The sequence below is a fragment of the Ascidia mentula genome, chromosome 6 (genome assembly GCF_947561715.1).
Source record: "Ascidia mentula chromosome 6, kaAscMent1.1, whole genome shotgun sequence".
Lineage (NCBI taxonomy): Eukaryota > Metazoa > Chordata > Ascidiacea > Phlebobranchia > Ascidiidae > Ascidia > Ascidia mentula.
In genome coordinates this window covers 3,442,035-3,549,136 of record NC_138571.1, presented here as the reverse complement: position 1 = coordinate 3,549,136, position 107,102 = coordinate 3,442,035, and the positions used below count along the sequence as shown (strand labels likewise).

Below are 107,102 nucleotides of genomic sequence, written 5' to 3'. Positions count from 1 at the left end.
CAGTTTTTCTGTGCCATATGATTTCCACTTCGATTCTACAGCGTCGTGCACTTGCCAGTTTTCTCTGCAACATGCGGTATTGTGTGGTTTTTAATCTCTCAACGGTCTTATAGCAATTTTTGCATATGTTACATTTGTAAGGTGTTTCTCCTGTGTGAATTCTGACATGGTAGGTTAGATGCATTTATATGGCTTCTCTCCAGTATGACTTCGTCTGTGCATCCGGACATCTTTTGTTCTTTTGAAGCATTTTTCGCAAAATTCACATCTGTACGGCTTTTCCCCTGTGTGGATTCTGACATGGTCGGTTAGACGTGTTTTTTGGAGAAATGTTTTTGAGCAAAATGAACACTTGTGGGGTTTCTCTCCTGTGTGAACTCGAATGTGATTGGTTAGATTGCAACTAAAGCTGAACCCTTTGGAACAATCTGTGCATTTGTATGGTTTCTCTCCGGTATGAGTTCGTCTGTGCTTTTTGAAAAGTTTTTCGCATATGTCATACTTATAGGGCTTTTTTCCTGTGTGTATTTGAACGTGCGTACTGAGACTGGCTTTACTTGTGAATGATTTAAAACAAAATTTGCACTCGAAAGGCTTCTCTCCAGTGTGTATTCGAACGTGTCTTCTTAGATCGCTTGAGATGCTAAAAACTTTTGAACAAAACGTGCACTTGAAAGGTTTCTCTCCGGTATGAATTCGGACGTGTTGGTTTAGATGGCCACTAAATCTGAAGCTTTTTGAACAAATTGTGCACTTGTATGGTTTCTCTCCAGTATGAATTCGTCTGTGCGTCTTGACTTCACCTGCGCTTTTGAAGCATTTTTCGCAAATTTCACATCTGAAAGGCTTTTCTTCAGTATGTGTTCGAACGTGTTTGACTAAATTGCCTTTTAAGGTAAACAATTTTGAACAAAATGAAAATTTGAAAGATTTCTTTTTTTTCTGTTTCCGTACCAGTGTGTCTTGATTCTTTCCCATGTCGATAACTTTGTTTCAATAACCTAATATCAAAGTTGCAAGCGTGTCTAAAAAAACGACGTATAGCATTGTGTAAAAAAAACTCACACCACTACAATATTTCAGACCACCACGTAAAATCATTTTGAAAAAGAGTGTTGTTATAGTTGAAATACACTTAATAAGTGTTGATTAAAACCCTGCTATGTTTCTACACACAAGAATTTGTTGCAGCAATACAACAGACAGACCAAAAAATTTCTCACAACCAATTAATGCAAGAAGTTTGCCTTATAATCTGGCCATGCTAGAAGCCTTTACTAATGCATGCAGTACACTACTTCATATGATTGATATTTCTAAAAAAAAATAAAACAAAACAACCAACATCTCTTTAAATAAATATGATATCCTAAAGAGGAAAATCCTCAACATATTGTGGTACTGTGGGCATATATATTAAAAGACTTGCTTAGTAGCTTACCATAACTGGCAAGGTGTACAAACTGACACAACACCTAATTTGCTTCAATTTTGGTATTTACACTTCAACGTGCCGCACATGCAAAGAACAATATGTCGGCCAGACCAAAAACAAATTCCGTTGGACGCAACACCGGTTCGACTAGAACAGGGCAACCAGCGATATTGGTAAAAACGACAAACGGCCCTTCTTCACCATCACACTTCCAAACACGGTAAACCAGCTCGGCGCCCACCCATCGAAACCTGTTTATCGGTGGCATTCGTTCAACAACCGGCGGCAAAGTCTTTAGATATTGTAACGAATTTTATTTATTCCACGTCACCGCACACTTTTGTTAGTTATTGTTATTGTTTGTATTCCATTGTTTTCACTTTTCTTCCTGGCACCTTGTAATTTCACTGTTTTCTTTCGTTGGTACCACTTCATTTATTATATTGTTTTTCCCATGTACATTGCTTTTAAGTCTCGCACTTCACTTACTTTCACCACACCATTTTATTACCTTCGTTTCTCCTCTTTTTCCTATTATTTAACGCTCCACTTATTTTTGTATGCCCCGTATGTGCCGCGTGTCGGGAAGGCGCATCCTGATTGGTTGGTGCTTTTTGAGGACGAAACGATTTTCTCTGAAACCAAGAGTCTTCTTCTGGGCGTCGCGTTGATAGCACCTATTTTACAGTGTTGTGTATGAGCGGTCGAGATCTTGGCCGGTGGCGTGTTGTATTGTTTTTATTCGTTTTATAGTTGAACACGACGTCCAATAAGTTAAATCAGCATGGGTTACTTTGGCTTTGTGGTGAGCCGTTATTGCAGGGTTCTGGACAGTATCAGAATTAGGGAGGCAGTTTTGTGCAAAGTACCGAATTAGGTAGAAGGGTTAATTGGGGGATAACATCGCCACCCAAAAAATCTAACCGCTTAATTGCAAAGCTGCCGAAATAATTCCGTAACAACTTGGCGAGCACGCCAGAATCCTGTCACAACACCCGGCTGGTTTTTCTGGGGAGACTCCCTACGTGTATTTTGGTTTTATGATATTTTGAAGGTTGGTTTTTCTTAACAATGGCTTTTAATGTTTTAATGCAACCTCCGCCTTTACGGCCGGGAGCTGACCTAGGACAGTATTTTAATGTATTTGAGTCCTATTGTACGAGCGTCGAGGCCTCAGAAGAAATGAAACGACACCTGTTCCTGGCAAGCATTGACAACGCCTTGAAATGGACAATACAAGAAAAAGAGGCAAACTTGTTCGAGGTTTCCTACAAGGACCTCAAAGAACGCGCATTACGCCAAAGGGCTACTATGGTCAACACGCAGAGCGCCAACGCGCAGAGCTGATAAGGCGCGTGCAATTACCTGGCGAATCCGCACGCGAATTCGTTTACGCCCTACAGGCACTGGGCGATGGTGCCTACAGCAACTCCACCGAAGCTATCCTTAAAAATGAGGTTCTGTACATTACCTTATTGCAAGGCTTGCAAGACCGGCGCCTCGCGGACACTATCCCGATTACCATCAAGTATGAGCGATCATTCAGAGCCGCAGCTCAAGTATTTGTCAATACGCAAACACCGAGCTTTGTCCAAGTCGCTACAGTAAACACAAAAGCATCAGAGATGGAATTAGTGCTAAAAAAGTTAGAAGATATGGAGAAACGTTCCAAGGAAAAGAACGCACAACTCGAGGACACCTTAGCGGCGTTACAAGCTCAAGTGGATCCCATAAAGCGCGAACGACCACAATACAACAACGTGCGAGCACGGACTTGCTATGGTTGCGGTGGACTGGGCCATATGCGGCGCGACTGCCCGCATACGGGTATGCGCGCAAAGGACGTCGACACGAGACGTCAAAACATACCATGTGCACCTGCGTTTTCCCGATCGATTCGTCAGGCATCGGAGATAAAATGTCACTTCGACCAAAAACGTAACGTCGTCGACGATGTCACCATCCCCGCGTTTACCGAGGTATGTGTAACAGCAAACTTTTGCCAAAAGCCGCACACCAAGGAAACCCCTTTTCTAACTGAGAAGATTGACGGGTTTGTGGAAAAATATGTGTTGTTGACGGCTACGAGTATAACGATGACGCAGAGTAACACTGTTGGGGTCTATGTCGCGAATTTGGGGGACGAAGCGGTAGAAATACCAAGCGGGTCAAGGATCGCCCAGGCATCGCCTGTTTATGCCTTTGGCAATGTCGAATGTCCAATGTCTGGCGCATGTGTGGTAGTCGATGGATCGTCGGCGAAATGTAAACACCCGGATTGTTTTGGCGGTTGCGCAGAAATTTGTTCGGTGTCACCACACGAAACAGCGGATAACCGTGACCCGTTTAAGTGCATTATAGAGCAAGCTCAGATCGGAAACCACCTAACTGAAGAACAAAGAGGAGAGCTGTTTGCCCTTCTTCGGCGCCAACCAGGACGCCTCTCAACATCTGGCGTTGACCTTGAACGCACGGACGTGGTGCGTCACGCGATCGACACAGGAAATAACGCTCCAGTGCGACAGCCGCCCCGCCGCATGCCCCACCACAACAAGGCGAAAGTGGAAGAGATTTTGGCAGAAATGGACAAACTGATTCGGCCGTCTAAATCGCCGTGAAGCAGTCCGATCGTGTTGGTTCGGAAGAAATCCGGCGAGACTCGTTTTTGTGTCGATTACCGCAAGCTAAACGAGCTAACTAAAAAGAACAGTTACCCGATCCCCCGGATAGACGACAGCCTTGACCAAATGTCGAACGCGGCGTATTTTTCTACGCTAGACCTGAAATCTGGCTATTGGCAGGTCGCTATGGATGCCTCTTCGAAAGAAAAAACTGCGTTTACCAGTCACGTCGGCCTGTTTGAATTTAACGCGACCTTTCAACGCTTAATGCGCATGGTATTAAGCGGAATCGAGTGGCGGGATGACATTATTGTTTACTCCAATACTTTCGAGCAACACTTAAATCGACTAGCTGACGTCCTAGAGAGAATTCAAACTGCGGGGCTGACGTTAAAGCCGTCTAAGTGTTCGCTTTTCAAAGAGGATGTGGCTTTTTTAGGTCACGTATTGTCGAAGGACGGAATACGATGCGACCCCAACAAAGTACAGTCGGTTTCCGAATGGCCCACACCGCGTAATGTGAAGGAGATCCGGCAGTTTTTAGGCCTAACATCTTACTATCGCAAATTTATTCGTGACTATGCGAAGATCGCAGGTCCCCTCCACAGGCAGACAGAAAAAGGAAAGCGGTTCCAGTGGGACGACCGATGCCAGGAGGCCTTCGCTCAGTTGAAACGGTACCTTACGACTGCTCCGATCCTTTGCTACCCTAACTTCAATAAGTCATTCATACTTGACACGGACGCATCCGATACGGCCGTGGGATGCGTCCTATCCCAGGAAGTTGACGGTAAGGAGTGTGTTGTGGCTTATGGCAGCCGTACCCTAAATAGGTCAGAGCGCAACTACTCGACCATGCGAAAAGAGCTGCTTGCCGTAATATTTGCGACCAAGCTTTACCGTTGCTATCTCCTTGGTCAAAAATTTATGTTACGGACTGACCATTCCTCGTTGAGGTGGCTGTGGAAGTCAAAAGAATTATACGGGCATTGCGCGCGCTGGGTCGAACATCTCTCCGCTTATGATTTTGACATACATCACAGGGAGGGAAGCAAACACCGCAACGCGGACGCACTTTCCCGTCTAGACTCCCTGGAAGATGATCCAGAATGTCCATACAAGATAGCGGATGAAGGCCGAGGGATTAAACAGGTTAACGCCGCGGACTTGACTTGATAATTTAAAAATCAAGCCTTGTCGGGGAAGCGACGTCCAGCTTACATGATGATGTACATGGAGGGGACATTTGGGCATTGCCAAAACGTTAGCAAAAGTTTCCGAGCGGTTTTATTGGCATAAATGGCGCGAATCCGTCGAGATGTTTTGTCGCAACTGTATAACGTGCCAATACAACAAAAAGCCAACGCAACATTTTCAAGCGCCGCTTATACCTTCGCATGAGGATAAACCCATGCAAAGGATTGAAGTAGATGTTATTGGGCCACTACCACTTACCACTCGGGTTACCAATTTATACTGGTAGCGTGCGACCTTTTCACGAAATACGTTAGAGCGTGGCCGATGCGACACCAAACCGCAAATGAGACCGCTAGCTTGCTTTGCCGCAATTGGTTTACGGTGCACGGCGTCCCGGAAACGTTCCATTCCGATAGAGGGACAAATTTTGAAAGTCACCTGTTTTCCGAGCTGTTGCGCCTGATGGACTGTAAGAAAAGCCGAACTACGTCATATCACGCGCCCGGGAATGGCGGTGTCGAACGCAACAATAAGACCATAATAACAATGATAAGAAACTACATACAGAAAGACGAACGACGATGGGACGAGGCGTTGCCGGGAGTAGTCGCGGCTTACAACGCAAGCGCCCGAGAAGCAACGGGAGAAGCTCCGCACACCCTTTTGACCGGCCGACCGTTGCGCCTTCCGGCAGATTTAATGGGATCCCTCCGAGAAGATTCAAGACGATCTTACGGAGTGGAGATCGACCAGTTACGCGACGGCCTAGAGCTGGCCGAAGAAATTGTCAGGGAAAGTCTTACGACACAGCGCAAGCGTATGGAAGACCGCTACAACTTGCGACAACGGGGACAGCCATACTCGATTGGAGACTATGTGCTGTTAACGAACGTCGTTCCTGTAGGTCGGTGCAAGAAATTGCAGTATCCCCACAAAGGTCCGTACCGAGTGGTCGAAGTACGCGGGCCTGTGAACTATGTCATTGAAGATGGGACTGGTAAACAACAGACTGTCCATTTCAATCGGCTGAAACCGACCACAGATACATTCCCAATGCCCGCTGAGGAAACGGCGGAACCTCCGCAGGCTGAAGATCAACAACCTACGTTGGTGTATGTATTTAGGCCAAATACAACCCGAGTGGACAATGGAGAGGTATCGAATACACCGGATAATTCGGGCGGATGCAGAAGGTCTACACGGACCCGACGCCGGCCAGTTCGATTCTCGTCGGAGACACACGTGTAGACCAATGTCCAACAGGAGTAGGACAATTCTTGGGTTGGGGGGAGTGTAACGAATTTTATTTACTCCACATCACCGTACACTTTTGTTAGTTATTGTTATTGTTTGTATTTCATTGTTTTCACCTTTCTTCCTGGCACCTTGTAATTTCACTGTTTTCTTTCGTTGGTACCACTTCATTTATTATATTGTTTTTCCCATGTACATTGCTTTTACGTCTCGCACTTCACTTACTTTCACCACACTATTTTATTACCTTCGTTTCTCCTCTTTTTCCTATTATTTAAGGCTCCACTTATTTTTGTATGCCCCGGATGTGCCGCGTGTCGGAAAGGCGCATCCTGATTGGTTGGTGCTTTTTGAGGACGAAACGATTTTCTCTGAAACCAAGAGTCTTCTTCTGGGCGTCGCGTTGATAGCACCTATTTTACAGTGTTGTGTATGAGCGGTCGAGATCTTGGCCGGTGGCGTGTTGTATTGTTTTTATTCGTTTTATAGTTGAACACGACGTCCAATAAGTTAAATCAGCATGGGTTACTTTGGCTTTGTGGTGAGCCGTTATTGCAGGGTTCTGGGCAGTATCAGAATTAGGGAGGCAGTTTTGTGCAAAGTACCGAATTAGGTAGAAGGGTTAATTGGGGGATAACATCGCCACCCAAAAACATCTAACCGTTTAATTGCAAAGCTGCCGAAATAATTCCGTAACAATATTGTGAAGCCAAATGGACGCAAGCATCTATAAACATCCAGAAAATGATTTTACGGAGAATTAGATAATTTTTATTGCATTTCGATTTTACCTTTTACTAATTATATCCCATTTTCAGTCGCATTCATTGCTTCTGGCACACTCCTTTGTGTTTCAGGTTTTTCCGGTCACGTGTGAGAATGTTGTTTCCGTATCTCCGCTATCACCTACTGTAGGTTCGTTACCACACTGTAGTTCACGGTGAGCTTGAGGTGATAGCGTAAAGAAAAGACTCTCAGTTGCAAGGGTGATTTTTGTGTGCATTTTGTTGCTTTTATTATTACTACTACGTAATTTTTGCAGAAACTGACGTACTTACATAAGCGAAATCGATTTTTTACAAATTAATCTGCTGACTTCAATCTGAGCCCTGTTGCTTCATCATATATATTAAAAGACTATTGGCTTATGGTAAAAATGACAGGTATAAAATTGATATATATATATAGTCAAATGGGGTAATTAACGGACGTTTTTCCAAAACGTTGCAAATTTTCACATTAAATCTAAAGTTATTTCGTTTTGCTTTGTGTTGGGTAAAACCTTACAAATCACTGCTATGATTTAAAATGAAAGCATCAGTCACTTGCAACTGTGTTGGCAGATAATTAAAGTTTTTATTCTCCAACTATTACCCCATCAATCAGGGTAATTATTGGACACATGTGGGGTAATTGCTGGACAGTGTACTAAACTTGTCAAATCTATGCTGTTTCAGGTGAATTTAAAACAGGTTTACAACCTTTTGTTCAATGGCATGTCGAAATAAAGTGTAGACACTGACATATCACATATTGTGTCGGTTTACTTGCTAATTTGCTAATTTTCTTAAAGTCTGGTAATTTTTCGACACTGCTGATTTGTTAATGTCTATGCACATCATAAATTCCTGCTACTCCATAGTTTTGTTGGTTTTTGTATCTATTTTCTGGGCATTCTTATTGAGGTTATTGAATTTACGCACAGGAAGGAGCTATATAGAATAACACACTATTCTAGAATAGTTAAGGACCTATATGGGTATTAGATTGGAGAAATCCTGTGTTCAAGACCCTCGGCTGTAATGCATCCGCTTGTTACCCAATGACCGTTGATGGGTCTTGTGACTTACATAGGGACCGAAAATTCTACAAAGTTGAAAAAATTTTTTTTTTTGGAGACTAATTTTGATCAAAATTTGTAGATATGAAATGGATCTTTTATAAAATCACAAATGATTGGACATTAAACGATTCATTTTGCCGCAAACACAGCCTGATTTTTTGCTCCATTTTCAACATAAATTTCAGCAGCACCCACCAGCAAGTTACTACCTAATTGGAATAGCTCAAAACCCCACTAAGACTGCCCCAAACACCCTAAAATTCGCCATGACAACAGCACGCACATGTGCGCTCATTCAACCGCAAATTTAACTTAATTGCGTCACTGCTTTGCTTGGTGATGCATGACTTTGCATTGTGACACAGGTCTACACGTTGGGCATTTCCCAGCACCAAAACTAATTTTCACAGAAATACCAATATGCGTCCTTCAATCTAATCCAAAATACTGCATCATATTCTGTTTTAGCTGGTTGCATAATAATGTAATTGACTGTTTTCAAAGGTCTGCTTTAGTGAAATAATCTCATAATTGTTACATGCTATTGAAGCCATGTTTATAAAAAGAAAATAGGTGAACAATTAATGTGATAAAATTTAAGAAAAAGTTATAGAACTAAATCATATTTCGTGTACACACACTGTCTGCAGCTTTGTAATATTATGGCTTTTTTTGCACATAAATCCTATTATTCGACCAAAATTAGAATTTGGATTCGAATAGCTTAGAATTCGAATAATCGAAAGTTGTATTCTGAATTGCCCACATCCCTATATTACGTATAATCCCGGTTATAACCACTCAAAACAGATGGTACAATGATATTAATACACAGTGCCAGTATCCAATAATTACCCCTGAATGCAAAAATGTGCATGGGGTAATTATTGGACGCATTTGTTCTATCTAAATAGAGGTTTGAGTTAATCTTCATTGAAACTTCAGGGCTTGACCTGCCAGTGTTTCCAAAATAAAATTTCAAATCATTAAAACACTGTCAAATCTCAACAAATTACTATATCCACTTACTTTGAAAAAGTTTGTGAACTAAACACCTCCTACAATTTTTTTTATCAGTGTTTCACGGAAGAAACAACACATGGTATTTTTAACTATGGGAGGCTTCTAGTTTACCACAGATTTTGAATTGAAGTTGACTTGAAACAAAAAAACAGAAAACAATGGTATTTGGAATAATCTACCGCCACCTGGATTACCACATAACACTTTTCACTTCTAATTTAGAACATACTATTACTCTAAACAACAACAACATAACATTTATATTCTTACAGACTTTACCATAGACATTTAAGAAAACACCACACATACAGGAATACAAACTAATGATAGGGCCTGAACACCAAAATTGTAATAGACAAAGCATCCCACAAAAACTATTACAGAGACAATTCATTATAGATCATATTTTCACAACAATTTTTCTAATGCAATTCCATGTGGTTCCATTAAATTCAATATATCAGGTTATTTGCCATTGCTCACAAGCTCAAACTCATAGAATAAACCATACTAATTAAAAATACTTTCAAATTTGACACAAAATGATTTTCGTTGCAAACAGAACAGCTTTGGATCGACAATTTAAAAATAATAAAACACAAAAACAAACACAGAAAACTTATTCAATAAGAAAATCTCATGATCAACTTACACCATAATCAAATAAACAAAATTAGTTATGAGAGCAGCTGCAGCAACATATTGTTATTTTTATTATATTGTGTGTCAAATAATTACGCGTACATGCACAAATGGTATTTTAGGTTAATCATTTCACTTCTCTCAGACCTATGGGAAAATCTCTGACATATGGAAACTCGGCTTTGGGTTTAATAATCACATCGGCGTTTTAATAATCTTGTTCATGTCAGTATTTTTTGTAATCCTAATAACCATATATATATCGGTTGCCATAAGCCACGGTACACAGACCGAGAGGACTAAGAAAAAAGACCGAAGCAATAGAATAGCTCACATCGCTGCATTTTAATGTTATATGTTGTGAACCAAGGTATGTTTCGTCATCGTATCATTTTTTATTGAAAGGTCACAAAGGTAGTCGTTGGCAGAGGTTTTCAAAATAGGAGTCAGATGTACGGTGTGTTTTCTTTCAGTAAAAGTGAGTCCCTGCAGATCCAAGCAAAATCATTACAAAAATTTACTTAATGTTAACAAGGCAAATCCAAAGCAAACATGGAAACTTATCAATAAAATAACCACAAGTAACACCACAAAGAAAACACCCATATCACAAGTTAACACACCAAACAGCACAGTTAAAGATCAAACACAGATTGCAAGCAAAATTATATCTTTTTCACCAACATAGGAAAAAATATGGCACTACTTGTTCTACCATCTGCCACACAACCAATAGACTACCTCACAAACACTCCATCAGCACCTTTTTTTTCTGCACCATGGAAATAAAATTTTTAATACAATCCATTAAACTAGTCAAATTAGCAACACCAGTTGTCACACTAATCATTTGCCTATTGGCAAAGGCTGTATTTAAGACCAATATCATCAATACCAATATTTTTTGAAATATTTATATATACATAAAACTGGTGGAGTTATATATACATAAAAGGATGATGGACTACAAAAATTTGACATTGTCACCAATTTTCAAAATGGATTCAGGCCAGGACATTCTACTGACATTTGTTAGACCACCAACAGAAAACATGTGCAATATTTCTTGACCTTCACAAAACCAGAGGGATGTTAGTTGACAAAAAAAAAATCGCCAGTTAACAAAAGTTTGAACGCGCGTAACTCGGCCACCTTACGAGGTAGCGACATATATATGAACACGATATAGTTCATAGGCTGAAGTTTGTAACGATACCAAAAATATTTAAAAAAAACATATTCATATTCGGTAATGAATATGATTTGCGTATTATGACATAAGTTGCGAAAACAAGATTCGCTGGCAAAAGTTTTGAAGCAGAGCATTCTACGCGCTTAAAACGATATAAAAATATTTGAAAAATTCGATAGGGGGAGTGAAGAAATATGAATTCATATTTTACAAACATGAAAAAACGGTGGTACGATGTACACTTTCGTCGACTAAACCTTGCACAAACCTTGGCCCAAGCTGTTCTTTTGCAAAAACAATCTTATACCCCCCTGCTATCGAATGAAATCAAAATTTAACATATTAAGCCAGTGTGGCTATGCGAAATTCAACGATAACTTACTCCAACCGACCGTCGCCCGCCGCTCGTTCAAGCCATATGCATACGCGCCATACACTTTCGTCGATAAAACCTTGCACAAACCTTGGTCCAAGCTGTTCTTTTGCAAAAACAATCTTATACCCTCCTGCTATCGAATGAAATCAAAATATTAGGCCAGGGTGGCTATGCGAAATTCAACGATAACTACAAAAACTAACCTTACTAAATAACCTTACTACATGTTCAAATTACAAAATTATTATTGCAATATTTGATTTTATAGTTGTTTACCATAAAGGAATGTTGCTTATCAATTGTTTTCGCAACATTGTTTTTACGCTGAACCCTATTAGGCGGGGGGTTTCTGATAAGTCGGCGAGCCGAGTGATCGGAATCAGCGAGGCTCAAGGCCGCGCGGCGGGCAGAGAGATCGGGGGCTACGAAGCTCAAGATCGGGCGGCGTGTTTTCTGATCGGCACAAATTGGGTAATTATGGATTCTTCAATATAAGCAAACACAAATCATTCTCATTGAGAAACCAATTGCAAACAGCGAAGCTACGACATACATTGTTACGAAATAAGCTATGGAGAAGTCGACTATTCGAAACTGGTTGAATGTTTGCACCCAGCCAAAGGTAAGAACGCCTTTTCAAGCATTTTGTATTGTTAATATATATAAATTTAATTTCGTTTCCTTTACTGCAGCCTACAAGAGTGGAGAAGTATGGCCTTGGGATATCTGGGAAGCAAACGATGTGGTGGGTTCCCGTCAAAAGCAGCCGGAAGCGGTTGCTGTATATTTCCGACAGCAATGCTCGGAAATACGTTTCACCTTATGAGGTAAAACCATCTAATTCTTTTTCTTTTGATTTTGCAGCTTTAAGCATGCCTGGTGGTACCATCTGGCATGCAATACAGGAACTATCTTCATCTCCAATCGTGGAAGACGTCGAAGTTGTTGTCATTGGGTTTGGCACCAATGATGTTCTCGCAATGAAAGGTGACAACCCTATGAATGGTGGCATTGGTGGAATTGTTGGCCGTATGAAAGCTCTTGTCCGATTGGTAAGGACACTATACCCATTCGCCAAGGTATGTAAAAATACTATGCATTCTTTAAATAATATACGTTCTAAGTATTGATACCCTATTTCGTGTTGCAGATTTTTCACACTGGAATATTGCCTTCGACGAAGAAGCCACGTTTGGTTACATCCCTAAACAAAGAGATGAGGAAGTCAGCAGAAGAAGTGGAACTTCAGTTTTTTGAGGGTGGCATCCCATCGCAGTTACTTAGTGACGATGGGATCCATCTCTTAGATGAAGGGCTACGACTTCTGCTGACACACGTGGAAAGGACTGTCCAATTACAGGAGGTGGAGGTCAAGGCTATCCAGGATTTTCCCGAATTAAATGCGGAAACAAAGATATTTTTGGTATCGTTACAAACTTCAGCTTATGAACTATATCGTGTACAAATATCATGTCGCTACCTCGTAAGGTGGCCGAGTAACGCGCGTTCAAACTTTTGTTAACTGGCGATTTTTTTTTGTCAACTAACATCCCTCAGGTTTCACAAAGATCAGTCAACCATGACATCATGCTATTAAAACTAAAAATTCATAGTCAACGGGGTAACACAAAAACCTTCCTTAAGAGCTACCTAACAGGCAGAGAGCAATTCACAAAAATTGCCAATTTTCACTCAAATATTTCCCATGTGGTTTGTGGCGTACCTTAGGGATAACCTTTAGGGGACCTTTTCTTCCCTTTATATAATTATAATTGGTCTTTTAGGATATATATGGACTTCTAGCATGGGGTTTAGCTAGACATCAATGCTACATCCTGTAGGAGTTTTGTAGATTTGTGCACTGCGCTTAATAACCAATAGCAATTTTAGCACCCACACTTGGCAAATACGGTAGATGCTAAAAAAACACCCCACAGTTAGGTCGGCAATTGTGATCATAGATATCGTGCAAATATGTGGCTTCGGTAAAGAGTAAACAAACACCTGTCAAATTAATTTGGTAGCATTATTTAAATCTCAATTAATTTTACCGAACCAGCATTTAATGCCGAAATAACACTAGTAACCTGCAGGCCTCATGTGTGGATATCGTAGAATGAACGGCGGGTAAGTTATCACGGTTTTTTGTAGCGTGCGATTGCGTTTGTGTGATTTTAACGATTTGCATTAGCTTATAATAAAAATTATTTGTATAACTGTAGGTTGTGAGTATTCTTTATTTAATAATGCTTTTGTTAATTTAGAAAAGGTAAGATAAATACTCTTTTTACACTATAAGTTTGGTCATCTAATACTGTGATTCTAACACATGGTGTTAGTGTCCGATAATACCCCTGAATGTAAAAGGTGTCTTTCCTACTAATATAGCGTAGTAAGCTATTGGTTTATAAATACTAATCAGTTTTGTTTCTGTATTAGAGTCAGATAGAAATAGAACAAAATATGAGTGTATATTCTTTCCTACTAATATAGTGTAGTTATCAATTTCCTTTTGTTTCTAGAAAGATACAAAATGACTTGTAAGTGTAGAATGTGTATTTTTAGAAAATATGCCGAAGTATGTGAAATAATTTCACAGACTAATATTTTCTGTATTTTCTAGGAGAATGATCAGACCCTTGTAAGTGCAACAAACATTCTGTGAAGTTTTGGTTTTTTATAGGAAAAGTTCTCAAATTTTTTTATTGTTGTACAGAAAAAATCATCAAAAAATAAGTTATGATTTACCTTTGGGTTGTGATTTGCAACTACTAAACAAGATGTTAGTATTAATCAGTCTATGTTTGCACAGGATTTTCCACCACGGCTTAGGGAGCCATCCTGCATGTGGTCGTTGGGCATTTTTAGTAACCCAGAATCCTTGCCATGGCCATATCAAACTGGGTATTTCATAAACTGTTTGTTCATATAATTGCATTTAAAAGCGAACAGGCTTATTGGCAACCACACAAAGTGTTCAGGTACATCACAATGTAATGACCTAACGGTCAACCACATTCATACATAAGGGAATTTTAATTTTGTCATGAACCTCATCCTTGTGCAGAACATTGAGCCTTTTCAGACTTATTTGGTTGTTTGACCACAATTGTGTTCAATAGGCCATTGCCCTTACACAATAATTGATGTATTTATAAAAAAAATGTGTATTTACACTGGACAAACAAAGTATTTATCGTCCTTCTGATATTCCGGTGAATAATCAACACACTTTATGTGAAACCATTGTTTGCATCGAGTGCATTCAATCCAAACAACTTCTGAAGAGTCCACACCTTCATCTTTGCATGATTTACAAATGTCTTTGTTGCATTATCAAGACAATTGCATTATCAAGACAGCAATAAAATTTAGGATTTGCAATCTGTACCTTTAAACAAAACCATTTTATGGTGAGATCAATAGGTTGTAGAAATCCCGCAGCCTTAACATTAAAATGATTGAACAAATTATCCCATTATTATTTAGTATTCCAAACCTATACACACTTCCCCAATGACATGACCTGAATCATCGCCATCCCTAGGAAAGCGTATGCTGCAACCCAGTTCTTTCACCAACCATACATCATTGATCATTAATAGATCTGATGCTTATCTTGCTCTTGACAATTTCATCTCTGATGGATGACTATAAAGAAGGAATATGGATTAGTGCATATAAGTTTTATTGTTTAAACACATTTGATTGTTTCACAATGCAACATTGTTACAAAACCTTTTTGGGCATATGACTACAGTTTCTGAAATAGCTTCGTTCCCTGGAGTCGAAGCAATCAAACTCATTGAAAAAAAAAACATGATTCTTACAAATTGCGATTGAAATGTAAACTACACAAACGCAATCGCACGCTATAAAAAAGACCTTGTATACGTGATTACTTACCCGCCGTTCATTCTGTGATATCCCCACATGAGGTCTGCAAGATACAAGTGTTATTTCGGCATTAGATGCTGAATCAGTAAATGTTTTTGAATTAATTGAGATTTAAATAGCGCTACCAAATTAATTTGGCAGGTGTTTCTTTTCTCTTTACCGAAACCGACGTGCCACATATTTGCACGATTTCTATGATCACAATTGCCGACCTAGCTGTGGGGTGGTTACCGAAACCGATGTGCCACACATTTGTACGATATCTATGATCATAATTGCCGACCTAGCTGTGGGGTGGTTCTTTAGCATCTACCGGCAAATACATGTAAAACTCAAAATTTATAACTATTTAATGCATAAACTACAGCTTGGAATGGTCGCATCAGAGACTACTAAGTAGAGACTGAACACTGCGCACGTACCAACGACACAAATAATCCTATTGCTCTGGCAGCACACAACGTATGACGTTATAACTTGCAAAAATGTTAAACATAATAAACTTGATTTTTTAAAATTAAAAAAAAAATTAATTAAAAAGTGTTTTAAGGAAATATTAAGTTTGGTTCCGCTTGAATGCACCTGGTAACTTCGCAACAGTTTCAATGAAAATGCATGGGAAAAAGTTGTGTACCAGAATGTTTTTTCGTATTTGCGTGATTTGCAGCCTTTCTAATTTAGTTTTGGGCTTTGGAAAAACTACTAGAATAGCTCCGCTAACATATTATGACAAAATATCTGTCGTCGTGCAGATATGCAGAGCAGAAGTAGCGATTGCACGTAAATCGTTCGATTACTTGCCTTAATATTATTAATGCGCTATCTGACTAAAAAGAATTCCAATGCTAGTAAAGCGACTAATAAACGAACCTACATATACTAACAGTCCGACTCCAAATAAGGCGCAACAAAATACGAATATATTCTCTATTATATTTCTTTCCAGTTTAAATATGTGTAGATCTTTTGACGATGTATTTACCGTCTAACCTTTCTATCAGCATGCAATGCGTCTCATCGATTAACGTAACAATCCGTGATGTTTTATTCGTACAGTAGCCTACAGGCTACGGAATATTTTTTGATATATTTATTTCAACGTATATATCTCAAAATATATCAAGATTGGGAATGTGACGGCTTTTAATGGACTAAAGTGTAAAAGAAGAGAGAAAGAATGATTAGAGGTTCCAAGCAATGGTTGTTATCGGCGGTGCAGTTACGAGATCGGTGATTGCAAAACAAAAGGGAAGTGAAAATACGAGAAAACGATACTAATTACATGCAACGGGGTTTGGCGACAGTGTGGCGACAGTCTGACGGTTTGAATACATTGGCGGTGACTTTAAACAAAATGCGGTTACTACAAGGAATTTTAACGACCAACATGAGACGCTACACAATCACTCCGAATTGGTTCCAGTTGAATTACACCACCAAGCCATGGATTTTCAATCCTGCATGGACGAGTTTCCAAAATTAAACAATGGATTTGAAGATTTGAACAGCATGTTGATGACGTTGACGGCAGTCAAACTAACACAGGATCGAAACTCGTAAATGGACCGTCTTAATGCATAATTTTTCTGATTCAGATTTCGGTGCATTGTTGTTGCGACCTATTATGCCAAATATGAGTCTCAATCCGGGTCTTAACAATATTATTTATGATTGATGGGAAATTCTATTTGATTAGCGCATTTGACATAAGATCGCACGCGAGTTCTAATTGTTGTGTTTTCCTGACCTGACTTTACTTGAAACTTGATGCAAACATTCCAACAATATTTATTTCAAATGAACAATTTTGGATACGAAATTAACATGCGCAATTATACCAACGCCAAACTGAGTGAATTTACGTCCAAACGCACAGAAAAAATTGAACAGAACCAAATCACAAAACCGATGAACTGAGATGAGCACAGTACAGCTGCGCTGCCCTGCCTCGGCCCTCAGCTGAACGAACACGGAAAGTTTCATTCTTTAAACCGGAGGGAAACAAAGCGAAAAAAAGTGTCGTGAAATGAAGGGCGATCCAAGGACTAACGGTCAGCAAACAGTCAACAAAAGACGCACTCTCACACAAAACAATGAAGCGACACATCTCTAAGGCGACACATTTGAGCTGGACAATAAAATCACATAAAAACACAGTTGTTACGTAGAAACTAGTAACGAGATCAAATCACGTGAGAAAGCAACCGTTGCTATACATTTTGAAATGAGATGCTGGACAAGACGCTACCTAAAATGCCTTAAAGTGCATATGACACGGCCATGACAACTTTGCGTAAAACTAAAGGTACATCTACAACAAACATATATCCAAAGTTTTACGGCTCTACGTCAACTAAAAAATGTAGAAAACTGCACGAAAAGTAACGGCGACCAAAAATCGTAAACCTTTTGCGCTGAGGAGAAAAGGACATCACATAAGGCGCTTGCGTCGAAAAAATGCATTGTTTAGATATAGGGTATAGCAGCAACGACATAACTGTGAGTGGACAAAACGACAATGCTAAACTAATGGTTTGTCTCTGTCGTGTTTTCAAAAGTTCATGTATCACGTTAGCGATCATAAATGCTGTAACAACAAGAACACCCTGTCCCAGTAACTGTTTTATTATTACAAAACTAAATTAGACATAATAGGTCGAACAGCGGCCATCTGACTTCAGCTTAAATTAAAATCAAAATCCGTTTATTGCACTTGTTCACTTTTTGTCCCCTGTTTAATGCAATATTATGCTTAAATCAGTTTTACAATGTTTTCCATTCCTACGCATAAGGCTTGCTGCCAGCACTCGCGCACGACCGAAGTACCTTCTATGACGTCACGCAACAATATCTCGCTTTCGCACGATTTCGTTCGCAGCGGCAAAAGTGCGACTTTGATCAGCTGTATCTCGGAAACCAGTCATCGTATCAAGCTACTTTTTTCGCCAGAAATGTTCTAAAGTTATCCACATTTCTTAGTTTGATTATTAACATGTTTGATTTTTACGTGTCATATGCACTTTAACACAAAAAAAAAACATGGTAAGAGATTCCGGACGTTGATGACGAAACTGGCTGTTATGTGACCATAGTTCATATTTCCATGAATGCAATCGTTGCTATGTAACGTAAAAATACGTAACAATTGTCTTAAACGACCATCGTTCCCTAAAAGATTTGCATTTCATTGTGTCGTTGTATTTTAGAAATTCACCTTAACTCCAAGATGACAACGAGACGCCACATTCAAACATATTCACCAGACGATAACAACACACTACATTATCACCCGTTTTGTTCAGACATCTGCGTCGATTAAATCCTTTTTAACCATTCTAAGTGTTCGACACGCAACACTACCGTTCGACTCGGGCGGCGCGAATAAATGTTAAGTTACCGGTATACAGTACCACGATCAGACCAACGCCATTGTTATCAACCAACGTCCATAAATTAAAATACTACAAGCCGGAGATATCGGTCACGAAAATCCTGCACCATTAACACGAAAATCCTGCACCATGAAGTAGGAAGGTGAGAGCGGTGAAATAAAGAGGACTCTTTTCCTGGAGGAACTGCAGGATGTCAAATCCAACGTCCTGGATAGATGGAGGAGATTGAGAGGAATGCCGCAAGAAGACGCCGTGGTCAGTATCACAATAATCTCACTAAACAATAAGACTGGAGTTTTGTGTTATTGGATGTCGGTGCATCTCTGCCCGTGGTTGATATTTATTGGCATTGTATTTGGTTGCTTGGTGTTTAAATATTATTCGCATAATTTTATGTTCAGCATATTTCGCGCTCTCTTCATTCCGTCTAATTCATTTTTTCTCAACAATTTGTTTCAGGCTGAATATGTTAACCTTGCACGTCGGTGGCCCGGATACGGATCCTACTTGTTTGAAGTTAAAAATCACGACGCGCAGGTTAAACCCTTCTCACTCTGGCGATATCGGCGCAGGGAGCAACTGTGTTTAAACGAGGTCACTCACAGTCCCTAGATCATTTCTCATATGAAAAGTAAGTTTGATCGAACACAATGGTTCGTTTTCAACGCGGGAATACACGAAACTTGTTGCAGTTATTGGCTCTCAACGTTTCTGCTTGTAGGTCTTATAAATAAAATGCAGTTTATTTTACAAAATATAAACATTCAGCCTCAACGCATCCATGTCCAGGAACCGTTGGACTTAAATAAGCACTTGGATCAGCAAATTGTGAAATGACTACCCTTCTTGCGGCGCTTACCATAGTAGTGAGGTAACGTGGAGTCCATATTTCCCTGTACTTTATTTGGCGTCAGAAAACAAAATTGTTGGTAAACTACGGCCGAAATGTTTGATTCGGTCAAATGCCCACTTACAAAAAACTTGAATTTTGAAAATGGCATATACGCTTACGCCCACTCTCAATACTCCGCTCCAGTGATTAAACCTTGCAGTGAGGATTTTTGTTTGTTTTGCCACTTTGACATGTTTTTTTCGCTAGTCAATTTCTTTCTTGCACTTGGTGATCTTTTCTGTCTATTTTGTTTTCGGGAAACCAAATTTTATAACCATAGAAATTACAACCAGCCATAAAGTTGTCAGTCCCACTCATGGCTGTTCAACTTGTGATTAGTAAATTAAATCTTATTTCACAATTTTTTCGCCCCAATCATGACCCACATCCAAAACATGGGTTTCTGTTTAATTTTAACATCTAAATAGCGTCACCAACACGACGACGTCACCAACGCAACTACGATTCCAACCGCTTTTGTACCTATTGTTGTCAAACCTTTTATCCTTAGACTGCCGTTATTTTAGCATTATTATCTGTCTAATATTATTTATTGCACATTTGCTTCAATTTATGGCTTCTTCGATTTGGTGAACACAGTTCCTTGTATGTCTGCGGCAAGCCAGTTGAGGCCTGTGATGTCACAATTGCTTATTGTTACGTTCCAATTATTGCTATTGTTTCACTGTCGCTCGGTTTTACAAAAGAAACAAACCCTGAATTGGGATCGAAAAGAAATTCGTATTTTGAGATCTTGTCGGAAAATTCTGGTTTTTAACATGGCCTGAAACTGACGTTATGACCCCTGGTTTTTGGTGGCTGGAAATTCTATTTATCGAGTAGTTTATTTCGGGTTGAGGAAGCAATTCCACAAAACTTCACTCTCTCCATGCCATCTACATTCTGCCATGGAATGCAACCGGCAGACGCATCAGACCCGTCTGTGTCCACCACAAACTGCCGTGTTAAGTTTGGTTATTAAACACAAGAATGCAAAGCTTTAACCTTGGGAGGTGACAAGATGATTTGCAAAGGAAAGCCAAAGCTAGTATGCTACTCATGTCGAAGCAAACGTTTCAAACACCACTGTGTTCATCATCAGTGCCAAATAAGAATGAGTTGCAGCAAGGTGTGCGCAGAGGTAGGCAGGTAAATGAACAGACAAAAACAACAACACAAATGAAACACGTGACAGACGCCACTCGAATGCCCACGGCCGTGACGTCATCATTTGGGCTGCAATGAGGACCTGGGTGTTGACAACAAACCTTGATACACAATTTACCTTTACATAAAAGCTTTTCCATAAGTCGGTGAAATGGCGCCGCGATATCCGCGCATTTCTGTAAATATTTGCGGTGAATTGTCGTGAATGCATTTTTGGTTTATCAGAGAAAGCCAAACTGAACTGAATCAAATTTACTGACATCCTCGAATCAGAATTCAAATGTCAGACCTGATAGATCAATGTTTATATTTACATGGATTATCAACATAAAGCATGGAAACAGTAGCATGCGATATTACAACAACGACATGATATACAAGGAATGATAAAACGGAATATGTTGTCAATATCTAATTGACACGTTGACATAATTGTATGGAAGAAGTGGCATCTGAAACGCACAAAATGTAATGATAGGTAGTGTCGATGTCATTTGCAATTATTAAATTGTGTTTTTCAGGCATCAACCGTTTTTTTGCTAACGTCGGCTAATAATCATGCTGTAAACCGAGTTCAACTCATTTACGGAGAACGTGCTATTCGTTCGTTGACACGTTGACACTTGGTATGCATTTTCTATATAGGCCACATGTGTTTTGCGGAAAAAAGATACGAAGGGACAGAGGACAAAGGACATATAGGACAGATACTTTTTGTACGCGTGGTTTGTAACGTGTTATTGTTAATCCTCGTGCGCTTGTTTATTATGTATTAAACTGATCGATTGACTTTGGGTTTGATAGCAGCCTTTTTGTCAGGAGTCAGATATACGGCAGTGTTATTATTTGTATAGACGTTTTAAGTAACGCCCTACAAATACCATGATAATAACAAACATACAAGATGAATTTCGTTATTGACACAACATTGTAAGGATTTGTGGAATAAATTCGGTTCGGTATAATTGCTTTCCTGTTATTTACGATTTAAAGACTGTATCAAAACTGGTGAAAGTATTTACAATGTCTGTCAATAATTGTCAATTAACACAACGTTGCCACGGTAACTAACAACGACGCAATGTTAATTTTTGTCACTTTTAACCTCCCCAACATTTATTCGCATTTCACTTTCATCTTGGAGCTCATTATTCCGCCCCATGAATTCTTCCACACGTACCAACTCATAGTGTTGTAAGCAGAAGTTCTCGACCACGGACCATTGAGGAGGGCAAGTGAACAACTACGATACCACCAAGCTCCACCATGAGTCACAGCACAATTACCTACTGCCCTGCAAGTATAATTAAGTCGGTTGTCAGCAACTCTGTGTTACAACTTATTTAAACTCAGTTAAAACTTGCGTTTAACTAAACCTTTAACGCAACCCCTGTTTCAGAGCAATTGATTTTTACAATTGTTGATTTAGGGTAGGCGGTTAACTTTGACAACCAAAATCAACTATTTGAGGAAATGCATTTCATCTTTTTTAAAACAACACCCTTTAATTCGTTAGTGAAACAGAAATATAATCAGACACGTTGTATCATTATTACTCACGTATCATGGTCTCTGCTGCGGGTTGAAAATCTCGCCCCGTTTAGATTTTGCGACCAATCAGACATGGAATCTGTTATATTCCCCGAATATCCGGATATAGTAATTGTGTAAGAACTTCCTTCATCGCCAATGCTGAAAGTACTGAAAACAACAATGTCATAATGTTTAATTTAATGCAAAGTAATTTAAATAACAATTGATAATTTTGCAAAGCTGCAGACAGGGTGTGTACACGCACTGTTTCGACCTGTAAGGTCTCATCAGTGCAGCTGTTGAGTGGCACTGTGCTAGCTTTCACACTAGCAGGCACACTAGTCTCCACTTTGTGGTACCTTTCGGTCAACGTCGATCTGCAGGGTACCCTATACTAGGTACCGAACAACAGAGACGACGAACCACTGTGGAGCGCACTATGGCCAAACGGAACTGCTTGTTCGTCGTCTCTGTTGTTCGGTACCTAGTATAGGGTACCCTGCAGATCGACGTTGACCGAAAGGTACCACAAAGTGGAGACTAGTGTGCCTGCTAGTGTGAAAGCTAGCACAGTGCCACTCAACAGCTGCACTGATGAGACCTTACAGGTCGAAACAGTGCGTGTACACACCCTGTCTGCAGCTTTGCAATATTATGGCTTTTTTTGCACATATATTACATTGGTGTTTTTTGCCTTTTGCACTATCGGTTGCCAAGCAGTTCCGTTTGGCCATAGTGCGCTCCACAGTGGTTCGTCGTCTCTGTTGTTCGGTACCTAGTATAGGGTACCCTGCAGATCGACGTTGACCGAAAGGTACCACAAAGTGGAGACTAGTGTGCCTGCTAGTGTGAAAGCTAGCACAGCGCCACTCAACAGCTGCACTGATGAGACCTTACAGGTCGAAACAGTGCGTGTACACACCCTGTCTGCAGCTTTGCAATATTATGGCTTTTTTTGCACATATATTAAATTGATAATTTGTTGTTTTAAATCAATTCGCTTACATTGGTTTGTTGCTCGTGGAAATAATTGTTAAACATAAACTCTTTATGACGTAATAAACGACATGTGTCATACATTGTGTTGTGTTATGTGGGATAATTATTTTTCAACTAAGCAATAAACACTGAGTGGGATTGGAAGTTTTGAGAAGGAAACCCAGGTATTTTTCAACTTTAAGTTTACAAACGACTTGACGTCAATTTTTAAGCAACCTGAAACCTGTTCCATTTAAATAAGATATCAATCAAGCATACGATGCTGACATTACAAGATATTTGGAATATCTTACAGGAAAAGCAAAAGTTAGATGAGTTTTTGACGAGACTATTCTGTAACCCGCATTTAGCTATGTTGTTTGTGACATAATTTCTTAATATTTCTCATCCTACGTCACTGGCAGGGTACGGTCAGTACTTTCAGTACAAAGGTCAGTACTTGGCACTCAATATTTTACCAGGTATTTACATTTTTAACGAATAATTTAATTATTGTATTTTCACTATATCTGTTATACTCTTTTAACTTTTTCCACCGCATGGCATTACCAATAAGTGTTCAAAACACAGCAAATACAGATCATTTTATTTATTTTCCGACTACTTTCGTGTATTTCGTTACCGACTAATTATCGAGCTAAAACCCTAACATTTCCCACCGGATAAGAACCACTTGCCTAAGGAATTAACTCTGCAGGCCAATGCACCCACTTTCTTGAATATAGACCCAACAATATCCAATCAACCACGCAACGACCAGCAGCTAACCCAGGGGTGGGCAAAGAGAAAACAGAGAGTTTACACTACATAACTTATACACTGAAAATCAAGTTGTGTCATCATCTTATTAATCGCGATTACAAGATTTTTGTTGCCTCATTCAAAACATTGGGAGCCGAGAATGTTGGACAGCAAATCGAAATTTTAAACAATATAATAATCTATTTATCCGATATATCGATGCGGGACACAGCACTAATATTCAATGGATTGCTGCCATCAATTGTCAAACGGTTTGGCCGTGGTTAATTTCGCTTGAACTGTCTTCCAGATACCTACGCTTCAGAAGATTTGGAATCAAGGGAAAGACAATTTTTTGCAGCCACATTCTCTAAGCGCAAAAAGGTGGCGTTCGACCGAATCCGAGCCCCACTGAGCTCGGTCCCGGCAAACCACTCTGAACCAAGAGAATGCATTGAAACACAGCAAGAATATTCTGTGTTGCTTCAACTTTTTTGGGGATCTGATGTAATAAGGCGGGTATTCCCCTAATGTCTTTTAAGATTTTGTTATGACGACCTGGCAGCATCGGGTAAATTATCGTTCGAACAAAGGCATTAAATGGAAAACGTTAAATACGTCATAGTCTTACCTATACTCGGCAAATCCTTGTCCTCCGGAAAAATCGCGAAGGTCAACACGAAGGCGACATCTAGCGGACGCACTAGTGATTTGATGCAGTTTCTCCAAGCCTGATAAAATTTGTTGGTTGCAATAATATTGCTAAAAACACTGGAATTCAATTTGGATTAAATAATACTGTATGACATGTTTGTTTGGTAGGCCTGTGTATTTAACTGGGTGTGCAATATCTAGTAAATGCATTAAATTTAAAACCAACTATTCTTTAAAATTTAACAGCAGTTGTATTTAGTTTTTATTTAAACATGCAAGACGTTTAGTTAAGGATTGTTTTATGGGAATACAAACCCATCCAAAATTCTGTTGATAGATTCCCAAACCCGTTCTTGTAATCCACCCAATATCTATCGAAACTCACAGATCCATCATAACGACGCTGGAACACCTGGTATTTATCATAACAAAGGCAAGGCGTTCAGACAATAACTTTACATGCAAACAACCACCGAACGCTTCCAAAACCAATAAACTTAGGATACAGTTCTAGCCTCGAGAAGCAAACTCACTAGCCAAGCTCCTCCACCAGCCATGTCGCAATATCCCTGGAAAGTCAGAGGAGAAGTTAAATTGTAGACTCCGCTTACGTTAAGGCCGTTTTGTAACGCGTCGTTGCAAGTTGGAAACGAGCCTAGGTTTCGAACAACATGAACATTGTTAATAAATTGCATTCCTTCCATCCAGAAAGATCCAAACACAAAACTACAAAATCTTACCTTTTTCACAATGTGATCCGCTGTACCCGTGGGTACATGAACAATTGTAGGAGGTTTTTGTGTCAATGCAAGTTCCATTGTTCTGGCAAATACCAGGATTTTGTGCACAGAAATCTGGATCTACAAAGGAATCAAATATCATGATCTGAAGTTGCATTCTCATTTCTAGGGAAGAGTTTATCGTCATACAGCATGTGGCATCCTCGAATGAAGGCCATCATTTTTCTCTTTTCTACTGGCCGGTAACAAATGCATCACGGACTCAAACCGGTTCGCGGACCGAATGTTGGAATGCTTGTATTTGTATATTGTAAAAACGACGTCAAACTTACAACAATCAATGCCATCTCCGGTGTAGTTTGCGTTGCACGAACATTGGAAACTGCCGACGGTGTTGATGCAAGTTGCATGTTGATGACAGTTGTGCATTACATTCGCGCATTCGTTTATGTCTGAATATGATAATTACGATCAATTTTAGTGGATGGTTACATGCTGAGTGGCTTTTAGCTCCGTAGAAAGCGCGGGACATGAAGTTCATTAAAGAACAGCACCTCCAACACGGCTATAGGGAAAAGTTCGTAAGGACGAAAACTCAGAACTATCAAATATTCTGCTGCTTAAACATGAAAAACTTTAGAACATGAAATAATTAACATTTTCTTCCTTTTGGTTGACGTCAGCTAATAATTTTAGCGCCAGAATTCAAGTGAGTTGTAGCGTATTATTTTAGAGCATTTTTTTTCATTTTGAAATCTTTTGTGATTTATCTGGCACATTTCTATCAGTACCAAATATTCCAGCTTTTATGGCAATTTCTTACCTATTTCACAGTCTGACACGATCGACCCGGGGTTGCAAGAACAATGTTGGTCGTTGACTCCAGACAAACATTCACCGTTGCTAGAACAAGTTCTCGAACAATCTTCATCTGAAATATTGGAAAACAAGCGTTATTTCCATGATAATTTATTTTCACTTTCAATCCCTGTTTATCTGTTAGAAGGCTTTTTGTTAACTTACGAGTGAACGAAAAGTATTGACTTGATGAACCGCACGATTTGCTGGTTACACCACCCTTCGTCGAACTAATAAATGAGCGTCTTCCGTTTCTAGAATAAAACGTCACGTATCCTCCACTTCCTGAAAATGTTCATGGTTGATTCAAACAAACGACAAAGTGTTAATTACACCAACTTACGCGACAAGATACCAGCGTGAATGGCAGAGGCACAAACCGAGGAATTACTGTGGTACGAATTTGTTCCACAGACGTAGTTTGACGAACAACCAGGTGGACAAAATACATCAGTTACAGAAAACTCACTGTTTCCGGTCGTGCTGCATTTCACTATATTTCCATACATAGTAATTATTTATTCCAACTACAACGCTACCCGGAGCACAACTTACTTTCAAATGTGTACGACCATCTTGCAAACGAACAAGATTTGCTTCTCACTCCGTTCCTGTCCAATCCTTTATATTCATGTATTGGGTCACTTTTGTATACTTCAAAGTAGCCTCCATCATCTTTACAAAAATATTTGCCTTGAGTTCATATCAAAGAAAATGCGATAAACACGCCAGGGTACTGTCACTGTAACTTACTATCCATCATTCCTGCATGCATTGCAGCCAGACAAAGGGGACCAGAGGCGTAATCATCACTTCCACACAAATCCGAATATTGTCTCCAGCAGTTGTGTGGGCAGATTACTTTTGAAATTGAGTGATTTAAATCTGATAATTTTGTGTCGCACGTTGCTGTGGAAACGAAATACTTAGTAGACTTATAAGCAGTACAAATTTTATGAGTAAATTTGAAACGCAGCTTACCTGTCAACGAATTGCATTGATTCTTGTATTGCAGGTAACAAAGAAGGAAAGCTTGCAAATAATACTTTAACATTATTGCTACATAAAATGAAAGTAAATGTGCTACAAATAAACAAGAAATTTAAAGGTGTGAAGCAAATTAAAAATCGCAATATTAATAGTTTATCTCGTATCTATTTCCGAAAACGGATTTGCGATGTTTTTTTCTCTCAAAAATATTTCTCTGTGTATAAAAAGCTCTGTACATTGAATTCGAAGCTTCGTATCTACTTGCAAAACCACAACCTACTGATATCTGTTCATTTGTTTCAATAAGCTTTAACCGTTAATTACAATTGTTTATAAAAATGACGAAACGACCAAACCATTTTCAGATGTCATAATGATTTTTGGTTTAATCCACTCCAACTGAAATTGTTAATGATCATCACCAATTTGGGACAGGCGCTGTTGGTATAACCATAACAGCTGGTCACTGGAACTGGAGAGGTTTCTAATTAAACCAGAGTCACAAAATACGAAACACCACCTTCATGCTGAAAAAAAGACACACTCTTCAAACTGGTTTTGCGAAGTGATCTGATGTAAAAGAAAGTTCCAGCTACATGTACAATAGCTTGCTTAAGTTACAGCATCCTTGTTTTCAAGCTTCCGCAACATAGAAGGAAGTTCTGAGAGTAGAAACCCCCTGTCTGTGAACCGAAACAGGAACATTGACTGAGTAATCCATCCATCCGTGCGCTTATGCTGAACCGTGGAGTGATCCAAAACGTGACCAAACCAAACAAACTGTTTACAACGAGTTATGCGGCAATTGATTACAAGCTGAGGGACTTAGCCGAGAAATTGTCCTTTTTGATTCACCCGTGATTTTGTTCAATGATTTATTTGTGTCTCGCGGTTTTGCACGATTCAAATACATAATGTTTTTTGAAAACTGAAAAAATGTGCGAAAATGGTGCAAATACTTGTTGCTTAGTCCAAACAAGTCAAGTAGCCACACTAACGGGTTTGTCAAAAAACAAAGCATCCCCTTTTACTCTATGTGTGTTGTTTTGCGTAATGAAAGGGAAATCGTAACTGTACATTTACCAACGGTAGATACAGGTCTAGTTGTCTGCACCGATACTCATCCATCTTGCACACCGTGACATTTGCAGCTGCCAGACACCTTTCCCGTCTAGGGAAGCTCGACTGGAAGGGAAGTTATTACACAACATGGCAATATAACCGATCTCAATTACAGTAAGGAAAATTTGGCGCAAACATATATTCTAAGCAAGTACGGGAAACAAACAACAATTCCAACCACGTGTTATTTGATCGGATATAACGTAAGCTCGTTTCAACCTTCATTTAACATGCGAATATTCACATGCAAATAATCAATTCATGCAAACTAACGTATTTAGTATTTTGATCTAACGATCTACAGTTAAAAGCACAAGGAAACTGGTTTTACAAGAGATAAAAATTCTGTCTTTCACAGCTGCAGCTAAGGCTTGCTTTTCGTGGAACGACCAATCATTTTCAGATGTCATAATGATTTTTGGTTTAATTAACTCTAATTGAAATTGTTAATGATCATCACCAATTTGGGACAGGCGCTGTGTGCATAGCCACAACAGCAAGACATCTGAACTAGAAAGGTTTCTAATTAAACCAGAATCACAATGTACGGGGCACCATTTTTATGCTAAACAAAAAAGACACACTCTTCAAACTGGTTTTGCGAAGTGATCTGATGTAAAAGAAAGTTCCTGATACTTGCACAGTAGCTTGCTTAAGTTACAGCATCCTTGTTTTCAAGCTTCCGCAACACAGAAGGAAGTTCTGAGAGTAGAAACCCCCTGTCTGTGAACCGAAACAGGAACATTGACTGAGTAATCAATCCATCCGTGCGCTTATGCTGAACCGTGGAGTGAATAATGTAATTTACAACTCCGACCCGTTTGACCAAACCAAACAAACTGTTTACAACGAGTTATGCGGCAATTGATTACAAGCTGAGGGACTTAGCCGAGAAATTGTCCTTTTTGATTCACCCGTGATTTTGTTCAATGATTTATTTGTGTCTCACGGTTTTGCACGATTCAAATACATAATGTTTTTTGAAAACTGAAAAAATGTGCGAAAATGATGCAAATACTTGTTGCTTAGTCCAAACAAGTCAAGTAGCCACACTAACGGGTTTGTCAAAAAACAAAGCATCCCCTTTTACTCTATGTGTGTTGTTTTGCGTAATGAAAGGGGAATCGTAACTGTACATTTACCAACGGTAGATACAGGTATAGTTGTCTGCACCAATACTCATCCATCTTGCACACCGTAAAATTTGCAGCTGCCAGACACCTTTCGCGTCGAGGAAAGCTTGACTGGAAGGGAAGTTATTAAACAACATGGCAATATAACCGATCTCAATTACAGTAAGGAAAATTTTGTCCGAACATATATTCTAAGCAAGTACGGGAAACAAACAACAATTCCAACCACGTGTTATTTGATCGGATATAACGTAAGCTCGTTTCAACTTTTATTTAACATGCAAATATTCACATGCAAATAATCAATTCATGCAGACTAACTTATTTCGTATTTTGATCTAACGATCTACAGTTAAAAGCACGAGGAAACTGGTTTTACAAGAGATAAAAATTCTGTCTTTCGGTCATTCACAGCTGCAGCTAAGGCTGGATTTTCGTGGAACAGCATTTGGCTGAGCCCAGAATAAACAAACCAACATCATGGTTTTCTGTGGTAAAAGTAATAAGGAATCAGGAAAACTGCACGTGAATTTTAGGCTAAGACAATCAGCCAAGCATTGTCATGTTATCTATTGCTTTGTTTTGTTATGATAATGAAGCGATACCTCCCGCATCCCACTTTAGAACATCAAATGCAAACGTGGATAACATTGTTCAAAAAATCAACGAATCTCCGCAAATCTCCGCAAATCAACTCATTTCAATATTTTTTTCAAGTTCAAGCTTAATTTTTCTGATAATTATTTATTTAATAAGACATTGAATTCCACGTGAGTGCAGTAACTATTATGAGTGATATAATTTATTAGGAAAGCATGAAATCATGTAAGTTACTTTTGATTTCACAATGTGTTCTATCGAACCTTCTATTTTTCGATTGAACAAATATAAATCATAGATGTTGTTTGTACACTTCAACATTATGACGTGTCATAGACATTATTTGACTGCGTGCTTTAAATAAACAACACAGGTAATTAAACAAAAAAGTGCCTTGTGTCATTTCCGCCACAGTAATGTTTCTGATTTATACGAATTTAAAGCATCATCGAACGTTTGTTGGACGCGTATTTTCCAATCTCTTACACCTTCGTCTTAACTTTTGATATTTTCGGAGGTAACGTTGGAAACTAATTGTTCATAAGTTGCTTGTTATCCGCAAGACTTTAACTGACTGATGTCACACTTGATGTTACACAATACACTAAATTACATCTTCCAGATAGTTGCCACAATATTGCGCTCAATTCAAAAGATTTTGTGAAAACATTTTCCTGCTATCCGCGTTAACCTCATAACCTCACCGGTCATAGATTGTATACAAGAGGTGAATATGCATTGGTCGAAATTTTCAGTCAACTTGTATACTATTGTAGAGTCTGGGATCAAGAAAACTGTAAGTTTAGGCAAGGGAAGTTAGAGGTTCAATCGGCGGTCTCAAAGTGGTTGATGCTTTATTAAGTTGCGCAGCCAAACTGGAGACAAGCATAACGCTCGTTCATGAAGCGACAACCGCGACACGAGAAAGACAATGGCGCGCTTCGATGCACAGGCGAACAGTGTAGTCACCACAATCTAAATTTTACTTTTCGCCCCACCTAAAAAATGTGCACAGAGGTGAAAAGTTGCCAAACACACTTTCCCACCGGTTGATTTGGTCACACACACACATATATATGTATTAAGGGATGGGTTATTGTTGTATCTGCTTCGGTGAAGCTGGTTCACAGGAAGGCGCATATTCGGACGTGGATAACCTGTTTGTTGTCTGTGATATAGGATATGGTATAACAACGATTTTAGATTTGTTTTTTCCATGGTTAATTCCAAAACGTAAACTTTTATATAAATTGATCAACTTGTCAATAGGAAAAACAACATGAGAATTACATTTATATAGAATGGTGTTTTCAGTGAGCAATCACAGGGCTATCGCGCTGGTCGCGAGGCGTTCACTTAATGCATATTTTTTTAGCTCATGAACTTTCACTACACCGGACAACGAGTCCGTAGAGCAGCGCGAGACTGCTAGTCGCACCTGTCGCCCCAACTACGCAAGTGACCAGAACCCACACGGTTAGTTGCTGAGCCTGAAGCCATGCATTGTGCAGTGGGTGAATCTTGGAAATTACTGAAGACATGTTTTGATTTCTTTTGACTGTTAATTTGAACTTTTGATACATGACAATCCTCAAAGCGATTATTATTTGTATATTATCCTCAGTTATCTGTCTTTTTTTGCCGTACATGCTGGTGGCAAAAGTGGTTTGAAGACGTTGGTGCCAGCTTTTAACTAAAAGGTTACTGAGTGTTGAAAACTCAATGGCTGATCGTTCGGGATCCCAACCCAAAATAAATTTGTCTGTTTAGATGGCTAAATAAACGCAACCGCAATACATTTTTGGAAAATATCCATGCAAAAACCAACCAACAGTTGCTTTAACATTCAGTGAATAAGCACGTTACACCTAAAACTAACCATTGTTTCCAAACATGGAGCATTTGTTACGAAACAAATTCCATTTTCCGTTCAATCGGACCTTAAAAGAGACATAGCAGCCTACAAAATGCAAGGTTTTTAATTGTATTGTCGTTATTTTGACGCGTATTCCACTTATGCAAGTACAATAATCCTGTGATCGAAATAAGCCTGGTCGTTCTCATGCGTTAGTTACCAAATACGACATATTTACTATTCGATACGCACGACAATTTTTCTCAAGATGTTCGAAACGCAGAAAAAATCGACGCCCTGGAGGGCAACCAATTGAAAATCCCGGAAAGAATATTTTTGCCATTGCATGGAAAAGGCTTGGGGACAACATTGAATTGCAAATTGCATGAGGTTTTTGTTTTTTGACTTTTTCACAAAAACAATTGACACTTTTGAAGTCTTTTTTACTAAAATAATTTTCGACCTATGATAAAACCTTTCCCGGTAAAATGGCGCCGCGATATCCGCGCATTTATGTAAATATTTGGTCAGAGAAAGCCATACTGAACTGAATCAAAAAAACTGACATCCTCGAATCAGAAATCAACTGTCAAATCTGATGGATCAATGTTTATATTTACATGGATTATCAACATAAAGCATGGAAACGGTTGCATGCGATATTACAACAACGACACAAGGAATGGTAAAACGGAATATGTTGTCAATATCTAATTGACACGTTGACATAATTCTATGGAAGAAGTGGCATCCGAAACGCACAAAATGTAATAATAAGCAGTTTCGACGTCATATTTGCAATTATTATGTTGTGTTTTTCCGGTTTTTATTAACATCGGATAATAAACACGCTGTAAACCAAGTTTAACTCATTTACGGCGAATGTGCTATTCGTTCGGAATCAATTCGATTCGGTATAATTGCTCTCATGTTATTTACGATTTAAAGCCTTTATCAGAACTGGTGAAAGTATGTACAATGCCCGTCAATAATTGTGAATCAACACAACGTTGCCATGGTAACTAACAACATAAGGTTACTTTCATCACTTTAAACCTTCTCAACATTTATTCGCATTTCACTTTCATCTTAGAACTCATTATTCCGCTCCATGAATTTTTCCAATGATACCAACTGATAGTGTTGACACCAGTAGAAGTTCTCGACCACGGACCATTGAGTTGGGCATTCGAACAACTATGATGCCACCAAGCTCCACCATGGATCACAGCACAATTACCTACTGACCACCTGCAATTATAATTAAATCGGTTGTCAACAACTCTGTGTTGCAACTTATTTAAACTCAGTCAAAACTTGTGTTTAACTAAAACTTTAACGCAACCCCCTGTTTCAGATTGATTTAGGGTAGGCGGTTAACTTTGTCAACAATATCAACTATTTGAGGAAATGCATTTCATATTTTTTTAAACAACTCGATTTAATTCGTTAGTAAAACAGAAACATAATCAGACACGTTGTATCATTATTACTCACTTATCATTTTCTCTGTTGCGAGTTGAAAATCTCTCCCCGTTATTATATGTCATGGAATCTGATATATTTCCCGAATATCCGGATAAAGTAATTGTGTAAGAACTTCCTTCATCGCCAATGCCGAAATTACTGAACACAACAATGTTATAATGTCTAATTTAATGCAAAGTGATTTAAATAACAACGGATAATTTGTTGTTTTAAATCAATCCGCTTACATTGGTTTGTTGCTCGTGGAAACGATTGTTAAACATAAAACCCTTTATGACGTAATAAACGACATGTGTCATACATTGTGTTGTGTGGGATAATTATTTGTCAACTAAGCAATAAACACTGAGAGGGATTGGAAGTTTTGAGAAGGAAACCCAGATATTTTTCAACTTTAAATTCACAAACGACTTGAGGTCAATTTTTAAGCAACCTGAAACCTGTTCCATTTAAATAAGATGTCAATCAAGCATACGATGCTGACATTGCAAGATGTATTTGGAGTAGCTTGCAGGACAAGCAAAAGTTAGATGAGTTTTTGCCGAGACTATTCTGTAACAGGCATTAAACTGGTTATTTTCGCTTTAGCAAAAGTTAGATGAGTTTGGCCGTGGTTAATTTCGCTTGAACTGTCTTCCAGATGCCTATACGCTTCAGAAGATTTGGAATCAAGGGAAAGAAAATTTTCTGCAGCCACATTCTCTAAGCGCAAAAAGGTGGCGTTCGACCGAATCCGAGCCCCACTGAGCTCGGTCCCGGCAAACCACTCTGAACCAAGTGAATGCATTGAAACACAGCAAGAATATTCTGTGTTGCTTCAACTTTTTTTGGGATCTGATGTAATAAGGCGGGTATTCCCCTAATGTCTTTTAAGATTTTGTTAGTTATGACGACCTGGCAGCATCGGGTAAATCATCGTTAGAACAATGGCATTTGAATGACAACGTTAAATACGTTATAGTCTTACCTATACTCGGCAAAACCTTGACCTCCGGAAAAATCCTGAAGGTCAACACGAAGGCGACATCTAGTGGACGCACTGGTGATTTGATGCAGTTTCTCCAAACCTGATAAAATTTGTTCTTTGAAATAATATTGCTGAAAACACTGGAATTTAGATTGGATTAACTGATACTGTAATTAAAACATTTTGCTTGGTAGGCCTGTATATTTAACTGGGTGTGCGCAAGTTATAACACTCAACCCAACCATTATTCAAAATTTAACAGCAGTTGTACTTTTTTTTGTTCAAACTCGGAAGTTTTTGTTCAAACTCGTAAGGCGTTTACTTAAGGATTGCTTTATTGGAATACAAACCCATCCAAAATTCTGTTGATAGATTCCCAAACCCATTCTTGTAATCCACCCAATCTCTATCGAAACTCACAGATCCATCATAACGACGCTGGAACACCTGGCATTTATCATAATCAAGGTAAGATGTTCAGACAACGCAGAAGTAATGCCATGCTTACGCATAGCAAGGCGGGATCGCCCCACAGCGCAGGCCCTTTATATTTGGCGATCACAGCTCTAATATTCTGATCATAAGGTTCACAGGCTTCGCAGCCAAGGCATTGCAGCCAAGCTGGATCAGCCACTTTTCCCGACAAGTCGGAGCGAGATCTGAAAAATCAAGCTCCCGGTGAGGTTTGAACTCACGACCTGGGCTAACCAGGCCCAACGCTCTACCAACTGAGCTACAGGAGCTCAGTGGCTTCACGGGGTATATTGTGGCCAAGGAAAAGTGGCTGATCCAGCTTGGCTGCAATGCCTTGGCTGCGAAGCCTGTGAACCTTATGTTCAGACAATAACTTTTTTCGCAACCATTAAATTTATGATACAGTTCTAGCCTCAAGAGACAAACTCACCAGCCAACCTCCGCCATCCATTTCGCAATATCCCTGGAAAATCAGAGGCGACGTTAAGTTGTAGACTCCGCTTACGTTAAGGCCGTTTTGTAACGCGTCCTTGCAGGTTGGAAACGAGCCTATGTTTCGAACACCATGAACATTGTTAATAAATTGCATTCCTTTCATCCAAAAAGAACCAAACACAATGCTGCAAAATCTTACCTATTTCGCAATGTGATCCGCCGTACCCGTGGGCACATGAGCAATTGTAGGAGGTTTTTGTACCCATGCAAGTTCCATTGTTCTGGCAAATACCAGGATTTTGTGCACAGAAATCTGGATCTAAAAAGGAATCAAGTTTCATGATCTGAATTTGCATTCTTACTCCAAGGGAAGAGTTGACTTCACGGCCCTACAGAACACTAGGGTGATAGGTTGTGTAAAAAGTGGTTTACTTAGTGTGTAATTCGATTATAACCACAGTTAAGCACCCAAGGTAATTTCGTTTAACTGATCGTCATACAGCATGTGGCATCCTCAAAGAAGGCCATCATTTTTCTCTTTTCTACTGACCGGTTACAAATGCATCACGGACCCAAACCGGTTCGCGACCCGGAGGTTGAAATCCCTGTATTTGAATGTTGCAAAAACGAAGTCAAACTTACAACAATCAATGCCATCTCCGGTGTAGTTTGCGTTGCAAGAACATTGAAAACTGCCGACGGTGTTGATGCAAGTTGCATGTTGATGACAGTTGTGCATGATATTCGCGCATTCGTTTATGTCTGAATATGATAATTACGATCAATTTCAGTGGACTGTCACATACTGAGTGGCATTTAGCTCCGAAGTAAACGCGAGTCATGAACTTCATTAAGAATAGCATCTTCAACACGGCTATAAGTGAAAGTTCGAAAGGCCGAAATCTCAGAACTATCAAATATTCTGCTGCTCAAACATGAAAAACATTACATGAAATATGTGCTTGGAGCGTTTACTTTATGCAGGATTTGTTTTTAATTTTCAAGTGTTTTGCGATTTACCTGGCAAATTTCTCTTAGTACCAAATATCCCAGCTTCCAGGGCAATTTCTTACCTCTTTCACAGTTTGACCCGATCAACCCGGGGTTGCAAGAACAATGTTGGTCGTTAACTCCAGACAAACATTCACCGTTGTTAGAACAAGTTCTCAAACAATCTTCATCTGAAATATTGATGGGAAAGCAAACGTTAGTGTAAACGTCTTTGTTTGTTTTGTTTTTCACACGCTTTATTTCTTCTTGTATTTTCACTTTGACTCACACGTTTTTTCTTTGTTGATTTTCACACTCACCTTTTATAATATATTTGTAATTATTTCGATTTTACTCGTTTTTATACGCCCGAGCAGTCACGCTTGCGTGGCAAACGTGGGCAGTGATGATTGGTGTAAGTGCTGGCGGCTGAAATAATGCGGGAAAAGCCAGGCAGTTCTCTGGTGCTGGCGCGTAGAAAACACCGTTTTGGTGGGAGATCGTATGATGTATTTTTTGATGAACGCTAGTGGTAGTGGAATGTCATTTTTATGCAAGTTTTAGAACAAACGTTGTTATATTCGCACTTTTATCAGTTTTATTCCTTTATACCTGTTAGCGTATTTCTGTTGTATTACAAAAGTAGCCACCTTGGTCGTGTTCCTCCAGGTTTCTGCGATAGGCCTTCAGTGTAACCAAGTTAGGAGGACACACTAATTTCGGTTACATTTGGCTAGCACGCCAGGACTCTGCTCTCGCTTGTAAGGGGTTTCAGAGAACTTCGTTTTATAATGTCTTTTAATTTATTTTGATCGCCACCGCGCTTTGTACCGGGACAAGATGTTGGTCCCTGATGCTTTGAAAGCTCTTGGCGACAAGGCGTTTCCCACGGAGGAGACCATTAAAAATGAAGTTTTATATTCATTACTCTTTGTTAGCATAGGACACTTGCAAATATTTTGCCCAATGCAAGGTAAGCGCGGCTTTCATACCAGTTTTACGCCTCGCAGGAATTTCAATAAAAGACCTGGTACCCCTGTGACCCAAGAGGCAAAAGCAAGTGTATGTTTGAAGGACACCGAACCCAAAACTTCGAATCCTACCAATAATCAGAACACGAGCGAGAGTCCCACCAAACCCCAATTAGTCCGGTTTGTCAACGTTTCCATCGCTTCGGAGCCGGTATGTGCTTTAGTTGATACTGGTGCAAGTGTCTCTTTGATTAGTCAACAGAGTTTAGAGACGTTGACCAATAACCGCCTCAAAATCTCCCCGCTGGGCCAAAACGAACGTTTTTTTGGAATTAACGGTAGTTTGGTTTCAGTTATTGGAAAAATCACGTTAAACTGGGAGGGCAAGATGTCCCCACTTGTTTATATGTCGCTTCGGACGTCAATCACCACTTAATTTTGGGATTGGAATTTCTGTAGTAGAACCGCTGCAGTGTGTGTTACGACAAAAATTTGTTGACAGCGGGCCGTGCTAAGGTGCCATTACTCTTGTCGTAACATGGAATACGATGCGGCCCTGATAAGGTACGATCAGTTGAAGATCGGTCAGTACCAAAATCTGAAAAACAGGTGCGTCAATTTGTGGGTCTTACTTCGTATTACAGAAAGTTTGTTAAAGATTACGCTCGTATCGCCTCCCCCTTACACAAATTAACAGAAAAGAGACGTCGTTTTGTCTGGACGGACAGTTGCCAGCAGGCGTTCGCCAGCCTGAAAAGAATTCTGACAACAGCTCCAGTCCTACAGTATCCCGACTTTCGGTTACATTATTTCGTTGATCATTTATTTTCACTATCAATCGCTGTTTATCTGTTAGAAGGCTTTTTGTTAACTTACGAGTGAACGAAAAGTATTGACTTGATGAACCACACGATTTGCTGGTTACGCCACCCTTGGTCGAACTAATAAATGAGCGTCTTCCGTTTCTAGAATAAAACGTCACGTATCCTCCACTTCCTGAAAATATTCATGATTGATTCAAACAAACCACAAAGTGTTAACTACACCAACTTACGCGACAAGATACCAGCGTGAATGGCAGATGCACAAACCGAGGAATTCTTGTTGTACGAATTTGTTCCACAGACGTAGTTGGACGAACAACCAGGTGGACAAAATACATCAGTTACAGAAAACTCACTGTTTCCTGTCGTGCTGCATTTCACTATATTGATATTAATAATATAATAATAATTATTTATTCCAACCAAAACGCTACCCGGAGCATAGCTTACTTTCAAATGTGTACGACCATTTTGCAAACGAACAAGATTTGCTTCTCACTCCGTTCCTGTCCAATCCTTTATATTCATGTATTGAATCACTTTTGTATACTTCAAAGTAGCCTCCATCATCTTTACAAAAACATTTGCTTTGAGTTCATATCAAAGAAAATCCGGTAAACGTGCCAGGGTACTGTCACTGTAACTTACTGTCCATCATTCCTGCATGCATTGCAGCCAGACAAAGGGGACCAGAGGCGTAATCATCACTTCCACACAAATCCGAATATTGTCTCCAGCAGTTGGGTGGGCAGATTACTTTTGAAATTGAGTGATTTAAATCTGATAACTTTGTGTCACACGTTGCTGTGGAAACGAAATGTTTAGTAGACTTATAAGCAGTACATAAAAATTTTATATTGTAAATTTGAAACGCAGCTTACCTGTCAACGAATTGCATTGATTCTTGCATTGCAGATAACAAAGCAGGAAAGCTTGCAAATAATACTTTAACATCATTGCTACATAAAATGAAAGAACCATTTTTTGATTTTTTCTTGGCCATGCATTCAAGCTTAAACAAACCTGGAAATCTGATTGCTGCCAGGCATATTGCAATTTAAAATTTTTCCTCTGGCATAAAAATATACGTGCTGTATTTTTGCGACGTTTCGTCTGCCATTCAGCGAGACTTCATCTGATATTAATACCGTAATTTCAGTAAACTACCTTTGTTGTGGTGTCATTGTTCAACAATGTACCGGTATCCCTATCAATCACCATTGTTATGGCACGCTTAAAATAGACCGGCAGTATCCGGTAAGGATGAAACGCCCACTAGCGGAACAGTGTTTCTGATTACCCTCAGTTAAATAAAGCACATCATATATTCGCCTACAGCATACACGCATCATCACTTTCTGCAAATAAAATACATTAAAACACTCGAACCTACATGTACCTTAAATAAGTAAACAAATAAAAATTAAACTGAAATGGTGAGCAGAATGTCCCCTACCACTGCATCTACACAACTGCAAACTTCACTGCAGTGCAAGGCCCTCTTACACGGGAGACAGAAAGACAAGGGAGTGCGAATCAAAATGATGACGACCCGCAGCACGAACGCGCACGACGTCATTGAACAACATTAAAACAATGATAATAGATGTACTCCATCCATAAAACACAACACCAAACAAAACTGCTAGCAACTTCTAACGAATTCGGGGGAGATTCATTTTTTAAATGTTTATTGAAACTTGGGTGTGGTTCAGCCATTTGGCTTCGCACACATCCAGTCCTTTGGCCATAGGCTGTTCCACAAATACCACCGCAAAACAACTTGAAATGCTTAGGCGCGTTCCTGCTGGTTGGTGCGCGTTTGCAATATGGTGGTACAGAGCCGTCTTGTCGTTGCTTCCCAACTTGCCTTTGGCTGAATTCTAATCTGTGTTGTGTCCTAATGCACTGCAAGTCAACATATAAAAAACATAAAAAAAATCACAATTGTCCGCAGAGTTTTCTGTTTTGCCACCTGTCGTTACTTTGTCAACACCTCCTTTCATTCGTGGATGTCTCTGCTGCAAAATGCATGAAATTTCACACCTTGTTATTATCTCCGTGACTGCATGTTCCAGAATGTATCTTGTTAATGAAACTATGTGAATGTTAATTTGAAAATAACTACCTTGGTTGTCTGCTAAACAACTAGGTTTCTGAGCTTCATTGCGTTTCGTTTTATAGGTGATTACCCAAACTCATCGATGTGCGCTGATCACGTGATTGTCTACCATCTCCTCTTCCGGTTAGGACACGGTCAGATTCGTTTATTGTGTGGTTTCCTAGATGTGGGTATAGCGGGCATTTTTGATTCAAAGTCACGTCCAGGGTTAAATCAAGCTGTAAAACAAATATTAAAAGCTTTTATATCGATTTGGTTCGTAAAAATTTGGATACAATGTAGTTGTTTGGCCACGTGGTGTGCTCTATAATGGTTCATCTTTTGTGATTTGTACCAAGTTCTTCTAACAAACGGATCGACTTTTACTCCAAATAACCACACAGTAAACAAACCTGTTGTTTGACTAGTTATGCTGTCTGGTCATGCTCGAATAAACTGATGAGAACTCAAAGGCATATAAAGTCTACAATTCACCTCATAATGCTTTTGAGCCGATACTCGGACATCTTACAAAGGTCCCAAAGAGGAGATAAAAGCAATAAAAGACCTCAAACTTATCCTGACCAACTGCTTTTATTGTCTGTGTTGTTCGTAATGGAGATGGTTAAAGATGGTCAAGTGTAAATAACGAATGAAATCATTCTTGTTTTATTGCCAACTGCGACAAAGACGTTGTTTGTTACATTGGGAAGGTTAATGATTGCCATGAAAGATAATATGTCAGGCTTAAACCACAGCTTGTTCACAAATCTAGCTCTATAAATGTAACAAGAATATACCTCGAATATTTATTGAGCAAACATAACAAGATATCCAATATTTATCTTGGCTTCATGTTTACTCGTTCAAACAAAGACGACTTGTCATCTGTCACTGGCAAACTCTCTAAACTCAGGATAGATGTTTGGTGCTAGTCATGACAGACTAAAAAAGTTTATGTTGTAGCTGGTAGTTATCACAAGACGACACAAGAGCGAAACGTGTCATGTGGCACTGCAGACAATATGGGCCAGTCAGCTCATTACTGATTTACTATAGCTACTATTTTTATTGATATTTCCCCTTCTCGGAGGAGGTGATTTCGGAACATATTTACAGACTGCAAACCGCCATGGTTTTTAGATCCTTCTCAATTCAGTCAAGCGTGGTGAGCAGTACCGCAACCTTTAACCAGTCGTGATATCGTTTGTTGAAAGAAGAAGCTGAATAGTTTTGAGATATTGATTTACTGGATCGTGTTCAGGAAAGCAAATAATTACATTTCAAACGTACACGTTTTTCACGAAAAGATTCGTTTCGTAATTGCAGTGCTTTGTGAATTGCATACTGTAGTGCATAGATTTTCGACCTATATGGTTTCAGCAGTGAAGCTAGTGACTACAATGCTGGACTAGCTTTTGAACTAGGAAACACAGAGGATTCTATTTTGTGGTACATTTTGGTCAACGTCGGTCCGTTGGGTTCCCAACTGATCACCAAATAATTTGAGACGAAACACAAAATTTACGGAATCGTTGAAAACAAACCATGCGTAACGCCCGAATTCAGCTTGTGGTTCAACAAACACGAGAAAAGGGTTTTGAGCTTCGCAAACAAATTTCCGTCTACTGTTAGTATAGGCTTGACCGAGGAACTACGGTGTAACCTTTGTCGATAAATAATTGGATTAACATAGGAAAGTACTGCAGGAGGCAACGATTTGTTTTTGACGACCGTCAGCTAAAAGTTATGTACTAACCTGGTTTCCTATTAAAAGGCAGTGAAGTTACATACCTACAAATGTATAAAAACTAACCAACCATAAGTTAGGGCACAACAGGATAATAAAACTATTCTAAGATATTGCTGTAAACATTCTTGAAATACGGTGTTAGTCGCACATTGACAAATGTGACGTTCATCAATACAGTTCCAAACTAATCACGTGTGCATCAAATGCAGACTTCTGATGATTGTTTAATAACATAAATCCAGGTCTTGGTACACTGTGGTTTCGGCAAATTGAAATCAGAATGTTTTTGGGCAGCAAAGAGAAAAAAAATGTGAATAAAAGAAAAAGTGATAAACAATGTTGGTGCTAGTCATGACCGACCAGAACAGTTTATGTTGTAGCTGAATGTTCTGAGTATTTTGTTATTTGTATAGATTTCTGGCAGGAATTGGTATTAACTTCAAAGTATGCGTAATATCTGAACATGGGTGAAGTGGAATGGGTTTACGGTTTCATTGCCTGCTTTTTTAGTTTTCTTTCATATTTAACAAAAGGCATTTTAGGTAAAAATACATATTGCCATTGTAATAATAATGATAGAATCATAGCTTTACAACGTTTCGCTACTACAGATGGATCTGCACTTTGTGTTTGTTGAATTTATAATGAGTAAAGAGTTTTTTAAATGAAAATATTTACTGGCGCGCCCATTTATTTTAATTATTTTCCCATAAAAATTTGAGATTTTATACCACTATGTGATGTAATATATTGATTAGCTGTGTACGTAGATGTTTCGAATAACTTTATATGGTTGGCGTCATTCTTTTCCACACCAACGATTCTAAGAACTTTAGTGTTATAACGTTGTGCTTCAAATATTCCAGATTTAATATTTTCTGCATTACAATTTTGTTTTCCCAGAAACACAAGACAAGAAGTTTTTCAGGCAAAGAGAGCTTGAATGGGAAATTGAACACCAGCAGTTGCAGAGTGAGCTGCGGATTCAGAAAGGAATAACTCGAAATATTAAACGTGATCATGAAAATGAAAAGCAAGAATACGAAAAACAAGCGAAAAATGTAACAAAGGATTCAGTTTCACAAATTGCCATTATAGCAGTCCTACAGCATCAGGTCAAAACTCTGATGAGGACTAAAAATGAAACAGGTAAGCTTCAGTTTTAAACTATATACCTGATTTCACCACAAAACGTTTCAAGATGTTCCAAGTAACTGGTGCTCAATAAAGCGTGACAAAGCGTTACAGATTGTGGTCTTGGATGAGGCATCCTCAGAATTTCATCATGTTGGAAAGAAATTTCTGCTTTCTTTTCAGGACAAGGTTGTCAAGGTAACTGCCAAGTCAACATAAAATTATACGTGTTGAAACAAATAGCATCTATTTCCAGATTGAACGAGTACAGAATAGTAGATTATTTCACCAATTTTCGGTGCAAAAGCAACTTGCAAAAGAACAGTTGCATCGTCATAAACTGGGCCATATTCCTGTAACTAAAGAATTATTTCACGGAACATCGAAAAAGTCTTTTGATGGAATTTGTAAGAATGGATTTGATAGGAGTTACAGCGGTCGCAACGGTAATGCAGGATATAACAAACACTGCTCGTGTTGTAATAAATTTAAACCAATTCATTCCAGGCACTGTCTATGGAAAAGGGGTTTATTTCTCCACGACAGCTCGTTACTCACATAGATTCGCTGATGAGGACGAAAATAGCATTCGCAGAATGTTTTTCTCCGAAGTAATTACCGGATATTACTGCCTGGGACACGAAGAAATGCGATATCTTACCACTGACAGTAGGGGTGTTCCTCATCACAGTGCAGTGGACAACCCACAAACACCACATATATACGTCATATTTAAAGACGTGAGCGCTTACCCCTCCTACATCATTTCATATTATCAATAAGCAGAATAAAATGAAGTTAGTAGGTTTTGGTGCTAGTTTTAACCTGGATATCTTTGCAAATCAAGTCTTTTTATTTATTGTTGTCGTTTATCCGACGTTTTTTACATCATTTTATTCTTGTGTTTACTTTGAGGGAACTGATGATGCACAGGTTGATAAATATAAATTTCTAATTACAGCCAGTCTCATCTTTTTGTTAAAAGCCTCGATTAAACCTTTGTAGTCACAACTTCATCACTGGGATGACATTGGACCAGTGGCGAATATCGTTTATCTGTCGATTGCATTTTGATTTACTTTCGTGTTTGATCTCCAAACTCATCGGATGAATCAGGACAGTTTTTTTCTCGATTTTTACGCTTCGTTGATCAACGATACGCAAAAAAGGCGAACGAGACTGACGTTGTATCTGGCGGTGGAAGCAAAACAAACATACACACCTTGCCGTCTTACGGTGGATACAAATCCACCGACTGTCTATAAAAGACTCAAAAAAAGGAATGAGTTTTGTCATCGCACTTTAAATAAAAGGAAGTTCACTGGAAGGTTATTGGAATCGACGTAGTTACTTCTACTTAAATATTTGTACAACCACATGCGTGAAACGTAGTCCCATGCAGCTGTCACTTCGAATTTGAGGTTACAAAGGTACGACTGCCAACCAATATTATACCCTTTGTCTGGTCACTGTATATTTAACGTCCCAGAAGTTTGCTCGACTTTTCATGAGTTATGGCCCAGACAACCGCTCGGCAAAACACCATTCTAAAAATTGTTGACAATCATTACCACTAAGTGCCTTTATCAAGGTGAAACATAGTTTATTCGGTCGAGAATCAAATGCAGAGGCTTTCGTAGGTTACATGTTTTAGAAATGATCTAAAAAGAAACGTAATAGTCGGGACCAACTATTCTGTCAGTAACATTTTTTTTGTCAGAAAAGTGCTACGTAAAACTTTATGATTATTTCTTAACTGAACACGCTGAGTGAAGTAAGCTACGTAAACTATGTTTTCACTTTTGTCGCAAGTTTCTTTACAAACTTTACTCAAGGGAGGCCAGGTATTAATAACGCTGTGTATTTATAGCTACAGAAATATTATAGATCCACATAAGAAAGTTCACTTTGTGTATTCAAAAGTAAAAAATATTTTGTTGAGTATAAAGTAAGATGACTGACTATAATCCACAAGTTGTATTGATTTAATTTGGTTGGTGATAATTTACCAGAAAAGAATTGATTGAATATTATTGTTGGCAATGGCCCAAATTGTCTTGTGCTAAAGTGCATGTGACACGGTCATGGCAATATTGCATAAAACTAAAGGTACCCCTACAACAAATATATTTCAAAGGGTATAGCAGCACTTCCACAATACTTAGTACTCCAATAAGACGGGGATGGTGCGTTTCTTTGCTCAGTAACATTACATGACGTGAGTTAGCTCGATATACCTTCTCTTGTCAATAGAGTGTGCTCTGTCGCGTCCATCAAACGCGTTAAACTCGCTTTTAAATTTATTCCACTTTAATATAAAATATATAAAATATGCTGATGAAAAAACAATAACTACACCGAATCGGTGAACCAAGCCAACCTGGTAGGCTGTCGATCAATAACCGTATCTGTAGTTGCTGAGTAAAACGTTTTTTAGTCAATCTTTCAGACAGCTCTTTCAAAGATGTTTTTATTTTTATCAGAAACATATAATTTGCCCTGAAAAGGGCATCATCAGTTTCTGCAAAGTGTACAAACAACGTAAAATAACCTAGTACAAGCGAAGGCCTGCCATATATACAGGATAATACCTCAGTAGAAATTTAAAAACATCAAAAAATAAAGAATACACATCAAAACCTAGATATGTAAGAAATGAACTGGTAACTGACTGCCTGTATAATTCCAACAAAAACTGTATCGCACAAAGCCTGACAAAACTCTCGAACAAGTCCAATAACTCAATACATACGCGACGCCAAAAATGCAACAAACTGTAAAGAGGAAAAAACACCACAAAGAAGGGAACACGAGGTTCGAACTTTTGAGCCTTTAGGCGCACAATGATTGTTGGCTGTGTCTCACAACCGTGACGACATAAAGCGCTACAGCAAAACAACAAGAGCAATTATGAACAAACAAGTCACATTGCAAATATACTATTTGCATACAGGTGTGATCATACTCTGCACGTTGATCTGTGCCCGTGTCCTATGCAACCACATATCCTCATATACATCCAAATTCTCTGCAGGCGGTTTGTGCACGAATGTGACACTGTAACAGCGTGATAATGAGGGTTTCTGGTGGAAAAGATGAGTATGCTTTGTTTTGAAGTGGTTGCCTAATGCTGTGGCATCATTATCCGGTAGGCATTGAAACTTATTCCACGTGGATCTGTGCATATTCCATCGTGTAGAGAAGAGGTTTTTTGTCTGACCTACGTACTGAGCCCCACATTCTTACATGACGCCACGTAAATACCGAAGTCGCAACAGGTTAGTCGCTAATGCAAATTGATTGTTCCTGTGGGGGTGCACAGAACGTTGTTTCTACCATTGACTCGTGTTGGCCGTAGTGGCCACACAAAGCGCAATGACCACACGAAGCAGATTGGCCACAAACTATTAAATGTTCTGTTTGACGTGCTATGTGTTTGTACACAGTTGCTGTGATATAGTTTGTCCTCTTCTGTAAACAATAGTTACATTGCTCTGTAGATGCATTTCCTTGGGCGACAGTATCAGAATGTTAGGGAAATCCGTGGCCCAAATAAGTTTGCGCGGCTTCGTTGCCTTGTCCACCGTTTTTTCACAGAAAAATCTGGATTTCCATTTGCTGGCTGTGGCTACGACATCTCGCGTCATCTTGGCGGGGAAGCCTGATTTATTTGCTTTGTCCTGTCGCGACTTTAATGCATCTATACAGTCCTCGTCATGGTCATTTAACCGGCGCATACGTCCGATCAAGGGCGGTAGGTTTTAGGTAGATCATGTTTTAAAACCTGCCAGTAACGCCGGATCAGACACATGACACACATCAAGGAATTCCAAACAGGAAGGTTGTTCGGCCGTAGTGGCCTGTCGGATAGTTAGCTGTAACCCAGCTAGTGCAAAACACTGAGCCAATTTATGTCGTATGGCAGTGGTAGTTGCAGCACCAAACGATACCCAAACAATATCAACAATAAATCGCTTAAAAATTTGAGCCTTTTGCTATTTTAGTAGCTACTTCGAAGACTATATAATGTACAGCAGTGTTGGCTATAGATACGGAGTTATTTTCACCAGTTACGTTGCCTTCTTTCTGTCTGTAAAATTGGTCTGCATAACGCAGTTGTTTTTAAAATGTTAGTTTATCGTTTGTGCTTTAATTGTGTATCTTTAACGTTCGTAATTGTGCGCATTTGCAATATTTGCAATCTGTAAGGAAAAGTAGTGAATATAACATATTTACAGACTGCAAACCGCCATTGTTTTTAGATCCTTCTCAATTCAGTCAAGCGTGGTGAGTAGTACTGTAACCTTCAACCAGTCGTGAAGTCATTTGTTCAAAGTAGAAGCTGAATAGTTTTGAGATATTGATTTACTGGATCGTGTTCAGGAAAACAAACAATTGCATTTTAAACGTACACTTATGTTTTAAGCAAAGATTCGCTTTGTAATTGCAGTGCTTTGTGAATTGCATACAGTGGTGCATACTCTTTCGACCTATAAGGTTTCAGCAGTGAAGCTAATGACTACAATGCTGGACTAGCTTTTGAACTAGGACACACAAAGGATTCTATTTTGTGGTACATTTCGGTCAACGTCGGTCCGTTGGGTTCCCAACTGATCACCAAATAATTTGAGACGAAACACAAAATTTACTGAATCGTTGAAAACAAACCATGCGTAACACCCAAATTCAGCTTGTGGTTCAACAAATACGAGAAAAGGGTTTTGAGCTTAGCAAACAAATTTCCGTCTACTGTTAGGTCAGGCTTGACTGAGGCACTACGGTGTAACCTTTGTCGATAAATAATTGGAGTAACATAGGAAAGTATTGCAAAAGGCAGCGATTTGCTTTTGACGACTGTCAAACTAAAAGTTATGTACTAACCTGGTTTCCTATTGAAAGGCAGTCAAGTTACATACCTACAAATGTATAAAAACTAATCAACCATAAGTTAGGGCACAACAGGATAGTAAAACTATTCTAAGATCTTGCTGTAAACATTCTTGAAAAACGGTGATGGTCGCACATTGAAAAATGTGACGTTCATCAATATAGTTCCAAACTAATCAAGTGTACATCAAATGCGGACTTTTGATTATTGTTCAATAACATCAACCCAGGTCTTGGTGCACTGTGGTTTCGGCAAATTAAAAATGAGAATGTTTTTGGGCAGCAGAGAGAAAAAAATATGAAAAAAAGAAAAAGTGAAAAACAATGTTGTGTAGTCATGATAAACCAGAAAAGTTTATGTTGTAGCTGAATATTTTGAGTATTTTGATATTTTGCAGATTTCTGGCAGGAACTTCAAATTATGCGTAATATGGATCTGAACATGGGTGAAGTTGAATGGGTTTACGGATTCATTGCCTTCTTTCTGAGTTTCCTTTCATATTTAACAAAAGGCAATTTAGGTAAAAATACATATTGCCGTTGTAATGATAATGGTAGAATCTTAGCTTTAAAACGTTTCGCTACTGCAGATGAATCTGTACTTTGTGTTCGTTAAATTTATAATGCGGAATGTATTTTTTAAATCAAAATATTTACTGGCGCGGGCATTTGTTTATTTTTCGCATACAACTTTGAGATTTTATACCACTATGTGATGTAATATATTGATTAGCTCTGTACGTAGATGTTTTGTATATTTTTACCTGGGTAGCGTCATTCTCTTCCACACCAACGATACTGCGAACTTTATTGTTATAACTAAATTTATTCGCTACTGTAGGAATGTGTATTGTTTGTTTGTTTGAACTGCGTGTTCAACTGCTCTTCGATACTAACCAAACTTGTGTTAGTTCGTTTTATTCACCAAGACGAAAGATATATGTTCAGAAATACAACTCAGCCCCAGAGTAGAATATACAGACGTTGATTCTACGCTAAAGGCGTACCCAAAATGTAGAATGGAATGGTGAAACTACACTAGGCAAAAGCCCAGCGCAGAGTAGCGATTCCACAATGTGGAATGAATTCGGGCCACAGAAACCAGAGATTTAAAGACAATCAGTTATGCGGCTTGCGTGCGAACCGCGATACATAATTACGTGTTACGATCAATTCTCCCTGGGCAGTTCCGAGAACTGTGGTATTTATCTGGGCGGTACAAAACTGCAAGTCACTCTGCATTACCTAATGGAAAATTACGTAAATGTGAACACTACGTCACGCATAAACGTTACACTACATGAGGTTGTGATGCAGAGATCCCAGATTTAATGTTTTCTGCATTAAAATTTTTCCCAGAAACAAAAGACAAGAAGTTTTTCAGGCAAAGAGAGCTTGAATGGGAAATTGAACGCCAGCAGTTGCAGAGTGAGCTGCGGATACAAAAAGGAATAACTCGATACATTAAACGTGATATTGAAAAAGAAAAAAAAAAATACGAAGAAGAAGTAGAAAACTTGATGAAAGATTTGTCTTTGGATTCGCAAGCGGTCATTAAGGAAGTCCTACAGGAAGAGTATAAATGTGAACTCAGCTTCATGAGACTTAAGCATGAGGAACAAGTACAGTTACTTACATTGCAGCATAAGATTGAACTGGAATTGAAGAATGTGGCTTTGAGTGAAAAAGAATTAGGCAAGTTTAAAACTTTTCTATTTGTACCAAGGGCGGCACAAAACGTTTTGATATTTTTGTAAGATGTTCCAAGTAACTGGTGCTCAATGAAGTGTGACAAAGCATTACCAGATTGTGATGTTGGATGAGGCATCCTCACAATTTCATTATGTTGGTAATAAATTTCTGTTTTCTTCTCAACACAAAATTGTCAAGGTACCAATCAAGTCAATTTGAAATTATACCAGTTTAAACAAATATCAGCTATAAATATTTTGCTTTCCAGATCGAACGAGTACAGAATAGTAGATTATTCCATCAGTTTACGGTGCAGAAGCAATTTGTGAAAGAACAATTGCATCGTCATCACATGAATCATATTGCGGTGACAAAAGAACTATTTCACGGAACTACAAAGGAAGCTCTTATGGATATTTGCAAGAATGGATTTGACAGAAGTTACAGCGGTTACAACGGTAATATAGCGAACACTGCTGATATTGCGTTAAGTTTAAACCAATTCTTTCCAGGTACTGTCTATGGAAAAGGAGTTTATTTCGCCACGGCAGCCAGCTACTCACACAGATACGCTGAGAAGGACGAAGATGGCATTCGCAGAATGTTTTTCTCCGAAGTAATCACTGGTTATTACTGCTTGGGCCATAAAGACATGAAATATCTTAAAACTGGAAGAGGGGATGCACCTTATCACAGTGCGGTAGACACCATACAAGCACCACATATATACGTCATATTTAAAGACGTGAGCGCTTAACCCTCCTATATCATTTCATACCAACAATAAACAAAACACTCCAATAAAGATTGTAGGCTTGGTTGTTTGTGTTACCAAGGTTATTTTGACACGTCGTTGGTTTTTCAAATACGTAGCGCAGTAGTCACGAACTTGTAACGCAACTGTGTGTAAACGTGGTTAATAAACAAACAAAGAAATAATAATTTCATGTATATTCCACATCGCCATGTTTACAATCTACAGATCAGAACACGAGATCCCCGAAACGCTTTATAAACGTGACACGGTTAATTGCGATGTGGGTCAGACTACATACTGTCAGAATCCAGCGCAAATATTATAGCTGGTGTTTTAATGCTTGTTTTCTCTATGGTTGTTTCTCCTCACAAGGCATCGACGTTCCTGTTCAGGAAATAAAATACATAAATGTACACGATTGGTATTTTATTGTTTTTTGTTTTAAATAAATTGTTCCGTATTTTCGACGTTTGTAAAGGGAAAAATATTTCTTGAAATAGAAGGACAGGAAAACTGTAGGGCAAAAAAAACATCACCGATACCAAATGGTTATACAAAAGCGAAACAGGTGGAAATGCCACACGATGATAAAGGATTGGTTGGAGTGATTCAAATTTCTTCACATATACTTTAGTGCGGAGAAAATTGTCTTCTCTTTAGGATTTTTTCCAGCTTACAATTAAAAATGCTATTAACAATAAAAAATTAAAAAATGCGATGATCATGGCTCTCCAGGTTGGTCTATAATAATCATGAATTTGATGAAGATGGCCAATGACATACGTAAGGCGTAGTGATATATCGGTAACTTTGATATAATGGTAACAGAAATTGAATTCTGTTGTGCCGTATTGCTTATACTGTATTTAGACGAATGTTCAGGGGCAATTATGATTGAATTTGGCATAACCCGTTGAAGCAATTAATTCATTGGAGTTATTTTTAATGACGACAGCAATTCGTTTATATGCATAGGAAACTTAGTTCGAGTTTCGTTTCAACGTTAGCTGGCGCCAGAGATGTATTTAACTCTGCAGTACATTTTCTTGAACAATTCGTGTTGAAAAACGTTTGTGGTGCGTTTGTGCCATTGTGTGACGGATAAAAAGTTTAAGTTCGTACCAGTGATGACATTTGACCTGTGACGTGTATCGTTCATCTGTCCGATGCATTTTGATTTTTTTCAAGCTTTAGCGTCATCGGATAGACTAGCAACGAGACATTTTTTCTCATTTTGACGCTTCAATGATCAAGAATATGCGAAAAAGGCGAACGGTCGGGGTTCTGTTGGACTGAGGTAGCCATGCATTTTGATCTTTATATTGTGCGCAAACGAATGTTAATGCTGATATTAAAGTCTGTGACGTGTTGTAATATATATTGTGTGTGATGTTTGTAAATTGTGATTAAATAAGTTGTCGCAGTAAGTTTTCAAGTCTGATTCTTTAACTTCTATCAGTAGAAATCAATAATTAACTGCTAAATGTTTCTCGCTGCCCACATTTCTAGTTTATTCAATGTCATAGTTTTTCTGGTCAGTCAAACATAAAATGTGGTGATAATATTGCTGTGACGTCACAACCTGATGTTGAATTGTTTCAAGAAATATTTTTGCAGGTAATTGTTTTAAAAGCAAAAGTATCGTGTACTTAAAATTGCACCGCGGCAATTTCAGTTTGATGTGAATTTCGATACTCCGTCATTAGGTATCGAATTACATTGAATTCATTCAATAGTATTTAAGCGACATCAATTAATAAACGATATCTTAATTCGTTCAAAAGTTGTCGCGAAGTCGAACTTTTGGCTGGCGGACACAGAAGAAAGGGGATATTCTCTTCCACACGTAAAACCATTTCTATTGACATATTTACCCTTGACCGCGTAACATAGGTTGGAAGGTTTCATCGCTTTTTAATAATCATGGAGCGGAACTGGGCAATGGATAGAAATGGGAGTGTCTTTGTTAGCAAGACGAAACCCTTAGTTTGGCCTAAGGTATAAAATGAAACATAAAACCTCATTTTGTTAGGATTTTTCTTGCATAATCATTGCATACAGACCTGTTTTCCTGGCAATCACAGCCTTGGCAAACCTCCTATTTTACATCCTCCTATACAATGCGATTGCATGATGCATTAGTTGTTTGATTGCTGTGTTGAAGATAACTGCGTAAATGTAAAGCTCACCACAATATACCCCACTGGACCGCTGCGCTTATGTGGCTTGGTCAATAGAGCATTGGGCCGGTTTGCCAAAGGTCGTGAGTTCAAACCTCACCGGGAGCTTGACTTTTTTATATCTCGCTTCGACTTGTCAGGGGAAAGTGGCTGATCCAGCCAGACTGCAATGCTTATCAGTGAACCTATTTATCCAAATACAATAGCTTTAAGCAAAGTAGAGCCAATAATATGAATTGTCTAAGCTGCATACAGAGGGCCTTTTTTTCGACCTGAAAGGTCTCATCAGTGCAAAAGTGGAAGTCTTTGCTTGGCCGTTTTTGTCAGTAAAGTCGTCTGATATTCACAACAGATGAACTGATGAGACCTTATAGGTCGAAACAGTGGCCATCAGCTTACGCAATAGCTTGAATCGTCAACCAAGGCACCTCATTTTGTCCGCGTTTAGGATAATATATGAGTATATACTACGACAAAAACATATGACAATGTAATTTTTTTTTACATTTGCTCTAGTCTAGGACAAATTTAGCTTGATAATTAAGTTATAACACAAGTATAAACATGCTGAGTCATATTGTGTCATGGATATGTGGTTTCGTCGCAAGTGTGTTTTCAGATTTGGCGCAAGTCAGACCAGTTTATTATATCTACGCACGCTGGTTCTGGGGTTTCATTTCAAGTGTCTTCACATATTTTAGACAAGGCAAACCTGGTAACGACTGGTATTGACATTATCATAATGTAGTTTAATTTTTCAAAACGTAAATTCGAATCCACAGGTAAACCCTCTGACCTTGAAAAACTCAAACAGAAAGAACTGCAGTGGGAAATTAGGCGTCAGGAGTTGGAGAGAGAGCTGGAAATCCAAAAAGAAAAAACTCGTTGCATTCAACATGCACACAAGGACGAAATACAAAATTGGGAAAAAGAAATTCAACATTTAAAAAAAAATTCAACACAACTAAGACGACAAGATCAGGCAAAGTTACAACATCTAAAAATGGAAAAGAATGCTTGTCAAGAAAAATTGCAAAAACGTTTAAGAAAGTTGGAAATTGTAAAAGAAAAGCATTTCAATGAACACATGGACAACATGCGGTATATAAAAGAGGTACAACAACTAAAAAGAAATAACGAAAAACAAAAAGAAACATTAAAGGATCTGGAAGATGAGATAAAGGAATTACAAATTGAAAACATTGTACAACATAATCAGAACGCGGTAAAGATACGATATCTAAGAAGTGAAAACCACAAATTTGAAGAAAAAGTGAGAAAATACGTAAACGAGATACAAAAGTTAAAAAAAAAACACTTGGATCAATTGGTTCACCAACAAACCCAATATGAAAAGTATTTGCAGCAGATGGAAAAAGAGAAAAAAAATCGTGAAAACAAATTTTTGAAACGTATTCACAAAGAATTGGAATCACAGGCAACAAGCCAGGAAACTCTACAGCAGGAGCACAAATGTGAACTCGACTTTGTGAAGTTTAAGCACGAGGAAGAAATACAGTTGCTACAGCTTAAACATGAGTTGGAACTACATGAGAAGGAATAGAAATTGTCTAAGAGATCGATTCCAACTTGCTTTTTTAGCGGCTTTCGCGGTATTTAAGTATCAACACTTGCTACTGCTTGAGTGAAAATTTCAAGTGCGGAAGATTAGGTCTTGTATTTCATTGTGCGTAGACAGCACAAAAATTCACAATATACGTATTTCAAAGGGCGTGTTTCTTTCGTATATCTTTTATCAATATTAGTGTAAAACAGGTATTTAACCAATAACAGCATTGATTTGTGTGTTGGGCAGTTGTACATTTCAAACACGAATTTTGTAAATATGCATTGTTGTAATTTGTAGCTTGCACTTGTATGTAGTAATAACGCAAATATACATGAGAAGAAAAATGTTACCGTGTTTTGTTAGGAATGTGAGTGAAATTCCAATTGAAGTGTTTGTGTGATGGGTTTATCATTCGCTTTTCTATCAGGCCCTGATTTCTTTTGACCCTGTTGTTACTCGTAGCAAAACATTTTAACCTGATATTGTTTTTAAGACCAACATAAAATTAGCATTTTCTAACACCATGAGCCTAAAGTGGGTCAGGTTTGTCGCCATCCGTTCGCCTTTTACGCGAATCGTTAATCACTGAAGTGTAAAAACGCCAGAAAAAAACTGCCTCGGTGCAGGATGGGGTTGGAGTTCGAAAACAAATGCGTCAGACGGATGAACATGACAATGTTCGCTACAGGTCTTCTGTTATCTATGGGACTATGAAGGTTATAACGGTCAGGACTCTGCCGGTTTTAAACATCATGTTTCTTTGCCGCGAAGGATTATGATTTAACTGATAAAACGGGACATAACGAACCTTTCAAGATAATCTTTAGTTTTACTTGCTTACAAAACATTCAGCAAATATCTATGTGTTGTATTCTTGTATTCGATAGAAACATCAAGCAATAGCACGCACAATTTAAGACTGTCCATTGGGTAATACAACCGTGGTTTTATAGGGAAGGCGGTTAATCACATTCTTATGCAATCAACGTTGGAATGTATACAGGGTGCGAAATCATACGATACAGGGTACGAAAAATGTTACACTTCAATGATCACAACACTATGCTAATTATTTTAAAGGGTTATTTAGTAGAAAATGTTGTGACTTTGTTCAAATTATAAAATTGTGGAAGGGAAAGCTAATGATTGTGTCCGAAATCCGCAAAATTATCTTGTGAAGAATTAAGAAGGAGTCGTAAAGTGGTAATGTTTAATAGAGTTGTAATCGGGCGTTAGTGGGCGCCAAAGATATTTTGCTATCTTGACTTATTTTCATTTGGTCTGGTGCAGCCTCTTGGTTCGTTACAAGCTGTTGCGTCAAAACAAAGTAACTTCCATAATCAAGAAAAATAACCGATTTTATATGTAAGCTGTTTGTAAATGCACCGGCGATTGAAAACGTCACAGACTGACAACGGCTATTATTTGGAAAGTACTTGTAATGCAGTCTAGTTTTAATCATTAATTTGATAGATTTGTTTTTTTAGTTCAGACTTGACTAAAGGAAGTAAAGTAAATCCTGTAATTTGTTGATGTACGGCGGCAAAAAAATCATTTTAATTTACAAAAGTTGTAGGCTGTAGTTTTGAAAATGTTCAAATTGCAGGCGGGCCACTCTCAAAAGTAATTAATTTTTGTTTAATCTTTTTAACAGATTGAACGAGAATTTATAATGAGCAATGTTTTTAAATCAAAATATTTACTGGCGCGGCCCATTTATTTTGATTATTTTCCCTTACAACTTTGAGATTTTATACCACTCTGTGATGTAATATATTGATTAGCTCTGTACGTAGATGTTTTGTATATTTTTACCTGGGTAGCGTCATTCGCTTCCACACCAACGATACTGCGAACGTTATTGTAAATATTAAATTAATTCGCTACATGACGTTGTGCTGCAGAGATCCCAGATTTAATGTTTTCTGCATTACAATTTTGTTTTCCCAGAAACACAAGACAAGAAGTTTTTCAGGCAAAGAGAGCTTGAATGGGAAATTGAACGCCAGCAGTTGCAGAGTGAGCTGCGGATACAAAAAGGAATAACTCGAAACAAAAATACGAAGAAGAAGTAGAAAATGTAATGAAAGATTTGTCTTTGGATTCGCAAGTAGCCATTATACAGGAAGAGCTTGAATGTGAACTCTGCTTCATGGGACTTAAACATGAGGAACAAATACAGTTACTCACATTGCAGCATAAGATTGAATTAGAAGTGAAGGATGTGGCTTTGAGTGAAAAAGAATTAGGTAAGTTTAAAACTTTTCTATTTGTACCAAGCATCAGCAGAAAACGTTTTGATATTTTTGTAAGATGTTCCAAGTAACTGGTGCTCAATGAAGCGTGACAAAGCATTACATATTGTGATGTTGGATGAGGCATCCTCACAATTTCATCATGTTGGTAATAAATTTCTGTTTTGTTCTCAACACAAAATTGTCAAGGTACCAATCAAGTCAATTTGAAATTATACCAATTTAAACAAATATCAGCTATAAATATTTTGCTTTCCAGATTGAACGAGTACAGAATAGTAGATTATTCCACCAGTTTACGATGCAGAAGCAATTTGTGAAGGAACAGTTGCATCGTCATCACATGGATCATATTGCGGTGACAAAAGAATTGTTTCACGGAACTACAAAGGAAGCTCTAAAGGATATTTGCAAAAATGGATTTGACAGAAGTTACAGCGGTTACAACGGTAATATAACGAACACTGCTGGTATTGCAAGATTAAACCAATTCTTTCCAGGTACTGTCTATGGAAAAGGAGTTTATTTCGCCACGGCAGCCAGTTACTCACATAGATACGCTGAGCAGAACAAAAATGGCATTTAGAAAATTTTTTGCTCCGAAGTAATTACCGGACATTACTGCTTGGGTCACAAAGACATGAAATATCTTAAAACTGGAAGGGGAGGTGCACCTTATCACAGTGCGGTGAACAAAATACAAACACCACATATATACGTCATATTTAAAGACGTGAGCGCTTACCCCTCCTACATCATGTCATATTATCAATAAGCAGAATCAAATGAAGTTAGTAGGTTTTGGTGCTAGTTTTAACCTGGATATCTTTGCAAATCAAGTCTTTTTATTTATTGTTGTCGTTTATCCGACGTTTTTTACATCATTTTATTCTTGTGTTTGAATGAGCTGATGATGCACAGGTTTGTAACAGTCAGGCTCATCTTGTTGTTGAAAGTCAGAACTAACCGTTGTCGTCCCAACTTCATCATTGGTGGCGAATATCGTTTATCTGTCGGATGCATTTTGGTTTACTTTCGTTTTTGATCTCCAAAGTCATCGGATTAACCACCACCAAGACAGCTTGTTTCTTGATTTTGACGCTTCGTTGATTAACGATACGCAAAAAAGGCGAACGACTGGCGTTCTTTCTGGTGGTGGAAGCAAAGCAAGCATATACACCTTGCCGTCTTACGGTGGATACAAATTCCCTAAATAGGAGTTATTTGGATAAAACATGCGAAATTTGTTTTAGGGTGCCCCAAGGTGTTAGAAAAAAGCAACATGTGGTGTCCTAGAAAGATAGAATTATAAAAATGTGATTTAATACCAGAGTACTAAAGGTCCTAAGAAATTGGGTATTACAGGTTAAACACTACGTGAGAAAAAATGTTTATTTACCTGTGGCAGCAGAAAGTTTTGTTATTTGTTTTCTCGTTTATTTTGTTGAGCTTTTGGACAAAGAGTAGTTAGTTTTCAGCCGAAGGATTTTGATCTGCACGCAAACGAAATGAAATAAGTGAAATGCGGTGTTGAGTCTTCAACATGTTACTGTACATATTGTGATGGTTGTCTTGTTGCAACACTTGTGAACTGTGACTAAAGTTAGTGCACAGTAAATTGCCAGGTAAGATTATTTACACATTCTATCAATTACTTATAAATGAGCGAAAAAATGTCATTCAGACAACTGGAATCAGCTTGTTTGCTGAGTGGTACCAAAGGATATGTCCTGTCGTTTTAGGTATTCAAAATATCTCAGTGAGAGGGATAGACGGTCAGTGTCAGTGTGATATTTTATTTGATATAGTGCATTGCGTATTGGAAAGCAAAATGTTATGTAGAAAACGGGGAAGTCGTGTACTTTAACTTCCCTTAACCACGGAGTAAAATATAATTGCTTTATAACTCGCCGTAAAGAAGAAAGAAAGAGTTTTGTCATCGCACTCTAAATAAAAGGAAGCACTGGAAGGTTACTGGAATCGACGTAGTTACTTCTATTTAAATATTTGTACAACCACATGCGTGAAACGTAGTCCCCTGCAACTGTCACCTCGAATATGGGGTTACAAAGGTACGACTGCCAACCAATATTATAACCTTTGTCTGGTTATGGCATATTTGACGTCCCAGGAGTTTACTCAACCTTTTAAGAGTTAAAGTCCTGACAACAGCTATTTTTATTAATATTTCCCCTGCTCGGCGGAGCTGACTTCGGAAAAATCAAACCTCTCAAAGAACAAGTCAATTCATGTCTTGTCTGAACAAGTTATGTCGAATTTTCGACTTACAATAGCTTCCACAGATGCAAAATAATTCATGAATTAGCAGGGCCAGAAAATCGCTACATATATTGAGGAAATATTTTGCTTGACGAAATGTTCTGTTTAAATTTTTTAAATAGGTCCTTTTAAAGTTGAATGATTTCATAAAAAATTAGAACTTGGCGAAAAAATATTATTTTTAAGAATTGTCTTACAAAGCCTAAATCACTTCGTCTGGCTTGCGGCGAGCAACTTGGACTATACAAAAAAAGGACGATGACATTGCTTGCAGCCTCATGAGATGAGATATGAACTGGGCAGCGCATGTTTTACGACCGGTTCTGGAAACCCAAGCGCGCAAGTTGAATGCAAGGTTTTACATAAAAAAAATCCAAGAAGTAAAAGCGTGACATGCAAAGACCGTATCTCAAAACGAAAAAGTAATCGCCAAGTGTTTTGCTACGAATGCAACCAAATAACTGACGCATGAAGGGTCGCGGTTGAGCAGTACTGTAACCTTCAACCAGTGGTGATATCGTTTGTTCAAAGGAGAAGCTGAATAGTTTTGATATATTGATTTACTGCATCGTGTTCAGGAAAGCAAACAATTACCTTTTAAACTTACACTTACGTTTTAACAAAAATATTCGTTTCGTAACTGCAGTACTTAGTGGATTGCATACAGTGGTGCATACACTCTTTCGACCTTTAAGGTTTTAGCAGTGCAGCTAGTGACTACAATGCTGGACTAGGTTTTGAACTAAGAAACACAGGGGTATCTACTTTGTGGTACATTTCGGTCAACGTCGGTCCGTTGGGTTCCCAACAGATTACCTTTTTTTGAGACGAAACACAAAATTTACTGAATCGTTGAAGACAAACCATGCGTAACGAGTGCAGCTTTTGGTTCAACAAATACGAGAAAAAGGTTTTGAGCTTCGCAAACAAATTCCTGTCTACTGTTAGTTAAGACTTGACTGAGGAACTACGGTGTAACCTTTGTCGATAAATAATTGCAGTAAGATTGGAAAGTATTGCAGGAGGCAACGGTTTGTTTTTGACGACTGTCAGCTAAAAGTTTTGTACTAACCTGGTTTCCTATTGAAAGGCAGTCAAGTTACATACCTACAAATGTATAAAAACTAACCAACCATAAGCAAGGGCATAACAGGATAATAAAACTATTCTAACATCTTGCTCTAAACATTCTTGAAAAACGGTGTTAGTCGCACATTGACAAATGTGACGTTCATCAATACAGTTCCAAAGTAATCACGTGTGCATCAAATGCGGACTTCTGATGACTGTTCAATAACATAAATCCAGGTCTTGGTACACTGTGGTTTCGGCAAATTAAAATCAGAATGTTTTTGGTCAGCAGAGAGACTGAACAACTGAGAGTCAGTTCTATCAGACAGAGGCAGAGATTTAACATACAAAGCACGTTTGAGCAGTCCAAAGTAACGCAACCTACCTTGAGGTAGTTGTGGTTGAACGTATAGATGCGCAGTTACCAATTTATCGTCATAATTCTTCTTCGCAGAGCGGGTTGCAATGTTTCTGCTGAAAGGGTTGGGTTATTCCTTGACCAAATTAATTATTTTTCATTGGAGCGGCTGTTACTATAAAAGACTCATGGACTTCTTAACAAAAAATAAGCTCAGCGTCAGGTTTGAACTCAAAACCTTAGGTTTACCAGACCCACCGCTCTGGGCTACGGGACTTAGTTATCTCGATACGATAGCTATGATCGCTCAGTTGGGTTCTGTCCAGTGGGTCGATGGAGAATCGGGACGTACGAGTCTGATTACAATTCGTATTTTTACAGGTTATGAAAACGTAGCGGCTTATTTATTTTTCTATAAGATACTTTGATTTTACAGAAGAACTACGAAACGAAGAATATTTCAAAGAAAAACAACTTGAATGGGAAATAGAACGGCAGCAGTTGCTGAGTGACATAAGGATAAAATTTAGAACACAAGAATTGTACGAGGAAGAGTTGAAAGAATTGAAAGAATTGAAAACCGAAAATCAAATTCAGAATCAAATAATGAAGAAGTTTTTAATGAAAGAAGAAAACTTGGAAAGTAAACTTTTGCAACAACAGGAACAGTACGAACTTGAGTCACAACAACATAGAAGAGAACTTCAACTTCAAAATGAAACGATACAGAAGTCTTTAATCAAGGAACAAAAATTGGAAAGTAAACTTTTGCAACAGCAAATACACTACGAGCTTGAGTCAAAACAACTGAAAAGTGAAATTCAACTTCAAAATGAAACGAAAGAGAAATTGGAAAATGAAATAAAAAAGTTTGAAAATGAACGTTCTAATCTGCAAAATTGGCACGAGGATCAGGTACAACAACTAAGAAGTGAAGTTCAATTTCAGAAAGAAACAATCGATAATTGTTTAAACCAAATACAAACGATGGAACACCAATTGTTTGGTCAACAAAGAACATTAAAAATACGAATTCAAGAGCAACAAGAAATTGTGCAGAAATATGAAAGCAAGATACAAATGTTAGAAAACAAATACTCACAACAACAATTGCTTGTCCAGCATGCCCAATATATGGTACATTCGAAGCAAAAGGAAAAAGAAACACGAGAAAGTGAAAAACAATTACAAGTAGTGACACATTTACAAGGGAAGCTGGACTCACAAACTGCCACTATGGAAACACTGCAGACAGAGTTCAAATGCGAAATTGACTTTTTGAGGTCCAAGCATGAAGAAGAAATTCGTCTGATTTTGGTGCAACATGAGTTGGAACTACAACAACAGGAAGATAAAGTTTCCCATGAACAGGAAGGTAATTATTTAATGTTTAAACTTTTAAATTGATTTTAATTAACATAAAATTATTTGTAAGGTGTTCCAAGTATCTGGTGGCCAATGGAGCGTGGACAATCGATGAAACTTGTGACCTTGTATAATGGATCACCGGAGTTTCATCGTGTTATGACAAAATTTCGATTTTCCGCATCCCAAACTATTATCAAAGTGCGCTTTTGTTACAAAATACAAAAAAAATCTGAAGTAAAACCGATAGACGATTTTTGTTTTATGTTTTCAACAGATCGAACGAGTACAAAATTTGCGACTGATTCACCAATTTTCGGTACAGAAGCAATTTGTGAAGGAACAGTTGCGTCGTCATCAACTAAATCATATTCCTGTTACTAAAGAATTATTTCATGGAACTACGAAAGAGTCTTTTGAGGGAATTTGCAAGAATGGATTTGACAGAAGTTACAGCGGCTCCAACGGTAATGTACACGATAAACGAACTAAAGCGCCGTTTTGTAAAAAAAACAAAATTGTTTTAGGTACAGCATACGGAAAAGGAGTTTACTTTGCAACGACAGCCAGTTACTCCGCCAGCTTCGCGAAAAGTGACGGAAATGACATTTGCAGAATGCTTTTGTCCGAAGTTATTACCGGATATTATTGCCGAGGCAATAGCGAAATGCAATATCTTACCACTGACAGTAGGGGTGTTCCATATCACAGTGCAGTGGACAACACACAAACACCACAAATGTATGTTGTATTCAAAGATGTGAGCGCATATCCCACTTACATCATTTCATACCGTCAGTGATAACGGATTTTTTTATTACCTTGTTTTGTTCGTTGTGAATACTTACTATTAATGTTACTTTTACTTGACTGCATGTGCACTCCTGTATGCGTATATGTAAAATTTGTAAATGTGAGTCGTTGGTATTTACAGCTTGTAACGCAACTATGTTTATGTGTAGATAATTAATCAAACAATGTAATATAAACAAATTCGTGTTTTTCTATATCATGTCCACAATCTATTGATAACACACGACCGGAACGTATTATGTAGTTCTGCGCACAATATGGGTCAGTTTGAATATTACGCAATTACTTTGGGTGGTATTTAGGTGGTCGTTTTTGAAGGCGGATATTTCATCTGCGCAACGGAGATAACGGCGGAACAGCAAAACTACTCAACGAACGTGTCAATTAACGTCTTGTATAAACAAGATATGTCGAACTTTCTACCTATAATAGCTTTCACAGATAGAAAATTTTCACAAAATAGTATGGAAACGATTGCGTACAAAACATACACGGTTAAATAAAAGCCAACTCAATAATGTAAATAGAACGTTTTGTAGTTAAAGGAAAAATTTTTTTTAGAATTTGGTTTTCCATGCACTGCCCTTCTTACAAAGCCCAAATTGCTTTGTCCGCTATGCAGCGAGGCTTCATGTTGTGGACAGAGATAAAGCACACAAGTTGAATGTAAATTGCAACATGTTGTTTATTTTCCACTTTTCGTTATTGACATTTGTTGAACGTTTAAATTTGACATGATGAGATTTGAGGAGGAATGAATCGTTAATTGTTTTGTTTCGAACGCAACCAGTCGACGCGTTTGGTCACGTGGGTCAAGTTGTTTTCTCTCTTCCAATGTTTTAGGCTGCTATTAGACCGCACTCTCGATAAGTGTTGCTTGTGTTTCGGATTGGAAGTAACATTTGGTACTGTCTGATCATACTTTACTAAACTGATGAGACCTCGTTGGTCGAAATAAAGAGACAGATTTCAGCTTACCATGCAAAGCTTGCATGCTCTTTGTTTCCAAAACGTTATAGCACACAGCATATTTACGCGGAGAAACAAACAAAATACTTGTTGGTTAAACAAAAAACGATACTGATGCCAAATCACATCCGTATAAAAAGAGTTCAGTGTACTAACCCATGCCAGCAATAAACAACGCAATGTTTACTGATACCATGTATTCCCCCGAGTTTGTTTCTGGCAGCTTATAGACCGATGTTCATAGTGACCTTAAATGATTTGCGATTTTACTTGTTTTGCGCATCAGATCACTGTTGCAGCGATATAAGCGATTATTTGTTGTGCGATGCCTATAATTGTTATGCATCCAAATAGAAAATGGAAAAACGTTATATGTGTGGCATTCTATTTGAAAAAAAAAACATTTGAGATGCCATTTCGAGCTATGTGCATTCTAGAAAATATGTCTTCTTGCTTGGATTGCAGTTTGAGTCCGTGGCAGTTTGAGTCGACTGGTTAAAACTGAAAATAGTGAAAATAGTGAAATTTTTTTAAACTGGAGTTTATCTTTGCGTGAGTGGTTTATTTGCAGAGTCAACAAATTGCTCTTTCTCTCAATTATTGTGCTGATCATTGTAAAAATTGTGCAAATTGGTAATACGACTGAAATACATCACGTGACAGCAACTGTACCTAGAGTTCTTGGCAGTGACGTCATCATTTCTGATGTGTCGAGCTGAGTGAGGACCTAGATGTTAAATAGGTAAAGCGGTTTAGAGCTGTCGTCCATGCTCAATGATGGTTTGTGGTACTGGATGTAAATTGCTTCCAGAATAAACAGTTTTGATTTAATTTTAGAACTATGCAAATTTTCGCGTGAGTTAAAATTAACAGAGTTATCCGATTTTTTCCACAGGTGGTTGCTGACATCACTTTGTTTCAGTTAAGCACTATGTGGCGCTAGAGATCCAAATTTTCCGGCATTGTTACACAGAAATATTTAGGTGGCGAGTGATTGACAACGACGTTCAACCATCAGACCTAAAGTAAATCCTAAACGGCCAAGATATCCCGGATTCAAATCTCTGTAATGTTTAAAGTCACTGTTTGTTATTTTGAAAGTTCACCAAGCGTGGTAAAGTAATAATAAACTTATAGGTTACTTTATTTATTTAATTTTTGTTTGTTTTTATGGAAACCGACAAACATTATTAGCATGTTTGTGCAATGGGATGTTTCGTTACTTAATGATAACCACAATGACCTTTAAAGGTCCATTACCTGTAATAATACCTACATTGCGCCACCAACACTATGAATCATTAACTTCATTTTAGCCACCCTCGAAACTTTCACACCTGATGACAGAGAACATTGAGAAGGTTACACGGATACAAAGACTACGTGGAATAACGTACAGGACTAGATAAAAATTAAAAAGGTTTAAAAAGCAGAGGCTTAATTTTTATGTCATGTTAAGGCAGAATCGTCCAAATGCGTAGGCCCTTGATTGGTGCTCAGATATCGTATAGAATTTCGAATATGTTTTACTTAACGTTTGTTTTGCAACATAATTGAAAACATAAAAAGGTTTGACTTGCTGAAATTTGATTTTGCATGCAGTTATTCTTAGCTGTATATAATTTATTCGAGAAGATTTTATCATTTGTTGCTATTTGTGACTTGGCAGCTATAGAGCCGTGGACTGTAACTTTTTTGAAGAACTCCCCTTTTAGCAAACTATCAACATTTGTGTAGCCTACCTCGGTTAATAATGGGTGATGTTAACCTACATACACCTATTTTTATTTTGTTTGTGTCAAGTTATTGTGTGCCAGTTAGGGGTATACTGTACACTCCTAACTGCGTTGAATGTTCATATTTTCCAGCAGACATTTTAATTGCAAGTTCTTGTGATGCGTGCGTGTGAAACGCCATGTACTACCTTATACAAAAAATGTCGTCGTCCTTTTTCGGAATGCTATTTGTAAACCCTTTCTAGACTGAGAAGTACCGGATTGTCTCTTTACGTTGAATATTAATCAGACGTGCGTGGGCGATCTATTTGAACTCTGTTAGGTAGCATAATGTAAAGAAACCTACGCAAAGGTTGGCGTTGCGCAGTTACCAATCAATCGTTAAAGTTCTTGTTTGCACAGTGGTGCGCTAACTTTCTCATAAAAGCGATGTACTATTCCTTAGCCTATTACATTCGACCAGCAGGTTGTATCTTGGCAATAAAAATAGTAAATTAAGGTTCTCCTTGTGCATCACGCATTGAGGTTTACGATAGTTGAAGAAGCTAATTTCCATTAATCCTTAAAGCCGTCCAAAATTCTTACATTAAACATTACTGCGTTGTGTGATTATAGGGGTATAGAGATCCCCTACGTATATGTGAAGGTTGCCATTTTGAGAGGTAAAAAGCCTCGCTGCAACATTTATTCTATGACGAACATACCTTAGACCCCGGACCTTGCCGTTACAGTACTTTCAATACCTCTCCAATTGGTCAAACCATTTTTAGGAAAACTACCTTTGTTAAACCCGGCACACTATTGCTTGCTGAAATTTCAGTCTTATTCGTGGAATAATCCGACAAAATCAATATCTGTTGTGTGCGATAGTTGGGTTTATCGAATTAAATCACACGACTATCATAACAAGGTGAACTTTACAGTGGCGTGCGGTAATGAATGAATGTTGGTTAAAACATTGGACGTAATTAAAATACATTGAAATAAAACAAAATTTCGCATGCCAAACCGACCATTTTTCTAGATTTGTGTTGTTTTTTGGAGTGCAAAACTTTGATAATGATTAAAATAAAATACAGTGATTTAAAACAATTGAAAACTGAAAACCAAATTCAAAATGAAACGATACAAAAGTATTTAATCAAAGAACAAAACTTGGAAAGTAAACTTTCGCAACAACAGAAACAGTACGAGCTTGAATCACAAAAACATAGTGGAGAACTTTAACTTCAAAATGTAATGATTCAGAACTCATTAATCAAGGAAGAAAACTTGGAAAGTAAACTTTTGCAACAACAAATACACTACGAGTCTGAGTCAAAACAACTTAAAAGAGAAATTCAGCTTCAAAATGAAACGAAAGAGAAATTGGAAAATGAAATAAAAAAGTTTGAAAATGAACGTTCTAATCTGCAAAATTGGTGCAAGGAAGAGGTACAACAATTTAGAAGAGAACTTCAAATTCAAACTGAAACAAATCAGAAACTTGAAAATAAACTTTTGGAACTACAAAAAAAGAGCGAGGAAAAAATAAATCAAGTAGGAAGAGATAATAATATTCGGATTAAAAAAATACAGAAATTTTTAATCAAAGACCCAAACTTGGAAAGTAAACTTTTGCAACAACAGAAACAGTACGAGCTTGAGTCACAACAACATAGAAGAGAAATTCAACTTCAAACTGAAACGATACAGAAGTCTTTAATCAAAGAACAAAAATTGGAAAGTAAACTTTTGCAACAACAGAAACAGTACGAGCTTGAATCACAAAAACATAGAAGAGAAATTCAACTTTAAACTGAAACGATACAGAAATGTTTAATCAAAGAACAAAAATTGGAAAGTAAACTTTTGCAACAACATAAACAGTACGAGCTTGAATCACAACAACATAGAAGAGAAATTCAACTTCAAACTGAAACGATACAAAAGTCTTTAATCAAGGAACAAAACTTGGAAAGTAAACTTTTGCAACAACAAAAACAGTACGAGCTTGAATCACAACAACATAGAAGAGAAATTCAACTTCGAAATGAAACGATACAAAAGTCGAGAAGTGAAATTCAAATCAAAAAAGCATCAATACAGAAATTGGAATATAAAATACTTACTATTGAAAGTAAACTTTTGGGTCAGCAAAATCAACACGAGAAAAAGATAAACCAATTAGAAAAAGAAAACCAAATTTGTATTGAAAAAATACAGAAATTTGAAATGGAAAAACAAAGGTTAAAAATTGAATATTCTGATCTGCACAATTGTCACGAGAAAGAGGTAAAACAACTAAAAAGTGAAATCCAAAGTCATAACGCTACAACACAAAATTTTTTAAAACAAGTACAAGATTTTGAAAACAAAAATTTCGAAAAACAAAACGAGAAGGAACAACAGTCAAAATTGCAAATAGGAATGCAGAAAGAAGCTATAAATAAATATGAAAACAAAATACAGATGTTGGAAAAGAAATACTCGGAACAACAGGCTCAATATACGGAATATTCGCTACAAATGAAAATAGAAAGACAACAAGCGGAAAAACAATTACAAGCAATAAAACAACTGCAAGAACAACTGGACTCACAAAATGCTACAATGGAAACACTACAGGAAGAGTACAAATGTGAATTTGACTTTTTGAGGTTAAAGCATGAAGAAGAAATACGCTTGTTGCTGGTACAACATGAAAAGGAGACCAAAGTTCAAGATGAGCAAGAAGGTAATTACATTTAGTTTCATCATTCATTTTATTTACAAAAAAAAATCTTTGTAAGGTGTTCCAAGTAACTGGGAACGAATGGATCGTAGGAAACCGTATAAAATTGTGCCCTTAGATCAGGAATCACGGGAATTTCACCGTGTGATGAAAAAATCTCGATTTTCTTGGTCACAGACCATTATCAAGGTTAATTTTTCTAAATTTTAAATTAAATTATGTTATAATCAAACTGATAAACCACATTCGTTTTCTTAATTTTTTACCAGATTGAACGAATACAGAATAGTAGTACGATGCAGAAGCAATTTGTGAAGGAACAGTTGCATCGTCATCACATGGATCATATTGAGGTGACAAAAGAATTATTTCACGGAACTACAAAGGACGCTTTCAAAAACATATACAAAAATGGATTTGACAGAAGTTACAGCGGCTTCAACGGTAATGTACACGATAAACGAACTATGGCGCCGTTTGTGACGACAAAAATTATTTTGTCAGGTACTCACTATGGAAAAGGGGTTTATTTCGCCACGACAGCCAGTTACTCGCATAGATTCGCTGATGAGGACGAACATGGCATTCGCAGAATGTTTTTATCCGAAGTAATTACCGGATATTACTGCAAGGGCAAAAGGAAAATGCGATATCTTTCCACAGACAGTAGGGGTGCACCCTATCACAGTGCAGTAGACCACAAAACAGGCCCTGAACAGTTTGTTGTGTTTAAAGATGTGAGCGCTTATCCCACTTACATCATATCATACCATCAATAATTATTGTGTTTTTTTATCACCGTGTTATTGAATCCTAATTAACGGTGATCTTTTTACATATGTATACTTACATGTACTGCATACATGCACTATTGCATGCATTTATGTGCAGTTTGTGAATGTGAGTCGTTTGTAGTTACATCTTTGTAATGAAACTTCGCAAATGTGCAGATAATTAATGAAAGCAAAGGAATAAAATGCTCGTGTTTATTCCATAACATGTGCAGAATCTATTGATAACACATGACCGGAACGTATTGTGTGATACTGCGGACAATATGGGTCAGTTTGCATATTACGCAATTACGTTTGGTGGTATTTAGGTGGTTGTTTTTAAAGACTGATATTTTCCCTGCTCGGTGGAATTGACTTCGGAAAATTAAAACTTCTCAAAGAACAAGTCAATCACTATCTTGTCAAAACAAGTTATGTCGAACTTTCGACTTACAATATCTTCAACGGTTGGAAATAATTCAGGAAAAAGCAGGGACAGAAAATCGCTTGCGCACAAAAACATACACGGATGAACGAAATATTCAGCTCAATATTTCAAATACGTCCGTGGCATATTTGATCGACGTATTTCACGAAACACAAAAGAAAACAGAAAAAGTGCAGAAAAAGGAGACATGCTGCCATTGCTCGCAGCTTTATGTGGTATAAACTGGGCAGCGCATGTTTTACGACTGGTTCTGGAAATAAGCACAAAAGTTAAAGTTTAACATGCAATTTACCTCTTAATGTCATTAACTTATCTTGAACTATTACATGATAAGAAGAGAAGTAAAAGCGTGACATTCAAAGACCGTATCTCAAAACGTAAAAGTAATCGCCAATTGTTTTGTTTCAAACGCAACCAAATAACTGCCGCATTTCTCGCCTTAAATACCGAACTTCAGAGGGCAAATGTTTCTAATTTGCAATTAGGTCTTACTGTCGATAAGTGTTGTTTGTGTTGCTAATATTTAACACACATCAGTTAAATAAACAGGTGGAAAAGTGTGTAGAAAGCGGCAATTCAGCAGCACACCCGAGTCTTAATTAAAAACAGTGGTTACACAAAATTTCAGCGAAAACACACAAAACACTTCACTTAATGCAATAATCGTCGATTTTGGTAGTTCTATGCATTGAGTAATATCATGCAAAGCAATGTAAAGGTTTTTACCAATGTAAGAATTTCCTTTACATCTACATGTATATTCTCATGGTGGTCTGGATTGACTTCCGACACATCGGACAATTTCGCACGTGTTTGGCGCAGGACGAACAACAGCAGAAATGACCACACGGAACAAACGCCACATCAGCTTGGTTGTCCATGCAAATCTTGCAACTTCTGTCTTCCTGCGTGCGCCCTCTGGTGGGAGGTCGGGATTCTAAACGTTAGATAAAGATAGTTTGACAAACGTGAATTTTGACAGATAGCTGTTGGAGGGAATTCCTATATTCACTTACTTGAACATTCACTATGATCATGTGTTTAAGTAATAGCTGGCCACGTCCAAGTCTGACTTAAAAAAGAAAACTATTCTTTGAAAAATTTTGCTGTACTGAAAACTCTTATGTGAGAATTAATCCCGAGGAAATTTTATGGAACAGGTTTAGCAAGACATGGGGGCAAGAACCTGATGGATTGGATTGAACAAAGGATTTTAGCGACGTACTCTCCGTCGTAACATCCGTCAACAAATCCTCAATGCAGCTGTACATTCCATTTTGTTGTAATCGCCTGCAACATATCTTGAACCCTACATCACTAGTATTGGCAAACACCCCGGTTTTATTTTACCGAGCAAATCATACAGAACATTAAGACCTGCAAGGTAGGATTTGAATGGTTGACAAAGACTTCGGCCAACATCTAGAATAAAGTATTGAGAGGAAAAATTCGTTTTCTTTGCAAAGGTTTGTAAGACGAGTAATTGTAATTGATGATACAAGTCCTGAGACAAACCTGGTCAGAACACACTGTGGCAACGCAACTGCTAACAACCAATAGTGACATCAGGCTCCGCGTCACTGTTAAAGTTGAAATAGTGACTCTGTCTGCAGCCCATTTAAATGCTTATGCGCGCAGTAAATCTTACCTTGAAACCACTGCCCGAAGAATCATATCATCGTAGCCAAGAAGCTTCGCGGTTCGAACAACATCTAATTGCATTGCTTGTGCAACAGCGGGACTTTCGGGTGCTGTTTCTTTCTAAAATTAAGGAAAGCTTTTAGTTGCACATTATTTGAAATTGCCTGTCAGCAGTTTTTTAAGTTATGCACAAATAAAGTATTAAACACAACAATGATATTATTATGATTATGTAGAGTTTGTATTTGTATTTTATTGTGTTTATAGTATAAGCTATACAACAGTTATATAACAAAGCAACAATTAATGTGATATTTTCTTACTTTTCTCGCCAAAGCTTTCGGATAAGAATCCTGCAGTTTAACTCTTGATATTCTGCGAGGTGTTTTTGTATGGTTGTTAATCTAAAAAAAAAATAATAATAATAATTACTGCAGGGTAAACATTTTAAAGTAATAGAGAGGGTATGTTTAAGTAACCGACGTTTAACAACAAACGCATTTTCTTGTATTTTAATTTATTTGTTGTTATTATTACTATTAATATTTATTTATTTTTTAAACATGTGCATGCTGCGTACATTAACTTGTATACCTGCATCATGTTTGGAAAATCAACCGAATATTCCATATCTAGATGAGGAAACTCTTGCTGAAGGTTCACAGTCTGCTCATTATCACAAAATTTTCTCTCCAGAAGATTGACAACTTCCGCGCAATACGAATTCCATTGCACGGTGTTCGCATCTTGGGTGATTCCCCATTTCCAAACTATCCTTTGCGCCAGGGCACAATCACACGACATTTCCAGGCGACGGATTGGATAAACATGATCTGGAACAAAATATTACCACATGATTTTACGTGGAAGTTCTAGTGAAGAAGAAAGCAGGAAAAACAATTTCTTTTGTTTTTTATGTAGACAATGTCGGCTAGAGTAGATTTTGGGACGTTTTGTACTTTCACGACTCGATACAAAACTTCATAAGCCAAACTCAAGGTAAGTAAACATGAAAATAATTATTATTAACAAGTTGCCTACATCTGATCGCATTATACTGATTGCAATTTCACTAACACTGCAACACTTTGGAGTTGTACCTAATTAAAGCGTTAGGAAAATACTCACTATTTGTTTGGTCAACCTCTTCGTTAAAAGCAAAATCGAAAATTCGTGTTTCCGTGAGTTTGGCGATGTTTTTAACCGCTGGATTTTCCACAAACTCTTTGAAAGATTCCTCAAGAAAACAGCTGACGTCACCAGGATACAACTGCCATCCTTTGTAATCTTCCCTCCCCACCTCCCACACTGCGATTGGCTGATCCATACTCGTCACTAATTACGTCACAAAACATGGAAATCAAATCATTTTTAAATGCTTATTGGAGGATGGATTCATAATGCTCAGCGTCGTGAGTTCAAACCTTACAGGGTGTGAATTATCTGGTATTACGCAGTAATATTTCATGCAATGGCATGATAGGCAGGATCGCCCCACTGCGCAGGTCCTTGCTTGGCGATCACAGCCTGGCAAGTTGTGCGCTTGCGCACCAGTGTACCTTGGCCACAATATACCCCGTGAAACCACTGAGCTCTTGTAGCTCAGTTGGTAGAGCGTTGGGCCTGGTTAGCCCAGGGTCGTGAGTTCAAACCTCACCGGGAGCTTGATTTTTCAAATCTTGCTTCGACTTGTCAGGAAAAAGTGGCTGATCCAGCTGGGCTGCATTGCCTGGGCTGCCAAGCCTGAAAACCTCATGATTATCTGGTATTACTCTCACTCTTGCCATATGAATTTGAGAGAATGAACAAGCATATATTTAAAATACACCATTTTCACAAGCAGTCTAGCGGAACGTGCATTGTTGACACTTTGGTAAGTCTACCGCTATCGTGTGACTGAATGTTTTGCTGCTAAAGATGCTACTGACCTCCATACTGCCCACTAGTGGGGGTGGGAATTTGTGAGAAAAAGGCCGGGTTATAAGGTGGTGGACGACTTAGGTCATGTGGTCCGGATGATGACATCATAATATTGATATGTATGAAGTTGTGTTTAAAACTAGTTTTAAATTTTATCTCGTTTTGTACAAACAACCTTGGAAAATTCAACAAAGAGACTGGACCTGGACGTTACATTTTAAATTTAAAATTAATTTATGATTTCAGTGCTAGCAGAAAAATTATTTTGTTCTGTTTCTCTTTGTTGCGCTACGTTACAACAGAAATCTTACAAAACAGCATTAGGGCTGCTTGATGGCATTTTTTCAACATCTTAAAACTATCCGACAATATTTCAAAACGACTGCTGAGATCAAGGAATTGTTTTTATTTAAATGAGTTTGCGAAAAAATCAACGTAAAAATGACTCCTGGCTAACCTCAATCATTTCGCTTCTGTCAAAGAACTGAAAAACATCTTTAATGCTGTTGCCTTATATCATGGCACTGCTGGTAGCACAGCTTCCATGTTCAGTTACGTAGCGTATTAACTACGTAAATGCTTGACTAACTATTCTAGCCTGATATAACCCATGTAACCTGACATCACTAACTGTGGACTGTACTAACACAAGCGAACGAAACAATATAAGCTGATTGTATTACGTCAACAATGGGGTTCCAGATTGTTAAGCGTTTCAAATTGCGGAATTATCCTCTGAACATATTGTTACTATTTTAGTTTTTAAGAAACTTACCAATTTTCAGCTTGCTTTGCCCAGCGATATTGGACTTAATTACAAACAAGACTGGACTAACAAGCTATGTGATATTGACTACATTTGTTTGGGTTTGGCAAACAACAGCATGCTGGAAGTTATCTCCGTTCGCGTTATGAGGCGGATTCCATGTCGTTACGATCCGTGGTAATGTTATTTTACTTCAGGAACGAGAAGTCAAACACGACCCCAAAGCCGATTGAACGCACCATAACTATCGTATTTGCAAACAGAAAAAACATCTGTCTCTTCTCCAGTAATAAAGTTTTCTTGTCCTGTGTCAAGTTTTTCTGTGAATAACTTCACGAAGTCATAATTTCAATTTATAGCCTGTGGTATGTGATTGGTATCTAGAATTTCTACACTTTTCTTTTGTTACCTGCTGCGTTTTGCTACTGCACTGTAGCTTGACTGTATAGAAATTTAACGCAGATAAAACTGAAAAAAGAAACGGATAAAATGTTAAAGAAACCTTGGACAAATATTGTGCCGCTTGATGTTATTAAGCTCAGCAGCGAAAATCGTATAACACTGTTAATGAGAAGCTATAGTTGTTGAAATGGCTACAGTTTAATCAACTTCCTTTTCAGCATTTCGTGTCTTATGCCCTGCTATCTTCAAACCCTTTGTGTACGCTCTGGTTGGTCACGAACACGTGACGTAACGGATCAAACTAACAATTTTCACCAAATTTCGTGTTTTGATGCAAACAAAGTTTTGTGACGTAAACTTAAATAGAAATAATAGCAACAAAACCCCCAAGGTGTGAGTTTGGGCAAGCAGCTAAAAATATTCACGTTTGTAAAGCGCAATATGTAATTTATTAGTGAATATACAAGTGGCACTAAAGGAAGAATTGTTGTTAGACTGCAACAAACTTTAAACAAAGGTAGCAAGAAAAATACATACATGCCGTGAGTTCCAGCAGTTGCACAAAACAGACGAAAACATAGACCTTGAAGCTGAAGGAAAGCGAACAAACATATAACTCATACCCGAAAATCAAGCGGTGCAAATACGCAGACCGTCACAATATATTCACGCTTGTTCTCAACTAAACTTTTCGCCAACATCAAAAATCAGGTAATATTACCTTACAGACACAAGTGCAAACAAAGTTGTATTTATTAGGTGTTTCGGCTTTCGTACAATATGGCTTTTTCACATTTGCAACACTGAGCAATTCTCCAACAACACAAGAATCGCCAGACTCCCACGTCACGTAAACAGGCGACAAAGCAACACTTACCAGTTGTTGTACGTCAACAAATTGTGGATGAGCGAAAAGCACAATTTGTTTTCCAGGGAAGTACAACAACTTGATGCAACTGTTGCTTTGTCGTTTGATTTTTGTGTCGTGGGCAACAACAGCCAAAGTCTGATTCCTTGTGTGTTTGTGTGAATTGCTCAACAACTGTGAAAAATTCATAGCGAACTAAACCCGAAACAACGAATAAACATAAGTTTGTTTACGAAATCATGGGAAGGACGACCGTAGAGAAATATATATCTGCTAAGTAAGGTAGCAATCAAGGCGGCAACTTTACGGGAATTTTGCGCCATTTTAAAGAGGAAACCTCTTGGCTAAACGAGACACCTCTCCAATACACATTCACAATTGGGTTGCCAAAAAACAACGCAAACGGAAAACATACTGAAAGCATGAAACGAATTAAAATCATAATGGTTGCCCCTTTTTATCGAAGACGTAAAAGTATCGTGACATTGCGTCACACACATTAAAGCAACCACTGTCGGCACGACAGTTTTTATTTTTTTCCGGTTATTTTAATACTACGCGGTTGAAAAAGAAATAAAGCAAAAACAGCTGCTACCGAAGTTATTTACATAAGGAGCACATCACGTGACCGACAACTTTGATGATGAAGGATCTGGAAAAGTTTGACGTAGGTGTAATAATCAGTCGAGCAGCCAACAGCACAGTAGAGCTGCACAACACGCCATTAAGAAACATTCAGTGTCGTCCTGCTTTCTTCGGTTCCTCTGGTCTTCAACCACAACTGAAATGTTGAAGAATATTTTGTCAGTTTGTGTCAAATTCAGGTGAGGGCACACAAACTGTAAAATTCTCTGCCATGGCTAATACACTTCCTCTAGGGGTCACCAAATAGCTGGAATTTGGACTTCAAAAAGGTAAGAATATGGGGAATTACAAATTAATGCCTTTTATAAAAAGTCAAGGTCAAAAGAGGAGGATTATCAGGTGACGAAAACACAAATGACAGGTTTTGATTTTGATGCAGTTTTCCGACTGTGTCGTAGAAACCCTAACTTGGTGAAAACCTTAACAGGCAATGGACGTTTGCATTTGTTTCGACAAACTTTGACTTGGCATTTTCTATGTCCGATAACAGTGAACAACGTCCCATGCCACTATATAAAAACACAACGCAACTCTGCTCTCATTCACTTTGAATTTAGGCGCTATTTTTTGGGAAAGGAAAGCGAAAATCGATAGTTTTAATCACATAATTACACATTAATGCTGTTGCGTAATACACAATCTCAACAGGCGATTACATTGTTACGGAACAATTGAAATGACCTCTTTGGATGGTGCGACCAGGGTGACACGAGACGAAACGTGGAGTGAATACAACAGGACAATTTCCAAAATCTTTCGAAAAATCCTTTATTTTTTCGGCTAATTTAAACTCTACATGACGACCGCATTTATGTGACTACGTGTAATAAAACTCTTACAAATTGGTTAATTCGTGACATCAGTAAAAAGGATTGCGGAGCTCCAGGACGTTCGGCTGAATTGCTTGTTAAGACGTTTTCCAAACTAAGGTAAATTAGGGGGACGGCAATTTACACGATCCGCCATTTCTCGTTGAATTTCTATTTGTTTAACTCTTTCCTTACCAACTTGCTGGGGTTGTTGTTTGCCATATCTTTGCTGCTGCGAAATCTGCTGTCCCTGTGGAGGGTATCCCCCTTGTGGAGGATAACCCCCTTGTGGTGGGTAAGCCCCTTGTGGTGGATACCCGGGTTGCGGGGGATAGGGTTGCTGTGGTGGGTAAGCCCCTGGCTGACCAGGTTGGTAATATGGAGCTTGTTGGTACCCAGGTTGGGGGTAAGGTTGTTGCTGCATCCCAGCCTGTTGCATCGGTGGTTGAGGGGGGTAAGCGGGGTTTACCGGAGGGGGGGTCATGGGATCGTTTGCTGAATAGGGTGGAGGAGCTGAAGCCATCTCGGCAAATTCAAACAAACCAAACTTAAATGAAAAAAAACTGAAAATCTGAAAGAAAAAAGATGCTGATGTTATTTTTGTTTTACAGAAGTCTTCAAACCAGTGGATAAACACGATTGAGATTCACAAATAAACACTCCGTAAGTCGATGGTCACACCTTTGCGACTTTTACAACAAAGATGATGTCCACAATCATGGGCGAAACTTATTACACCAATTGAAAACCTTGTGAATGAAACGACTTCCGATATATCACAAAACTTGTTGAATATATCTGCTACTACGTCTTTGTTGGACGTAATGCTATCAAGAGATTTTTATGATAAAATTCTCATGATACAATAGAAATGCACAAAATCGACAAATCTTAAGTTAATTTTTTACATCTAATATACGACAACATACTTGCTCCTGAGGGTTCAAAAGTCCTAACTATCACCATATTCTCAAACGAACTTTTATCTAGTTGTTACACAAAGCTTCAATCACACGCCACACCTCTAACAAATTGCTTTGTGCTTGTTCACTGACTTTCTCATAAAACTTTGTTACAATTTAGCAAAGCTTGACAAAACGTCCCACATCCTGGTTTCCATGTGACTGCACCACCAAGCTACATGACTGAGAACGTATACATACACAGCAAGAAACATGTTACTTGCGATACAGCGCTGTGCAAACAACAGAATAAAAGGTTAACAATTAACTTCCACTTTTGCTTCACCCGCTATACCCTCCATGTAATGACAACCACGCAATAAATTATGCAGACAAGCAACTGCCTGTGCAACAGCGTTAAACATTGATGAGCTGAACGCCCGCTGTGTACGTCACAAAATTCATTTCTCGGTGACTGTAGTCCACGTGATCGTATATATTCGTATTTGAGTCGACTCGATCGAGTTTATCTGTCGGTTCATTAAAACTACTGTTTCAATAAAATATCCAAACATTTCGCAAAATATTTTAATCATTTAAAAGAGTTCGTGAGCAAGAAAGTTTTGCAATCCCTATGGATTTGCCGTGTTGTATTCGTTGAAATCCTGTATGTTCTGAATCGAAATTGAATAGATTTAGAAAATTTTGCCAGATTTTGAGGTTAGGATAATGAGCCGTTTTTCTTTGGAAGCGAATACCGAAAAAACATATTACTAATAATCACGTTTAGATGAGAAAACTAAGCACTTAATCCAATATAAGAATGTTTCTTAGAAATATACACATATCTTGAAAATAAGCACAGTATGGAAACCCTGGATAACGAAGTCAACTACTGGCCAACGTGTAACATAGAAAGCACTGCGGTACACCGCACTTTAAATTTTGGGGTGAATTTGCTATTCAGATTTTCCGAATCTAGGGTATATTCAGCTTCTAACCTGGATATTTGCAAGTTATACTCGCCTTTCGCGCGTGACAGAAATTGTCACAAATATTATTTTGCGTTAAAAAACCTAAGGCACTGTTCATGAAAAACTAAATACACTTTAGGCTTTAATGCTGGTTGTTACACAGCAAAAGTTGACCTCTACATCAATGTTTTGTACGCAGGAAATTATGTTAAGCAGGTTTTCCTGGTCGTGACACAAGGCAATTGCTGGTTATAATTTACTCACACCACAAACATACAATACACTCTCTTCACATTCGAGCTCTTCACAAACAGCACCCTCCATACGTCAAACAAACTCTCTAACCTCAACAACTGAACAGCATTTATCTGACAAAGCAGGTTACAACCGAAAACCTAAACCCAATCAGGACTTCTCTCAGCCCCGGGCACTATATACTGTGACGTAAAATGACGTCATATCACGTGCCGTAACGTCGCCTCGTGACTGTTGTTGGGGTGGCTGCTGACGTTTTCAGGCTGCGGTATTTCCAATCACGTTTAATTCACGCTTCATGAACCGTTTCAAAGGCATTTGCATCCATTGAAATTTAGTTTATGCTTTTCGGGTATCAATGAAACCGTGTCAAAGGCGTAAGCCTTGCCACAATTTCATACTTATGCTGTCGGTAGATAAATCAGGTAGTTAATTCATAGAAGTTCGAATTGCCACCGTTGTGGTTTTGTTACGCTGCCAGTGTGTGAAACCTACAAAATATTCCTGAAGTCCAACTCCGCCGTCGATTTGAGTAGGTTACAGCTACACTCTATACATACACACTCATAATCATATGATTGTGACAACATCTTGTTTCAAACAAATTTCAGGAGGAAAACAAATACCATTTCTAATAACAAAGCGTAAAAATTACGACAGCATGCAGCATTTTTAAGACATGATATTTATTTTCATTTGATAATTTCTTTAAAACCTAATAATAAACCAGTTCTTCGACTGTCTGACATCTTTTGAAATAACCATCAAACAAAAACAACACTTTATGCATTACATTGGTTCAAGTTAAGCGAAAAGATATTCTCAAACAAACAACGGCATTTTCTGTACAGCGCCCTGCTACATGTCTGCTGGCTTTTCATAGTTCCTCTACAAACAGCACGAACAAGGAACAACAGCGGAGCTTCAATAGGCGATAGGAAAACAGCTTCAACAGAGCGGAAACTTATTTTGGTGATTTGGAGAAATACGTTTGTCTGCAGTTCGGACGGCTTCGGAAACAGTCGGAAACTATTCACAGAAACAATAATTAATTTTGTCAACTGCTGCAACCAAACTATAGAATATCAAAACTCTTTGATTAAACAACCCCAAAACACAATCTTTAAAATATCATTGAAGGGTTTCTGCTAGCGGGATTTTAAACAAGTTTGGTTTAAAACTCACTATCAATAAACCAGTGAATGTCGTGTTTTTGCAAAAAATGCACATTGTAATGACAATAAATCACTTTAAAACATTTTAGACTGTTATTAACCTGCAATATTAATTAGTCTTTGGTCAAATTTAATGCAATGATTTTAGTTCATTAAATACATCCTTTAGGTGGCGGCAAAGAAACTGGACAGATCTCAATTACTGCATTGGTATCGAGTTTTCCTGTGAACAAATATGTAAAATTTGCTCGTATAAGTGCATAAAAATGGTTGTTTCAAGCTACACAAATTACTTTGATTTGTTGTGCAATATGAATGATTGTTAAATGCATTCTTAGAAGACAACACGGTGAGTTAAATAACCAGTTTTAGTTTGTTTATGATAAGGGTTAGGCGGATGGATACCAATGTTTCTTATATCCATCCACCAATCCGCTCATTTTGAAAAAGTCTTTGCTCTGAAAGGTTGTGCATATACGTGTGCCGTATGCTGCAAAAATAACAAATGTAATTACATGCATTAAGAGGCTGCAATGGGGGTTTACCCCTTGTGACCTGTAGTTAACCAGTAATGATTCATAAAATCAATATCTGAGGTTAGTACAAGCCTACAAGGTTGCTGCAATATCATCCAAAGCCTTTCCTAATGGTTTTTTAATGCATTTATTCAGCCATTGGTCCTTCCCAAAGAAATACAGCCATCATTTAGGTATATGCATATACTCAGTGTATCATTTTAATTAGTCCCTTTTGGTTACAATCACACTTTTTTGCAAATATCATGAAGCACCATGACAAATTTAACATTTCGTTAGCAGAGCTTTAACATGATCTGTGGTCAAAATGTTGGTCAATTACACATTATTTAATTTTTGCAGGTCCAAATACGTAATGGATAATCAGAACAATGATGGAAATGAAATGCTTCTGCTTATGAATGGACCCCTCGACCAATTTGGGAAGGTACTGAACAATGCTAAACAACACATGCCAGATTGGAAAAAATGTTGAAAATTTACCGATAAACTGTGCAATATAAATTAGCTGTTGCAGTAACATGCGAAAAACATCGTCCGCGCAATTAACACACTTTCCAATCTGGCATGTGTATTTGTTTTTGATAAAATTGTCAACTTTGACTGCTTGAAGCAGTCCTTCCTGGCAAATCTCATATGGTCTCATAGAATTTGTGTCGCATCAGTGCACCATGTGTACCTTTCCTTGCTGTCGGTAAACAAAGTATATGACATCAAAAGCAATTGTGTGAAGTTGCACTTGACTTCAACACAAAAACTTCAACCAAACTTACGACAGGATAAAATGAGAATTTTTTCTTTTCTCTGTCACAAAATCCCATCTTCTGCAGACGCAAGCAACCAATCAGCAATACATCCAGTTGGCACCGACAACAGACGCACAACAATATGTTGTTCATCAGCCCAACCCAACTATGGTTTGTAAATATAGAAACAGTAGACTGGTTTTTGACTTCAGTGTTTTCTATATTTCCTAACTTAAATCCCTTTTTTTTGTTAACTAAAAGCACCTGTACAAATTATAAAATTCCTCCATAATTTTTCATAAAAAAAGGGTTCATACAAACACAAGTTTTTATTTTAACTGATATTAAACATGTGTATGTGTGTACATACTTGCAACATACTAATGTTCTAATCATAAAGGATTTGGAGAGCCTTGGAGATTTGCTCAATGGTCAACCAATAACGTTTGAAGATGGAGACTTGTCAGTGATACAACGAGATGGACAGCAGTATATTGTCCTGCCCAGTGTTTCGGGGCAAGTTTTAAGTGCAAACGATTTCATTCAACCTGTTGTACAGGAAGAACCAACTATTATTAATCAAGATGTGGCAACAAACACTCAGTAAGGCTGTGAAATATTTTTCGCCTATGGAAGAATAATAAGATGTCGGTTCCCTTCATATAAATATCCATTTTTTCTCAGTTACCTGCAACCGGTTGAGGTGGAATCAAGTGATCTTCTCCAACCAATACAAGAAACCATGGTCAGTGAACCAACATCAACTTACATAACACAACCAGCTTCCAACATCAGCTTACAAACCACAGCAACCACTGCAGTATCCACTGCACAAGGTAAACAAGATTTTTTGTTATGTTCATTGACACGCGAATACTGATGAAAGCAAATGTTAATAGGACTGTGCTTTGTCACTTTGTGTTTTTTCATTGATTTTTCCAATTTATTTCATGGTATATACATATGATTTATCTTGCATTTACTCACATTTGCATGCGAGAGACATTTTTTAACTTGTTTTGTGAAATGTAATAGGTTGATCGTTGCATTTCCTTTTTCTTGTTGTAATTTTATTGAACCACAATGTTTAGTTTATCATACTGTGCCACCTCTTCATGTAGCCACCACATCAACATCAAAACCCGTGGATATAACACTTCTGATTCCGTCTCTCTATCCATCAACATCTGGTGAAACAAACACTCATGTGCGTAAACTGCAATGTATGATATGCCAGTTCGATGCCTCTACTGAAATGGAGTTGGACAAACACATGGGGAGACATAGGTAGGTTTTCTGTGTTGGATATCCTAACAGCCAAAATGATCAAGTGAAAATGGTAAGCTTTTGCATCCTGCAGTACCATTTCTCTTATTTACAGAAGATTCTTTGACCATTTTGAAAGTAGCAATTTTAGACAAACTTATATGCGCCCCAGGTTTTTCAAAAAAAGCGAGTAGCTATTACGATTGTTGCAACGCCAGTCTCGCAGTATGATATGCCAACAGGTACCATAGACCAATCCTGTGTGTTCAAGCACAGTTTTTCGATACTTCATGACATCATAGTAACAAATTATGAAGTCATAATATAGCCACCCACCCCCCTGGAAAAATGAAAACTAGGTGCTTATGTGTACAAGCACTGCAACTGGAAGGGAAATACCCTTACCCTACAAAAAAGAGTATTTTTATATATCAAGTAACGGAGTCCCTATAAATGAAGGTAAATAGAATGGAATTTTAACTGTTTATTTTTTTATAGAAATGAAATGACGGAAGAATTGTACAAAGGTTGCAAAGAATCGTTTCAGAAGAAAACTGCAAAGAAAACTAAGAGGGGAAGGAAAAAGAGAAATACGTGCAAGTTTATCAGGCAAAACATTACTTGTCACTGTGGAGTAACTGCTTGGTCAAATCAGATAAAGCGTATATTCAACAATGTTAATAGGTGTCTTTATGTGTAAATAAAGTAATTGTCATAACATTTGTGACACGATGCTTTTAATAGGACTGTTTCCACACTTTCAACGGAGAATCGCAAAGGTCCGTTCACATGTACTCAGTGTAATCTTCAGATCGCCAAAATTACTGCCTACAAAAGACATTTGAAAGAACATAGTAATGAAAAGGTAATATTACATATCGTTGTGTTCATAGGCGTCGATTTAGGGGTGACTGGGGTGACATGTCACCCCTCACAAACAAACAGGGGTGACAACATGTGTATTGTCACCCCTGGATTTCGTTTAAATTTATTGTCACAAAAACCATATACATGTGTTAAGCTATAGTTTCAAACGACCTGTATTATCGACGCCTATGGTTGTGTTGCACCTGTGCCAGAATTTGGGGTGCCTTTTTGAAAAAAAGTCCAATGTTGTGGTTTGCAAGGTGTGGTGTATATACATAAAGAGTTGAAGCATTAATGTGCTCAAAAAACAACACATATTTTAACCCAACTTCTTACATATTTTCAGACATACAAGTGCAATCAATGCACAGAGATGTACAACATAGAAAGCAACTTGGTTTTGCACCAAGCTATTCATGCGGAGAAAGGTGTGGACGGGTACAAATGTCCATCTTGCAGTCGAAGTTTCCAGCGAATTGCGAGTCTCAAGTCTCATCTTCCGATTCATTTGATAGATGAGGTTGGTTTGTTGTCATTTGAAGACAAAATTGTTGTGGGCAACTAATATGTATCATTGTTGTTGACGAAACAATATTGTTGTTGTTTACTTGAAATTGTAAGAAATATTTTATGGATTTTAGACGATGATATGCACTGAATGCGGTGATGAGTTTACTTTGAAGTCAGAACTTGATTCACACATGGCTCAACATAGACGTGATTTGCAGAAACATTTAAGTGACAGAACAGGTAACATCTGAAACCCAACATTTTTACTACTAAATTTAACCATTCATGCAACATAATGCTTTGGATTAATAAATGGTGTCACTGGTATCAAGATAATGTCTAATCGACTGCATTTAAGATGATAGTCATTTTACTATTATTTTTCATTAAATCCCAAGAGCAAAAGAATTTGTCATTTATAAACACCACAGGAATTGGAGCAATTTCTGCTTCGTGGTACTGACGAATTTTTAAGTTTGGCATAGATTAGATTATATTTATATAAGTGCAGAAACTTTTCTTGATTTCAAATCAAAAGATTACACTGTCACTCATTGCGAGTAATTTTGGACACCCCAACAGCATTTGATAAGATTTTAATGTTTTTGCAGTTCTTGCGGTTGGTCAAGTTCTCCCACATGTCGTTGAAATGAGGTAAGAAGTTGAAAGTGAAATGTGAAAGAACATTATAAATATTTGCTGTTTTCAATGTTGCCATAGTAACACTTTCCATTGCAGGCAGGAAACCAGAAAATATCGGAGAAAGTCAAACCCTGCAAAGTGCAAATATTGCAACAAGGAATTTCGGAAGGAATGTCAACTAAAACGACACATACTCATCCATACGGGTTCGTTATGTTCATATTGTAATAATACTGGGCATGCAGTTCATAACATCCAAATGGCCAGTCAAATATTTCTGAATTTAGTAGTGGATATGCAGCATTATTATGTTATTTTTTGCAAATTTCTTGAACTTTGTGAATTCACAACCATAGAATCACGAATAATTTTGTTTAATCTGTTGAATAAAAATGTGTTCGATTTTTTTATGGAGGGGATGTTTGCCACACAAATATATCTTTAAACTTTTGGTCAATAAATGCTTTTTCAGGTGAAAAACCCTTTGAATGTAATTTATGCGACAAAGCGTTTAATCAGAAAAGTGCTCTTCAAATTCACATGATGCTGCATTCGGGGAAGAAGCCGTACACTTGCCCCCATTGTCCTCAGGTTCCTACAATTTTAACAAATTTCCGATTTATTTTTGTGTTTATTTGTAATTTTTTTGAACCCAAAGAATGTTAGAAATTGCTTTCCAACTATGACCTCATGTACTGGTTTTTTACTTCATTCCACAATTTTAGTTACTTTCCTAACATAAGCATGACATATTGATAGATGTGGTTTGGTATGACAAAAACTTCAAAACAAGTAAACTATATTATGCAAATACTTGTCAATATTACAGTATTGACAAATTATTGTTTTCACATTAAGGAATCTGTAGTTCCATAAAATATCTTAAACAATTTCCTTAACCACAAAGTTGTTTTTATTCCCACAAATTTGATTATTGCACCTCACAACATTATTGCACTGATTATAAAACCATGTTTCCTCAACTTTAGCTTTACACACAACGGGGAAATTTACGAATGCACGTCGCCCGAGTTCACTCGAAAGTAACCAACAGATTCCAGTGTGAAGAATGTTCGTGTGTGTTTAAGAAAGTTGGAAATTTGAATGCCCACATCACGAAATATCACCAACATCCTGAACAACAAGACCAGGATGATGATGGGAATATTTCGGTTTGTACTCTATCTAGGATTATTTTATATTTTTAACGTGTTGTTATGTTGTGGAAAAAATGCTTTTTTAATCAAAATTACACAATATTTTTTTGAGTTAGTTACAATTGTTGATGCTTTTCAAAAGTAACTTTGAATGTTTTTTTGGCTTTAATCATAAAATACATGAATATTTTATTTGGCTACAGATCAATTGTACAGAATTGCAACAATTTCATTTCTTTTTTTCTGTTAGAACCCGCAAAGCATCTTGTCGATGTTAACGGAAGATATGATCAGTGCTAGTGAATCACAGAGAGGAAAACCTGTTGCCAAGGAAGATCTTGATGTCATCCAACAGTTGCTAAGGAGTTTAGATGTGAGTTCTGATTGTGTTAAACATATTTAATAGTTGTGTGTCTTGCTTAAAATGGATTATTATACCGACACAGTGGCGGATCTAGAAAAAATACGAGGGGGGTGTTCGGTTTCGGTACCTAATTAATGAAGCCATTAGCTGCGGTTACAATTTTTTTCGGACATTTATCATGCTGTAATTTTTTGTCAAAATCTCTGTGAAAACCAGAAAGTTTATAACCTTTACCTAAAAACCGCATCGCACTTGCACTTTTACGGAACACTTAGTATTGTTACCAAACATGTTGCATTGTTACCAAACAAGTGTCATGTTTTGTCAAGGGCAAAATGCATTTTTTAATGGCGACGATGTTGCGATGACAAGCGGTTTTCTTGTGTGGAAAGTCAATTAGTTTAGTTGTTGAACACGTTGCCAATATTACGCATGTTGAAAACAACTGTTAGCCCTTGCATAGGTGCAAAATACATATTTGCACGTTTGGCCACTGCATGCAACATACTTTTTATTTGTATGTTTTCTTGATAACATAAGCCCACATTTAATTCCTTTCAGATAACACCTATATTTAAACCTTTTTTTCAAAGTCGTGGTAATGAAACTACGGCGCAAGCACTACCGCAAAATCTCCCATCGAGTTTTCCACAGTGTTACCATTGCGTAGTCCAGGAAGCCACTGTTTATGTAACGATTCACACCAACACTGGCTTTCGTATTTTGCAATGCTCGACCACAATTAACCTTAGTTTACAGCAGAAAATTGGGAATTCCCAATAAAATGTCGACCCCCACCCCGTCTAGGACGTGGTCTTGCACCACCAAATACACATCGATGTAGTATGTTAAATAAACTTTTCAATCTTCCCGTTAAAAGTGCATTAATTCCAGCAAAATTGAATCAATTCTTGTTTTTTGTTTAAAATTTGTTATGTGTTTATTCCAGGACGGTGAAAATTCAAACTCTGCAAATTTAACTATGGGTGTAGCTGATAGTTTGATGAGCCAAGAACTGGACAATGATATCGTACAGCAAGCATTACAGGATAGTGGAGTCGACCACACGAGGTCGCAGGAATTAAATGAGTCTGGTCAAACCAGTAACATGTAAGTTATTATCCAAACTTTGAAGGTTGTTTTTTGTCTTTACCGTTGTTCTTTTAATCTTTTTTTTCATTTTCCTGGCGATAATTTTTTTCATAATTGCTTGGAGTACACAGAAGGATAATTTTCTTGATACATTGTGATCCAAATATAACTGTTTCCAAACTTTGAAAGCTGTTTTTGTGTCTTTAGCTTGATCGGATCCTTTTAAATCTTTGTGATTTTTCTCGCTTAATTTGTGCACATACAAATATATTTTTCATGGCATGTTTTTAAGTAACATTGTCTTGTATGTTGTTGATGTCACTCTTGCACAGAAAGATTTAAACCTTCAAACTATGTTGTATGTTGAAATTATTTTTTAGTTATTACTAGTGTTAAACTTGTGTAGAAATTTATTCAGTTTGTAAAAGTTAGTTTGATTTTTCAGTTCAACAAGTGGGATGACTTCAAATGCTGAAATGCACATGGTAAGTTCTAAATGTTTAGGGCAAAAAACTATATAATCATGAAAGTTTCTTAATAATAATTGATAGATATTTTTGTCATCATAATGGCAAGAATAATTAAGTATATAAGTATTGTTTTTAAAACTGGTATGTTGGATAACTTAACTTCGAAAAACGAACGTGTGTATTTTAGTTGTAAGATCAGTTTGCATTATTTATATGTTTGTATTATATTTCAGAGCAACCAAGATGTTACAACAACTTCCAGTGGCTCATTCCCAAGAGAATATGGTAAAAAAAAAACCTAAAATGATATGTTGTATGCATTCACCCTATATCTGCTGCATGTGGTCATTTGTGATATTATTATTATACAATTCTGTAAACTTGACTTTTCTCATCTTGCAAAAGCTTGCATCGTGAATTGTGATATTTATTTTGTTTTTGTAATGTAGATTCTGAAGTTATATGCTGCACGTATTTGTTTGTATTTTTGTTGCATAACTTCTAGTGTATCCTTAACATAGGCTTGGTTTATCTGGGTGATTATTTTTATTGTACAAGCTTGCAATTTTTCCATTTTGTAAGTGTAGAGAATTCTAATTTTTGTTGTTTGTTCAGTGAATGATCAAAATATGGGAGTTCCCCAACCCTCTGACAAGCAACGAAAATCAGGTTTGTTATTGGCGAATGTTTATTATTTAAAAATATTCATTTTAACTTCTTTATGTTATTTCAAAATAAAATAAAATTTACTTGCATGTTATTGGTGATAATTTCTGTTTTCTCAGTAAATTTATTTTACTCTACTTTGTATTTGTTTCTCAACCATAATTAAATGTTTCCAGTTATTTCTGGTTTATATTATCGTGGTTCTGGTCACCCTGGTGAACCAATGTGGAAAGTTAGAAAAGTTGATGGAATAAGATGGCATCAATGCATGCATTGTCCAAAGGTGATTGGAATTCATTGTATTCTGCTGTTGTCCTCCACTTTAACTTTATTTTAAATTCAACACATGTTTCTGTTGACGTGTAAACACATATTGTGCTTGATTCAACAAACTGTCTTTTATTGAGAAATTTCACCTTTACAAAATTTAAGGACTGTAAAGGTTGCTGTTTAACTTCACTATAATAAGAACCAAATAAAATGCTAAAAAATTCCAACAAGCTTGTACAAAAGTTGGAATATGTATTTCATGTTCATAAATTAACTAAAGACAAAAACATTTGTTTTCAAAAACAAGCTGTAATAACAAAAATTTCTTTTTCAGGAGTTTAAGAAGCCGAGTGATTTGGTCCGCCATATTCGAACTCACACCCAGGAACGACCATTCAAATGTTCAAAATGCCACAAAAGTTTTAGCGTCAAAACTTCACTCACTGCTCATGAACGAACCCATCTTGGGGTCAGAGGTTACAAGTGTCAGGTATAAATAAGTGATAATAATAACATAATAATAACGAGACAAATTCTCAAATAAATGTGGGGGTGTTGCGGTGATAAGACCTGTTGAGTTAAAACTGTAATTGTGCACTTAACTGATTAAAACTGTGGTTTTTACATGTGATTTGCAAATTATGTTGTAGCAGTGTTTGTTCATGTGATTTGTGCTGAAATTTTGTTGAGTCATAACATAATCAATGACATCGGCAGGTTTTAATTAACATCACTTTGTTTTTTGAACCTAAATACAGTGCAAGGAATTTCCAAAATCTTAATCAGCAATTTTATAAAAACGATTTAAGTTTATTTATGTTATTTAGATTTGCCAGAAGTCTTACACTACCTCTGGAAGCCTTAAAGTTCATCTTCGAATGCACACTGGAGCCCGTCCGTTTAAGTGCACGATGTGCGATATGAGTTTCCGAACCACTGGACACCGCCACAACCACATTCTCTCCCACATGAGAGGGCGAGCTCACACAAGACCTCACAAACGTGACAAGAAAGATATTTTCCAAATGTAATTTGAGATTTGACGATTTAACTTTTTTGTCTCAATTATTAAAGTTTGGTTTAGTTTAATGAACTTTGACTTGAATCCACATGAAAATGTAAATAAACAATAGACATACTAAGTTTCAAACTGAACATGACCAACAGGATGGTTAACAATACTTTCAAGCACAGACAAATAAAATGAAGGATTGGAACAGATAATTCAAAAAGGACCAGAATTAAAAATTCTAGTTTGTTGACAATAGATCAACACTGTATAAAAATTATTTCTTGGTTTAAAAATGTTAAAATTTACAACCTCTTATGTTTGTGACACTGTTTTTTGAGAAAGTAGAATTTTGGTTCCTAATTTTTTTTAATTTTTAAACATTGTGTGTTTCTTGGTTAAATGTGGACCCAAACTTTTTTGTTTTCAAGTATACGAACAGCAGAATAAAATCCTTTTAGAGTAAATGATGACTTAACAGTTTTCATTGTTACAAAACAAAGAGTAAAATAAATGTTTTCAGGTTTACTTCACAACACCGGACTCCTGACCCAGCCCCACTCCAGCAACCGATTCTAATCACAGAAAATGGAGAAATTCAACCCAAAGAAACCGGTTAGATGAAAGAACAAAAAAAAACAAAAATATTTTACACAAAAAAAGGAAAAATTATCCATTTAAATCATGGTGTCTGACATACAGTTTTGTTGTGTAGAATCCGAAAATCCAGAAAAAAACTACAAATGTGTAACTTGCAACAAACAGTTTGGAAAGTCCTGTCATCTTGAGCAACATATCAGAACACATACTGGTAATGTATTCATTGTTTTGTGTGAATGCTTGTGTGTATAAATACTAATAACGCATTGAGAGCTTGTTTTGATTTTTCCCAAGTATCGTAACCCACGATAATTAAAATGTAACAGTGTTTGTGTTTCTGTATGCATTGAAACCTTTTCCTAATCAAATTTAAAAGTAAAATCAGTTCAATTTGAATTTATTGTTAAATAATCCTAGACATTGTGGTGAAAAAATATATTATTCAAACAAGTCTAACAATAAGTTAGTGTTAATGCACTAAGACACTGATGATGCTCTTAGCAAAGCGAAATATATTTGTTTAATTTAACAAGACTGACAGATTTCAGCCTGAAACGAAAGTTTCTTAGATAGTGGATATATTTAAAATAAGGTGGAAATCACCAGGGCCACTTGCAGCAGAATGGGGGAATTCCCACAATCAATTCACAAGCATTAATGTTAATGGTTGTAGATTTTGAACCAATTGAAAAATTATTTTCCAGGAGAAAAACCGTATGCTTGCACTCAATGTGGAAAGTCATTCATTTCTCACAGCATTCTGAAAGCCCATCTTACCACACACACTGGTGTGTAATTCAAACATTTTAAAATTTTTTTAATTTTTGATGGCTTAATCAAATTTTTTCACAGTTTTAAACATGTTGAATAAAATATCTATTAGCTAAGTATGTACAAATAATTTAGATTTTAAAGCAATACTTTATGATGCGTTAAAATTTAGATAAGAAAATTTGCCAACTTGTGCTTATCTCAATCCTGCAGGTTTAAAACCATTCCAATGTTCAATATGTGGGCAATCGTTTGCTGCTAATGGAACTTTAAAACGCCACATGTCAAGTCACAGCATGAAGAGACCGTTTATGTGCCCGTATTGTCAACGGAGATTTAAAACAAACTCGACATGCAAGAAACATATCGAGACGCACAGAAATGATGTCAATTCAACACAGGTATTTCATCCACTAAATTTACTCAGCTACCAAGAGAAAAAAGTCATCTTAATAGTTGGGCTTGACACTTGTATTGAGTAGAATTTTAAAAGAAAATTTCTAAATTTATTATTTTTTACCAATAATTGATCATTTTTAACCATCAGTTTTGCTGCTTATGTATTTTTCCTGTACATTTCTTATCTATGAATAATATACATGTGTTTCTTTGAATATATGACAGTTTGGTTTGTGCTCTTGTCACAATCTTGAATTCCAGGTCTTCGGAAATTGACAATAACATTGTTTTATTTAAACTACCCGTAGTTACCTCAGTCGCTAAGCGACAACACAAACAACCAATCAATGCAACAAGAGGAAAACTTTCTGGCAAACTCATTGGATAATGGGATTTTGTTCCACATAAGCAACATTGATGAAGGTAAGATTTGAGGGATGGAGAGTTTTAAGGTTAATTTTCCTTGTGTTGTTTGTAGAGGGTGATGCAGCAGGGGAAAACCCATCGAGTAGTGATGTCACAATGATGAATAGTGATGACACAGTTGAGTTTCACAATGACCCAACCTTGCAGCAGGTAAATAATTATTATAAATCTTAACGTGATATTTTATTTCACATAATTTTCATTTCATAAAACTTTGAACTGTTTTTACTTTTTTAATTAATTTTTTTCCTAACTGTTTTCAGGTTAATCCAAATATGATTCAAAATATCAACAAGTTGTCCCATTTTAGAAGTAAGTTTTTTGTTCGTATATTATTGTTTAATTCCTTAGCTGTTATGCTTGTTTAATGCAGTAATATCAACATCTAAAATACTTTTACCTTTGATATATTGCTTTTCCTTTAAGTTTTGTAAAATTGCTTTCAAAATGTTTAAATTGTTTTTCCCACAATGCCATTCACCTTTTCCAGTAAATCAAACCTCGTCTGACCTAAAACAACAAGATGGGGAAATTCCCCAACCTGCTGCTGATGATACTGTGGTTGAAAATGTTGATGTTTATCAGGATCAAGATTTGATTTCAACAGAGTAAATATTCAGATTTTATATCTTTTATTATTAAACATTACGGACAATACGATAGTAAGAATACATGTTTGGATCTAAATTATAATCAAAACATTCTGAAACATTGATTGTGAGAGTTATTGAACATTTCTTACATAATATATAATTTTTTATTGTGTAAATTTTACTTTTTAATCTCAAATTTATGTAACTTTGTTTTGTTTTAGACCAAAATCTTCACAAGATGGGGAGTTTGTATGTCAGGTAATTATTTGTAGTGAATGTGCCAGAAACCTGTGTTGCAAACTTTAAGTTGGAGTTTTACCTGCTTTCACAATTCTCTGTTTTCTCACACTCCCCGTCTATTTTCATTACTGAAATACTTTGGGCAAAAAAAAACAATGAATGAACAAATCTTCATAGTTTCATTTGACCAACATTTTCCCAAAATCCTGTTATGCTTCTTTGTTAGATGTACGTAAACATTTAAACACTCCTTCATTAACCTAAAGTGGAATAAGAACAAAATGATTGACCGAGTCAACAGATGATGAACATTTCTGTTTGCAAATTAGTCTTTTACCTTTCATGTATTTTTCTCTTGGTTATCTTTCTCATAACAACATTCAATATATTTTCGCACAGGGTTGTTGTCGTACTTTTGACTCCGAGGAAGAAGTGGAACAACATGTAAAGGAGGAACAGAAATCCCTCTCGAACAATCAACTACTCTGTCCAGCATGCGGACATTCTCTCGACTCACAAGAGTCGCTCGTGAGCCACGTGATCTCACACAACAGCGCCACCAAGTTGTCGTGTCATGTTTGTAAACTCTACTTCAGCAACAGGACGGCCTTGTCGAAACATCAACAGCATCACTCCCGCATCAAGTAAGTTTTGATCTTTATTCTTTCTGGACAGACAGGTATCTTAGATCAGTGCTTCCCAACCAGTGGATCGCAACCCATTGGTGGGTCGAGAAGCATTTCTAAATGTTACAGTTTTCTATTAGATCACGAAAATTGCATGTGTTCACATTGTTTTTTTTCTCATTAAATTGTTTTTAATTCGTTTGGTCATATCTCATTGTGGGTCGCACAATAAAACTTGCATTAAAAGTGTTCAAACAATATCCACAATATTAAAACAGATCATGTAAGCCTTTACTATCCTTTGGTCATTTCTGATTGTTTTCAAACTTGCACTTCCAGTAATCATAAGTTAATATATTTATCACAAGGTGTTGTTGAACAAAGAGATTGACTGTTAGCAGGGCAAGTTTAAACCAACTTAACTATGTAAAGTTTTGGCCAATTGAAGCTTGAGTTAACTCCTTGAATGCAAAACAAGTGATAAATTAACATCAATACTGCCATGCATGAAAGACGTGAAGTTGTATTTTAATCATTTTCCTTGTTTGAAATACTCGAACCTTGGTACTACTGTACTGTGTGATGAAGGAAATACGTAAGAATTTTTGTATTATTTTTTGCAGCAAACAAACATGTGCAGTGTGTGACCACGTGTGTGATGATAGTGTCGAGTTACTTGATCACGTCAAACTTCATCACCCGAGTGAAGTCGAGGAAGTGAAGAAAAAAATTGTGGCCAGAAGAAAACGGTATATTTCTTACTTAAGAATGATCTCGTGTGAACTCGCGGCGTAAATCCATTTTTATGTTTTAATCTAACCTAAAAGTTAATGAATAAACATAAACCTTTTTCCTAAATTGGCGTTTTTTTTTAACGCAACGTTTTCGGAATCTTGTTCAATGCTTAATAACAAAATGTCTTTTGTTATTTTTTTTTAAAACAGTGTCACATATTGAATTACAGGATGCACAGTTTTTTGCCTGGTTCCTCTTTAGTTTTTAAAGTTCGGGGATTTCCGTTTTCAAACAATTTAAATATGAATGTCGATTGCGATAACTTGCATTGTTTCTTTTGCGCAGATCTGGTTTTTATCGTTTGTCTGAGGAACAAAGTGAAATTCTCGAGAAAACAGACCCGAGTCAAAACATGACCTTGTCTGAAAGAATTTTGTTGGACGCGGTCGCTGAGAAGGACAAGGTAATGCTGAGACTGTAACCTGTGGTCCTGTTTGCAAAGTTGATTTTATAATATCTGGCTCTCTGCCACACTGTTATGCATATATGTGTAAATTTCCCCAAATGTCAATCATCGGTCACGAGTTAAAGTTTTTGGAATATTTATTAAAATTTTGGAAACGTTGCAGTTATTTTACAAAGCGTAGAGCCAATAATATGAATTCTGTCAACTGCAATCCAATGGCCACAGTTTCGACCTGTAAGGTCTCATCAACTTTAAATTATTGGGCATATCGCTGCCAGTTCCAAAAACATTCCTTGTGTTTCACCAAAAAGTCACGACTCTTAAGCTACCGGATGTGACCCCAGGTTACACAAATGAGAAACAACCAACGCGGGAAATACAAGGAGTTTGAGACGAACGGACCACTTTACGCCAACGCCTGTGAGTTTTGTCCCAAGAGTTTCCGTAAACCGAGTGATCTCGCCCGCCATATTCGGACCCACACAGGAGACAAACCGTACAGCTGCGATATTTGCGGGAAGTCGTAAGTAGACGGTTGTCATGGTTGCGCGGCTAAAGTTTCAAAACCAACCATTTTGCAGTAAATTTCCGCTTCAATCCAACAATGACTAACTGTCATGTTTTTACGATAAACCTCTAAAGGAATCGTTACTTGAGTAAAGCAATTCTGATCCCAACGTTGTCTGCAGATTCACTGTCAAGTCAACCCTTGTATCTCATCAAAAATCCCATCTACAGAGGAAAATGTTTCGATGTCACATTTGTGACATGATGTACGCTGCCAAATCAAGTTTGAAGGTCTGACTTAAATATTGTTTTGTTTTTTTTGTTGTGGTGAAGTCCACAGTTTGTTTACTTCAGTGATTCTCAACCTTTCCAGTAAAATTTCAAACAGCTTTTACGTCTAAATCTAGACTAATATTTAGGTTAATTAAAAAATATATTAAATAAAACAGAAAAAGTAATAATGCAAAAGTATTCACTTCGTACGAAAATATATTTGAAGTGAAAATAATGTATATTTGGGTACCGGTAAAAGCATATTGCTGACCAGCTGTTGAGAAACTCTGCATTAGATAATTTTAATCAGATGTCACAGAGAATCCTTTTGTTTGTTCATAAAGTTAAAACAAATTTATGTCTTCTGCAATATTAAAAACCACCTTCTTGGTTCGATTAATATTTTCAATTATTACAGTTGAAATGGGTCTCGCAATTTAAAATATAGACCAAAACAGGACAAATCGTATTAAGATAGTCTTTTTGTAGATAAAATACAGGCCATGCATTTCCGTGGTGTGCACAGTATATAAGTACATAAAGCAAATTCCTTAATACTGTTGAATACTTATCTTCCAGGTTCATATGCGGTTACACACGGGAGCGAAACCTTACAAATGTCCACATTGTCCGGCTACATTCCGAACCTCAGGTCATCGTAAAAATCACATGACCGTCCATCTTGTTTATCCGAATAAACCGAGGGCAGAAGATGAAGAACAACAGGAACTAATCGAAGGTCAGTATTGGATTGTTTTGCTGTGCGTACTTTTCTAAAACTTTACTTATTACCAAAAAACACAATATACTGAAGAACGCTATAACTGATTTGCTCATAATTCTGAGAATAAAGAGACTGGTCCAGACTATGATGGCATAAGTTCTTGCCGAAACATTTTTTTTTGCATGAAACATGACAATGTTGACAATAGTATGAGCCAGTCTCTTCATTCTCACAACAATGTACTGACCATTGTGTATTCCAATTTAACATAATCGTGACATTCAATTTAGGTTAACATATTAAGATCAATTTCAAGTTATGGTTGTTCACTCACAGGACAATGCAAGGGTATTTAGGTTGACATAATGAATTTGACCATTTCTCACATTCAAAAGTAAAACACAGGGCGTTAGGTATTTATAACATTGGAATAAAACACATCGTTGCATGACTTACCCTGCAAATCTCCTAAACTATAGATAATTTCACAGAAGCTACATCGACTCCATCAGTTACCACAACAACCAATGTCCAATCTACAGCTGCCACATCACAATCAACTGTAGTGTGGCCGGATGTGACGTTAACTGTTCCTGTTGATAGTTTTCTCAGCACAGGATTATTCCAGGTGAAAACTAAACCAAAGAGACGCTAGACGACAAAACGTTTTTTTCCAGTCGACAAAACTTCAAACGCAAATAACTTCGCCGTTTTTCAACGGATTGCTAGCTGCATAGAATGACATGCATTTTCTGAAAATATAAAAATTAAAAAATTATTGGCTTTTATCGATTAGTGTTTCTTTGTTGAAAACTAACCCGGGTAGAAACCAAATTTAAAGTTTTTTTCACATTTCCGAGTCTGCTGCATTGTTTATTAATCCAATATATTTTCTTGTACACTATTTGTAATATCACTTTTTTCATTCAAACGTTTGACTGCTGTGATTATTTGAACATGCCTTAGATTTGTAGGCACCAAAACCATTTATCAGTCTTTTTATTTTTTAAAAATTTGTTTTACAGCAACCAGAATGTGAAAATCCTTCGATTCCTGTCCAGCTCCAAAGCCACAACCTCCAATTATCAACCGATGATCCTAACATTACCCTTCAAATTGACCCAGTCTTACTTCAACAAACCATACAGGAATCACAGAGAGTTCCAATTCAACACCAACAACAAACACAGTAAGTATCCCGTCCACTATAATCTCCAGTAGAATTGCCACAAAAAAAGGAGTCGTGTTTAAATGCAAACAAATTTTAAATGTGAATTTCGACCTGTGTCACATGCATGTTAGACAAAATGTTTGTGAATAAAGAATGAAAATGCTTGGAAATTTACCCAGTTTAATAAATACACTCCAGTACAGGTTGTCACCATGGTGAATTAGCTGAAAAAACATATTTGTTCTTGTGTGTTATTAATAATATTTTTTGCAATTGCCAAAATACTTTCTTTGATGCAAATTAATGCATTGATTTATAAATTATTCCATTCTGCTTGTATTTCAGTTCCAACATTGCATCGTTTCAACAACAATCTACCTGGCCAGCCCCCAATGTTGTCATACAACCCGTTAACAATATGTGTCTGCAATCACTTGCTCAGTCAGGCATGACCGACACTACAGCGACTTCAAGTGACGATCAAGGTCGCCCTCTACAGGAAATTAACATCGCTGTTCCTTCTAGTTTAGCTGGAATAACTCAGCAGGTGATAATTCGTGAGATGCAGAGATTCACGTCACTAAACATTCCTGAATATGTTGAGCTGTTGGATGGCAAAAATATATACATTCCTGTAATACATTTCCTTAATTGAACAAACTGTGCTCATACTACTATCATGATATCAACCTACATTTGTCATAGTGCTTATAAGATTATCAGATGTTTTACAATTCTGAATCTGTAAAAATGGCAAGAAATAATTGGCTTGAATACCTGACAAATAAAAAGACACAGCTTCATTGAGTTTTGAACTCACAACCATGAGTATTTCTGGAGCTACATGAGCTCGGCGATCACAACTTATATGGCAACAAAACTATTTGATCCAAAAGTTTTTGTCTGTTGTAAAATTTCTTTCATCAGTTTTTCTCATTCCATCCCCAGATCCTACAGAGTCCGGTAGTTTTGAGTAATAATGGAGGGATGGTGGAAAGCAACAAGAACCAGGAAGTTTCCCTTAATCTCAACAACCCTGGGATTGCTCAGGTAACGTGTCGGTTACACCACAAATCTAATCAACTTGTTCTTAGATCTAAGCACTAAATGCAGTCTTACAAACATTGTAACATTGTCTACATGGAAAAGTTGTATTAAATTACAAGCCAGCACATTTTGTCAATCCATTATTAATGTTGCCAGGCACAGTTTTCATACCAAAAAACTCTTTTGCCATTAGTTTTTGATTTAATATCCACATATCGGTTGTCATACCACAACCCTCATCAAGATGTACTTCTCAAACATCATCTTTCCACTTAAAGGCTGTCCAACAGTTCATGGCAAGTATTCAACAAACCCCAGATGGTCAACAACCCCAGCAACAAGCTTGTTATCGAATTCAAAATCAGGATGGGAGTGGAACGTCACAAGATCTTACGCTCACCTTAAACTCACAAGATCTCATAAACAACCAGGTTTGTAGTTCAACTATTTTAACAATATTGTTCCCTAATATTGGAGTGACCATTGTGAGCATTTATGCTTGATAAGAAACCCCATTTTTTTAAAGTAAATATGGTGTGAATACTTTGAAAGACGATTGAACATTATTTACACTGATAAGTAAAGCAAATAAAATGAATTTTGTAAGCTGCACTTATGAGACCTTGCAGGTCGAAACAGTTGGCCATCTGTATGCAGCTCACGCAAATTATTAATACTGTTGTGCATTTTATTGTTTTATGAAAAGTAATCACTTTAAATAAAAGAAAAAATCTCTGTACTAACTTCAGGTATAATTATGTGATTTTCATATTCAGGGTGTTTTTTCACTTCCCACACTCACCTTAAGCAGTGAACCACATCACACAGTTGCTATGGACAACCAGTCGTCTGTGACAACCGAACAAAATTCTTTCACAACATTTTCAAGTTCAGGTGAAACATAATTTTTGTGAAGTCATATTTTTCTCATGCATTTGTTTCTGGTGTACGAAAAAAGATAGAGATGACTTCATACAATTATAAATGTATTTGAAATTTGTTTTTTCAAAACTTAGCGAGTGTGTGATCACTTTTTATTGTTTATGAAATCAATTAAATTTGTCCCATGTTGAAATATTCTAAAATAAATACTTTGCTCCTTTACATCCAGATTCTACAACGTTGTCAATGGCAGCATCTACAACAATGAGTAACTTAACAAGTTAGTCAGTTGGAAAATAATGGAATTGTTTTCACGGTCACCGACAAACCTTGAATAATATAAATTTTTGAAAATATAAAAATGTTTGTCAATTATTTTAGTATATTTCTGAAAATATTGCGAATCCACATTTTCCTAACAGGGACAAATGATGTGTTTAAAACAAAAACATGTTGTTTTTCAAGGATCTGAACAATGTGTGTTTTTTTGTTTTTCTTGCCAACTTGTGTTTGAGTTTTGCTCAATCGTTTCAGTTCACACTGTGGTTTCTGCATCATTTTGTTTAGTTTCAAATACAAAAAAAATCAAAATGGCCGATTGTTGATTTTTACACATTAGCATCGAACTTACAGCTTCGTCACTAATTCAGCTTTTTGAGCAAATGACAATTTTATCTGTACAACAGAAGTCGATTAATTAGACAAACATTTATTTGAGTAAAAACACATTTCTATAAAATCTTGTGCAAGAATAAAAATATTTCACAGACAATAACATAAGGTGTGTTGGCACAACAAGTTTTGCAAATAAAGTAAAAGTTTGAAGCATCGGGGGAATGTTGGTAATTTACTAATTGTAGACTTGATATGCTAAGTTACATTGGCCTGTCGTTGGCAATTTATTTGTCTGTAAACATGCAATCTAAAATTGGGAATTCATAAAAATCTTGGTCATCAATCCAACAAAAAAATACTAACTTGGCCATCTACCCCTTAGCACTACACATCATGTAGCACACAATGCAAAAACAATAAAAAAAATCATCACATTGACTTGGCCAATGAACTATCAAACTTGGCGTTGTATGTGGCCAGTTGAAGTTGGCGACGAATTCGATCCGCTTCTAACTCCCGGAAGTAAACCTCCTCATCATCTCTTGTAATTCTTTCCTGAAGATCAGAGATCTCGCGTTCCATCTTCTGACGCAAACCACTCTTCATCTTTCGAAGAAGCTGAAAAAAGAATTTTTACTACATGTTCAACACAATTTCACATTTAAACAAAAGCACACAAATTATTGCATTATTGCATTTTGAACGAACTTACATGACATACAATTTATACTGATTGTGCTCAGTACAGTACACAACTGTGCATAAGGTATATACAAGGTTTGTTGAAAAAGTACAACAAGGTTTATTAACAATGCCTCTAACACAGTGCTTCCCAACCTTTTTCAGTTCGCGACCCACTTTTAATGCAAGTTTTATTGTGCGACCCACAATGACATGTGACTAAACGAATGAAAAACATTTTTTTGAGAAAAGAAACAATGTATACACATGCAATGTTCATGATCTAATAGAAAACTGTAACATTCAGAAATGCTTCGCGACCCACATGAAATAGCTTCAGGGTCGCGACCCACTGGTTGGGAAGCACTGCTCTAACAGTAAAGTTGTTAATTTACCCATAAATAGTCATTATCTCACCTCTGTCTGTGCTTTGTCCCTCACACGTAATTCCTTCTTCTCATCGTCCAAAGTTTCTGCAAGGATCGCAAACTGATCTTTGTAATAATTCTCCAATGACGCAATTTCATTCTTTTGCCTCGTTTGTTGGACTTCCCGTTTATCCTGTGCATATTTGCGGAGTTCTCTGAGACGAGATCTCTGGATTTCGAGGCCTTCCTCAAACAGATTGCGGAAAAGCTGCAAAAATTCCAATAACATACAACAACATTAGAATAAACGTTTCTTAACAGGTACATTTGTCAAGCTTTCTTGGTTAAAAAGAAAAATATATTTTTATATGAAAAGATTTTTCAAAGAAACCAAAACAAAATGTGGAAAATGAAGTCCCCAAAATCAGCCCCTTAAATAATCAAAATTGTATAAACTTCTTCAGTGACTGCCATCAAATAATGAGTACTTACTCAAGTTGAGTTATTAAACTGTATTAATAAAAAAAACAAAGCAGATAACATTTGAATAAACACGAGTTATCAGAAATTTCAGGTTACTGTTACCCTTTCTTCCTTCGTTCTTCGTTTCAACATCCGCGCCCTCATCTGCAACTGATAATCGCGATAATATCGACGAACTCTCGCAGATTGTTGTCGTTTGTCCTTTACAGTACGTTGGGCCTCCCTTCTTCCTGATTTTCTTTCCTTTGCATCCCTCACCCTCTGCGTGTGCTCATGTTCTCGCCTCATGATGTCAGTGAGAAGTTGGTGACGATTATGAGTTGCTTGAAGCTAAAAATGAAAAAGTAATTCAATCTGTTTATGAGAAAATTGTCATTTAGGCAGCAGGAATCAGCCTGTTTGCTAGGTGGTGCCTACGGAAGTCTGAAATCTTACAATTTGTTGAATTCCCTTTATTGTAACAATAGACCAGATACGTATTATGCAGATCAGCTCAGGCAAATTTAATTGTAAGACACACATATTCATATTGTGATGTTCCTTAAATTTAGATCAAGGACATTTTTAATTGAGAAATTTAGAAAGTTAACGATGATTTAACCAAACCTGTTTTTCATTGTGTCGTTTTGCTTTCTGGTGTTGGGATTCCCGAGAGGTGAGAACTTCAATTTGACGGAATTGTTTTTTCCATGCATTGTTAAGAAGATGAGAAGAAAGTTGTAATCCCGGGAATTCTGAGATGAGGAGAGGAAGAAGATCGTGCTCCCCGATCTCAAGATTGCCATGGATTCTCTTATCAGCAGGAATTGGATGCCGGCGGGGAGTTTTCCGGACTAAGAAAAAATAAATGATTAAATCTCAGAGTTAATAATGCATCAGTTAAAGCCCACAAGTGAGGAAGGCCTAATTAATGTTAAGTAGTTTGATGCCAAATATGATTTATATACTTATTTTTGGAAAAAAACAAAATAGGTCTCAAACAATGTGGTTCACTTGACATTTTTATGAAAGACATCAACATTCCATATTGCAGTAAAAATATATCAGACCAAAATCTTAAAATTTGGCACATTGTGATACAAATGCTAAAACCTGAAATGTATTTACCAACAGGACTTTGCCAACTTTTCCACTTGGCTGCAGAAACAAGATCTTTTTTCACACCAGATTTCTTCACTGGTTTTCTGTTGGATTTCATCCTGGAATTAAAATCCCTCTCTGTTTTCTGAGCTTTTTTCATGAGAGGTTTCATCTTATCACGCTCAGACTCCTCCACTTCCTCGAAATGATCTCGATAACTCTCCGACAAAACCTGTAATTATATTTTAATAAAAGCGATCATCCACGAATGAATCATATTTATGAGAACTGTTAATGAATATTAACCAACATTTCATTTGACGAGACTTTTTCAGGGTTTAGCCCAGCAATTGACCAAACACACAAATATCTTTAAATTTGCAAGAAAAACACAATTGCAGCAACAGGTTTTTTTACTAAACAAGTGAATTATATATCCTTATATATGACCTTGTTCTTCAGGTTTTGCAACTCTTTCTCTCGCTGGAGAACTTCACGAAATTCCTTCAGTTCCTTTGCAGTTTTCGTGGAAATTGTGTCTTCAAAACGAACATTTCTTTGAAGGGATTTTGGTCTGGTTGATTCTTGAGAAATTTGAGATTCTGTTGACGCAAATCAAATGGCTGTATCTTAGTTTCTTATGTTCGTGGAAATTTCACAATAAAATACATTTTAATGAATGCAAAAATAAACTCTGGTAATAAAAAGTAAAATTAAAATATACTGACTGACTGACCTGTTGGTTCTTGACTAGCAGGAAAACTTTCATCCATTCCAGTGTCTCTATATCAAGTTTTGCAAACATAAGTTGTCAAGATATTTCAATGGTATTTTAAGAATAAAACAAATAAACATTTAGTTGGAAAGTAGCTGAAACAAAAGTATTGACATGAAACAAATACAATGGTTAAGATCTCACCTAGGCAAGGAATCAGTTTGTGGAGTAACAAAATACTTTTCCCGAATTTTGCGGGACTCATCGACAGTCTTCTGTAGGTTGTTCAAAAGTGCCACCCAATCCCGCTGGGGTGAGCGCTGTTGTCTGAAATTGAAATAGATCCACCAAAAATGAGTATTTTCAGAAAGGCAAAATATTTCCAAACAGTCATACACTGCATTAATAACCTGTACACACAATATTATGTACAAATACATAAAAGGTATATACATACATATGAAGAAATTATATTGCCCTGGCAATTATTTTAAGTATCATACAAATACATACATATATATAATTATACCTTGTCATAGGCGCCTAGTTTTCATTTTTCCAGGGGGGGGGCGGCTATATTATGACGCCATAATTTGTTACTATGACGTCATCAAGTATTGAAAAACTGTATTTAAATTTCAATGAGTGAGACGTATTAGCCAAAAGGGCGGCGTTAACGATGAACACACGAGATCGGTCTAAGACACAACCAATAAGTACCAGTTGGTATATCGTACTGCGAGACTGACGTTGCAACAACCCATGTCAGTTACGTAAGCGAAACTAGGTCAACGTATTTTGTGTGCGTCGTGCAAGAAACACATTGTTTTTAGGTATTTTTATCTTCGAACGTTACGGACAGACGCGCGTAATAGCCACTCGTTTTCTTTTTTTTTAAACCTGGGGGGGCGCCGCCCCCCCTGCCCCCCCGGACTAGGCGCCTATGTACCTTGTTTGAGTGGCTCCTGGAGATTTTTCTATGGAGGAAATACTTTGTAAATCTTCGTCGAGAACAGGTTTGGGAATTCCATCCGGCTCATCCACACCGGACGATGATGCAATGCTACTGGATGATTTCTACAAAATCATCCAACCATGAGTCAATAGTATTAATAGTATATATAAATAATATACGAGCGTCACCAACTTTTTGGGATATCGAACTGGCCAATTGTGGTGACACATGACACTACACAAAACACAGATTAAAACATTGTAAATTTATGTAGAAAAAATAGCCTGCTCTGCATGGTGGTAATTTATCTGAAATTCTTGATTTTCTAATCTCTATCCCATGTTTTTGTATAAAAAGAGTTTATATGTACAAAGAAATTTACCGACCTCACTGGGAGCAGGTCTTCTGTCTTCAAGCACAACAGATGGGGGTGCAGACGGGGTATCATCACTAGCCATATCACTAACACTAATCCCAGAACCTTTATCTGAACTTTCTAAAACCACAACAGATCTGCTTTGTGGGAGTTTTCCACCAAGCTCCTCAATAGAAAACTCCCTTTCTGGTACTTTGGAATCAACCTTGTATGTGGAGCGTAAAGTTTCAGGTTCATCAGTTTTGTCGATTGACCTTGACGAGGGTTTATCAGCATCAGATAAACCCAATTGTTTGACCTGTGTTTCTGCCAATCTCAAAAGTGACTCTGTGCGGTCATTGGTTGTTTCCATGGTAACAGTTGTATCAAAGTCAGTTGACCCCAGTGTGTGTTCAGAAATGGAGGTGACAGATTTCAGTTCGTGCCACTCCACATCTGGGGAAGTTGATTTTTCCAAGGGAACAAACTTTTCATCATCCATAAAATTTCCAGATTCCTTGTGTGACATTTTTTTGTCCAAAGCAATTAACTCAGCTGTGTTGGTGGAAGAGTCCAATACTGTGTCACTAAAAAACGATGAACAAAGAATGAGTCAAAATGCATGTTTTCATTTCAGTACTGTGCCCATGCTTATGGTTCATACTGACCAGCAAACATGTTTGTCTTTCATGAAAAACTAAGTAATTATTTGAGTGAGAATACAAATGTTTTAAATAAAATTAGCAACATCGATAAAATATTATTGTGAGTTTGTTGTAAGACAACATTTTTGTACCCATAGGCGTCGATTTCTTAACGTTTTGTAAAATATTAAGGGTGACATTTCCAGTTTTAGAAACACGGAAAAAATAATTTTGTCAGTCGTATCGCCCTAAGCATCGGTAAACGACGCAAATTCCGTTTCGTGTCACTTTGTTGCGTAACAATCCACGAGACACTTGTGTTTGTCATGATTGTGACGATGATAATACAGGTCGTTTGAAACTTGCTTAACGCATAATGTAATGTATGTGGTTTTTCTGACAATAATTTTTAATTTAAACGAAATCCAGGGGTGACAAAAAGTGATGACTAGGACTGGCCTAGATTTCAACTTAATCATCCAACCAAGATGTTTTTTTTTAATATATAATATATTTCGCCTATGCGGCATCCTTAGTATTCTTATTCAAATAGAACCAATCCAAGTCATCAGTGGGAGATCCACGCTTTTTCATAAACGTTTTTATATGACTAGAGGTGACAATGCATGCTTTGTCACCCCTGTTTATTTGTGAGGGGTGACATGTCACTCCAGTCACCCCCAAATCGACGCCTATATTTGTACCTGTCATATCTCCTTTCTCTGGGACCCCAAGTGTGTGCAAGATGTTTTTCACTCATCACATCAGAATCAATATCTCCTTCATCTAAAAAAATATAACCTGAAAAGTTGAACTAACCCAAGTAAAAAAATATTGATTATTCAAAATTTTACTAATTAATGTGATGTCATACTTTTATCACATATAATACTAATATCTTTTGGAACAGGGTTTCCATTTCAGGAAAGAAAAAGACATCAACACATACTTATTTATGCAAATATGTTAATAAATATATTTCCAAAGTGGCAATGTTTTTTGAACTTTTCCTCATGCAACAAAAGTAAACTGTAATCTGATATTAGTCCTAGTTTTTTCACCCATCCATGACAGTCATCAACCAATCACTTACCTCCGCTGTTCAATCCATTGCTGATCTGGTCAAGCATAAACTCAAACAAACCATCTAAAATTTCAAGCAAGTTGTAAATGGTGGTCGGATCACCAGCAACGATGTAGCGAGGTGAAATATGGGATAGATCAACATGAAGGTAATCGTCTGCAAGTGTGTCAATGACACATGCCATATTGTGCTCTTGTGCACAATATGTAGTGCAGTCAGCCAGGATCCCTGCATTAAAACAGAAACAAATAGATATATACAAATTATAACGTGTAACAAAAAACAAAACTATCCGAGTGCAAGGCAAACAATAAATCATCTTTACGTTTACACATTTACAATCATGACAAAAAAATTCCCATGTGCAGTAAAAAAAATTGGCATGCAAACAAAAAAGTTGAAATACAACTTGCACGTGCAGCTGCCATACTCTGCAGACTGGACCCAGGTAAGGACCTGCACAGTGAGGCAATTCTGCCAATCATGTAATAGCATAAAACATCACACAACTTTGTAATTTATGTGTACAGTAATCAAATGCTGGATTTCAAAACCCCCAAAAATATGGAATCAGTTCCACATTGAAAAGTTTGTTGTTTGTGCGCTGGATTTTTTTCGTTTTTCCGTATGTTAATGCACAAGCGACTTTTTATTGCATGGATTGTTGACAAATTTTCGCTATAAGGAGTGGGGATAAATCCTCCACGACAGTTTCTTCAGTCTGGATGGAGTCGCGCACTTTTGCAAAAATTTACCGATAATCCGCGCAATATTACTGAGCTAATGCAATAACATACGAAAAAATGTTGCGATCGTCCGTTCAATTAACGATTGTCGAAACGAAATCCTCTGCGCAAAAAACAAACTTTCCAATCTGGGATGATGTTTACCAATTGGCAGCTCTCCCATAACAGCATTATACAGAGTCAGAAAGAAATCACTGGAACATTGCAGTAATTGATCAAGTTTGATGTTGAGGTCGCATTTTACTGACATGGCATTTGCTAATCGAAGAACGTCTAAAATAAACAGGCAATTAAAACAACAAAATTTCACCAAAAAAAAACAATTCCGAACGTACCTCGTTCTGTAATCACGTCCATTTTCATGCGGTCTTTTTTCTTCTACACAATGCTCGCGATGCTTTTGCGGTACTTGCAGAACGTTGTTTGATTCATTTACTTACGATTTTCACAAATCTCGAGTAAGAGATTCTGTTCAAAAATAACCGCTTCAAATTTTTAATTTACGAACGTTTAAGGGGATTTTTTTGACATAGAAATCACACGCATTGTAGCCACAGGAAAATACTACTACACCGGGTAGCCACAAAGCTACGTCATAAACCTGTGGTTCTCAACCGGTGGGCAGTTCCACCATAGAATACTAAAACATGGAATGGAAACTCTTTTCGTCACGAATGAGTAACACTTTACGCAAAATGAAAAATGCATTGGGTTAAATGCGATTTTGGCGTTTTTCGCCGGCGAAAAACTCCAAGTTAATGTAACCACAAGAATTTATTTAAATGTAATTCAAGTAGTTTCATC

At 37.4% G+C, this 107,102-nt stretch overlaps 9 protein-coding genes and 1 pseudogene across 9 annotated transcripts; 6 read left to right on the top strand and 4 right to left on the bottom strand.

Moving 5' to 3' along the window:
- The first annotated feature begins 2,506 nt into the window (after positions 1–2,506).
- On the top strand, positions 2,507–5,232 carry LOC145906896 (uncharacterized; annotated as a pseudogene).
- A 9,939-nt stretch (positions 5,233–15,171) lies between these two features.
- On the bottom strand, positions 15,172–39,251 carry LOC145906895 (uncharacterized). The gene is made up of 18 exons (XM_082994357.1): positions 39,187–39,251; positions 38,954–39,109; positions 38,756–38,875; positions 38,532–38,685; positions 38,358–38,473; positions 36,594–36,701; positions 36,163–36,282; positions 35,720–35,839; positions 25,931–26,050; positions 25,599–25,718; positions 25,392–25,513; positions 25,174–25,270; positions 24,836–24,935; positions 22,492–22,632; positions 22,063–22,225; positions 15,693–15,789; positions 15,490–15,557; positions 15,172–15,234 (listed from the first exon to the last, which is right to left on the bottom strand). The coding sequence occupies exons 2-18, from the start codon at positions 38,973–38,975 to the stop codon at positions 15,172–15,174; spliced, it is 1,851 nt and encodes a 616-aa protein (XP_082850483.1). The 5' UTR covers positions 38,976–39,109; positions 39,187–39,251.
- Positions 39,252–41,686: 2,435 nt separating this feature from the next.
- On the top strand, positions 41,687–44,105 carry LOC145906015 (protein mono-ADP-ribosyltransferase TIPARP-like). Its single transcript, XM_082993390.1, has 5 exons — positions 41,687–42,701; positions 43,063–43,308; positions 43,361–43,491; positions 43,550–43,739; positions 43,801–44,105. The coding sequence occupies exons 1-5, from the start codon at positions 42,623–42,625 to the stop codon at positions 44,073–44,075; spliced, it is 921 nt and encodes a 306-aa protein (XP_082849516.1). The 5' UTR covers positions 41,687–42,622; the 3' UTR covers positions 44,076–44,105.
- A 9,268-nt stretch (positions 44,106–53,373) lies between these two features.
- Positions 53,374–54,577, top strand: LOC145906018 (uncharacterized). The gene is made up of 2 exons (XM_082993392.1): positions 53,374–53,524; positions 53,592–54,577. Exons 1-2 carry the CDS (start codon positions 53,374–53,376, stop codon positions 54,371–54,373), a joined length of 933 nt encoding a protein of 310 aa, XP_082849518.1. The 3' UTR covers positions 54,374–54,577.
- A 1,885-nt stretch (positions 54,578–56,462) lies between these two features.
- LOC145906894 (protein mono-ADP-ribosyltransferase PARP15-like) lies at positions 56,463–57,220 on the top strand. Its single transcript, XM_082994356.1, has 4 exons — positions 56,463–56,628; positions 56,693–56,823; positions 56,894–57,083; positions 57,135–57,220. Exons 1-4 carry the CDS (start codon positions 56,463–56,465, stop codon positions 57,218–57,220), a joined length of 573 nt encoding a protein of 190 aa, XP_082850482.1.
- A 3,422-nt stretch (positions 57,221–60,642) lies between these two features.
- LOC145906893 (uncharacterized) lies at positions 60,643–62,644 on the top strand. The gene is made up of 5 exons (XM_082994355.1): positions 60,643–60,724; positions 60,780–61,718; positions 61,779–61,909; positions 61,986–62,175; positions 62,236–62,644. The coding sequence occupies exons 1-5, from the start codon at positions 60,643–60,645 to the stop codon at positions 62,508–62,510; spliced, it is 1,617 nt and encodes a 538-aa protein (XP_082850481.1). The 3' UTR covers positions 62,511–62,644.
- Positions 62,645–69,083: 6,439 nt separating this feature from the next.
- LOC145906891 (uncharacterized) lies at positions 69,084–72,826 on the bottom strand. Its single transcript, XM_082994354.1, has 7 exons — positions 72,730–72,826; positions 71,930–72,136; positions 71,396–71,634; positions 71,125–71,205; positions 70,809–70,921; positions 70,347–70,450; positions 69,084–70,097 (listed from the first exon to the last, which is right to left on the bottom strand). The coding sequence occupies exons 1-7, from the start codon at positions 72,824–72,826 to the stop codon at positions 69,910–69,912; spliced, it is 1,029 nt and encodes a 342-aa protein (XP_082850480.1). The 3' UTR covers positions 69,084–69,909.
- Positions 72,827–74,315: 1,489 nt separating this feature from the next.
- On the bottom strand, positions 74,316–76,808 carry LOC145906021 (uncharacterized). Its single transcript, XM_082993395.1, has 2 exons — positions 76,407–76,808; positions 74,316–75,538 (listed from the first exon to the last, which is right to left on the bottom strand). Exons 1-2 carry the CDS (start codon positions 76,732–76,734, stop codon positions 75,438–75,440), a joined length of 429 nt encoding a protein of 142 aa, XP_082849521.1. The 5' UTR covers positions 76,735–76,808; the 3' UTR covers positions 74,316–75,437.
- A 3,179-nt stretch (positions 76,809–79,987) lies between these two features.
- Positions 79,988–99,150, top strand: LOC145905999 (uncharacterized). The gene is made up of 44 exons (XM_082993374.1): positions 79,988–80,226; positions 80,396–80,480; positions 80,884–80,970; positions 81,200–81,402; positions 81,484–81,635; positions 81,921–82,086; positions 82,564–82,674; positions 82,810–82,930; positions 83,279–83,452; positions 83,574–83,682; positions 84,054–84,096; positions 84,181–84,290; positions 84,557–84,675; positions 85,074–85,256; positions 85,492–85,614; positions 86,555–86,715; positions 87,143–87,182; positions 87,401–87,452; positions 87,783–87,836; positions 88,010–88,116; positions 88,438–88,593; positions 88,931–89,130; positions 89,636–89,727; positions 89,828–89,923; positions 90,417–90,500; positions 90,697–90,884; positions 91,191–91,305; positions 91,361–91,458; positions 91,572–91,620; positions 91,799–91,916; positions 92,123–92,159; positions 92,541–92,785; positions 93,391–93,516; positions 93,848–93,965; positions 94,313–94,491; positions 94,658–94,766; positions 95,328–95,487; positions 95,964–96,100; positions 96,498–96,661; positions 96,989–97,190; positions 97,592–97,693; positions 97,969–98,121; positions 98,467–98,584; positions 98,802–99,150. The coding sequence occupies exons 2-44, from the start codon at positions 80,409–80,411 to the stop codon at positions 98,855–98,857; spliced, it is 5,289 nt and encodes a 1,762-aa protein (XP_082849500.1). The 5' UTR covers positions 79,988–80,226; positions 80,396–80,408; the 3' UTR covers positions 98,858–99,150.
- Positions 99,151–99,277: 127 nt separating this feature from the next.
- LOC145906001 (centrosomal protein of 95 kDa-like) lies at positions 99,278–106,787 on the bottom strand. Its single transcript, XM_082993376.1, has 14 exons — positions 106,634–106,787; positions 106,443–106,571; positions 105,562–105,780; positions 105,173–105,254; positions 103,856–104,411; positions 103,464–103,591; positions 102,719–102,841; positions 102,536–102,582; positions 102,250–102,401; positions 101,827–102,031; positions 101,326–101,552; positions 100,822–101,049; positions 100,286–100,504; positions 99,278–99,805 (listed from the first exon to the last, which is right to left on the bottom strand). The coding sequence occupies exons 1-14, from the start codon at positions 106,659–106,661 to the stop codon at positions 99,617–99,619; spliced, it is 2,532 nt and encodes an 843-aa protein (XP_082849502.1). The 5' UTR covers positions 106,662–106,787; the 3' UTR covers positions 99,278–99,616.
- Positions 106,788–107,102: the final 315 nt, after the last annotated feature.

Bases quoted from the DNA above. Each gene is read 5' to 3' on its own strand.
- LOC145906001 (XM_082993376.1), bottom strand. From the start codon at position 106,661: ATGAAAATGGACGTGATTACAGAACGAG. The intron at 106,572-106,633 runs GTACGTTCGGAA...TGTTTATTTTAG, and splicing joins GGACGTGATTACAGAACGAG to ACGTTCTTCGATTAGCAAAT. The intron at 100,505-100,821 runs GTAACAGTAACC...GAATTTTTGCAG, and splicing joins GAAGAACGAAGGAAGAAAGG to CTTTTCCGCAATCTGTTTGA.
- LOC145906893 (XM_082994355.1), top strand. From the start codon at position 60,643: ATGATCGCTCAGTTGGGTTCTGTCCAGTGGGTCGATGGAGAATCGGGA. The intron at 60,725-60,779 runs GTTATGAAAACG...TTGATTTTACAG, and splicing joins TACAATTCGTATTTTTACAG to AAGAACTACGAAACGAAGAA. The intron at 61,719-61,778 runs GTAATTATTTAA...ATTATTTGTAAG, and splicing joins AGTTTCCCATGAACAGGAAG to GTGTTCCAAGTATCTGGTGG.
- LOC145906891 (XM_082994354.1), bottom strand. From the start codon at position 72,826: ATGTCATCATCCGGACCACATGACCTAAGTCGTCCACCACCTTATAAC. The intron at 70,922-71,124 runs GTAAGAAAATAT...CCTTAATTTTAG, and splicing joins CGAAAGCTTTGGCGAGAAAA to AAAGAAACAGCACCCGAAAG. The intron at 70,451-70,808 runs GTAAGATTTACT...GATATGTTGCAG, and splicing joins CTTCGGGCAGTGGTTTCAAG to GCGATTACAACAAAATGGAA.
- LOC145905999 (XM_082993374.1), top strand. From the start codon at position 80,409: ATGGATAATCAGAACAATGATGGAAATGAAATGCTTCTGCTTATGAAT. The intron at 93,966-94,312 runs GTAATGCTGAGA...ATGTGACCCCAG, and splicing joins CGGTCGCTGAGAAGGACAAG to GTTACACAAATGAGAAACAA. The intron at 96,662-96,988 runs GTAAGTATCCCG...CTTGTATTTCAG, and splicing joins CAACACCAACAACAAACACA to TTCCAACATTGCATCGTTTC.
- LOC145906895 (XM_082994357.1), bottom strand. From the start codon at position 38,975: ATGCATGCAGGAATGATGGACA. The intron at 22,226-22,491 runs GTGAGTAATAAT...TTATACTTGCAG, and splicing joins CGCAGCAGAGACCATGATAC to GGCAGTAGGTAATTGTGCTG. The intron at 15,235-15,489 runs GTAAGTAATCAC...CCTTCTTTATAG, and splicing joins TATCACAGAATGAACGGCGG to TCATCCATCAGAGATGAAAT.
- LOC145906021 (XM_082993395.1), bottom strand. From the start codon at position 76,734: ATGGCTTCAGCTCCTCCACCCTATTCAGCAAACGATCCCATGACCCCC. The intron at 75,539-76,406 runs GTAAGGAAAGAG...TCAACATTTCAG, and splicing joins ACAACAACCCCAGCAAGTTG to TTGTGGTTGAAGACCAGAGG.
- LOC145906015 (XM_082993390.1), top strand. From the start codon at position 42,623: ATGGGTGAAGTGGAATGGGTTTACGGTTTCATTGCCTGCTTTTTTAGT. The intron at 42,702-43,062 runs GTAAAAATACAT...TTGTTTTCCCAG, and splicing joins TTTAACAAAAGGCATTTTAG to AAACACAAGACAAGAAGTTT. The intron at 43,492-43,549 runs GTAACTGCCAAG...ATCTATTTCCAG, and splicing joins TTCAGGACAAGGTTGTCAAG to ATTGAACGAGTACAGAATAG.
- LOC145906894 (XM_082994356.1), top strand. From the start codon at position 56,463: ATGAAAGATTTGTCTTTGGATTCGCAAGTAGCCATTATACAGGAAGAG. The intron at 56,629-56,692 runs GTAAGTTTAAAA...TATTTTTGTAAG, and splicing joins TTTGAGTGAAAAAGAATTAG to ATGTTCCAAGTAACTGGTGC. The intron at 57,084-57,134 runs GTAATATAACGA...AATTCTTTCCAG, and splicing joins AAGTTACAGCGGTTACAACG to GTACTGTCTATGGAAAAGGA.
- LOC145906018 (XM_082993392.1), top strand. From the start codon at position 53,374: ATGCTGAGTCATATTGTGTCATGGATATGTGGTTTCGTCGCAAGTGTG. The intron at 53,525-53,591 runs GTAACGACTGGT...TCGAATCCACAG, and splicing joins TTTTAGACAAGGCAAACCTG to GTAAACCCTCTGACCTTGAA.